This window comes from Mobula hypostoma, chromosome 3, assembly GCF_963921235.1.
Source record: "Mobula hypostoma chromosome 3, sMobHyp1.1, whole genome shotgun sequence".
Taxonomy (NCBI): Eukaryota; Metazoa; Chordata; class Chondrichthyes; order Myliobatiformes; family Myliobatidae; genus Mobula; species Mobula hypostoma.
Genome location: NC_086099.1, coordinates 150,259,865 through 150,404,043, shown reverse-complemented (window position 1 = coordinate 150,404,043; position 144,179 = coordinate 150,259,865). Strand labels below are relative to the sequence as shown.

Here is a 144,179-nt window from a genome sequence, read left to right as displayed (position 1 = left end):
GTTTGTTCAACACTTACTTCAAGCTCCCCTGTCCTCCCCTGATTATTGACTTATCACTATATTCATACGAGGAAAATATGTGCTGTGTGTTTAATATTAAATTCAATAGATAAACCCTTTTAGAAATGAAATTGAGCATATTAGCCATTTATCACCTATATTCCGGTTGTGATTAACATCACCCCCCGCCCCCAAAACAGAATCGCCAAAAACGATTTGTAGAAAAAAGGCGGCACGTACACGTATGCACACTGGTGCCCGCACAAGGCTTCATGGTCATGGTAGTCTTTCTCGGGGTAAGCACAACGTATTTGACTGCTACTCTTGTCCGTTGGCAACCCTACCCGCCCCCCCCGGTCGGCCGGTCCACAAGAATATTGTCAATATTAAACCGGTCCGCAGTGCAAAAAAGGTTGGGGACCCCTGCACTATGGGATGGAATCAAACACATTTGAATAAAGGACCAGAGAAATATTAGCAACAAGGATCTGGGAGATTGTTTAGTAATTGGTGTTCAAATAGTACATGAGAAATGGTCACAGTTGTGACCATTTCCTAATCGTTAACGATCTGCATTGTCTCATATTCTTTGAAGTTTTTACTGGGAAAAGACTTTTAGATTAACATAACTGGAAACGAAAAAACAGACCACCAGAAGCAATAGCTTTATAGTTCTCTGCAGAGAAACTACAAGAAGGAAGGGATAAAGAAACAGGCAACTAGTGTCAGTACTTTGAACACTTGGGGTTCAGCTGAAGTTGAAGCTGTCCCACTTTTTCTGACACCTGGTCATTTGCACCACATAGATGCAGCTAGGCTGCTGCCAGACGGTTCGGAATGTGCTATTCACAAGATAGTTCATATTTCCCAGCAGGGCTAGCGGATAAAATGAAGGAGGTGGAAAATGGAGAACTTGGATGGAGCGTTCAGAAATGTCAGCCTTTGGTCTGGGCAAAGGTCTCCTGGACTTTCCACAAATGCAAGCAGAGATTCAAACCTACATGCGTCTCCTGAGGGCAGAGTCCAGTATATTTCATTATGACAGAGCCAGAGAGAACTTCTTAACAGTGTAACACGACTGGACTGAGTGGGGACCACAACTATAGGCTTATGTTCCAAAAAGCCCTGGATTCCTGAGAACCACCAGTCTCCATATACCTTCTGGTGACAATCAGGTACCCAACACGATAGAGAAGGAGTAATTTATAATAAACAGTATTTCAACAGATTCACAGCACTACTTTAGGATTTTTTTCAGGAAATTTGTTATATTTGTTTTTAATAGCTAACAAATCCTGGCACAAACACAAAATCTGCACTCCTGTAAACGACAATAATATCCAATCCACTCACTTCCAATAAAGTTACAGAGATGGGTCAGATCTGAAAAAAAAATCATTGGATGTTTTAAAATAATTGCGAACTGCCAAGTATTAAGCAGTTAAAGGATCATCACACACAGAACTAAGGAAGAGAAACTGGAGTAAACACAACTGCGGGTGGTAAATAGCAACACGGCAGCATCTGTGGAGGCAGAAGAATGTCCCATGCCTTGGGCTGGGTGGCTGCATCAACACTGAGATAGCCAGTATAAAGCGGTAAGTGGAGGGTGTGAGGCAGGAGCTGGAACCAGGTAAGAAGGGGGGTGATGGGGGAGGGTGCCAGATAGCAGCTGGTGACTACGAAGTAGAGACTTAAGGAGAAAGAGAGAGAAAGATAGAGGGTACAAATGGTGCCCGGTGGGGGAGGAAGGTAGAGGCAGACGCTTGATGGTGATAGGGAGACACAAGGGACTGGAGGTTCTGAAATCTTTTAAGTAAGGATGGTGCTAAAGTGGAACTAGATAAGGGACATAATGGATGGATGAAAGCAGTGGGAGAAAGGAATAAAACTAGGCAACGGGGTGGGGTTAGTGGGAAATAGTGGGGTGAGTAAGCCCAGGTGGTTCAGAAGGAGAAAGAAAGGGGGTGTGGGAAACTGGAAAACTCAGCGTTCATACCATTGGATTGTGGCCTAACCAGGTAAAACGCTATTCCTCTAGTTTACATTTGCCCTTACCCTGGCAGTAAAGAAGACCACGGACTGACAGGTGAGGGTGGGAGTGGGGGTGGGGGTTGAATTGGCTTACAACCGGGAGCTTGGTGTGGCCATTATGGACGGAGCATACATGCATGGTAAAACAGTTGGAGTGGAGGAGCTGAAAGAAAACAGTCAGAACTGTAACTACGACAAAGTACAGTGAAGCAAAAGATAACATTAAAAGATTATCAAAAAAGGATACAATAAAAAACAAGTTAGTGGTTTTTCATACACTTGAACTTCTACAGAGTCAAGTGAACACTGCTGTGGAAGTTTAAAGTCCATGAAAATATTTGAAAGAACTAGCTAATGCAGAAAGGCTTTTAGTCACGTAACTAATGCATTACTGAAACCTGTCCCTCTGGTTCATCATTGGAAGCATTAAACTCAAGAAAGCTCAAAAAATCACAAAGTGAAGTACACAAGGGCAAGTTTGAAAGACTTTCTGAAACATTATGACTTCTGTTGTCAATGTTTTATTTGTACCAGACATAGGTACATACTTGTTAGCCATGTGGAACATCTGCTTTCAATGACGAGTGGTTACAGATGTCACTGATGGGAGCCTTCTAGTCATTACACGTGTTGTTTTGATCAAGGCCTCTCTGATGATTTTGCCCTGTAGCTCTCTCCCAACAGATGTCTATAACTGCTGTGTTAGCTTCTACTCTATGTTTCTTCTGTCTCATTATATTTAGTTTCTGGTTCATCTCACTTTCATGTTTTTTTGAAGGGTGAAATGTCAACAAAAATGCATCCCCTTCCTGAAGTGGGAAGAAATATATTGACCTGAAATGTTAACTTTATTTATCTGCCCACGTCTCTCATTTTCAACATTTTCTGACTTTGTTTGGAAGCTATTGAACAGAGGGGAGCATCAGACTCACCTAACCATTTGATATTTCCCCTTCAGATTACTAGTAGCTTCCAAAAATTCATTCTAAATTCAGATATAAGAAACCAGTACAGATTGAAGTGATTTTGAGTTTGTAATTTGAAAAAGAAAGGAACCACTGGAAAGGCTCAGCAGATTAGGCAGCATCAAATTTGGAAAGAGAAAAAGAATTGACATTTCAGGTCAAAAATCCTTCATCAGGACTGGAAAAAAGAGAAAAATAACTTAGTTTTAAGTGCAGAGAAGGTGAGGGAATGATGAATAGGACAGAGGGAATATCTCTGAAAGGTTAAAGCAGGATTGCCAGGGGATAAAATGTTGACATTGATAGATTAATGGTGACGTTTAGGAAGAGAAGATATGAATAAAGGATAGTAAAGCTGTGAAATAAGGACAGTTAGAAAGAGTACATGCAAAGGAATGTAAAAACCGTCAAATGCTAAACTCTAGGAAGTGCCTGGCAAATCAGGCCACACTACTGGAGAAAGACAAATTGAGTGATATTACAGCAGAACTCTCAAAAAGACATGAGTTACCTGAAGTTGTAGAATTTGATATTGAGTCTGCAAGGCTATAATGTGCCCTGGTTGAAGATGTGAAGCTGTCCCTGGAGCTTTTGCTGTGCTTTATTGTGAGGAAGAGTGGGATAAATATTAAAAAGGCAGGCTACAAGCAAGTTATAATTGCTCCCCTTTAACTTAAAACTAACTTGTTTGCTCTCTTTCCCATTTCTGTTGAAGAGGCTTCAATCTGAAACGTTAATTCCATTTCTCTTTCGATAAATGCTGCATAGCCTGCACCATGGTTCCAGCATTTTCTGTTTTTATTTCAGATTTGTAGCATTTACAGTTCTACACATTTATTAGAGTTGGCTGCACAGTCTCACACCTGTGATATATATGGCTCAAGGTCAACATTTTGATAAAACATTACTGATACACTCAGCCATCTTCTTTAATTCTAAAGGCCTCAAAATACAGTAAGCCTGGAAATGTAATTGTATGGCATTGACTTCTAATGTCAAAAATGAGTGCTGATTGGCATGTTTCTTTTGCAAACTAGTTTTTCTTTAGTGCTTGCTGCTTGTTAAATTAGTTAAGGCATTTCACTAAATTTTCCAGGGTGGATACCTCAAACTAGATTGGCTCACTCCCCATGCAATTCAAGGGCTTAACACCAGTTTCATGCATCATTCCCATCATCAATCTGTTCTGATCACTGAAGGCTGCAAATGAAGGTATGTTGAAAATAATTTACTTACCTGTACAAATAGATGGTGGTGGGTGGGGGGGGGGGGAGGGTGCTCCTTCTTAACTCCACATTGTAGGCCACTGCTTACCACTGGCCGTCTTCCAGATTCTTGTGCACCTATTGCTGGGATCTGGGATGCTCAAAATAAATACAAATACTTTGGTGGCAAAGTTGCAGAAATATTAAGCCATTACTTTTTTTTTCAATATTTGCCAGAGATCAGCAATGTGTAAACATGGCAGAGGAAAAGGAATGGAACAAGGCAGGAAATAGAGCATAAGAACTTCAGAAATAGAAATAGGGATTGGCTACACGGTCCTCCATACCTGCTCTGCCACTCTGTAAGATCGTCGCTGATCTTTTAACTGAATACCATTTTACTCCACTGACCCTATATCCTTTATAACCTATTACATCTATTAATCTCCTACCCTGGAGATTTGTGGACCTTTGATGTTCCCTTATCCTGAATAAAATCAATGACTCTATATCCCATTTGGGTAGGGAATTTCAAAGGTCCATAGATCTCCAGGGCAGGAAATTTCCCATCTCTGTCCTAAAAGACTGCCTATCTTAAGACATCCTTGCCAGGGGAAACATTGTTAATGTATCTCCACTGTCAATCCACATAAGAACTTTGTATGTTTCAATGAGGCCATCTCCCATTTGACAAACTCAAAATATATATTGATATAAACTTGATGACTGCTCCACTTATAATAAATGAATACATCTGGAAGAGAACAGTTTGCACAGGTAATCAATGACCATGGCGCTGATCAAAACATCAGCTTCTTCAAGGAAGAATGTTTTCAAGCAACAAGAAATGGCTAAACCACATTTGACTGAGACAGAAAGGGATAAAAATGAATCATTTCAGTTTTCAGATACAGAACCATCCTTTCTGAGTGAACAAAATAAGGATCTATACTCCAAAGAAACTTCAACTCACTCATCACTGCACAACCTTCAATTACCTTTCCTATCTACAATCCAGAAAGGAGTCTGTCACCTCCAATAAATGTTCAAATTGTAAACATCCATTAGAAACAGAAGAAAACGGCAAAGTCACTGCAGATTTTGATGTACGTGTGAATTGTTCTATGTCTGAAATAATTAACAACTTGACCACTTGGACTAAAAATGAAAACCAGTCGGTAGTGATGAGCAACTCATCCAGAACTTCTACTGCAGAGTTGTTACAAATTTGGAATGCGGTTTGCAACCTCAAAAATAAGTATTGATGCAGGAGATGAAGACTTTATATCCCCTTAAGCATTATTTAATCAGCAGAAGCTTCTGGCGGTCAGCATGCTAACTGTTGGTCTTGAATCTCCTAATATTCTAGCCAGTTCTGTGACTACACAACCAGTGCAACCAAATATATCTTTAGTAACACTGAAACCTGCATCTCAAATATCACCACTTACAAGGGTTATTACAAAGAACAGTGACAAATGAAGAAGATTAGTCACAGGTACATTTGGCACAGGGTCAGCTTCATCTTCTGTTGAGACTGTAACATCTGGACTGCCCTTGGAGAATGATATTAGTGACAAGAATCAAACTGGTTTAAAGCTAACAGCAGACTCTCTAAATGGATTAAAACAGTTCCCTTCATCAGATCAGATTCAAATGACACACAACGGAAAAGTGTGCATGCTGATACAATTAATTACACATATTCAGAACTGAACCCAGAGAAGCCAGTTGTGGAAAGGAGGAAAAGAGAAAAAATGAGATTGGCAGCACACTTGGGAAAAGCTGACAAAAATCCACAAACACTCACTATAAAACTTCCCAATTTTCCAGGAACAACATCAAGGATGGACAATTCAGTATAGCCAGAGATAACTAATACGGGAGATATTTTTCACTTTAAGACATGGCACTTCAAATTGATAATGTTCTGTATTCAAATGGAACAAAACAGCAGAATCTAGCTTCACAAACAAGAAAATATGCAGATGCTGGAAATCTGAGCAACACACACAAAATGTTGGAGGAACTCAGCAGGCCAGGCAGTATCTAGGAAAAAAGTACAGTCAACATCGACTGTACACTTTTCCTAGATCCTGCCTGGACTGTTGAGTTCCTCCAGCATTTTTTGTGAATCTAGTTTCAGATCAACTTGATTTAATCATAAAAGGCAAAACATCCCTTTCAGAAACAGAAAGCAATTTGAGGCAGCAATGAACCATCTACACATAACTGATGAAAGTCTTTCTCAAAATGCAGGTGCAAATCTACAGTTGACTACATCTAGTCCAGATGAAGTAGCTTTTCTGGTAACATTCTCTGCTGGGTTCAAAGTAGAGACTGTTACCTTCCAAGTAGCTGTTGCTTTTTCAGAAGCAGAGACGTCCAGAGAAAGTAAATATCGAATCAAACCTGATAATAATGAAGAAACATTTGGGTCCAGAGGGAATGTTGAGATCAAACCAAATGGAGCTACATGGTCCTGATGAAGAGTCTCGGCCCAAAACGTCGACTGTTTACCCTTTTCCATAGATGCTGCCTGGCCTGCTGAGTTCCTCCAGCATGTTGTGTGTGTTGCTTGGGTTTTCAGCAGATTTTCTTGTCTTTGTGCTACATGAAACTAGTCTACATGATCAACAGTTGATGTAAAAGGAAATGTACAGGTAGGTACAGTCACCGAATTAAATACACTACAAAAAAACGACACACTGCATTAAGCATGATTCAAAGTTGGTGCCAACAGCAAGTGGTTCAGTCCTGTGTAGAATAATTACAACTCAAAGCAGATTTAGTACTCCGTGAATAATGAAATGTTGGAGTCAACTGCATCTAAGTTCAATTAACTATTTCCAGTGGAGATGCAAGACCAAAGCAAATGAGACTGGCTCATCAGAAAGCAGGTCTCCAGCTGTCACCACAGAAATAACACCAGAAGGAGAAACTATAATTCCATTCACTTCCTCGTTGATGCCTTCAGGTAAGTAAACATAAGTTAAGTTTTTGTGTAGACAGGTCATTCCCAGGCAGTTTTCCTATTCAACATGCAAGTGATCCCGTATCGAAGTTTCAATAGGCTGCAAGATGGGAAATGATGGAAGTGCAGGTTCTAGCATAAGGGAAAAGACTTAATTTTTCAAGATACAGACTTTTCATCAGAAGAAGAGAAAGTTAGAAAGCAATCAAGGAGGAGGTGAGGAAGGTAGACCAAAGGGAATGTTTGTGATAGGGTGAAGAGAAAGAGGGACTGATGACAACTGATGGCCTTATTGTTGGCTGAAAGAAGGCGGTGAAAGGTTGTTGAACGTAGTTACCTGTCTGGGGACATGCAAATAGAGAGGGATGGGTGAGAGAAGAAAACCAACATAGAAACGTTGGAACAATGAGATAAAGAACACTGTACTTGTAAGAAATCTGAAGTAAAACACAACGCTGAAACAGATTTCTGGCATCTGAAAAGTTTGGCTTTTTTGGTACAATGTAAAGTGCTTATTATTTACGAATTTCATAGAATCCTTTGTTAAATTCAATTCGGCGATTATCGCCTTCAGTAACTCGTTGGATTAATCCAAAGGAGGAAGGACGCGAATCATGAGTAAAAGAACTTTATAGTCTTGTTATTTAGTGCATTATTAAAGCTATTTGTTTAGTGATAATTTCTCCCAGTATCTCAGCGGTATACTGATAATAATGTGCAATGTGTGAATATTTACACCAATATGTACTGTACAAATGGCCAAGCACAGCGTGCTTCCAATTAGGTTCATGTGGCAATGTGCTGTGACAAACAGAAGATAGATTTCAGGCACCACATTATCCACAATCCTACCCGAGTGACATGGACTGTACCTGGGAGACTGACGCTCATCTGGGATACCCCATCCATTTGGATTTTGCATCTTTGTTTATCAAAGAACACAGAACATGGAAGTATGTTTATGTTGTTGTTTATGATGGCAAAGGACCCAACAGAGTGGAAATCGGCAGGTAACCACTGGATTTGTGATTTATAAATGAAGGAGTCTATAAAATATCTCACAGACAAAGTTAAAAAAAAAGAATTAAGATCTGTAAAAAGATTGCTGCTTTTAGGTGTGTAATGTAATGTATAATGTAGGAAGTAATTGCTTCATGGAAGGTGTATGACTATCATTTCATTGTATTGAATCATTTTATAAACATCTTATTTCACAGCCTCTTAAGGAAAATCATTCATATCTGTAACTATAGCAAAATCTTACAGCCATCTGATAGTTCTGGTACTGAAATGCACCTTGATATTTTGTTATTCTGAAGAAAGCTGTGAAATAGAATTCAATGAACTAGTAATTTGTAGGTTGACACTGAAAACTCAGAAAACCTGTTAGATTTTTGTAAAATCCCAGTTGGTTCACTAACATCTTTTGAAGAGGGATCTGTTAGTTTGTCCTCACCATTTAACACTATTCCGCTTCATAGTTTCCTTTGAACAAGGCACAAAAATAAAGTAAAATAAATAACTGAAATCAGCCATTTTGGCATTTGTATGAGTAGCTTATCAATTAAGGAAACATGATTCAACTTTGATCAACTACTGGTTTAACGTACATTAAAGCATCTGCAGTAAAGTAAAATTCTGCTTTCCTTTTCAGTCTGACCGAATCAGGTTCTGTGGATCTGAACTGCCACCAGAGCTCCAGGGATCATCCAGCACAATGAGCTTCCCAATGAGGCCTGACTCCTCTTTTGAACCAGAGGGATTTTCAGCTCAGTTCAGCACTTTTTAAATCCCCGTAGATACACATCAGTCCAATAGAGTTCAACAAACTTTCCGCACTGCTGATGCGGAAGTCACTTGTGCTGGACTTAGAAGGTGCCAACTACGTTAGCCAAGCTAAAATTCACAACATGTTGACTGTTTTGTTCTACTACTTAAAGATTCTATTCATCTGTCTGGAGGAAAGAAAATTTATGATTGCATATTAGAAATGGAGTCTAGTGGGATTATGTGTTGGGCAGTGGATCATAGAGGTCCACATTAGCTGGGCTTCAGTCGACCTGCTTTAGCTGAGACACATCTGTCAGGAATGGCTGTGTTATATGAAAGGCTGCTTACATTGTTTGCACTTGCACAAATAATACAGAAGCACAAGGCCTATAAAATCTTTTGTATATAGTAAATAAAAATAAATCAGATGATGGATCTCTAAAATAGAAACAGAAAATGCTGGGTAAAAATCACAAGTTCAGAAAATAGTCCATACTTTGGGCCTGAGAACTTACTACAATTTAACATATTTCTTGCTATTCTTCTCTTAATTTGCTTTTCCCTCTACTTTTGCATTGTTAGCAAATTTAGCTACAATGTATCTGTCATGATGTCTTAATGACTACCGCCCAGTGGCTCCAGCATGCACGATCATGAAGTGCTTCGTGAGACTGGTCATGGCATGCATTAACTCCAGTCTCCCAGACAAGTTTGACCCATTACAGTTCACTTGACACTGGAACAGGTCTATAGTGGATGCCATCTTTCTAGCTCTACACTCATCTCTAGAGCATTTGAACTCATGATAGACTATTTTAGACCTCATATTCTGTTTAGGTAGCCTCCAACCTGATGGCATGAACATCAATTTCTCCAGACTCCAGTAATCTTTTTTTCTCCTTCCCTGTTCTTCAATTCTCCACTCTGGCCCCTTCTCCTCACCTTCCCATCACCTCCCCCGGTGGCCTTCCTCTTTTCCCTTCTCCCATAATCCACTCTTCCCTCCTATCAGGTTCCTTCTTCACCAGCCACTTGCCTTTTCGACCTATCACCTCCCAGCTTCTTATTTCATGTCCCCTCCCCCACCTGGCTTCATCTATCGCCTTCCAGCTTGTCCTCCTCCTCCTCCTTCCCCCACCTTCTTATTCTGGCATCTTCCCCCTTCCTTTCCAATCCTGATGAAGAGTCTCAGCCTGAATCATCAACTGTTTAGTCATTTCCATAGGTGCCACTTGAACTGCTGAGTTCCTCCAGCATGATGGGTGTGTACGGACATTAGACTACTGTTTATTGATTATAACTCTGCTTTCAATAGTATACTTCCAAACAAACCCATTTACAAGCTCTTCCATGTGGGACTCATCTTCCTTTGCAACTGGATCTTTGACTTCCTGACCGACAGACCACAATCAGTGAGGACAGGCACAAAACCTCTGCTACAGTGATCTTCAACACAGGTACCCTCAGAATCCTGTGTGGCCAGATTCTACTCTAAGTTCACCCACAAGTTTGCAGATGACACTAGCACAAACAATGTACGCAAGAAGATGGAGGAATTCAGTATGTCAGGCAGCATCTATGGAGGGGAATAAACAGTCCTGAGTCCTTATGAAAGGGATTAGCCCAAAACATTGATTGTTTATTCCCCCCAATGAATGCTGCCTGACTTTTGGAGCATTTTGTGTGTGTTGCTCAAGAATCTACAGAATCTCTTCAGAAGTTCCAAGTACTATTTATTATCAAAGCGTGTCTGCAGTACACAACCCTGAGATTCATCTCCTCCACAGACAGCCACGGAACAAAGAAAACCATAGAACCCGTTTAATGGAAAACATCAACCCCCCACACGCAAAAAAAGCAAATTGTGCAAATGGCAACAAAAAGAAATGAGCAGAAAACACAGAATATAAAACACAAAATGTCTCGGAGGGGAAGAAAGGATGGCAGTGCGATGCAGCGCGCGCAGCCACTCCGAAGTGATATCGTATTTGTTAAATAGGGGCCGCGCACAATCCTGATTTGTTGGAGACAGACGTGAGAAGCACAAAGGAACATCTGGAGAAACTTCTGAAATGCTGTTGCTACTGTGCGATCGAGAATCTCCGGAGGGGAAGGCCCCAAATCCTTGGCTTTGCCTATTGCCTGTGGCTGGGGCTGGGGTCGAAGTGCTCAGCAGAGATGGTGCTCGGTGCTCGGTGTTGGACAGCTGGTCGGAGGCTTGAAGTTTTCGGATGGACTCAAGAGTCGGCTGTTGTCGGGTGCTTCCAGGGTGCTGCATCGGCAAGTTTGCAGCGCTGGAAGCTCACGGCAGGGAGTTTTTTTTCTTCCTTCTACTGTCTGTGTGAGATGATGGGACTTTCGAGAGACTTTGAGACTTTTTTTTACCGTGCCCATGGTATGTTCTTTATCAAATTATGATATTGCTTTGCACTGTTGTAACTATATGTTATAATTATGTGGTTTTTGTCAGTTTTTTAGTCTTGATTTGTCTTGTGTTTCTGTGATATCATACCGGAGAAACATTGTGTCATTTCTTAATGCATGCATTACTAAATGACAATAAAAGAGGACTGCGTGTCCTCATAATCTAATCTAATCTAAAATGGAAAGATTCAAAATCACCCAAAGTAGAAACAGAAAAAGAAGCAACCAGAAACCAGAAACAAATCATAATGTGAACTACAGAGCAAACTACAAACCTTGCCGAAGACCCAGGTCTCCAGCACCATTGTCCAACAGCATTGAAGGAGAGAGAGACCATTCAGACGCAGAGACCTCCCTCTGAGGGCAGTGTGTGGAACTGTCACATGCAGACACTGCTCTGACAGCAGTGAGCGAGAGGCTGGTAGACAGCGCTGAATACTCGCTTGCTTTCTGCTACCACCTCGAAGATTTCAATCTTCCGTGGTGCTTTAACCGGTGAGATTGCCGAGAAATGGAGTCGATTACGGGCCGACGCTCTGGCCTCATGGCCGAACACTTCTCCAAACTCCCTCAGAGACAGCAGAGTGCCAGACTGGCTCAAAAAAAACAACACCAAAATGTAGATCACAGGCTCCAACATCAGCATAGCCACATTTGAAAGAGAAAGAAAATGTAAAAGAAGTGAAAGAAGTTTCGTGAACCGTCTGACGGATGTCGTTCTTGGTCATGTTGTTTGCTGGCCTATTTTCTTGTGTAGATGATGCCACTGCAAAGGGCTGTATCTCAAATAATGATGAGTTCAATTGCAGGAAGAGATAGAAGGCTTAGTGACAGGGTGTCATAACCATAATCTTTCCCTCAATTATCAGCAAAACAAAAGAGCTGGTTATTGACGTCAGGAAGGGGAACAGTGCACAATGCTCCTGTCTACATCGAGGTGTTGAAGTTGAGAGTGTTTAGAATTTCAAGTTCCGTGAACTGAACATCAATAACCTGTCCTGGTCAACCAGGTTAATGGCAGGGCCAAGAAAGCGCAACATGACCGCTCCTTCCTCAGGAAGCTAATGAAATTTGGCATGTCCCCGTTGAGTCTTACCAATTTTTCTGATGCATCCTATGCAAGTGGCTTGGTATGACAACTGCTTTGCTTGTGACTGCAAGAAGCTGTGGATGCAGCTCTGTAACATCGCGAGAAAAAGGCTTTGTTCCATGTCTTTCACTTCTCGATGCTTGGTAAAGTATCTACCATAACGGAAGACCCCACCCATCCTAGACATTCCCTCTTCTCCCATCTCCCAAAAAAAGCCTGACAGCACACACCATCAGGCTGAAGGACAGTTTCTATCCTGCTGTTCTCGGACTATCGAACAGTTCCCCGGCATGATCAAATGGATTCTTGACCTCACAATCTACCCCATTGAGACCTTGCAACTTACAGAGACTATTTTTTAGATTCAGTGAATTCAGAAATCTGAGGTGCAAAGGGATTTAAGAGCCTAGTGCATGATTCCCTAAAGGTTAACTTGTAGGTTGAGTCAGTAGTAAGGAAGGCACATTGCAATATTAGCATTAATTTTGAGAGGACCAGAATACAAAGGCAAAGATGTAATGCTGAGGCTTTATAAGGCATTTGTCCACCACATTTGGAGTACTGCAAGCAGTTTTGGGCCCCTTATCTAAGAATGGATGTGCTGACACTGGAAACAGTCCAGAAGATGTTCATGAGTAATCCCCATGGAGAGTGGAGAGAGGGGGAAAGTAAAGATATGTTTGGAGGTAGGCGGCGTTTGGGGATGGCGGAAGATGCAAAGTTGTGTTGGATGTGGAGGCTCATGGGGTGGTAGATAAGGATAAAGGGAGCTCTGTCACAGTTAAAGCAATAGGAAGACATGATGAGTGTGGGTGTTCAGGAAATGGAGGAGATGCGAGTGAGGGCAGCAGCAATCGTGGAGGAAGCAAAACCCCACCCTTTGAAAAAGGAAGACATCTCTGCTGCCCTGGAAAGGAAAGCCGCATCCTGAGAACAGATGAAGACAATGGAACAGGGAAAAGGGAATAGCATTTTTATAGGAGACAGGGTGGGAAGATGTATAGTAGGAATTGGTAGGTTTATAAAAGACGTTGGTCGACATCTTCACAACTTCTGCCATCTCCAAAGGGAACCTACCGCCAAACATATCTCTACCTCCTCCCACCTCTGCTTTCCACGTGGATCGCTCCCTCTGTGATTCCCTTGTCCATTCTTACCTCATCACTATTATCGCTCCCAGCGCTTATCCCAGCAAGCAGCCAAATTGCTACACCTGCCTATTCACCTCCTCTATCACCTCCATTCAGGGCCCAAACAGTCCTTCCAGGTAAGGCAACACCCTGACCTGTTGGGGTCATCTGTTGTGTCTGGTAGTCCGGATGCAGCCTCCTCTACATTGGTGAGACTCGTCGTAACTTGGAAGACTGCTTTATTGAGCCTCTCCATTCCATCCACCAAAAGTGGAATTTCGCCATGGCCAAACATTTTAATTCTTCCCATTTCCGTTCCGACATGTTGGTGCACGGCTTCCTCTTGTGCCACGATGAGGCCACCCTCAGGATAGCCTTCAACCTGATGGCATAAATATCGATTTCTCTTTCCAGTAAAACATTTTATCCTCCCGTTCCTCTTTTTTTCCTATTCTCTACACTGGCCTCTCACCATTTCTCACCTGCATATCACCTCTCCCCAGCAGCCTTCCTCCTTCCATTTCTCTTATTATCCGCTCTCCTCTCCTACAGATTCCTTCCTCTCTCACCTTTTATCTTTCCTACCCACCTGGCTTCACCAGTTACCTTCTAGCTGCCCTCCTTCCCCACCCCCACCTTTTTATTCTTGTGTCTTCCCCTTTCCTTTCCAGTCCTGAAGATTGAAACCATGACTGTTTGCTCTTTTCCACAGATGCTGCTTGACCTGCTGAGTTCCTCCAGCATTTTGTGTGTGTTGCTCTGGATTTCCAGCATCCACAGAATTTCTCGAGTTCATGCTCAATCATACATTGGAAACATCTGAGGACTTTACACTGACCTTATTGTTGGGTTAGATGATAGGTTTACAAAGTCGGTCTTAGTAACAGTTCTCATCTGCTATTCCAAGATGTACAAATGGAATGTCCAAAAGTGCTTATTTTTTCATTGTGTGATATAACTTTTAGCCAAATATTTAAAAGGAAATTGAAATAACAAATTTCTTCCATGCCTTTTGTTTAATTCATCAAATACTCTGGACTCCTCAAATCCGATCTCAGGAGGAGTATTCAGGACAAACAGCTGAGATAAATTGTAGGCTCCTCATACAAGGAGGTTTAATGTTTCATTCCCAGACAAGCAGTCCTGGTGAGGGACCACAGAGGTTGATCACAAAGATTAAGGATAGAACCGAACGATTCTCCTACACAACTGGAGATTGCGTCTGATATCATCTGGAGACGACACATTGATCAGTTGAGGAGAGTAGAGTCAATTGTTAGAAAAGAAAGGTGGCCAGAGGTGTCAGAACCACTTCCAGTAGTCCCAGAGCCAACTCCTGCAACCACCACAGTGGAGGCGCCAGAACCTGAGCCTGTTTCACAGCTACAAGTCTCTCCTGCAAAGCAAAGTGAACCCCCCCCCCACTTGTCAGGAAAGACATGATCTCACAAGAGTAAGAAATCTTCCAAACAATTCAGTCTTTAGGCCTGAATGGAACAATCTAAAATTATATATTATGAGGGATGATTGATAAATTCATGGCCTAAGGTAGAAGGAGCCAGTTTTAGAAAACCTAGCACATTTATTTTTCAACATAGTCCCCTCCTACATTTACACACTTAGTCCAGCGGTCGTGGAGCATACAGATCTTGGACCTCCAGAAAGTATCCACAGCAGGGTTGATTGATAAGTTCGTGGCCTAAGGTAGAAGGAGATGAGTTATATGGCTCTCGTTACATACACATGCAGTTCAACTCTGAGTGATTATGTAGAAAGTTTGAAGTTAATAACTCATCAGGGGTGATTGATAAGTTCGTGGCCTAACCTAGAAGGAGATGAATGATTAACTTCAAACTTTCTGCATAATCACTCAAAGAGTTGAACTGCATGTGCATGTAACGAGAGCTGTATAACTCATCTGTTTGGAGACACGATGAGCGATGTTTGTTGGATATTTGTTCTCCCTGTGAGGAGGCGAGGTTTGGAGAAACAAGTGATTTACCCGTTGAGATGGTATGTTACAGAAGTGGCCAGCTTCATTGCTCTGGACACAGTAAGGCACCTTGGAAAACATATGGGTGATTTAAAAAAAAACAGTACTTCAATTTTGTTGAAATAGCCTGCAATTCCACAAGAAATATTAAACAACAGTACCGAATAAATATCTGACAAGTAAAAGGATTGAAAATTGATTTCTCATAAGATTAAACATTGTAAAGGCCCTATTTTTACTTCTATTTCTATGAAGCCCTGAATCCCAGTTGATTTCTTTTACCAAGCTGAACGGCAGGATTAATCTGGAAACCAACCTGTTGACCTGGTATCTTAACAATGAATCAATACACTTATTTTGCCTAGCCTACACTTCTTAATAATTTGTTTTGGATACCCTCTTGTATGGAAACCCTTTTCATCAGGATTTTCTCCAACGTTCTCCTCCTTCTCCTCTACAGACCATTCTGCAATATGATTAATATCTGACCAATTTCATCGCTGGCAATATACATTTACATGAAGTAGTAAAAGTATTGCTCAAGGGAAATGATACTCAGGGCAAAATCACTTTTTTAATAATTTTAAATAATGTTTTGATTTTAAAGACAATAGTTTGATTCCATGCTGAATTTTATCTAGTGGAGGTTTGTACTCTACATAGACAGATTCATAGCCACCAATTTTTCTGATAGGTTTATATTTCTTACAGAAGGGTGCTATTAAGATGTCCATATATTAGAAAAGCATTCTGGATGCAGTTGAAACCACTGTTTTCTGATACCTATGTGGAGCCTTGTTCCAATTTTGCCAGTGAACTTCCATAAGCTATAGGCCAGAACGGAATCAAACAAACAGACTATTCAGCCCAAAGCATCTACCTTTTAATCACAATACTCCAACCCAAACTCAAGGCACAGTATCTGATTCCTGACATATTCTACACGACCTATGAAATGAACAGCTGGAAGCTAGACTCTAAGCTCCGACCATGAACTTTTCCATCTGGCCTGCTGCTTAAATCAGCTAAACAGTGGGTCGTTCCCCGCTCTCGGGCCTGGGAGCTGCAGTCTCGCTTCAGCCAGTACCCGACCTTTCCAATCTGGCCCAGTGGTTAAATCAGCCACAGCTTGGGTCATTTCCCGCTCTCGGGCTCAGTGACTCTGCCTTGCCTCAATTCTCCCACTTCAAAGTCCACTCCAGCAGCCCAACATATTGGCTCAGGCCCCACTCTTCGGCCTGTGCCCTACCACCTCAATTTGCCCAGTACATGCCACACTGCATCTGTTCTGTACCTTTGAGAGCTTATTACACACTGCAAAAAAAAATCATACAGGCGGTTCAAAAGTTCAACTCCAAAAGGGAAGTTACAGGCTAATGATTGCAATGATTGTTCTTGAGAAAAAATGGTTTGAGAAATATATGCATTCCTTTGAAAATATTTCCAATTTTGTTTGTAACATATGACCCTTTAAGTCTCCTAAGTTCAATTTTTAAAAACTAAACATTATGCCTCTTATTTAATCACAACTCCTATTGCAACCATTTCCTTGTTGGACTGTTCTGTATTCGCTCAGAACTCTGACTGGGAAATGATGGTGGTGGTGGTGGGTGGGGGATTTTCCATTCATTTCATCTCTGTAATCTTCACCTCTGTAACTCTGCTAGTACCTCACTTAATAGGGTTGGGTATTTAATTTTGATCTCTCAATTTAAAAAAAAGATTTTATTTTGACTGTTTTAATTCTCTAAATAAATAATGAAAACAGTGTAGCTCTGTGTGGTCAACTACATAATGGAAATCAGCCCTTGCCCAACCTCCATTCGACCTTTGCAAGATAAATCACTCTGTGGCATTGTACTTCCACACAATACTGAGCCCACTGTTGGAGAACAAGAGCTAGCACATGCAACACTGTTACGACTTAAAAGTCAAAAGTATTCAACAAGTCAGGTGGCAGCTGTGAAAATTATCTTCTCTCTCTCTCTCTCTCTCACTCACTCTCACCCTCTCCACAGATTGTGTAAGACCTCCAGAATATTTCCAAATACATCTGCTATTATTTTATTTCCAGCATCCGCAGTTCTCTGCTTTTGTTCAATTTTGATTGTCCTGTTCAGAAAACTCAAAGTAATATGGTAGGTAGTGTTTTTAACTGTTCCAAAAGGGACAGGTACAGCATTCGAGTATGAAGCACGTAGACAATAATACTGAGCAAGTTTCACGGTTAATTGCCTGATGATGCTTTTGCTGTTCCAACTTAACACTTCCTATTGCCCCCATAGCTGGACTGTCACTACAAACTGGCTGAGGATGGTGGACAGCCTGGGATGCAAGGAAAATGTTCTACTGGGGAGGTGCAACTTCCAATAGTGGATGTTGTGCTTGTGGAATCATAGGTACCTGAGACACTCAACCAAAGACTTGGTCTTTAACCTGAATGTTAACTCTTGTTTCTTTTATCTTGTTTCTTTTACTAATTGGCCTGCTGAATGTTTCTTACACTGTTTTTGTTTAAAAAAAATCATCCAATTCTATATACTCTGAAATCTCAAATAATTAAAAATTAAAATTAAAGATTAAAAAAAGCTTCCTGTCACACAATCTTAGATTTGTTATGGTATGAGAGAAATTAATTCAGTTTATTGAGTTCATGCCAGTTTCAAGCAGAGAAATCTGTTCAGTTCTTTCTCCATTGACACAAATTATTCTCCCTTCAGTACCTATTCACTTATCATTTGAAGTCAAGACTTTGTTTCTCCTTTTCCTATCCACAGATCATAAATGTTCTCCCATTTAAAGTAAAACTTACCCAATCAGGAGCATTAATCCTTTCTCCTATCTAAAAATGCTCTCGGTCACCTGCTCTCAACATTCTTTGATCCAAATACAATTCCAGCTTCTGCAGTCTATCCTCACAGATAAATCCTTTATCCCTGAATATAAAATGAGTTAGTCATTTGATGTGATTTAAAAAAGATGTATTACCCTCTGGTAACTTTTTCCCTTTTGCTGCTCAAGTCTGGGACAATTTTTACTTAGTTTTAGCTCCTCACAAATTCTATTAATGAAGAAAATACATTTAGTTTTACAGCAGTTTCAACGAAAGTTTGATCTCCAGATTAAATTGATGGCCCAGAGACACCAAATGCTCATCGTGCATTAAACCTTTCATTCCTGGAATCAATTTTGTGAACCTTCTCTGAACTCTCTCCAATGCCAGGACATCTTTTCTTCAGATAAGAGGCCCAAAACTGACTGCCATACTTCAAGTGCGATCTGACCAATGTTTAATAAAGCCTCAGCATTACATCCTCACTTTATATTCTAGTCCTCTCAAAATAATGCTAACATTACATTTGCCTTTCATACCACTGACTGAACCTGCAAGTTAAACTTTAGGAAACACTGCACAAGGACTCCAAAGTCCCTTTGCACCTTTAAGTTTTGAATTTTCTCCCTGTTTAGAAAATAGTTTACACCTTTATTCCTCCTACCAAAGTGCATGACCATCCACTTCCTGACACTGTATTCCATCTGCCAATTCTTTGCCCATTCTCCTAATCTAAGTCCTTCTACAGTCTCCCTGCTGCCTCACCACTACCTGATCCTCCACTTATCTTCTCATTGTCTGCAAACTTTTCCACAAAGCTATCAGTTCCATCATGCAAATCATTTACAGATAACGTGATAAGAAGTAGTCCCTACACCAACACCGTGAAACATCACTAGTCAACCAAAAGGATCCCCTTTGTTCTGACACCTTGCCTCCTGCCAGTCAGCCAATCTTCTATGTTAGTAACTTTCCTGTAATACCATGGGCTCTTATCTTGTTAAGCAGCACTGTGTGCAGCATCTTGTCAAAGACCTTCTAAAAATTCAAGTACACAACATCCACGACTCTCCTTTGTCTATCCAGCCTTTTACTTACTCAAAGAATTCCAATAGATTTAATCGTACTGCTGCTACTCGAGTTGCGCCTAGGGATCCCAGAACCTGCCGAAGATTCCCGATGGAGTACCTGGTAAGGCTCTGAGAACCTGTGCCAACCAGCTAGCGGGAGTATTCAAGGACATTTTCAATCTCTCACTGCTATGGGCAGACGTTCCCACTTGCTTCAAAAAGGCAACAATTATACCAGTACCTAAGAATAATAATGTGAGCTGCCTTAACGACTATCGCCTGGTAGCACTCACATCTACAGTGATAACATGCTTTGAGAGGTTGGTCATGAATTCCTGCCTCAGCAAGCACCTGGACCCATTGCAATTTGCCTATTACCACAATAGGTCAACGGCAGACACAATCTCAATGGCTCTCTACACGGCTTTAGGTCACCTGGACAACACAAACACCTATGTCAGGATGCTGTTCATTGACTATAGATCAGCATTTAATACCATCATTCCCACAATCCTGATTGTGAAGTTGCAGAACCTGGGCCTCTGTACCTCCTTCTGCAATTGGATGCTTGACTTCCAAACCAGAAGACCACAATCCGTGCGGATTGGTGATCACATATCCTCCTCGCTGACGATAACACTGGCACAGCTCTGGTGTGTGTGCTTAGTCCACTGCTCTACTCTCTATATACACATGACTGTGTGGTAGGCATAGCTCAAATACCATCTACAAATTTGCTGACGATAAAACCATTATTGGTAGAATCTCAGGTGGTGACGAGAGGGTGTACAGGAATGAGATATGCCAACTAATGGAGTGGTGCCACAGAAACAACCTGGCACTTAATGTCAGTAAGATGAAAGAGCTGATTGTGGACTTCAGGAAGGGTAAGGTAAACAAACACATACCAATCCTCATAGAGGGATCAGAAGTGGAGAGAGTGAGTATTTTCAAGTTTCTGGGTGTCAAGACTTCTGAGGATCTAACCTGGTCCCAACATATCGAAGTAGGTAGTTATAAAGAAGGCAAGACAGCGGCTATACTTTATTAGGAGTTTGAAGAGATTTGGCATGACAACAACTACACTCAAAAACTTCTGTAGATGTACCGTGGAGAGCATTCTGACAGGCTGAATCACTGTATGGTATGGGGTGGGGGGGGGGGGCTACTGCAAAGGACCATAAGAAGCTGCAGAGGGTTGTAAATCTGGTCCGCTCCATCTTGGGTACTAGCCTACAAAGTGCCCAGGACATCTTCAGGGAGTGGTGTCTCAGAAAGGCAGTGTCCATTATTAAGGTCCTCAAGCCCCCAGGGCATGCCTCTTTCTCACTGTTACCATTAGGTAGGAGGTACAGAAGCCTGAAGGCACACACTTAATGATTCAGGAACAGCTTCTTCCCCTCCGCCATCCAATTCATAAATGGACATTGAACCCTTGGACACTACCTCATTTTAAAAAATATACAGTATTTCTGTTTTTTGCACTTAAAAAATCTATTCAAGATACATACACTATAATTAATTTACTTATTTATTTAATTTTTATTTTATTATTATTTCTCTTCTATATTATGTATAATCCAAATGATCAAGGACGACCTACCCCCAGGAATCAAAATTGTCTACAGAACAGATGGCAGACTTTTCAATCTCGCCCGTCTCACGCCCAAAAACAAGACATCCACAAGTTCCCTCATCGAGTTCCAATATGCAGATGACAACAGTGTTGCAGCTCTCTCAGAAAACCACCTACAACAGATTCTGACTACCTTCAACCGTGCATACACAAAACTTGGACTTACCATCAATTCCAAGAAGACTCAGATCATCTACCAACTGTCACCAACTGAGACAAATCGGATAGAACCATCAATTCAACTTGGTGAAATAACCTGGAAAATGTGGACTACTTTCCACATCTTGAAAGTCACCTCTCCTCCAATGTCGACCTTAATGACGAGATCCAACATCACCTTAAATGCGCTGGAACAGCTTTTGGATGTCTCTGAACAAGAGGCTTTCATGATTGTGACATCCGAACAGACACCAAAATGTTAGTGTACAAAGCAGTGGTAATCCCAACGCTCCTGTATGCATCAGAAACCGGGACAACATACCAACGACATCTGAAAACTTGAAAAGTTCCATCAACGCTGTTTTCGAAACATCTTAAATATCAGCTGGGAAGATAGAAGAATCAACATCAGTGTGCTAAATGAAGCAAAAACAAGAAGCATTGAAGCCTACATCATCAAGAACCAACTAAGATGGAGCAGTCATATTGTTCGGATGAAAGACGAACGTCTGCTGAAACAAATCTTCTACTCCCAGCTTAAAGAAGGCAAACATAAAAGAGGCGGACAACAGAAGAGATTCAAAGACGTCTTAAAAGCCAAAATGAAGAAATGTAACATCGACATCAACAATTGGGAAACCAATGCCAAGGACGGGAAACTCTGGCAAGCCATCATCCGAGAAGGAACAGCAACTTTCGAAGCCAACAGCTGTGCAGAATTAGAAGAAAAGAGAAGAAAACAGAAAGAGAAGCAGCAACAACCAAAGCCCGATCTGCCATCTGGAACTACCTGTCCTGAATGTGGAAGAACTTTTAAAGTCAAGATTGGACTCATAAGCCACTTGAGAGCCCATAAGTAGATCAACAGAACGAAGACCATCATCCTCGACCTCGAGGGATAGCCACAACAATATATTGCATTGAACTGCTGCTGCTAAGTTCACAAATTTCATGTCACATGCCAGTGATAATAAACCTGATTCTGAACAGATTTGTTAGGCAAGATTTTCCCTTAAGGCAACCATACTGAGTTTGGTCTATTTTATCAAGTGCCTCCAAGTACTCATCCTCAGTAATGGACTCCAACATCTTCCCAATCACAGAAGTCAGGCTAACTGTCTTATAATTTCCTTTCTTTTGCTTCCCTCCCTTCTTAAAGAGTGGAGTGACATTTGCAATATTCCAGTCCTTCATAACTATTCCAGAATCTAGATCATTATTTGTGCCTCCACAACCTCTTCAGCTACCTTTTTCAGAACTCTGGTGTGTAGTCCATCTACTCCAGATGACTTACTGACCTTCAGATCTTCTAGCTATCCAAGCACCTTCTCCTCAGCAATAACAACTACACTCAATTCTGGTCCCTGATACTCTCCAATTTCTGGCATACTGCTAGTGTTTTCCAAGGTGAAAACTGACACAAAATAATTGCTGTTTGTCCACCATTTCTTTGTCCCCCATTATCACCTCTCTAGCATCATTTTTTGGCAGTCCAATATCCACTCTTGCCTCGCTTTTACTCTATATATATCTGAAAAAAAAACTTTTGCATCCTCTTTTATGTGATGAGCTAGCTTACCTTCACATTTCATCTTTTTTCTCCTTATGTTTTTTTAGTTGTCTTCTGGTGGTTTTTAAAACCTTCCCAGTCCCCTAATTTCCCATTAATTTTTGCTATATTATACACCCTGTCTTTTGCTTCTATTCCGACTTTGACTTCTCTCATCAGCTATGGCTGCCTCATTCTTTCTTTAGAATACTGCTTCATCTTTGGGATGTATCTATCCGGTGCCTTCCAAATTGGAGCCAGAAACACAAGCCATTGCTGTACTGCTATCAACTTTGGACAGCTCCTTTCTCATGCCTCTGTAATTCCCTTCACTCCACTGTAATAGTGATATATCTTACGTTATCTTTGTGCTCGCAAACTGCAGGGTGAATTCAAAGTTCAAAGTAAATGTATTATCAAAGTACATTTATGTCACCATATACAACCTTGAGATTCATATTCTTGCCGGCATACTCAATAAATCCAATAACCATAACAGGATAATGAAAGACTGCACCAACAGGGTGGACAACCAGTGTGCAATAGACAACAATACAAAAAGAATAAATACCCAGATCACAAGATGAAGAGCCTTTGAAAGCGAGTTCATAGATTGCTGGAACAGTTAAGAGTTGGGGCAAGTGAAGTTGAATGAAGGCATCCCCTCTGGTTCAAGAGCCTGGTGATTGAGGGGTAATCTGGTGGTGTGAGTCCTGAGGCTCCTTAACCTCCTTCCTGATGGCAGTAGCAAGAAGAGAGCATGTCCTGGGTAGCGGGAAATCACTGATGATGGATGCTACCTTCCTGTGACAATGCTTCATGCAGATATGCTTAATGGTGATGGACTGGGTCGTATCCTCTACTTCTTGAGGGATATTTCCGCTCAAGGGCATTGACGTTTCCATTACCAGACTGTGATACAGCCGGTCAATATACTCCCCACCACACATCTATAGATGATTATCCGGTTTAGATATTATGCCGAATCTTCATAAACTTCTAAAGGAAGTAGTGGTGTTGCTATACAATCTTCGTAATTGCGCTTATGTGCTGTGCCCAGGTCAGGGCCTCCAAAATAATAACACCGAGGAATTTAAAGTTGTTAACCCTCTCCACCTCTGATCTAGGACACACTAGCAGGGATGATGGCAGTACAGCAATGGCTGGGCCAATATGGAAGGCACTGGATAGGGCTGGTTCATTGACCTGCAGTTTCCTTCTGAAGTCAATTAGCAGCTCCCAGGTCTTGCCATCATATTAGGACCACTGTCTACTAAGAGCTCCTTTACCACAAGTTCCGTAATTAAATATATTCAAAGCTGAGATGGATAGATTTTTGGTTCACAGAGCAGTTGAGTGCTGGGGTACAAAATGCTGGAGAAACTCAGCAATCCAGGCAGCATCTATGGAAAAGTACAGTGGATGTTTCCAGCCGAAACGTACTTAGGTAGAAGGGTTTCGGCCCGGAACGTTGACTGTACTTTTTACCATAGATGCTGCCTGGCCTGCTGAGTTCCTCCAGCATTTTATGAGTAAAGTTAAGGTGCCCACCATGATCTTGTTGCAAGGGCAACTTTTGTCTACCTCTATTTCATGTGTTCCTGCTTCCTACTATATTCTTTGCTTAGTTTTACCTCACATGCAAATATCACGCTTATGTTAGATTCTGCCCTGTTCACTAATGAACAAAGAAGCTGATCATGGACTACAGGAGGAATGGAGTCAGACTAATCCCTATTGACATCAATGGATCTGGGGTTGAGAGGGTGAACAGCTTTAAATTCCTTGGCATAATCACCACCAAGGATCTCACGTGGTCTGTACATACTGGCTGTGTGGTGAAAAAGGCATAACAGTGCCTCTTTCACCTCAGATGGTTGAGGAAGTTTGGTATGGGCCCCCAAATCCTAAGAACTTTCTACAGGGGCAGAATTGAGAGCAACCTGACTGGCTGCATCACTGCCTGGTATGGGAATTGTACTTCCCTCAATTGCAGGACCCTGCAGAGAGTGGTGCAGACAACCTAGCTCATCTGTAGATGTGAATTTCCCATTATTCAGGACATTTACAAAGACAGGAGTGTAAAAAGGGCACGAAGCATCACTGGGGATCCGAGTCACCCCAACCACAGACTGTTCCAGCTGCTACCATCCGGGATAAAAGGTTCCGGGACAGCTTCTTCCACCAAGCCATCAGACTGATTAATTCATGCTGATACAACCGTAATTATATGTTATATTGTTGTACATACTATTATAAATGACTATAAATTGCACATTTAGATGGAGACGTAACGTAAAGATTTTTACTTTGCAAGATGGAAAGCTGAGAAATTGCTCGTTTTCTGACTCTAAGCCAATTTTGTCTCCATACTGCCACTTCACACTTTAGTGAGAGAGATTTTAATTTTGCAGATATTATGTGGCATCGTATCAAATGCCTTTTAAATATATTTATGTGAAATAAGTGGTTTGCAGCTTCTGGGCTTATATTGTTGAACAGGGATGTAACAACCTACAATGATTGAGATCCATCAAAAAGTCTAAGTGCTGATGACAGGGAAAGCTTTTGGTAATTTGCGTCCCCAAAACACATCACCTGTAGTGACCCACACAGAAGTGGGCTTGTTTAAATGAACAAAAACATTTCCAGAGCTAAATAATTTGCAGAAGTATTTTGAAGAATACAATGTGTTCTCATGCAGAACAATACCAACTTACATCAAATGCTCCACAGTTTTATCTTCTGCTTGCTGGCCTTTTGTTTCAGAAGTAATTAGCATCTAACAATTCAGCAAAGGCTCATAATAAGGTTTATTGAATCACTATTTAAAAAAAAATTGTGCAATGAATGGACTTGAGAAAATGCTGGAAGAGATTCTTAAATAAAGGATCACCCTTTCATTCTAGCTGCTTACAACTAGATTCCCAGGATTGCATCTCTGGTTAGCATTAGCAGACTGTATAATTCATGTTCACATTAATTTCATCTTTATTGAGTTCAATGATTACACAACCACCTTTAACAATGTTGTGCTAAAGTAGATTTCTATCAAAAGCACAAATCAAATGAGAAAATGATGTTAAGCCTTGGGTCAACACTGTCTGCAGCTGCAGCACAATGGCTGACAGAAATGTACGGTACACATTTCACCCCATAGATGTTGCTGTTTTCACTTTTGTTTCTCATACATTTGTAATATCCAACAGAGCGGAATGGCATTCCATTGTGTTCCATCTATTGAACTGAATTTATGATTGCCAAATCCGTAATTGCCAAACCTACGAGTTATCCTCAACTCTGTTATTATTTACTCAATCTGTTACTGCTTTTCCCTTAATTTCGGATGTGCGGTCCAAACTCCAAATATAATCAAAAAGAAGTATTCTTCTAATCTTGAACATCAAAGTAATCAATGATTGGTTCTTCCTTAAATGGCTTTTGCATGTTGTATGTTCCATTGTCAATCCTGGGTGATAACAGAAAGCAGTTTAGAATTTTGCAACTTAGTAACATGCATGTTACAGAATTTAACTTTGATCTGTGAGTATGATTTTAATACACAACTATTTGGCTTTCGTCTTCCTGTCTTCTTTAAACCTACATATTCAACTCTGCTGCTATCTCACAATAACCTAGTCAGCTGTCTGCTGTGTGCACTCATCTATAATGGCAATCAGCTAAGGAGGAAATCTTGTATTCTTGTATGCAATTCCAAAACCACAAATATGGTTGATTCTTAGCTGAATCCTCAGTTCAGAAGCAGTAAATGGGAGCTTTGCCAGTGATGTCCACATTTCCTGCATGAATAACAAGAAAGGGCAACAGCTCAGTTTTCTCATCATTTCAAAACCCTTCTACAGCCTCATCTCTCAATCTCAATTTACTTGTTTGAATGTAATCTGCTAAAGCACAAGTGAAATTCCCCGGGAAAAATTTACTGTGTTTAGGTGACATTCTCTGGGTAAATTCACAGAGTGAGCTACAAGAAAGAAATATTCTTCAGAAAGTCTTAGCATACATGAAGTCCATTAAATTGTATGGTGCCTCAGCTAAATAAGCTAAAACCCTTAAATGGAACTCTTCCACAAACAAATTACGGTTGGCTTTTCAAAAATGAAAAAAAAAATGGAAATGATGGTGGGAGGGGGTATGGCGCCAAACAGCATTTTGAGAACTTCAGAACTGCATATAGTATGATTACACTAGAGCAGAACTACGACAACACTGGAGAGTGCAGAAGAGATTTACAAGGAGTTTGCTTTAGAGCCCAGGAGATCGAAGGGAAGCTTAATTGACGTGCATAAAATATGAGGGCTTGGATAGAGTAGGAAGGAAGGGTATTTTTCCCAAACAAAGGTGACAAAATCTTGGGGGGCTGGGGGGAGGTGGTATAGATTTTACAGTAATTGGTAGCAGTATTAATGGAGAAGAGAGAATATTTTCTTTCATCCCACAGCTGGTGGAGATCTGGAGTTCAAAGCTAGAAAGGATGGCCAAAGCAGAAAACTTCACATTTGACTTGGATGTGTGACTTGGAGGACGATGGACAAGGTGATTTTTTAACCAACACAGAGGTAATAACCCAAATGATCATCTTTCTGTGGCAGCAGCTTTTCTATGATCCTATAAACTCTAGCCTTATAAAGCTGAAAGTAAATTTTTTATCAAAGTACATATACAGTACCTATAAAAAGTATTCAACACACCCCCCTCCCCGAAAGCTTTCATGTTTTATTGTTCTACAACATTGAATTACAGTGGATTTAATTTGGCTTTTTCGACACTGATCAACAGAAAGAGACTTTCGTGTCAAAGTAAAAACAGATCTCTACAAAGTGATCTAAATTAATTACAAATATAAAACACAATAGTTGATTGCATAAGTATCCACACCCCCTTCAAGTCAGTATTTAGTAGATGCACCTTTTGCAGCAATTACAGCCTTGAGTCTGTGTGGATAGGTCTCTAACAGCTTTGCACATCTGGACACTACAATTTTTCCCCGTTCTACTTTACAAAACTGCTCAAGCTCTGTTAGATCATGAGTGAACGGCCCCTTTCAAGTCCAGCCACAAAATCTGAATTGGATTGAGGTCTGGAATCTGACTTGGCCACTCCAGGCATTAACATTAACTGTTGTTTTCAAGCCATTTCTGTGTAGCTCTGGCTTTATGCTTGGGGTCACTGTCTTGCTAGAAACCAAATCTCTCCCAATTTGCAGTTCTCTTGCAGACTATCAGGTTTTCCTTCAGGATTTCCCTGTATTTTGCTGCATTCATTTTACCCTCTACAAGCCTTCCAAGGTCTGCTGCAGTGAAGTATCCCCACAGCATGATGCAGCCACCATGCTTCAAGATGTATACTTGATGTAGTGTTGTGTTTGGCTTATGCCAAACACAGCGTTTAAATCTGATAGCCAAAAAGCTCTACTTTGGTTTCATCTGACCATAGAACTTTCTTCCAGCTGACTTCAGAATCTCCCACCTAGCTTCTGGCAAACTCTAGCCGAGATTTCATTGAGTTTTTTTCAACAGTGGCTTTCTCTTTGTCACTCTCCCATAAAGCAGCAACTGATGAAGCACCTGGGCAACATTTGTTTTATGTTCGGTCTCCTGCATCTCAGCCACTGAAGCTTATAACTCTTCCAGAGCTGTCATAGATCTCTTGGTTGTCTCCCTCCCTAGGCCCCTTCTTGTCTGGTCACTCAGTTTTTGAGGACAGCCAGCTCTTGGCTGAATTACAGCTGTGGCATATTCTTTCCATTTTTTGACAATTGACTTAACCGTACTCCAAGGGATATGCAGTGATTTGGAAAGGTTCTTATATCCAACACCTGGCTTATGCTTTTTAATAACCTTTTCACAGAGTTACTTGGAGTGTTCTTTTGTTTTCATGGTGTAGTTTCTGCAAGGATACTGACACACCTGCAGTTAGACCTTCCAGATACAGCTGTATTTTTACTATAATCAATTGAAACACCTTGACTGCACACAAGTCTCCAAAATCAGATCTCCATTTAACTAATTATGTCACTTCCAAAATCAATTGGCTGCACGAGTAAACCAGGCAGCATCGAAACGTTGACTGAGCTTTTTTCAGTAGATGTTGCCTGGCCTGCTGAGTTCCTCCAGCATTTTCTATGTGTGTGTTGCTTGGATTTCCAGCATCTGCAGATTTTCTCTTGTTTGTGGCTGCACCAGTGATGATTTGGTGTGTCATATTAAGGGGGGGGGGTGGAGAGAAAGGGGAGTGAATACTTATGCAATCAATTATTTTGCATTTTATATTTGTAATTAATTTACAAATTCACTGACACAAAAGTGTCTGTTTCTGTTGATGAATGTCAAAAAAAGCCAAATTAAATCCACCGATATTTAATGTTGTGAAATAATAAGACAAGAAAACCTCTGGGGGCGGGGGGGGGGAGATGATGAATATGTTTTATAGGCACTGTATGTCACCATATGCAACCCTGTGATTTATTTTTTTGTGGGCAATAAATCCAAAGAACAAAATCAATGAAAGATTCAATGAATTTCACTATGGAAATTGGAAAGAACCAAGATTTAGTTGAGCATCCAAAATGAAGGGCTGCCCAGAAGAGTCTAATAACTGAAATCAAAGATTGTAAGGACCTTAAACACTCTTCTACTACATCTAGCAACATCTGTTATCACAGGATTCTCAGCAAGACATCACATTCTGAGAGAAGTGCGCAAAAGATGACTATCCTAAATACAGATTATTATACCAAGTGTGAAGCTAATTGTCTAACCATTGAAAATACATCAGGACTTGGACTGAGGTGTGGGAGAATCAAGGAGGTAGACCTTGGCACTCTCTTATGAGTGTTCAGTAATGCACTTCACTGAACAGGACCTTAAAAGAGGCACATTTGGAATTTGTTAGTTAATAGCTGATTGGCTAATCAACAGCACCCAATACCAATAAGGTAGGGTCACACAGAGTGGCCATTTGGAGGGATTTGGCTGTGCAAGTAGGCCACTGTTAAGAGTAGAAAGCTGAGGCTTTGGATCAAGAGGCTCCTTATGAAGCAGAGTTAGTGGCCCAGGTGTGGGGAGACAGCTCCTTAAGAAAAAGGCTTCAGGCAGAAGGCAAAGGTAGCAACAGGTAGGGTTTTGGTTGCAATGCTGCTGTGAGGAAGTGCCATGTGAGGGTGATGTGTCGACTCTTTGGTTTGGAGGTTAGGGTTTACAGAGGCTAAGGTGAGGTCTCTTCTGTACTGTACAGTTAGAGCAGTAGGAATGGCAGAGGTAAGTGTATGCTTTGCATGTAGTATGTGGGAAATCTGTGAGACCTCCAGTGTCCCTGATAACTACACCTGCAAGAAGTTCATCTGGTTGCGGTTCCTCACAGACCACATTAGAGAAGTAGAACTGATTGGATCACGCAGGAGGCTGAGGGATTGATAGATTAGAGTTACAGCGAGGTAGTCTCACACTATGGTTGCAGGTAGCTTGGTGACTGCCAGAAGGAAAGGGAACAGGCAGACATTGCAGGCTAGCCTTGAGGAAATTATCATCAAAAACAAATTTACTGTTGTTGTGGGGGGGGGGGGTGTTGGTGTGTGAAAATGACCTAACAGGGAAAAACCACAGATTTTCTGGCCAGGTCTCTGACACTGAATCTTAGCTTAAAAGAGAAGGGGGAGAAGAGGAATCCGATAGTGAGACCAGATTCATTGGTTAGGGGAACAGATAGAAGATTCTGGTCAAGAATGAAACATATGGATGGTATGTTGCCTCCCAGGTGCTAGGGACATCAGGTGTTTCAAATAAAGTACACAGCATTCTTAATGGGGAGGGTGAGCAGTTAGAACTCAGGGTAACATTAGTACCCACATTGTATATCACTTGCATCTCCTCTGAGGAAGGAATGATCTGTACTTAAAGGGATGGTTACATCTGAACTTGAGAGGGGCTAATGTCCTCGCCAACAAGTTTGCTAGAGCTCTTGGGTTGGGTTTAAACAAGGTTGCCAGGGGGCAGTTGGTGTAAAAGTAGATCAATGTACAGAGAGTGAGGAAGGATAGGGCATAGATGCAGTCAGTTGGATGAGATGAATGTGAGAAATATTAATAAGGGTGAACAGCATAAATCAGTAGTTGTTACTACGATGTTGTGGTCATTACAGAGACTTGGCTGGGCAAGAGCAGGAATGGTTGCTTTATGTTCTGGGGTTTAGATGAGGTGTAAAGGGGGATGGGGATGGCACTGCCAATCGAGAGAAGAATCACATTTGCATAGTGAGGACATTGTGTAGGAATTATCTACTGAGTCAGTGTGGATTGAAGCCAGAAACAGAAAGGGAGTAACCACTCTGTTGGGAGTATTCTATAGGCCCTCTGCTGGGACACTGAGGCGCAGATGAATAGGCAGATGTTGAAAACATGCAAAAATAACAGGGTTGTTGTCGTGGGCAACTTCAACCTCCCTAATATTGATAGGCACCTCCATAGTGCAGGAGGATCAGATTGAGCAGATTTTGTTAGGTATACCCAAGAAGGATTCCTGACTCAGTATGTGAATGGTTCAGCTCCAGGAAAGGGCATACTGGATCTGATACTAGCCCAATGAATCTGACCGGGTGACAGACCTCTGTGTGGACGAACATTTTGGAGATAGCAACCACAACCTCGATCTTTAGCATAGCCATGGACAAGGATAAGAGTAGATGATATGGGGAAGTATTTAATTGGGGGGAAGTCTAATTATGATGGTATTAGGCAGGAACTTGGGAGCCTGATGTTCTTAGGGAAATGTGGAGATTTTTGAGGGAGCACTTGCATGAGGTTCTGGATAGGTTTGTCCCACTGAGGGAAAGGATGGCATGGTCGTCAAGAGAGTTGGAACATTTAGTTAAGGGGAAGGAGGAAGCATAGCTAAGATTTAGGAAGTAAATAAAACATGGGTAAGGCTGCTGAGAATTATAACATAGCCAGGAAGGAGCTTAAGAACTGTGTTAGGAGAGCTAGAAGGGGGCTTGATGAGGCCTTGGCAAGTAGGATTCAACAGAAATCCAAAGCATTCAACACTTATGTGGAGATCAAGTGAGGGTAGGACTGCTCAGGGATAAAGGGGAAATCGTGCCTGGAGGCAGAGGAGGTAGGTGAGGTCCTTAATGAATACCTTGCTTCAGTGTTCACTAGGGAAAGGGACTTTGATGAATGTGAGGTCAGCATAGTGTTGGAGCATATTTAGCTTCTGAATAACATTAAGATAGGCAAATCCCTGGGACCTGACAGGATATACCTCAGGTTACTCTGAAAGCAAGCGAAGGGATTGATGAGGATCTTTGCATTCTCCTGAGCCATATAAGTGGTACGAAAGGATTGGAGGATTGCAAATGTTGCTCCATTGTTCAAGAAGGGTAACAGATAAATCCAGGAATTCCAGACCAGTGTGTCTTACGTTAATGGTGCGCAAAATTTGATGAAGACAGACGTGAGATTTGATGAAGACGGACGTGAGAAGGCACAGAGGAACATCTGGAGAAACTTCTGAAATGCCTGGTTTGCTGCCGCTGCTACTGTGCGATCGAGAATCTCCGGAGGGAAGGCCCCAAAATCCCCGGCTTTGCCTGCTGCTGGCGACCGAGGGTGAGGTTGAAGCGTGTGGCAGAGATGGTGCTCGGTACTCAGTGTCGGGAGGGCTGATTGGAGCTTGAATTTTTTGGATGACTCAGAGTTGGACTGCACAGCAGGGAGAGTTTTCTTCCTTCTCCCGTCTGCATGAGATGTGGACCTTTTGAGAGACTTTGAACTTTTTTACTGTGCCATGGCCTGTTCTTCATCAAGTTATGGTATTGTTGCACTGTTGTAACTATATGTTATAATTATGTGGTTTTGTTAGTTTTTCAGTCTTGGTCTGTCCTGTGTTTCTGTTGATATCACACCAGAGGAATATTGTATCATTTCTTAATGCATGCATTGCTAAATGACAATAAAAGAGGACTGCGTGTCCTCATAATCTAATCTAATCTAAAATATTGGAGAGTGCTCTTGGAGGCAGGATTTACAAGCATTTGGAGAAGCATTAGTCTTTAATTAGGGTAATGCCCTGGTTGAGATTTTTACTGCAAATGCTTTAGGGCATTTTATTTAGTGACCTGCTGGTAGAATTGCTTGGTTTCAGCTGAAGATAAGGGGCTATGACGTTTAAATTAGGATAGTTGTGTCAGGATGGTGGAACTGGGAGAAGGTTCTAGACAGAACTGGGTGGACACTGGTGGGTTCCTGGTCTTTTTGGCGGGAGATGAGAGAAGATCAGGAAGACAGGCCATAGGATTCTATCCTATGAGAAGATGTGATCACAAGGAGTGATTTGCAAGATGACAGGAGTGCAAGATGGGAAGTTCTACTGGTGATTGGTGGTGAGAATTCAGCACCATAAGTAATGGTTACACCCAGCTTTTGGACACCACCAGTTCCAACGCATGTGCATATCTAGACTGGTTTAATTGTAATGGGTACTTTTTTCAGAAATTAGTGAACACACTTTCTTTATAATTGTATGTGGTGTATGATCTGTTATTTCTTGCCGAATGATAATTGTGTATGGGCAGTATTTACACAGCATTCACTCAAATTAGGGTTCTGTTAATCGAAACATCCAAACTTGCCTGTTTGGTTGAACCCAAATCATACTGACCCTAGATGTATATTAAGAAAGGTAGCCTTCTCACGTCTAAGTCCCATGGATGTTAGCACAGCCAGCTAACAAACCAAGTTTGCATGTGAGCTTGGTGAGGGTGTTACATTTGTGGGGACTTGTCCAGGATTTGCTGAATGCTGTGTAACTGCTCTTAAGAATTGAGTAAGGGTTTGTGTATTTAAGCCTGTGTTTAAACTGGTGTTGGGAAAGTGATTAAAGTACACAGGACATCATCATTGGTTGTTGGCGTTCTCTGCTTATGATAGTTAGCATGACTTTGAAGGGCAGGTCATGCCGGGCAGGTGAAGCAAAACAAATTGATTAAGGTAGAGTGGTATCTATGGATTTTACAAGTGCACTTTACAAGTTTCCCCATGGGAGGCTCGTCCAGAAAGTTATGAGAAACAGGATCCACAGAAACTTGGCGGTGTGGATTAAGAACTTGCTTGTCCAGAGCAGGCAGAGAAACTAGTGCACTGCACGGATCTATTCTGGGACACCTGCTCTGTGAGATCTTTATAAATTACTAAGATGAGGAAGTGAAGGGACGTTGATGGAACAAAGGTTGGAGGTGTTGGGGATAGTGTGGAAGGTTATCATGAGACGTGGACAGGATGTAGAGCAGGGCAGAAAAATGTCAGATGGAAAACAATCTGGGAAATTGAACTTGAAGGCAGAGTACAAGATTAATGGCAGATTCTTAGCAGTGTAGAGGAACAGAGGCATAGGTGGTGAAGGCAGTGAATGATGAGCTGGCCTTCATTAGTGGGGTGGGGGGGTGGAGATTGAAGATTGCTGCTTAAATTGATTGAAGAAAAGTTTAGGGGAGATGTTAGAGGTATTTATTTATTTATTTAAAACACAGACTGGTAAGTACCTGAAATGGACTGCAGAAGGTGGTGGTAGAGGCTGTTACTACCGGGACATTTAAGAGGCTCTTAGGCACGTAGATGTAAGAAAAATGGAGATGCTGTGTAGGAGGGAAGGGTTAGATTGATCATGGAGTAGGTTTATATAGGTTGGCACAACACTGTGGGCTGAAGGCCTGTACTGTTCGACGTTCAACGTCAATTCGCATTTTCAGCTTCCACTGTGATGAAAGGCAGCTACCTTTCCAATACTAGAATGCAGGAGTTTGCTTTGGTCCACTGAGTCCACCTTGGGTTTCCATTGACCAGTCTAGTAAATTCTATTTGTTTTGCTCTATCTCTGTAGCATTGCTCATTATTTTTCCTAGTTTTTCCAGTGCTTATCCACTTTCCCTTAGAAATTCATTCTCCATTTCCATCATCCCATAGACAGCAAGTTCCAGATTTAAAAAAAAGCTTTCCCTGCATTCTCTGTCTCTTGCCTATAACTTGAATCTGTGTCCCTAGCCCTTGTATAATGCTATGATTTGACTGAAGATAGGATCAGGTGAGAGTTCAACTAAACAGTTAAAACTGAAAGAATGTTGAACTTCGAGCTGCTGGCTGTAAACATGATGGCATTGGCTTCTTTGGTATAGTGCTGGAAGGGACGTCTAGCCTACTTGGTTCATTGACGTCCTCTTTGGGATTCATACTTCATTTCAATTATGTTAATTTCAGAGGTTCCAAAGAAAGAATAGATTTTACATAATTACATTTTTCTTTAAGATTTAACTTGGTTTTGAGCACAAAAAATTTTATTGGTAAAATTACAGTTGGTAGATTACAACTGCACATGCTACTTACTTGGGAACCTGTTGCCTGTAGTGGGCAATTGGCGGTGGTGGTCTTGTTACCATCTCTCGCTCTATCACAGTAGTCAGTGAAACATTTGGACATATCGATTTTCCTCTGGGAATAAGAATAATCTATTGAAATCATTCAAACAATGAAAGAAAGAAAAACTGCAAAAGTTTGGATCAGATAACTATGACTCGGGGGTCATAGTGTAAATGAATAAAATTAATTGAACTACTACAATTTCATATCATGTGGCAGTTTTCAGCACATTATCAACTAAAAAACTAAAATTTAATGGTGATAAATTACTGCCTACAAATTAAATGCGTTTAGGAAATGTAGTTTTAAAATATGAAGTCTTCCTTTCTAACTGCTTTACTTTTTCAACAAGTATCTTCAAGCACTGTAGATAGGAAACTTGATAATTCATTGCTGTCAGGTGACTTATGCATCCAATTTCTACTGTTGTTGTGGTATGTACTTCAACCCTTTACCTTCATTTCCCATTTTGAACTATCTTCCTGAAGGCTCTTAATTAAATCATTACTTACTTCTAAAATTAAGTCAGTTTTCAGTTGCGGGCTCAACCTCAACAGTGACTGATAAAATCTTTAGATATCATATAAAGTAATCTGGATTTGTTCTCCTAAAGGAAACCTAAATAACTTTCCTACTGAGTCAAATTTCTCCCTCTATATCACACACATGAACAGCAGAACACTCCCCCCCCCCCCGCCAAAAGTCCATAATAGCTTCCTCATACTTACTTCACAGCAGTGATAACAACATTGCGCTTGGGCTCACTATCATAGCTGACACTTTCAACACCATAGACTTCAGCCAGCTCATGAATGATTCTGCGGTGGTCCCTGTTCATAGGGGGATAGCAACGACTTTTCTTCTGCTGCTTGCCCTTAAAGTTTTTTTTAAACAAAGGAAAATATTTAATATTGTCACAAAAATAATTCATGCTAAAGATGTTTATCTTTACTGGTATACTTTGACTTGGCAATCTTTTCAATTGGAGGGAAGAATGGAAATATTGCTGTAATCCTCAGACTAACAGGATTACAATTTTGCAGATTTTTAACTACCTGTCATACACTACAACTTAATTGAAAGGGTAGCAAAGCAACATATTATAATGTGATTCTATAGGATCCATAGGAAAAAGATGAGAGTATTATTCTATTTTCTCTTTCTCCAGCAAAACATTTAATATTCTCTTGAAACTTGCCTTGAATCCCTAAGAATAAACAGAAACTTAAAAGACCAGTTTCCCCCAAATACTTTTAGATGAAGCAACTCCCAGGCACTAAAGCAGAAGCTTAAACTAAAATGGGAGTTTAGCACATCTGCTTGATGATGATCTGATGAAGGATCTCAGCCCAAAATGTCCACTGTTTTTTCTCCTCCATAGATGCTGTCTGATTTGCTGAGTTCCTCCAGCATTTTTGTATCTATTAAATAAATAATACTGCATTGCGGCAGAAATCATACAAAAGACTAATGTTATTTCCACTCCTTTTCAACCATCATCTGCCATTTAGATGGACCTAACTAATCCAATTATGACTAAAATATACCACCGTCCTGCTGAGTGAAAATTTCCAAAAGAGCAGTGGTCAATATTGAATAACACAGGTAATGTTTTCTTGTTTTGTGTAGCTTTGTCCCAGACAATCACTTTATTCTATCTGCCTTTCTGCATTGAGCATTCAGGCAAGATAAATGTGTGAGTATTTTAATAATAAAGGCAATTTATTAGTCGGTGAACTAACCTTATTGACAGCTTCTACCAGAGCCTTAATTTCTTCTTCCACTTCAGTCACAAACTTTAAATCTTTCCTACAGTCATAAAGAAAATACATAACTTAAGCACACATTAATAAACATATTAATCCATATACTTAAAGACCTAATAGTTAAGTGCACCATGTATATAATTAAATAGCTTTTAATGAACAAAACCAGGTTTATGCCTTCCATTGCTCATGGACTGTTTTTTCATATAGCTATTCACCATCTCATATTAATCTATCAGAAAGTTGTACCCATCCATATTTCAACACAAACACAAAGCAATTACATCAATCCTAGTTATTCACAATTTATAGCATTTTCCCAAATCATTCAACACAGTACAGAATAAGAAAACTGTCTGAGCTCTCTACTCAGAAGACAATAATTTTTTAAAATCTTTTCTATTTTATTGAAGAAATCAGTTAAGAAACAATGTTGAAAGACCCATTTCAATTGTGGAATGTCTATTTGGTGCTATTTATATATATAAAAAAATTATTGGTAATAGCACTAAATAGACATCTCACAATAACATGAGCAGATTCAATTACAGTGTCTCGTAAAAATATTCAGCCCCAACCCTTTGATAACATAAATGAGTATTACAAACAGGGAACTTGATCAATTTAATTGAGAATCTTAATTTATGAATCACGTAATTTTTTAAAATTCATAATGGAATCCAAAAAACAGGGATACAGGGTCAAGATGGCGCCTGTGTACAACACTCCTTCCGTCAAAATCTTCTGCATAGATCATTCACTTCTTTTAAGTCTTTTATGTTTGTGTTTCATCTTGAATATGACTCTGGAACAGCTGGAGCCTATAATTTGCAATTTGGAGATCGTCTGGGTGTTTCAGCACTCTGCAGACTGAGAGGATTCCAGGAGACAGAGGCAGCATGCGTGAACCTTATGCCGATGTTCGACTCAATTTCACTGATTAGAGCTTTCAGCGTTCTCAGACTAAAGCGACAAGGAAGATTGAGACATAGAGGTGAATGCATAAGGTGAGCGCAGGCTGCCTGCCTTTTGAACGTTGGTGAGATCGCTCTGCTATGGAGAGGGAGACTGCCTTTAATCACTCGGGTATCACTCTACTGTGGAGAGGGAAGACTACCTTTTGATTGCTGCTTGGATCACTCTGCTACACAGACGGAAAGACCTGCAGTTGTGCCCGGAAAATGTTACCCATGTTTTCTGCGTTTTGGATGTAGACTTGGTCTATAAACATTTTTTAAATCATTTTTTTAACCTTGTGTGCAGGGGAGGAGGATTTGGGGTTCGATGAGCCTATTCTGTTTTTGTTCGTTTTTTGTGTGGGGAGGAGGTATTTGGGGATTGATGATCATCCTGCTGTTCTTTTCTTTCTTGGTTTCTTGGCTACCTGGAGAAGAAGAGTTTCAGAGTTGTATACTTTGATAATAAATGAACCTTTAAACCTGTTTTGAAGCTTTGAAAATTGTAAAGCATGAAAAACTAAAAATTCAAAAGCAGAAATGTCAGCAATTCAAAAGTATTCATCTCCCTTAGCTCGGTACTTAGTTGATCCACCTCTCACAGCTATTGTTGCCAGAAGACATTTTGGATTTGTCTCTGTTAGCCTTACACAATTTGATGGAGGAAGATTTCCTCATTTTTCCTTGCAATATTGCTCGAGATGCAGCAGGATAGTTGTGGAGCAGCAGTAGACAGCAATCTTGAGGTCTTGCCAGAGATGTTAATGGCAGAATTCTGACTGGGCGACTCAAGAGCAATTTTCTTCATTTGAAGCCATTCCATGGGTGCTCTGGTATTGTGTTTTAGGTTGTTGTCCTGCTGAAAGGCAAGTTTCCTCCCAATTTAAACTTTCTGGCAGAGGCTAGCTGGCTTTAATCCAGGATCTCTCTGTATTTAGCAGCATTCTTCTTCCCATCAATCCTGACCAGATTTCCAGTTCCTGTTGCTAAAAAGCATTAAAATAGCATAATGCTATGTCCACCATACTTTACAGTAGGGATAGTGTTTCCTGGCTGATGTGCAGTATTAAATTCACGTCACATGTACTACTTAGCATGGAGACCAAAATGTTCCACTTTAGTCTCATCCAACCACAAAACCTTCTTCCACATCTTTATAGTATCTTCTAAGTGACACTTTGCAAGGTCTTTACGGGCAAGGATATGCTCTTTTTTTTTAAAAAGCCAGGGCTTCTTCCTTACCACTCTTCCATAAATACCCTTTAAAGCGATTATGGAGTCATGAACTTCATTTCAGTTGCAGCTACTGACTTATATAGCTCACTCAAAGTGTCATTCTTCTCCAGCGACTAAGTTTAGAGAGGTGGCCTGACTGAGGCAGTGTGGCTGGAGTTTCATATTTTTCCCCACTTTGAGATGGTCATTAGGTTAGATTAGAATCAACTTTATTGTCATTGTGCCGAGTGCAGATACAAAACCAATGAAATGCAGTTAGCATATGATCAGAAATGCAAAGAATAGTGTTATTTACAAAATAACTGCGAATAAAAAGTAAGTGCTACAGCACACAAATATAAAAGTACTGAGACAGTACAATATGGGTGCAATAGTGCTTCGCGCTGTGATGTGAGGTTAGGAAGGGTCACAGCCTCAGGGAAGAAGCTCTTCCGTGCTGCTGGTGAGGGAGCACAGGCTCCAGTAGCGCCTACCAGATGGGAGGAGATTAAAAAGTCCATAGTTAGGGTGAGATGCATCCCTGATAATGCTTTTCACCCTGCCCAGGCAGCATTTATGGTAGATGTTCTCAATGGTGGGCAATTGGGTGCCGATAATCCGCTGGGCAGTTTTCACCAGACACTGGAGTGCTTTGTGGTCTGATATAGGACAATTGCCATACCACACTGAGATGCAGTTGGTGAGTATGCTCTCAAAGGTACAGCGGTAAAAGTCCATCAGTATTCTGGGACAGAGGTGAGCTTTCTTCATGCAACACACATCAAAGTTGCTGGTGAACGCAGCAGGCCAGGCAGCATCTCTAGGAAGAGGTACAGTCGATGTTTCAGGCCGAGACCCTTCGTCAGGACTAACTGAAGGAAGAGTTAGTAAGAGATTTAAAAATGGGAGGGGGAGGGGGAGATCCAAAATGATAGAAGACAGGAGGGGGAGGGATGGAGCCGAGAGCTGGACAGGTGATTGGCAAAAGAGATATGAGAGGATCATGGGACAGGAGGCCCAGAGAGAAGGAAAAAGGGGGAGGGGGGGAAAACCCAGAGGATGGGCAAAGGGTATAGTCAGAGGGACAGAGGGAGAAAAAGGAGAGTGAGAGAAAGAATGTGTGTATATAAATAAATAACGGATGGGGTATGAGGGGGAGGTGGGGCATTAGCGGAAGTTAGAGAAGTCAATGTTCATGCCATCAGGTTGGAGGCTACCCAGACGGAATATAAGGTGTTGTTCCTCCAACCTGAGTGTGGCTTCATCTTTACAGTAGAGGAGGCCATGGATAGACATATCAGAATGGGAATGGGATGTGGAATTAAAATGTGTGGCCACTGGGAGATCCTGCTTTCTCTGGCGGACAGAGCTAGTGCTGGAAATAAAGGCACTATTGCGCCTTTTTGACCAGGATGGAGGAGTTCAGGGACCAGGTGAGATCCTTGGAAATGTGGACACCAAGGAATTTGAAGCTTGATACACGCTCCACTACAGCTCTGTTGATGTAGATGGGGACTTGAATGTGGCTCCTAGCATGCCTGAAGTCTACAATGATCTCCTTGGTCTTCTGGGCGTTAAGGGCCAGGTTGTTGTCGGCACACTATGCAGCCAGGTGCTGGATCTCGTCCCTGTAGGCCGTCTCGTCATCCCCTCTGATCAGGCCAACCACTGTGGTGTCATCTGCGAACTTGATTATGGAGTTAGAACCATGTACAGGAACGCAGTCATAGGTGAAAAGGGAGTACAGAAGAGGGCTCAGCACACAGCCTTGAGGCACGCTGGTGTTCAGAGTAAGAGTGGAGGAGGAGAGGTTGTCTAACTTAACTGATTGGGGTCTGTTAATCAGGAAGTCCAAGGTCCAATTGCAGAGGGATGAGCTAATACCAAGCTGGCAAAGTTTGGCAATCAGCTTGGAGGGGATCACAGTACTGAATGCCGAACTAAAGTCAATGAACCCTTCCCCAGATTTGTGCTTCACTACCATTTCCCTGACTTGCCTTGAATGCTCCTTTGTCTTCATTTTGGTTTGGTCTATGTTGGACCTTATAGAGAGGGAGGAATTTATTCAGGTGATCCCCCAACTTTCTATATCAACAAAACAGGTGAGTTCGTATAATATATGGCATTGCACCTGAGGAAATTTAGTGTAATTACAAATGGAAGAATACTTATCCAGTCTTAAAATTTTGGTCTTTAACTTTTAATGATTTGTTGACAGGTTTTGAAATTTTTCTTTCGATTTGACATGATGCAGAATACTTTGTAGATCAGCTCAAAATCCTACTTCAATACATTTTAAATTTATAAAATGAGACAGCAAAATGGGAAAATTGCTGTAGGGGGCTGAATACTTTTTCAAGGCACTGTATATGCATACCAATACTAGGCGTTGTTGTCAATGGCGAGAAATGTTCTCATTTCCCAATACAAAGGGGAAAGTCACATTGTTTTAAAAAGATACAAGGAAAAAAAGATGGAAATCCAATACAAAACAGATTGTTTTGTTTACACCTATCAGATTCACAATAATTTAAAGTCAAATAGTTTTAAGAGGTTGTTCAGAATTCTGCAAGTGGTTTCACAAAGACTTTACACTGGCAACTTGTGAAAAGAACAGATTAAAGTCAGTATTTTCTTCCATTCCGAGCTATGTTAGAGATTTAGCTAAGAACATTGTTTAACTTACCAATAATCATAGACACATGAACCCATTTGTTTTATAGTCAGGATATTACACATCCAAGTATAGTTCTACCATTGGTTCTTGCATATCTATACTTCATTTCAATGCAGATAATCAATTTGATTTTGCTTACTTTGCATCTTCCTTCAGACTGTCACTGTACTTGGATCCTAAACTGCGAGTGTGAAATGGGTCTGAGGCAGGGTTAATATTTAAAGCATCTGCTATCCGTCTGTTAAAAAGATGAATGTTAGACATAGTAATGCACAGCAATAACGAGGAATTTAAAAGATTATATGGTAACAAGCAAGCAACTGACATATCCGAAACACCAACCGCTCGAATCTTGTTCTGCTCGAAATCCTGGTTCAATGGGGCCACATAATAACTGGTGTCAATTACAACCCTGTGACTGCAACCTTACCTCACATTCACAAATCTGATTAGTTACCGTCCACAAATACAAGCATATACTGCTGAGGTAGTTAAGTACTGTCAAAGGTGCAATAGTGTAGTTGAGTTGTCACTAGAGGTATCCACTTACACTATCCCATTTTATTCACTCACCTGCACACTGGGGCAACCACCAACAGTCACCGTAACCTACCAAGTCACACATCTTTGGATGAAAGGGAAAACTGAAGCACGCAGAGGAAACCGATACAGTAAAGTAAGAATGTGCAATGGACATCAGGATTGAGCCTTGGTCACTAGAGCTGTGAAGTGCTGAGCCACCAGGCACTCTCAAAGAGTGTTTTCCCCCCTATACACTGCTACTTGCTGTATTACACTGTGCATATTAACTACAGTTACAAACCAAGTACACTTCAAAAGTACTTTGTTGGTTATGAAGAATTTTGTGATATTATGGTAAGATTGCTACAGATTAAGGTAGCCACTTGATAGAATCTGGCAAGAACTGAGATAATGGGGATACAAGATTTGAATGGGTTTCAGTAATAGCAGTGGAGTTATAAAAGATGATATCAATGAAGGGTGGAAGAAGGCGATGAGGACAGCAATGGGACAGTTAAAACTGAATATGACAAAGGCCTGGATGAAGTGCCTTCAGCCAACAGGGCAGAGACAATAAAAGGCAATGCTAAGGGGTGAAAGGTCCTTGAGATGAAGAGGATATAGGGTTCGTATCAAGGTGGGAACAAAACAGGACTGCAGCAGTAAGCAGTCAACTACGGTACCAGGGAGGGTAAAGAAATAGTCAGAATATGGTGGCCAAGGCTTTCTGACAATGTAATTGTAGCTTAACCATGACTGAACAATGGATATGCAACTAAATTAATAGTATATCACTGAGTATTAATAATTGTGTACTTGTACTAATAATTTCCAAATTATGACTAGACTTGGGGAAAGGGGGAAGAAAGCCATGAAAGGAGAGCATTTCTTTCTTGAATTCTTTTCCCCTTCAATAGATAAAATTAATAAAAGGACAAGAAAAGACTTTCTCCACAAGGTTGGTTTCTGTGATATTTCAATCTGGTCAGCCTGATGTCTGACACAGGCCATTTTTGATTCCACTAACTTTTTTTTTTGCAAGCTATTTTTCTTAAAGTTCATGACCCTTAAGCATTCCATTACTTTCAATTTCCAAAATTAAAGCTACTAATCACAAAGTGAAGTTTCTGCCCTCTCACTCTAAAGGCATTAAAAACTATTATTTGAGTATTGGATGTATGTTATCCTTCCAATAATTTAAGTACTTCAGTGATATCTCTTTAATCTTTGTTCTTCTGAAATTTTTCATGCTCGGTTTTTGAATACCAGTTCCTCTACTATTTCCTGAACCATCTGCACTTCTTGCTCTTTCCTGGTAAACTTACTATTGTAACAGGGGAATTTTGTTCTGATAGTTTACACATTTTCAGCCTGTAACATGACTTCATCAGTCTTAAACAGATTTCTTATTTGTCCAGAAGTATTAGCACATACACAACAGCCTGTAACATGACTTCATCAGTCTTAAACAGATTTCTTATTTGTCCAGAAGTATCAGCACATACACAAGTCCGAATTCACAATGTTTCACAACACACCTGTTTCTTTCCAGTGTTGCACATTCTTGATCGCATTCTAGTCTGCACGGAAAAGCAAGTTAGTTACTGGGTAGCCATCCTGACCATTGCACTACATTTCAAAAACTCAACGAGTTTTCAAAGTGTACTTAATTCAAGGCAATAGATTTTACTATAATTAAAGAGAACTAAACATATTAAACATTGAATACAATAATGCATCTTCTTCATTCTGATAATATAGTCCAATAAATCAGCAACGTATTTTGTAGTCTAAGTTTTTTCAACTTATATTTTCAGACTGGTAAATTACTATTACTGTCCCTTATGGCTACTGTACTGACTATTCAAGAATGGCTTACCTGGTTTGTTTAATTTCTTTCTTAGAAATGAGCCGACTGATTTCCACAGAGTCTCCAAGCTGTATGTCAGAGAGTTTACTAGCCATGGAAATAGCAGTTATCCTATAAAGAGATCAAACAAAGAACAGAATATAAAACTAGGTAACTTGATAGCACTTTATGTCGGGACAGCACAGAGGTACATGGGTAGAGGTGCCGCATCACAGCTCCCATGAGCCAGGTTCAATCAGAGTCTCCGGTACTGTACGTGTAGAATTTGTACGTTCTCCCTGTGGCTCTGCCCAGGGTCCTCACACATCTCAGTCAATTAACTGGCCACTCAATGGGATAGGTGAATGGTAGAATGTGGGACATGGAGAACAGAGTAGGGTGAACATAAAAAGGCAGTTGATGGCTGGTATGGACTCAGTGGGCCAAATGGCCCATTTTTATGTTGTATGACTCTAGGCTATTCTCACAAGCTACAAAGGAAAAATCCACTTCGGGAACTTCATGTGCTGAAATACTGTATCACCATCAACACCTGATATTATAAGGGTTTACAAGAGAAGATTATTTGGAACTTTTTCACCGTTTATCTGCCTACTATCACCCCAATGGTCAAGGACATAATAGATCACGCGAAACTGAGCCCAGACTTAGCCACCAAGTTCCATCGGAGAGTCAAACTTATTGGATGACAAACAGCTTAATACCTAATCTGAATATCAGGTTATCAAGATTACAGTTAAGAGCTGAAATGATTCTCAACTTCCATGGAAAATGTTAGCACTGATCCCAAGATGAAGGGTTTAAATTATTTTACTAGCATCCTTTAAATGGAGATTTGATCTTTTGGCTCTGTCGTGTCTCTGCATGATACATTTGTGGAGATGCAGCCATCTTTCATCCAGAGGAATCTATCTGGCTTCATGAGTTCTGGAATTCTCGGTTTCTGAAAAGACTTGTGTTGGAAAAATTTCTTTCAACTTGATGCAGAAAAATATGCTGTAGACATTGAAGTGGAAGTCTGTATCTTTCTGGCAGCTATGCATATTCATGTTTATGTATATCCATACAGAAATACACCAAGTATGCAGTTTTGTTACTGGTCTAAGAATCAGCTTGTTATGCTTCCATGTCTACTTTTAATAAGGCAAAGTTGGCACCTGCCCTTCTAATGTGCGTTCTTCAATCTTCATCAAGAGATATACCATGCATTCAAGATAACAAAATGTATTAACTGTTACAGATTGTAAAGTCTGATCGTGGACAAATTCACTACACTTTGGCTCATTGCAAGGGAGAACATGGCAAGGTTAGGGAAAAGATGATCCATATGTCATTGAAGATTATGTTCTAACTGGGAAACTTGTGAAAAATCAGTAGCTAGAGGTATAATTTCACAAACTAAAATGGCCAGTTCTGGGGAAAAAAAACTGAAAGGCTTCCTTCACACTCCCAACCCAACAAAATTGTCAGTTATACAACAATTAATTTAGCTTTACGTTTCATGTAGAATTTCACTCTAGAAGTAATACAAACCTTTGGTAATTACTGGAAGCTTCACTGCAAATCATTATCTCTTTCCTGCGTTGACAACTGCAATATAATGTTACCTGCAACAAAACAGTTGTAATTAATAACAATGAATTTAAAAATCATAATCATTTTAAGTGTTAAGCTAGATTTCAGTCATACTATTTCCCCATATTTGAAACACTAAAGGTCTGACTATATAATGTAATCATTTTACTCAACTTAGTTTATGAAACTTCATTACACTAAATTATACTGCTTAAAAATGATAAAGTTCCAGGATCTGCATATGCTTCAGGTGACCTTGAAAGAAGGTTGCAGTATGCAATACAGTGATACTCCAATAATCTGCTATACAACTAATTAGAAATCCCTATGGATCATAATCTAGTTCAAAAGGGTGGTGTTTTCCATGCTCCCTTTCCACACAAGTTTCTGCACTCCTTTTAAACTTTACTGGTTCAGGGATTCATCTTTGGTTCTGAATGAAAATGCAACGGATGTCACTGACTTCATCTGGACTTGTGTGAACAATGGTGTGCCTTTGAAAACATACTAAATCTTCCCAACCAGAAGCCCTGGATAAACAGTCTGCTGAGAGTGCTAGAACTGTGGCATTCAAGATCAGCAATCCAGAATCAAACAAGTCCAGGTACAAACCATGGAAGGCCATCAAAAGACCATTACACATAGAAGCAGAACTAGGCATTCAGGCCATTGAGTCTATTACATTATTTCATCATGGCTGATTTAATATTCCTTTCAACATCATTCTTCTGCCTTCTCCCCATAACCTTTGGCACCCTGGATATCAACAACCTATCAACCTCTGCTTTAAATATACCCAAAGATGGCCTCCACAGCCACCTGCGGCAATGAATTCCACAGATTCACCACCCTCTGGCTAAAAAAAATGCCTCCTTATCTCTGTTCTAAAAGGACATCCCTCTATCTAGGATTTTCAATATTCAATAGGTTTCAATGCCATCCCCTTTCATTCTTCTAAACTCAACTACACACCAAAGCCATCAAACACTCCTCATAAGTTGACCCTTTCATTCCTAGGATCATTTTTGTGAACCTCCTCTGAATCCTTTCCAATGCCAGCATATGATTTCTTTGCTAAGGGGCCCCAAACTGCTCACAATACTCCCAAGTGCAGTTTTCCCAATGCTTTATAAAGCCTCAACATTACATACTTGCTTTTATATTCTAGTCCTCTTAAAACGAATGCTAACATTGCATTTGTCTTCCTTACTACTGACTTCACCTGCAAGTTAACCTTTAGGAAATCCTGCACGAGGACTCCCAAATCCCTTTGCACTTTAAATTTCTTAATTTTCTCCCCATTTAGAAAATAGCCTACACCTTTATTCCTTCTACAAAAGTACATGGCCATACACTTACCTACACTATATTCCATCTGCCTCTTATTTGTCCATTCTCCTAATCTATCTGAGTACTTCTACAGACTCCCTGCTTCCTCAACACTACCTGCCCCTCCAACCATTTTTGTAATGTCTGCAATCTTGGCCACAAAGCCATTATTTCCATCATCCAAGTAACTGACATCTAGTGTGAAAAGAAGTGGTCCCAACATCGACCCTGTGGAAAATCATTAGTCACTGGCAGCCAAGCAGAAAAGGTCCCACACTTTGCCTCCTGCCAGTCAGCTAATCCTCTATCCATGCTAGTATCATTCCTATAATACCCTGGGCTCCTATCTTGTTTAGCAGCCTCATGTGCAGCATCTTGTCAAAGGCCATCATAAGAGCAAAAGGGCAATTCCGAGAGAAGCTAGAGACAAATGGATACATGACAGCTGTGGCACCGTTGGCATGCCACTACTTTCTATAAGGTGAAACTATAAGTACAAATGGCAGTGATGCTTTTCTCTCTAACGAGCTTAATGCCGTCATAGCACGCTTTAAAAAGAATAACACTACTCCTGTGCAAAAACCCCACAGCATCTGGCGACCTTGTGATCTCTGTCTCTGAGACTGATATTTAAATATCCTTTAGGAGGGTGAACACTCAAGACGTCAGAGTGTATCTGCTTTAACAGAGCAGGATCAGCTGCCTCAATGACAATTAACCACTAGCACTCATCTATCAGAATGAAGTGCTTCAAGAGGCTGATTATGACTACAATTAACTCCTGCCTGATCAATAACCTGGAGCTGCTTCAATTCGCCTACCACAACAGGTCTACAGCAGTTGCAATCTCACTGGCTCTCTAGTGAGGTTTTGGAGCACCAAGAATACCACAAGGCATACATCCAATGACTGTTATCGATTACATCTCAGCATTCCCCACCATCATTTGCTCAGTACTAATAATCAAGCTTCAAAACCTGGGCTTCTATACTTCCTCCTATAACTAGACTCTTGACCTCCTATTGAGAGATCAGTAAATCTCCTCCTCGCTGACTATCAAGGATGCATGCTTAGCCTGCTACTGTACCCTTCTGATATAATAGCAGATAACACTAAAACACCGAGTTATACATATAGTAGGATATTAATAGAAGTAATATCCAATAGACTGGAAAATCTGGCAGTTAGGCACCAAATTCCCAGGTGTGCCAGCATAGAAACAGGCTCTTCAATATAGGATATCTATGCCAACCATCATGCCAATTTGCACTAATCCCAATTACCAGCATTTACTCCATGTCCCTCTATGCTTTATTCATTCAAAGATCTGTCCAGGTGCCTCTTAAATGTTGCTGCTGTTCCTGCTTCCACCATCTCCTTTGACAAATTCCAGTTACCAACTATTCTGTGAGACAAATTTATTCTTCAGATTTCTTTAAACTTCCTCTCTTTCACTTTGAAACTTCTCCCTCTAGTTTTAAAATCTTACACTCTCCGCCCCCCACCAATACTTGAAGATGTTGAGAGAGACCTAACCTGCCTTGCAAAGAGATGTGCAGAGGTTCTACTTGTCTCCTGACTGAAATCTCTCTCAGACAGATATGAAAAGTTGTTTAATCAGTTACATATTCATTTGTTCAATGACTGGTTTATGTACATTAGCTGCCACACTTACTTGCACAACAGAAGAGACTGTACTTCAAAATTTAACTCTCTGCCTTCAAGATTCCTTACAATCTCACCAGGTATTGTTCAAATACAACTTAATTTTCAAAAGACAGATTTTTTTAAAACAGTAACTGTGCAGTGCGACTGTACCTCTGCATGACATGGCACCTTCGGACATGGTGAACTTGGGTGGCATGGAGATGAGCATGGGTGATTACAATCAGGTCGGAGAATAGTACATGGCTGTTTACATTCCTCCTCAGCACCGCAGTCGCCTTTATGACAGATCTTCTTACATTTGTGCATTCCACAAGGCAAGAGTTTGTTACATGCAAGCCCACAGGAAATGCCAGAAAGGTGGCAAGGAATGTTGTTCCGCATCTGGAAATAAAATACTGTATTAAATCCATGTACCTTGAAATCCACAGATACAACACCTGCTCCATCATACACATACAAGTTCCAAACTCTCAATTTCATGAAATGAGCCCTTGGTGAACCTTTTATTTAGATTAAGAAATTAACATAGTTAGCAATGAATAGAATGGTGAGATTTATAGCTAAAAACTGTAAGTTATGGTTTTAAGTAAATCATAGCCAGAAGATACAGGCAAATTATACCTGCAATAAAAATAGCAACTCTGAAATCAATGGGCATCAAGGAGAAACCTTCCAGTGGTTGGAATCACACCTTGTACGAAGGAAGGTTGTTTTGATTGACGGAGTTATCACTGCACAAGTTTCTCTGGACTATGTCCTGAGCATAACTGCCTTCAGTGGCTTCACCAATGACCTTCCTTCCTTCACAAGGTCAGGAGTAGAGATATATGCTGATGATTATATAATGTTCATTTCAATTTGCAACTCCTCAGTAAATGACTGAAGTCATGCCTGCATGCAACAAGTCTAGACATCATTCACTCACGGGTTCATAAATGGAAAGTAATATTTATGCTACACAGAGTGTCAAATAATGACCATCTCCAGCAAAAGATTCCAAACACTACCCTTGATGCTCACTTACTGTGTCCCCTCTATTGATGTCCCAAGACCTTAAGACGAAGACAATTCAGTACCCAAAAACTTGTCAGAATTTGCTCTATTTCTTCCCTAACTTTTAAAAATTTTCAAGTTCATCCACTCTTCTGAATTCATTTATATTTATTTCTGGAATATCACTTGTATCTTCTGCAGTGAAGACTGATGCAAAATACTTGATTATGTAAGCTGCCTATTCCTTATTTTCCAATATTAATTCATCAAACTTTCATTCCACAGGACCAATAGGCATTTAAATCTCTTTAAACCTATCAATGGAAACTTTCACTTTTGAATTTCTGGTCATCTTTATCTCATGCTCATTTAGTATACCACATATCAGCCTGAAATCTTTTTGCATTTGTGATGTTGGAGACAAACTGTCAACGAACATCTTTTATAAACCTTCCAATTCCCACGGTTATCTTGACTATACCTCTTCCCACCGCATCTCCTGTAAAAATGCTATTCCTTTTCCTCAGTGTCCTTGCCTCTTCCGCATCTGTTCCCAGGATGTAGCTTTCCTTCCCAGGACATCAGAAACGTTCTCCTTCTTCAAAGAACAGGGTTTCCCTTCCTCCACTATTGAGACTGTTCTCACTGTTACGTGTCCACAGTTTCGTTTTCCTGGGAGTCCATAGTTTCGTTTACTATGGGTGTCACGTGTCCCCAGTTTCATTTTACTTTTGAGTCCACAGTTTCACTGCTGTAAGCATTACTTTATGACGTATGCTGACGGTATAAAAGAAATGTGGACATAAGTGCTGAGAAGGAGTCGAAGGAAAGAGAGAGAGAGTGAAGACTGCACTTTGAGCTATCTGGGAACAGCTCATGTTCGAGAAGTCTAATGCTTACTCATACCCAAAGGATTGGGTTAATCAGCGGCACACTGCGCATTGTGGAGACGTGTCTGTCCTTGGTATGATCCATGCGTGTGGATTTCATGACAGTCACTTTGTGAAATCGCCCTTCGTGGACTTCAGAACAGTACTCCTTGGCTGAGACCTTTGGTAACCATTTCTTTGTTCGCTAGCTGTGGAATCTTTGGAATTCATGATGATCGCCTCGTTGCTGCATTGTGAATCTATAAGTCTCTCCTCTCACCTATTTCGTGAATTACTGGGACTCTCTGAACTGCCACTTTACGACTGTGCTTGAGTAAGATTTGTTCTCCCTTCCTTTTCTATCCTGAAGAAAAGTCTCAGCCCAAAATGTCAACTGTTTATTTATTTCCATAGATGCTGCCTGACCTGCTGAGTTCCTCCAGCATTTTGTGTGAGTGTTGCTCCAGATTTCCAGCATCTGCAGAATCTCTTGTGATGTTCATCAATGCTTTGACATGAATCTAGGAGAAATATACTACCGTGTCTGCAGATGACACAAAGATAGCTGGTGATATGGCTTCTTCCCATTTCCTTTCCAGTCGTGATGAATGGTCTCAGCCCAAAACGTTGACTGTTTATTCATTTCCATAAATGTTGCCTCACTTGCTGAGTTCCTCCAGCATTTTGTGTGTGTTACTCTGGTGATGATGTGGATAGTGAGGAAAGCCAAGGCAGTAAAAAGATACAGATGTTAGGTAGAGCGATGGCAGGCAAACGTCACCCTACTGCGTGCAAATTGATGCATTCTGGTAAAACAAAGAGCTTTAGGATATGTACAGTAATTTGTAGAACACTAAGGAATATTGATGAACAGATGAACATTTGGATTGAAGTCCACAGTTCCCTGAAAATGGCAACACAGGTAGCTATGCACAGGTGAAGAATGCATATGGCATGCTCCAGTGGATGGCCAATGGGATCCCACCACCAAGCACATCTTTCCCTCTCCTCTGCTTTCTGCAGGGATCGCTCCCTACACAACTCTCTTGCCCATTCGTCCCTCCCCACTGATCTCCCTCCTGGCACTTGTCCTTCCAAGCAGAACAAGTGCTACACCACACCTGGCTCTACACCTCTTCCCTCACTACCATTCGAGGCCCCAACAGGTGAGGCGACATTTCACCCGCAAGTCTGTTGGGGTCATCAACAGTATCCGGTGCTCCTGGTGTGGCCTCCTGTATTACGGTGAAACCTGACGTAGGTTAGGAGACCACTTCACTGAGCACCTATGCTCCATCCACCAGGAAAAGCAGGATCTCCCAGTGGCCACCCATTTTAATTCTACTACCCATTCCGAAAGTCAGTCCATGGCCTCTTCTACTACTGCGACGAGGCCACACTCAGGTTAGAGGAGCAATATCTTATATTCCATCTAGGTAGCCTCCAACCTGATGGCATGAACATCAATTTCTTGAACTTGCGGTAATGGCACCCCCTTCACCATTCCATTTTCCTCTCTCACCTTCTCTCTTTACCTGCCCATCAACTCCCCCTGGTGCCCCTCCCCTTCCCTTTCTTCCATAGCCTTCTGTCCTCTCCTATCAGATTCCCCCTTCTCCAGCCCTTTATCTCTTTCACCAATCGACTTCCCAGTTCTTTACTTCCCCTGATTTCACCTATCACCTACTGTTTTGTAATTCCTCCAATCCTCCCGCAGCTTCTTACTCTTTTTTTCTCCAGTCCTGATGATGGGTCAGCCCGAAATGTCAACTGTTTACTTTTCCATAGATACTGCCAGGCCTGCTGAGTTCCACCAGCATTTCTTGCATGTTGCTTAGATTTCTAGCATCTGCAGGTTTTCTCTTGTTTGTGAATCAATATTATAACAACATTTAGATAGGCACTTGAATAGGCAAGGCATAGAAGGATATGGGTCCAATGGAGTCATATGGCATTTTCAAAGATGGTTATGGTGGGCTGAAGGGCCCATTTTTTATAGTGTGACTCTATGACTATGACTTCTGGACCCACAAAACACAAGAAAATATATGGGGTTTATACAATTTATTTTAATAATTTACTTGCTTAAATTTAGTGAACCCTGTGGGGTTTAATCCTATTAAAGCAGAACTCCAGTCTCTTTGAGCTAAAGGCAATCAACTCTACTAACCTTCTTGATTATTCTTTTTTTATTTCCCTCCATTAGGATTTAATGACATATACTTGGACATGTGTATCGGTTTACACAGAACATAGAACAGTACAGGCCCTTTGGCCCACAATGTTCTGCCGACCCTTAAACCCTGCCTCCCATCTAACCCCCCACCTTAAATTCCTCCATATATCTGTCTGGTAGTCTCTTAAATTTCACTAGTGTATCTGCCTCCACCACTGACTCAGGCAGTGCATTCCACGCACCAACCACTCTCTGAGTAAAAACCTTCCTCTAATATCCCCCTTGAACTTCCCACCCCTTACCTTAAAGCCATGTCCTCTTGTATTGAGCAGTGGTGCCCTGGGGAAGAGGCGCTGGCTACCACTCTATCTATTCCTCTTAATATCTTGTATATCTCTATCATGTCTCCTCTCATCCTCCTTCTCTCCAGACAGTAAAGCCCTCGCTCCCTTAACCTCTGATCATAATCCATACTCTCTAAACCAGGCAGCATCCTGGTAAATCTCCTCTGTACCCTTTCCAATGCTTCCACATCCTTCATATAGTGAGGTGACCAGAACTGGACACAGTACTCCAAGTGTGGCCTAACCAGAGTTTTATAGAGCTGTACCATTACCCCGCGACTCTTAAACTCTATCCCTTGACTTATGAAAGCTAACACTCCATAAGCTTTTTTAACTACCTTATCTACCTGTGAGGCAACTTTCAGGGATCTGTGGACATGTACCCCCAGATCCCTCTGCTCCTCCACACTTCCAAATATCCTACCATTTATTTTGTACTCTGCCTTGGAGTTTGTCCTTCCAAAGTGTACCACCTCACACTTCTCCAGGTTGAACTCCATCTGCCACTTCTCAGCCCACTTTTGCATCTTATCAATGTCTCTCTGCAATCTTCGACAATCCTCTACACTATCCACACCACCACCAACCTTTGTGTCGTCTGCAAACTTGCCAACCCACCCTTCTACCCCCACATCCAGGTCGTCAATAAAAATCACGCTAAGCAGAGGTCCCAGAACTGATCCTTGTGGGACACCACTAGTCACAATCCTCCAATCCGAATGTATTCCCTCCACCATGACCCTCTGCTTTCTGCCGACAAGCCAATTCTGAATCCACCTGGCCAAACTTCCCTGGATCCCATGCCTTCTGACTTTCTGAATAAGCCTACCATGTGGAACCTTGTCAAATTTTGTTTCTCTACACCTCCTAATCTTTCCATTAAGGAAATATTTTGACTTGTAGTTCTTGTACAGGAAGTAGATAGCATCACACTTCTACATATTTAATTTCATTTGTCTAAATTTTCCCCAATCACTTAAGTTGTTCTAATCCCTTTGTAAGCTGTTACCCCATTTACACAATTTACTGCATGCCACTTGTTGCCATATACATTACACTTTAATCTAGATCACTAATGTACATGTTGTGATGAAACATTCAGGCCTTGGTTGAGATCCGAGGGGAATACAACTTGTCACAATCTGCCATTAAGAGTTGATTCCTTTCATCCTTTACCTCTGTTTACTTCTTTCCAAACCAATTATCAACCCGTGGCACCTGATGGTCATTACATTAACCAGTTGCCTGTACTTTTAATTTACCTATAACAATCACTTTTACAAAAGTTCAATATCCTTGGACACATTCCTTATAAATTCAAACTAAAAACAGGATGTTGGAGGAACTCAGCAGGTCAAACAGCATTTGGGGAGTCAATATGTGCAAGCTGATAATTTATGTTGAGACTGCATCAGGGCTGAGAGGGAAGATTGCAAGTATAAGGCTGTATGAGTGCAGGTGGGATAAAACCTGGTGATAGGTGGAACCAGATGAGGAGGGGTTGATGGGCAGATGAAGCCAGGACTGGTGGGGTGGGGGGGAGGGAGCTGGGTTGAACGGAGGATGGTAGGTGATGCTGCCTGATCTATTCTTCCAGCATCTGGAGTATCTTTCATCTTTAGAAATTCAATCAATGTCCAGCACATTAGTGACATTCTTAAAACTAGTCATCATTTATCACAAATTTAAGATGAAATTAAAAAGAAAGCTAGACTAACACAGCAGATTAGAAGTAGCTATTGAGAGAGAAAGTTAATATTTCAAGCTGATGAGCTTTCAAACTTAAATATGAACTCTCTCTATAGATACTACCCGAACTATTGACTATTTCCAGCAATTTATGTTTCATTTAAGATTTCCAGCCTCCACAGTTATTTTCTTTTTTGGCTTCTGAACAAATTCAGACCAATTTGAAGCTTTCAGGTATTGGTCAGCCCACATTTGGAGCATAGTGAACAGCTTTGGGCTGCTTAAGAAAAGATGTGCTGGTATTGGAGAGGATCCAGAGGAGGTTTACCAGAATGATCCCAGGAATGAAAGGATTAACATGTGAGATGTGTTTTTAATGGCTCTGGGCCTGTACTTGCTGCAGTTTGGAAGAACAGGGCGGGGGGGGGGGTGTGGTGGGTCTCACTGAAACCTACCAAATATTGAAAGGCCTTGATAGAGTGGACAAGAAGAAGATGTCTTCAATCGTGGAAGAGTCTTGGAGCAAAAGGTACAACTTCAGAATACAAAATGAGAACAGAGATGAGAGGATGGTGAATCAGTGGAATTCACTGGCGCAGACAACTGTGGGGACCAAGTCATTGGGTATATTTAAAGTAGCGGTTGATCGGTTCTTGTTTGTAAGGGCATCAAAGGTTACAGGGAAAATGGCAGTAGAATGGAGTTGAGAGGGAAAATAAATCAGCTGTTTTCAAATGGTGGAGGACTCAATGGTCTGAATGGCCCAATTCTGCTCCTATGTCTTATAATTTCTTATCTGCACATTCTAGTCACTCTTTCTTCCATGGCAGAAACTATCATTCCATTCAATATTATTGAATTGATAGGACCTGTTTCTCCGTTTCTTAAATCATGGAATAGTATTTGTAATTTCCTATGTAATACATACAAATTCTGAATCTTAAGCACAGCCAGGAGTCCACTATGAATATCAAGTACTCAGTTATACTAAACCCATGTTTTACTCTGCCTATAGATACCTTAAGATCCCCAAGATTCTACCCCTCATCTATACACTATGAGCAATTTACAGTAGCCAATTAATCCACCAAGTCACAGTCCGTTGGGGCATGGAAAGAAGTCAGAGCACAGACATAGTCACAGGGAGAATATGCAGACTTGACACAGACAATACTAGAGGTCAGAAAAAACCTGGATCTTTGTAACCCTTGAGTTAGTACCACAAAGGTTTCAGTTTAATATTTCTTGTACAAGACCCTTTTCGAAATAAATTTTTTTGTTATACTTCAATCTATTAGTTTTCCAATTTTCTTTACATCCATGTAAAGTTCATTGCTACTATCAGGGAGGAGGCAAGGGACATAGTCGACAAATCAGAAACAGCTTCTTGCCCTCTGCCGTCATATAATTACTGTAATTTACAGTTATGTATTGCAATGAATTACTGCCGCATAACAAGAAATTTCATGACACAGGCCAATGATATTCAACCTGACTGATTCCGAAGTTACCAGGCACTAATCGTTCAGCAGGAGTCACCAAAGCTACAGTCACACAAGAAATGGGTATTCAGCAGATTTCTTCCAAATGCCTGGTATGTCTTGAAGTTTCAAATCTTATAACAAGTCACGCTTTCTTTAGATGCACTTACCTCATGTTTCCCCATACACCATTTTTGAGTGAGATAGGTACAAGGTGGACATTTCTCTTCACTGTGGCAATTGTGGAACACTGCCAAATGCAAAAAGGAAATGTACATGTAGGAGTCTAAAGTGTTTTGCACTGTAAAAGACATTTCACAATCTAAATTAAAAGCATGTGAATTTACTAAAGTAAGCTTACAATGGTAGAAAAAAATCATGAAAATATGACACTTAACATTTAATTTACAAGATCTTAAGATATAGGAGCAGAATTAGGCCAGATGGCCCATCTAGTCATTTACACCATTCAATTATGGTTGATTTATTTTTTCAACACCATTCTTCTGCCTTCCACCTCTAACTCTTAACTCACATGCCTATCTAGAAACTGTCAATCCCTGCTTGAAATAGAAAATGCAGCCTTCTCCTGGAAGCAGGCTGCGTACATCTGTACTTGCTCCCACTTGCTTGTTGGCCAGATGACATATTTTGCAGTGTATCCCCCACAGTGTTGAGTTTTATCTTTCAGAAACATTCCTTTACCCTCCTGCAGCATTAACAACCTTCTTTTGTTTCCTTTTCAGTCCTGACAAAGGTTTCTTGTCCTGAAAAATTAACTCTTTCTTTCCCACAGATGTGGCCTGATCTACGAAGAATTTCCAGCATTGTCTGTTTTTATTTTAGATTTCCAACATCTGACATTTTTTTATGACTTCCCCCTACTTAGGACTTAACTCCATCAGATAACAAGTTTTCTGCACCTACACCAACACTTGTTCATAACTCAATTTTACTGTTCCACATATAGTTTCTCATCTTCCTCCCAATCCTCTGTAGCATTCTTCAGAGCGAATCTAACCTTATCAATTACAACCTCAGCTTTTTAAGATACCATGTGCTGCCACCCAATTCTGGTGTTAACCTTTCACTGCTTAAATCACTTAAACTTGATTTCTAATCTTCAGTAAAATAAGCATGAATTTGAATGCTGTTTCTGACCACTGTTCTGAGAAAATAACTATAATGCTTCATTAACTTTTCAGTCTTTAGCCCCATCAATGGATTCATCCTCCAACATTCATTCTCGACACTGCCCTCTTTTGGTTTAAGGCTTAACAGCCCAAATACACCAGCATTTCTGCAATCCCCCAATAAATCAGAAATTAATATGACTTAGCAATGATTTGCAAAAAAACTCGCCATTCCTCCAAGCTGTTTTTCACAAGCTCTTCATCCACTGTATTAAGGATATTTGTGTCTTTATTTTCCTTGGAATGAACATAACGTGCTTTTCAATGGAACCCCACAACATACCAAACACAGACTTTAACTCTGATCTCCGTCATCCCTTGGTAGGTCCTGATTTTTGTTAACCTCCCTGCTTCAGTGTTCCTCATTTATAAACTTTTTCACAATTCTGCACTACCTTCTCAAATCTCATGTTCCTGCCCCTATCCTCCCAATTCATGCTTATTTTACATTCACAATGTTCCTTATACCTTTATATATTTTTCAATTGTACATTGTGCTAACTGTTACACTGACAATAACAAAATGTTAGTAAGTTAATGGACAGCTTGAAGTTATTCTTCCTTACCAGGATGATCACAGTCGTGTTCTCTGGTGCAGGGGTTTTTACACTCAGGAGGTCTGGTGCCACATGGTACTGGAGGGTAGATTACTGATGCTCCACAATGACATGTCAGTTCATCAAAACCTAAATAGAAAATATTCAAATAACTGTGGAAGAGGTACCTGACAAAAGCTTGCAATGTCAAAAGGTGGAATCATACACTGTTTAGACAGATGAGAGCTGGTAAGGAAATAAAAGAATTCCCAACAGATTTTTTAAAAATATGAGCAACTTGCTGTAGGATTTCCTACCAGCAGAGACAGCATGAAACTATTTAACGTTTAACCACCGAATTGCTCATCCACTTGAGCACAAGAAAATTACAGAACAGCTTGGGGGGGTGGGAGGGGGGGTAATGTGGATATTCCAGGTGAGTGGCATGCAGTGGATTTTGAAAACATCTTACCAAGATACTCTAGGTATAGTGGATTCCAGTTAATTGGCCCATTGGTTAATTTAGGCAGCTGCTTATTTGGGACAATTAAAGAACAAAAACTAATCAAGAAAATATCCAGGATTCCTTTTGTTTATCTGGGATGATGTGCCATTTAATTGGAACAGGAGACTGTTGAACAGTTTCTAACTAGCATAGGTCAAGTGCATTTGTGAGGCCGCTAGACACTATACAGTGCTGAAAGCAGAGAGTTTTAAAAACAGCGTCAGTTGTGTGCTTGTATTACATTATCCATTTGGGCCAACTAACACTGATAACTTCCCTTTTTATTGTGACTTTAAAAATTAAGACTCCTGTCAAGATGTCACAAAAAGATCTGACATTAGCCAAAAAAATACCCTGGATGTCTGCGCTGATTTTGCTAATTTACAGTAAATCAAAAGGACACGACAGCATACACTGGATGAATTATTCCATTGACAACTATTATGAACTAATACAGTTTTAGAGTACTGTAAGTGTTCTAAATTTGTTCTGTATTTCATTTCAGATACATGATTCATTATTCAATTAAACAGTAGCTCGACATTTTTATATCTTTTTAACTATTTCTATGAAACTTCAGCTAATTCGACAGCTGCTTAAATGGGCCAAAATGAACTGGTCCTGATTTGTCCCAATGAACCAGAGCCCACTACAGTATTCCTGGTCACAAAAAATAATTTTGTAGAATTTCCCCAAAGACGTTAATAGGCTTATCAAGCATATAGTAAAGCAAATGGCATTTTGGACTTCATTATAAAATCACTTAAGAGAATGGTTGCGTCTTGGACTAGTTTATGTAGAGCCCTGGTGAGATGACATCTGGATTGTTGGTTTGGTCTGGTTTCTCCACTTAAGGATCTACTTGTGATAAATGGAGTACAGTGACGTTCACCGGATTGATTCCTAAAATGGCAGGTTTGTAGTACAAAGAGAGACCATGCTGCCTTAAGTTTAGAAGAACAAGAGGTGAACTCATTATAATACGACAAGCATTTCTATATTTGACAGTGTGGAGGTAAAGCTGATAGCTCACTTGGTTGGATCTCCAGAATCTGATGTTACAGTCTCAAAATAAGGAATCAAGTTATTCAGAGAAAGAAATTTCTTTTGCTAGTGATTGGAAAGTCTTAGGAACTCTCTACTTAGGAGACTAGGAGGTCACTCAGTAACATAGGTCAACAGACTGTTAGACAACAGGGAATCATGTATAGTGGGGCTAAGATCAAGGAGTGGTCCAAGGAACCAAGAGTCTATACCCATTATACACGTTATGTTTTCTTATACAAGGCTTCACTTCAGCTGTAGACTTCAGTTTATCCTAAGCATTAGCTGACTTATTTAGTATTATAACTAACCTGAAAAATAGTTGGCCTTGTTTACTCTTAAGAATATTAAGACTTCTACCTCATCAGACAAAGCAACCCAAGGAATATGCCTCTTGATTGATAAGTATTCTTAATTTTACAGTGCAATAGTTCTAAAAACTTACTGAGCAAACAGCAAGTAATTACAAAGATCACAAGACCTTCTGAAGAATTCAGACATTTGTTTAGCAAATTGTGTAAAATTAGACGAGTTTTCACAGTGGACAATCTGGTCCCAGTGATCTCAATGCAATTTGATACCTAAAGCAGGCAGATACTGTAAAGATGCAATTACTTACTTGGGATAGGCATCTGATTTCTTTGCAGTGCAAGGTCAACTTAAATATTAACCTAATATATTATTATATGGCTCATGGATGCCAAGGGTATTAATGAACCAATCATTTATGACATGCTACATACTGCTTTGCCAGCAATTCTGACAGTTTCCACGATGACAAGGCTCCTCACACTTATGCTGTCCACAGTTAAGCTTGCGCCCACAAAGAAGAAGGCACTTGTGTTCGGTGTCCTTGGAAAAAATGAGAATGAAATGAATTATATTACAAATGGCACCACAATTTCTAAACTATTCCAAATATAGAATCTGAAGAATTCGAAGTGATTCAATGGAAATATGCAGGTGTGTTTTAATATTCTTTGAAGTAGAAAGAGAACAACATGTAGGAAGCATTGTAGAGATGTAAGAACAGAAAAGGCAGGCAGAGTGAAATAAACTCCGATAAACCAGTCCAAGAGGAATGAAGGGCACATTTAATAAAGGTAATTGCATGATGGGAAACCAGTGGGGTTTGCATGCCCATCTTTGCCATAAGAGGCAAACAGTTCGAAATTAAAATGTGGCCTTAAGTATTTTATTATCAGTCAGAGAGTCTTCCACATGTAATTCACAATTCTATTTTAGGAATCATGTAGTATTTTACCATTGTGATAAATAAAATCATGGAGCGATGCAAAATATGTTAGATGCAGCAATGAGTAGGCAGTATTTGGTGGTCATATCATACTCCTGAGCTGAAAGAGTTGAATACCACATAAAAAAATCATTCATGTTTTTATTTAAGTACTGTGGAATAAATGAGTCACCACAGCTTGTCCTACTGTTATTTCCGAATACTGGTCGAATAGCTCTGTTAACAACATAATAATTCAGATGCATGATTACACCTGCAATTATGACTGCAATTTTGTCCAATTATAATGGACAAAGGTTCTGACAATTTAATAAATAGCATTTACTGTCCTTTGATTAAAACTTAAAGATGTATATATATATATTATCATAACTTTATTCATCACAATGCATTATTTGTCATTACATTTTACTTCAGTATTAAACAAACAAAACAAGCAATAATGACATCCCCCAGAAGTTCGTTCTACTTACTACACAGCAAATTTCATTGCATTTATGGCGGCCACAAGAACGTTTCTTATTGCAGCGCTTGTCACACAAGAACAGCAGATCTATTAGACAAGAGAATTTATTCTCAAATATAGGGAGGAGACAGTTTACAAGTAGATATGACACAGAAGTGAGAAGACTTAGCACTACACAATGGATAATATCTTTCCAGTAATACAATTACACATAGCCAATATAATAGTAAAACATATGCAATAATGTCCAAAAATACCATGTTTTGTAGAGATTAATAGTACGATCTTTGCTAAAATAGAACCAAAGCTTCTTTACATCTCTGCAAATATGTATAATTTTGTAATTTTAACAATAACAGAAAATTTTAAATGTCTCGTTATGCAAGATTTCATGAGTGTTTTTGCTATGGATAATTAAAAGAACAACTGTTTCAAGGATGTGCCATTATAGCAACAGTATGATCAACTTTTCTGAAGTTCAACTAGCTGCATTAATGCTAACGCCACAGATCAGAGCAGTACATCTAGAATGCACTTCAGAAAGGCATTAGCTTTCTACCTCAGATTCTCATGGCAAAAACAGCAATTGTAGTTTTCTGTTGACTAGTGTCATCAGCTACAAAACTGGTTAGCATGGATGCACTTCTAAACTTTAGTAATATTAAAAAGCAATCCCTCAATAACTAACAGATTATATATCATAATAGAAATGCCATGTGTGATGATGGTGTGACTGCAACTTATGTTCCTTTCCATTAGTGTACTTTGGAGCGAGGTGGCAGCAGTTGTGGGCTGGTAAGGGTTAAGATGTAAATACATCACAGATTCATATTTAACTGCAGCGCATGGAAGTTTGAAGTACCTTCTTTCTGTTCTCAATAATTAAATACTTAATATTGACTGGATGATGTGAGCAGAACTTTCAAAATCAGTTCTTATGCTACAAGAAAACTTCAGAGGTATGGATTGAATGGGACAAAAGTAATTTGATCACTATGAGCACTTCAAATGAGCAATGTCATGGTGGTTCTGGAGAACACTTGCCTCATCTCAAAACTGGAGTCAAAGTCATGGAGATCTACAGCACGGATACAGACCTGTTGGCCCACCGAATCTGCACTGACCATCAGCCAACCATTTACACTAATTTTCCAATCTCCCCACATTCTCATCAACTCCCCCTATATCCTATCTAATCCCCAAGGCCAATTATCCCATCAACTCACATACCTTTGGGCTGGGGGAGACAAACCTGAGCATCCATTGCAATCCCTCAGGGAGAAATGCCATAAGGTCCGGACTGAAACTGGGTCTGTGGTGCACAGAGCCAACAACTACAGTAGCTACATTCCTATGCCACTTACAGTATATATGGGTTTGAGGAAGGTCAACTTAAAATATAAATGTTGATTCATTTTAAACAAAACTAAATTTCAAAGATGTATTTATCGAAATGAAAAATAAACATGGAAGAGAGACATCCTAGTACTTACCTTCCTTAGTGATACTGGCACAAGGAACATCCTATGGAGAAGATGACCAATCATTACACAAGCTGAAGTCTTAAAGATGACTCAAAATTATTTCTAATTAAACTAAACAGGCTAGCTGCCAGATCATAAGCAACTAACATTAAGTTTCTTTGACTCAAACCTTAAACCAAATCCAGAACTTAATAGCAAATTTTCACTATAATGGTCAGTAATTTCTTTAACTGGTGGTAATTTAATGCTTTCAGGTTTGGAATATGTACTATCTGACATCTAATACATGCTGCTAATTACAATAATCTTGTGACATGTTACAGCTCAGTTTGAATCTTCACAGATGTTCTGCAGGTCATCCACCGTAATTATAAAAAAACAGTATGATAATTTAACAGTCAATGCCAGAAGTTCATTAGTGTTGCTAATGACAAAAGTAAATTGGACTTGATATTTTACAATGCAAACACAAGGAAATCTGCAGATGCTGGAATTTCAAGCAACACACATAAAAGTTGCTGGTGAACGCAGCAGGCCAAGCAGCATCTCTAGGAAGAGGTACAGTCAACGTTTCAGGCCGAGACCCTTCGTTAGGACTAACTGAAGGAAGAGCTAGTAAGAGATTTGAAAGTGGGAGGGGGAGGGGGAGATCCAAAATGATAGGAGAAGACAGGAGGGGGAGGGATAGAGCCGAGAGCTGGACAGTTGATTGGCAAAAGGGATATGAGAGGATCATGGGTTGGGAGGCCTAGAGAGGACGGGGGAAGCCCAGAGGATGGGCAAGGAGTATAGTGAGAGGGACAGAGGGAGAAAAAGGAGAGACAGAAAAATTATATATATATAATTATATATACATAAAATGGATGGGGTACGAGGGGGAGGTGGGACATTAACGGAAGTTAGAGAAGTCAATGTTCATGCCATCAGGTTGGAGGCTACCCAGATGGAATACAAGGTGTTGTTCCTCCAACATGAGCGTGGCTTCATCTTGACAGTAGAGGAGGCCGTGGATAGACATATCAGAATGGGAATGGGACGTGGAATTAAAATGTGTGGCCACTGGGCGATCTTGCTTTCTCTGGCAGACAGCGCGTAGGTGTTCAGTGAAACGGTCTCCCAGTCTGCGTCAGGTCTCGCCAACATATAGAAGACCACATCAGGAGCACCGGATGCAGTATATCACCCCAGCTGACTCACAGGGGAAGTGGCGCCTCACCTGGAAGGACTGTCTGGAGCCCTGAATGGTAGTGAGGGAGGAAGTGTAAGGGCATGTGTAGCACTTGTTCCGCTTACAAGGATAAGTTCCGGGAGGGAGATCGGTGGGGAGGGATGGGGGGGATGAATGGACAAGGGAGCCGCGTAGGGAGCAATCCCAGCGGAATTAGTCCTTACCCTTAATAATTTCTCCTTTGGTTCCTCCCACTTCCTCCAAACTAAAGGTGTAGCCATGGGCACCCGTATGGGTCCCAGCGATGCCTGCCTTTTTGTTGGCTTTGTAGAACAATCCATGTTCCAAACCTATACGGGTATCTGTCCCCCACTTTTCCTTCGCTACATCGACGACTGCATTGGCGCTGCTTCCTATTTTACAAATCTATTTTTTCACTTACCTTTTTCTTAAATCCACACCGACAACTAATTGTTGAAGTTCCATTGCATGATCCACATTCACCTTCATGGCACAGATTGCTACAAGTATGAATGTAATCTAAATTTCAAAAAAAAAACAACACAATATTGATTCTGAACTCATTTTCTACTCTAGCAGTTACACAATCACGAATAACACAGAAAGGAATCCACTAAACAGACCACTGAAAGAAGTGGTAGCTGTGAAACAATATATTCAAGGTTTAAAAAAAAGGATGATCGATGCTTTCTGATCTCCCGAAGTGAACCTTTAGACTTCAATATGACACAGTGTACATGGCTGATGCATTGTATCGAAATTAGAAGGAAAATTAATCTCAGAGGTCAGTCACCAAGCCATAAACTCCTTATAGCTGTTTGTCTAGAAGCAGAATTTTGTAGAGTTACTTATTTGCAGATATGCCACAAAAAGGTGTTGGTGCAAGACTCTTAATGGAATGCATCAGTTTCCAATTTGATCACATTTACTTTGGTGACCACTTCTTCTAAAAAGCATTTGAAATACCTTGTGGTGGCAGATTGCTTTCCTTTGGAAGTCCACATGTGGCTGTCCCATTTTTCTTACCCTCTGGCATCCAAAAAAAATAGCTGGTTTGTTTAAGTATTATATGGTAAAAGTTTCTACATCAGATTCCAAACCCCAAATGTGATTAAAACATTTGGAAACTAAATCATTTCCATGTTCGGCAACAGATTATGTACTATCACAGACAATCCATAGCTTTTAACTATTTCCAGACTATTTTGATAGATTATGACAATATTTATCATAAAACAATTTCTACTGAACATTCCACTACCAAATGCTATGTAGAACAGCAGTAAATCATAGATAAAGAAAGAAAAAGTTAATTGTTCAGGTTAATGATCTTACACTAAGTGAAGGGTAATTAGTCTGAAACACTAATTTTGCTTTCCTCTTAATAGTAGGAGCCTGCCTTGCCAAGTACTTGCAGTATTTTGCTTAGTTCTCATTTCAGATTTCTAGCATCTGCACTTTTTAAAATATACATTTCATTACAGTAAACTCTCATTTATCCAGTACTTGCATAAGAATTGCAGATGTACAAGTGCCAGATATTTTAAGAATATTAAGAATTTTATAAAATTACCTGGACTATAAATTTGAATTTGAACCAAATGAAGTCTCATTAGAAAATCTAGAACACAATGAATTGCTCTGCCCTTTTGATATTTAGAATCAAACAATTTTAGTTTAAATGGTAACCAAGCCCAAGTGTAGCTTTGTATACAAGTCTATTTATAGCTTACAGAAGATCTTGTTTTTTTTCCCCAGTGAACTTTATTTCAAGTGTTATGCCAAATAAGGCTTTTAAGACACTTATTACATTTATGAATAAGGGCAGGGCAATTTTAGATGGAATTGCACTCCAAGATTTTGCACCTCATGTAATGGTGATAGCAGTCATTTATTTTACACTAATAAGACCATGAGGCATTGGAGCAGAATTAGGCTATTTGGCCCATCGAGTCTGCTCTGCCATTCAATCACGACTGATCCTTCTTCTCCTTCCTCAGCCCCACTCTCTGGCTTTCTCCCTGTAACCTTTTATGCCATGTCCTATCAAGAATCTATCAAGCTCTGCCTTAAATACACCCAACGAGCTGCCTGTGGTAACAAGTTCCACAAATTTACCACCCTCTGGCTAAAGAAATTTCTCCACATCTGTGTTTTAAATGGATGTCCCTCTATCCTGAGGCTATGCCCTCTTGTCTGAGACTCCAACATCCTTTCCACATCTACTCTGTCTAGGCTTTTCAACGTTCAAAAGGTTTCAATGACATTCTCCCTCATCCTCTAAATTCCACCAAGTACAGACCTAGAGCTAGCAAACATTCCTTGTATGGTAACCCTTTCATTCCTGGAATCATCCTTATGAACCTCCTCTGGACCCTCTCCAATGCAAGCACATCTTTTCTCAGGTGAGGAGCCCAAAACTATTCACAATACTCAAGATGAGGCCTCATCACTGCCGTATAAAGCCTCAGCATCATATCCCTGCTCTTTTATTCTAAATCTCTTCAAATGAATGCGAATATTACATTTGCCTTCCTCACCACCAACTCTACCTGCAAGTTAACTTTTAGGGTGTTCTGCACAAGGACTCCCAAGTCCCTCTGGATCTCAGACTCCTGGATTTTCTCTCTGTTTAGAAAATAGTCGGCACATTTATTTCTACTACCAAAGTGCATGACCATGCATTTCCCAAAATTGTATTTCATTTGCCACTTTCTTGCCTACCTGTTTCCACAACACTACCTGCTCCCCCACCAATCTTCGTATCATCTGCAAACTTGACAACAAAGCCATCTATTCCACCATCTAAATCATTTATATACAGCACAAAAAGAAGAGGTCCCAACATCGACTCCCACGAACACCACTAGTCGCTGGCAGCCAACCAGAAAAGGATCCTTTTATTCCTACTCGCTGCTCCTACCAATCAGCCAATGCTCTAACCATGTTAATAACTTTCCTGTAATACCATGGGCCTTTACCTTGGTAAGCAGCCTCATGTGTGGCACCTGTCAAAAGCCTTCTGAAAATCCAAATATACGACATCCACTACATCCCCTTTATCTATCCTACGTGTAATCTCCTCAAAGAATTCCAACAGGTTCTTCTGGCAAGATTTTCCCTTAAAGAAACCATGCTAGCTTTGTCCTATCTTCTTCTGCGTCATCAAGTGCTCCATAACCTCCTTAACAATTGACTCCAACATCTTCCCAACCACTGAAGTCAGGCTAACTGGTTTATAATTTCCTTTCTGCAGCCTTCCTTTCTTAAAGAGCGGAATAACATTTGCAATTTTCCAGTCCTCTGGCACCTTGTCAGAGTCCAATGATTTTTGGAAGATCATTACTAATGCCTCCATAATCTCTACCACTACCTCTTTCAGGATCCTAGGGTGCAGCTCATCTGGCCTGGGTGACTTCTGTACCTTTAGATATTTCAGCTTTTTGAGCACCTTCTCCTTTGTAATAATAACTGCACTCACTTCTCCTCCTTCACACTCTTCAATATCTGGCACACTACTATTGTCTTTCATAGTGAAGCCTAATGCAAAATACAGTTTAGACTTAAAACATAGAACTGCCGTGAAAAATATTGTTACTTGAAGGGGTGAGAAAATGAGATATTGTTTGGCAATTTATTTAAAAGATTATACATTAAAACTAGTTTGTGTTGTATAATGTTTCTTTTTGAGGGATCTTCATACAAGCAGCATATTCAGGCATCTGGTACTCTCATTCCCAATGGTTGTTGGATGGCTGAGACTATACTATACATATAGCTGTCAATGATTTCATTTTGGAAAATGTAAAAATGAAAACTTTAATTAATAACTTTATTTACAATTACGTAATATCTACCAATGATAAGCATTGAAATCTTAATTTCAAATACTTTAAAAAATTATTTGAAACACAACTCAAAACTCTCCGCTCTACTCACCATCAGAACTGCAGGGCAGGGGTTTGCCACACGTCTTTCCACATGATGGTATTGGTTCAGTGCAGCTCTTACGTTCAGGGTAACCAAGCTCTAAAAGTTTGGACAAAGGAGTCTGCCCACAAGGACAACTGTGCACCAGACTTGGCAAACGTGGACAGAGCTGACATGCAGATGGATGGCACAGTTGGAGACAATTGTGGTTTCCACAGGTAAGCATCCTAAGGGAGGGAACATGTTTAGGATCCATATTTTCTTTGAAGGTTAAAAAAGTTGAGTGCAATGAATGCAATTAGTCATGTTACAAGAATACGCAAAGCAGATACTTGCTTCAATGCTGATAAATACCATTGTACTGCATAGCTACTGTATAACATGTGACTACTTTATGTTGTAGGGACACGTCGTTGCATGTGCTATTAGGCATATATTGAGCATGTACTATTAGGCAGGTATTGATCTGTACGCGTGTGTTCAGTCGTTTTCAGTCAGTAAAGAATCCTGTTAACTTAGCTCCCATCTTCAGCATTTTTATTTATAGCTTTGTTGTGTAACCCGGCCACATACACAACAAATTGGCGACGAGGTTAATGAACCTACATCGTATCGGAACGCCGTGTTTTAATTGATAACGACACTCGGAAGAACAGCGCAAGGTACGAGCCAAGGCAAAGCGAGGCCGCGAGTCTGAAAGGAAACGGAAGCACAGCCCCAGGTCGGGAACGTCAGGAGACCAAGAGACACAGTCGGAGCCGCAGCACGTCCAGCTGAGACCACAGCCGGCGCTGACCCCAGGGACTGAGGGTCTGACTGCCCCAGAAGGGAGATAAAAAGGAACGACACACAGACATCTAGACGGAGTACGCTCGTGGCGCTAGTAAAAAAAAGTCACGTGAGTCAAAAAAAAAAGGGGAGAACGGGGCTAAATTATCATAACAAAGGTGGCAATGATTGGAACCATTATAGCATTTGATAGTAGCATTGAAGACTGGGCAAATTACATTGAAAGAGTGGAGTTATATTGTGATACTAACAATGTTAACGATGAAAAGAAAGCCAGCGTCTTACTTAGTATTATGGGAGCAAAAACATATGGCCTGCTACGGAGCTTGTTAACCCCTGAAACGTCAGCGACAAAATGTTCAAGCAACTAGTAGACACTCTCCAACAGCATTTAAACCCCAAACCACTGGTCATTGCTGAAAGATTTAAATTTCACAAACAGAATCAGAGCAAAAATGAAAGCATTTCTGAATATTGTGCCGAATTTCACAAATTATCAGAACATTGTCAATTTGGAGTGGGTCTATCGGACGCATTGAGGGACAGGTTAGTGTGTGGCGTGCACTGTGAAACCACACAGAAGAAGCTTCTGTGTGAAAGGGACCTTACATTAGCGGGGCGCTGAATATTGCAATATCAACTGAAACAGCCGCATGAGGTGCTTCTGAGATACAACAAAAATCTCTGGAATATGCCACCAATAAAATGTCACTGAACGGAAATGAAGGAAGAAATGTTGCCGTTGTGGGAATAGGTCACATGACCCAGATGACTGTTGGCTTAAAGACAAAGAGTGCAGAAACTGTGGCAAACAGGGCCACACTGGCAGAGTATGCAAAGCTAGTATCCAGCAGAAAAAGGCCAAAATACAGAGAAACAAGAAACTCCAGAAAGGAAATTACAAGATACACAAAATAAAAGGCGGCAGTTCTGATGAAAACGAATCCAATGAAAGTGAATTGTCCTGTCTGCAACTTCACAGCGTGAAAGAGACAGATGATCGAAGAGTAATTTGGATCACTCCACAAGTGGCAGGCGTGAGACTGAAAATGGAGTTGGACACAGGCTCAGTTTTAACAGTGATCTCTGTACATGACTACAAACGACTGTTTTCGCACTTACCTCTGAAATGAACAAAACTTCTACTAAAAACTTACACAGGACAGAAAGTGCGCCCCGAAAGCAAAATTAAAGTGACAGTGACCTACGGAGATAAAACACAGCAACTGAACCTCTATGTACTGAAAAATGGAGGACCACCGTTGCTGGGACGTGAATGGCTCAGGAAACCATCAAGGAACTAGATGTGTCAACAAAGGAGGGCAGCTGGGCCGGGAAGATGTCCACAGCTCTCCTCTCACCCATTGTTGACTATTACAAGGAGGAGCTAGACAGCGTTGACAGGGAGACAGATATTGCCAGTAAGCAGGATGATGAAGACTACCTGGAAGTAAAACAGTAGATGTATCAGGAGAAACTGACACATTGACAAAAGACAGCAGTTACAGGAAGGCACTTTGCAGGAATATCAGAAAAGGATGAAGAAACTAGGTCAACAATACAAGGAAAGAATACGAAATGCAATGTTTTTTCTGCAACTGGAGACAGAACAAATGGAGAGGGATTATATTCTATGGAAAAGAAAATTAATGAGGTTACTTCGGAGTTATCAAAAATTAAGAAGAAAACGATCGTTTTGGAAAACAGAAGTTGCAGGATAAATTTATGCATACTGGGTTTGCCTGAAAATACGGAAACCAGTGAGCCATTAAAGTTCTTTTTAAACATGTTATATTCACTTTTTAGTGAGGTTCTTGAAGCCTGTCCGCTACTGGACAGAGCTCACCGAATTCGACGTCCCAAGCCTTCAGCCAAAATGAAACCTCGTCCTATTATATTATGTCTACACTATTTTACAACTAAAGAAGCTATTCTTCCGGATGCAAGGAAAGGAGACAAGCTAATTTATGACGAAGCAAAGATTTGTATAGTTGAAGATTTTACCCCAGAGATTTATGCTGAAAGAATTAAATATCAGGAAATCATGGCTGAATTCTATAAGCTTAACTGTCGTCCTTCTCTGTGTTATCCGGGTTGTCTGATAATTACTCCACCTAATTCTTGTTCAAAACGGATTGACTCCCCAGAAGGCGGTTGGAAGTTTATAAAGGAGTTTAAGTCCATTTCATAAGCAATTTGAATGGTTAATCCTTAGCTGGGGGCTGTTTGTAGTGGCTTTGATGAAAGTCCGCTCCACGTTTTATGAGTGCCCAGACATGGACTTGGTGGATGTACTCAGATCCGTTGTTGTTTGCTTTAATAGTTAAAATAGTTTTGGACTTTATATATATAATTACTTATTCTTTCTTGTTTTTCTTGTTTCCCTTTCTGATCGAGTCATGCTTTGTCCTTTCTTCGGATTTAGTTTGTGCCTGCGCATTAGCTCACTTTATCAAAATTTTAATTTTAATAGAATTAATATAATATCTTGGAATCTGAACAGTATGAACCAACCTATTAAGTGCAGAAAGATTTCTAAGAAATTAAAAACAGTTCCTGCAGATATTATTTTTGCGCAGGAGACTCATATCCATAGACAGGATGAAAATGGTTTTTTTTAAATTTTGGAAGGGACCCTTATTTCATTCTCTATCAGTAAATAAAATAAGAGGGGTATCTATTTTTATTAATTCTAAAATCCCTTTTGTACATTTCAACACGGTTACTGATTTAATTGGAAGATATTTAATTGTTACTGGTTTGTTATGTAGACAAAAGGTGGCTTTGGAGTGTGTTTATGCACCTAATATAGATAGCTCTCAATTTTTTTAAGAAGCTAATTTCTGTGTTGCCGAATTTAAATGAATATAAGTTGATTATGGGCAGTGACTTTAACTTTTCTTTTCTTAGGGGACAGATAATTTCATACTCAATAGCTTTAAGAAGGAAAACCAAGGCGGAACTTTTAGTGATTGCTAATAGCAGGGGTCACAACCTTTTTTGTACCGTGGACTGATTTAATATTGACAATATTCTTGTGGACCGGCCGACCGGGGGTGGGGGGGGGTGTGTTCAGGTAGGGTTAAACTCACCTCAATTGTCTTTTACAGTTAGGGTTGCCAACTTTCTCACTCTCAAACAAGGAACAAAAGTAGCAGTCAAATCCCAGGACACTATACCCCAGGAAGGACTACCATGACCATGAAGCCTTGCGCATGCACACGCATGACGTGCACGTGTCCACGCCGATTTTTTTCCCACAAGTTGCTTTTGCCTTCATCTTCCCGACTACACTGTACATACATTATTTCTACTTTATTTAGGCTGTGTATTTATCATATCATTCCTGCTTTTACTATATGTTAGTGTTATTTATTTTCAGTTTTATGTGTTATTTGGTATGATTTGTTAGGTTATTTTTCGGGTCTGGGAATGCTCAAAAATTTTTCCCATATAAATTAATGGTAATTGCTTCTTCGCTTCACGCCATTTCGGCACGAAAGGTTTCATAGCAATGCTCTACCTCAGCAGGGGAAATACGGGACAAACCAATTTAGCCCCATATATGGAATGTCCTGGCAAATACGGGACAGTTGGCAACCCTATGTTCAAGTTCAACAGTGCATGACAGGGAATGAGGAAAGGTGCAGCTGACTCGTATCGTTTCCTCGCGGCCCAGTAGCACATGCTTTGTGGCCTGGTACCGGTCCATGGCCCTGTGGTCGGGGACCGCTGACTAATAGGATTAAAGAAATAGACAAAGCTTATTCAGTAATGATCTCTGTAAGGAAAGGGTGGAACTCCAAACACAGCATGATTTGCTTTTGACTTTTCCCATTGAGCAGCAACTTCTTAAATCCAGTAACCAATTTTATATACATGGGGACAGGTCAGGCAATTTATTGGTTGGTCAACTAAAAGCAACTATGGCTAGAAGACAGATCCTGAAAATTCGAAGATCTGATAGAACCGAAATGGTAGATCCTTATGAAATTAATAAGGTATTTATGGATTTCTACTCTAACCTTTATAAATCTGAATTTTCAGACAATATTACTTTTATGAATAGATTTTTGCAAAAATTGAATGTACCTAAAATTTCTACCCAAGATATGAATACATTAGATGCACCTATTAAACAAGAAGAAATAGCAAGGGCTATATCCTTTTCCCAATCAAGCAAGGCTCCGGAACTGGATGAATATACAGTGGAATTTTAAGACTTTCACTGAAATATTTACACCTTATTTATATCAAACTTTCACTGATTCTGTATCCTTTGGGAATCTCCTGAAATTTTAACATTCGAAGATTATTAAACATTATTCTCTCCTCTCCATTTAAAGAATCTGAATGTGTTCTTTCTCTTGATGCGGAGAAAGCTTTTGATAGCGTGGAGTGGTTTTACTTATTTGAAGTTTTGGAAAGATTTAATTTTGGTCCGGGATTTATTTCCTGGATCAAATTGATCTATCAAGCTCCTATGGCTGCGGTTATAACTAATAATCAAAAATCTCCTTACTTTAGATTATACAGAGGTACTCGGCAGGGATATCCTCTTAGCCCTTTATTATTTAACTTGGCTTTAGAACCCCTTGCTATTGCTCTTAGATATTCCAATACTGTTCAGGGTATTAAGAGAGGGGATGAAGTACACAAGGTTTCGTTGTATACAGATGACCTGTTAGTTTATATTTCAGATCCTAAGAAATCTATTCCTTCCATGCTATCTACATTTTCTGAATTTAGTAGTTTTTCTGGATATAAATTAAATGTACATAAAAGTGAGTTATTTCCCATTAATAATTACTCGGATCAATATCATCAAGAACCTTTTAGTATTGCTAAAAATTACTTATCTTGATAATAAAATTACTAAAAGTTTTAAGGACCTATATAAATATAATTTTCTCCCATTAATTGATTACACCCAACAAATGCTTTCGAAATGGTCACCTATGACGTTATCATTAATAGGTCAAATTAATGCTATTAAAATGATAGTTCTACCGAAATTCTTACATACATTTCAGGCAGTTCCTACCTTTGTTCCTAAAATGTTTTTTTAATAGAATAGATTCTATAATCTTATCTTATATTTGGAATAATAAAAATCCCAGATTGAATAAACCTTTATTACAGAAATTAAAAAAGGATGGTGGTATGGCTTTGCCAAATTTTAGAATGCATTATTGGACAATTAATATTTGATATATTACTTTTTGGATTCATTACTCAGACATACATGAATGTCCTTCATGGTTGGATTTGGAGGAAAACTTGGTGAAGGGATTCTCTCTGGCCTCTTTACTGGGCTTCTTCCCTTTTTGTTTGCTAAGATAAGTAGACAAGACTTTAATCCTATTATTAAACATACTTTAAGAATTTGGTTTCAGTTTCGTAGATTTTTTTTTGAGTTAAATAATTTTGTTCTAGTAATATCCACTTTAATTATATTTTTAAACCATCAATTTTGGATAAGACCTGTTAATTTGGAAAACCAAGGGAATAACAACTTTTTCAGATTTGTTTTACGGGACTGTTTAATGTCTTTTTCTCAGTTAGTGGATAAATATGGTTTACCTAATGTATATTTCTTTAGATATTTACAAATCAGGAATATTTTTTGCGTGGTTTGCTGCCAAATTACCCTTCTGCTTATCCACCTAATATGACAGATGCCTTTTTTCAACTTAATCCACTTCAAAAAGGGTTGATAGCTATAATTTATAAACGGATATTGAATTTACACATGATATCTAACGATAAAATTAAACGTGCTTGGGAATTGGAAGTTCAAGAGTCATTTTCAGATAATCAATGGAGTAAAATTCTTCATTTGGTTAATAACTCATCTATTAGTGCCCGTCATTCCTTGATACAGTTCAAGGTAGTGCATCGGGCCCATAGGTCAAAGGATAAACTAGCACGTATTTTTTCAACATCAATCCTATTTGTGACAGATGCAATAGTGAGGTGGCCACTTTAACTCATATGCTTTGGTCTTGTATAAAGCTAGACAATTTTTGGAGTGATATTTTTAAAACATTATCAAAAGTCTTGGATCTGGACCTACAACCTAATTTACTTACGGCAATATTTGGAATTACCCCTGCGAAACCAGGAAATATTCCTGTTTCTGCTCAACATATGATAGCCTTTTTAACTCTATTGGCTAGGAGAGCCATTTTACTGAAGTGGAAGGATTCTAATCCACCTACTGTCTTTTATTGGCTTTCCTCCATTATGTCCTGTTTAAGTTTAGAGAAAATAAGTGATACATCCTTTAAATTTGAGTAAATCTGGTGACCTTTTATTCAATATTTTCATTTAATTTGATTTATTACTCTTTCAATTTATATTTTTTTTGAAGTTTTAGATTTGATCAGAAAGTTTTTCTTTGTTTTGGTTGTATACTCAGAATGGACTGCCCAGTCCCTTTTTTTTTGAATAGCGTAGTGGGGGTCTTTTTTTATCTTCATTTAAAATTCAAAGTTTTTTTTCCCTCTTCATGAACTGATAAGAGAATTGCTGTTTCCTTTTTTATTATATACTAGCTTAACACTATGTATGATTTTGATAATGTCTATTTCAATCTGTTTGTATTGTTATTGATATATTTGAGATAATTTTCCGCTTGTTTGTACTTATGTTCCTTTTAAATCAATAAAAAGATTAATAAAGAAGAAAGGGATTATATTAAAGAGAAGCAAGCAGCAGTGAAGGAATTTGAAGATAAAAAGATTGAGTTAGAAGAAAAGAAAAAGATGATTGAGAATGGAACTCACAGGAGATTCTATGGAGATAAAGCCAATAATGACTAGGAAATTAAGGAGGAGACCGAATGATCCTGCTCCAATTACAGACAAAAGACGAAAACCTGCACCTACGCAGTTAAATTACTTGTTAACAGATAATGGAAGACCTGCGAACTCTCAATAAGCTTAAATCTCCGAAAAGACCAGTATCTCTGTCTTCTCCTGAACAATTTCCTTGGGAAAGATCCATGAAAATTGGTCATCCCTTAAAAGCTCTTGGACAAAATCAATTCCATTCAAACAGAATAGCTTTCGCACAAGGTAAATTTTGAACCAATCATTTCCTCCATTGAGAATCATACACTTAATCCTTTGCAGGGAAGTTTCTTTTGCACATATATATTTTGAATCAGTGTGTCTTGTTTTGCACAAAGAAGTTGGGAAACAGCATCAAAACAGAGCCGAATTGTGGCAACAAACTGTAAGGTTTCTATTGTTGTATTTTCACACTTGTGCTGAATGTGCATCTGAAGGAATTCTCCCTCTTGTGCCAGACAGATAGCACTGCAGGTAATCCTTAACATCATCAAAACTGTACTTTTAACAGCAGCTTAAGAACAATGGAACGAATAACAGGATTTCGATCAACTGCTTTCTCAAACGGTGAAAGATTACTGTTCTTCCTGTGAGTCATTGGATTGTCCTGACTTTTGAATAACTAGCAGAGACAGCAGATCACCAACCACTTCTTTTGTTGGTGGCAAGTCACCTTTGAAGCAGACCATGGAAACCAAAGCTACGAAAAATGCATCACACCTCTTGCGAAATATGGCTAATTTTGCTACTGCTTCACTTATTTCTTCTGTTACCGCTGGTACGTAATCATCATCTAGAGAAGTATGGCACAGTGGCAGAGCCCCCCCTGAGACTTGAGTTATAAATGGGTCTTAGACCAAAGGTTAAAAAAAGGCTTGTTATAATTTGATATTATTAAGTTAGTAAGTAAACAATTGGTAGGCATTTGTATGTTAAGGGTAAACATATTTGTTTAGCATAGTGCCCCAGTAAAAAAAACAGTTGATACATTATTAAAACAAAAGGGGAGGAGTGTACTATATAGCTACTGTATAATATCTGAGAGTTTAATTGGTATAAAAGCTTTTAAAATTGCATTGAAATGAATGCATCTCAATGGTAATTACAATGATAAGGATGAATGTGAGGTGACCTGATAGAGGTGAATAAGATGGTGACAGGCATTGATTGTGTGGATAGTCAGAGGCTTCCCCCCCCCCCCCGCCCCAGAGGTTTTTTTCCCCAGGGCTAAAATGGCTAGCGTGAGAGGGCACAGTTTTAAGGTGCTTGGAAGTAGGTACAGAGATGTCAGGGGTAAGTTGTTCATTTGTTTGTTTTTTTTTTACGCAGAGAGTAGTGAGTGCATGGAATGGGCTGCCGGGGACAGTGGTGGAGGCGGATGCAATAGGGTCTTTTAAGAGACTCCTGGATAGGTACATGGAGCTTAGAAAAATAGAGGGCTATGGGTAACCCCAGGTAATTTCTAAGGTAAGGACATGTTCGGCACAGCTTTGTGGGCTGAAGGGCATATATTTTGCTGTAGGTTTTCTATGTTTCTAAGCAGCATTGATTGCAGAATTCATATCAGAAAATTCTGGAAACACGCAAGTCATGGACTTTTAATGGAGAGAGAAACTTATCAATTCAGTTCAAAAACCTTCCGTTAATCCTCGAAATCAAAAAGTTGAAGAAAGAGAGGGATGAAGGATGTGTGTGTCAGAGCAGAGATCAAGAAAAACTGAATGATACAAGTGATGTTGGTGTTGATGATTAATAAAGATGAACTGAGGGATTTGGTTTGTCAAGGCTTCAGTAAAGAGTCTTGGGACACACCAAAAGTGGAACTACTGTTGATTCTTCTCGAAAAATACAAGGATCTTTGCTTGTGTTTTCTTTATAAGAATGATTTGCTGTTGATAATTAAATCTATTAGTTGATAAAAATGAGAATGAGTAATAAGAGAGTGATCACAGTGAGAATATACTGTCTTGAACTTGAGAGGGAAAGAGCAGTCAGAAACATTATGGTTTTTTGAAGGGAAAACTGGGTTGAAGATCAGTTTCTAGCTTCACATGGAGAGATGACTGACTTGCAGACAACACATTTATTTTGACTCACTGTCGACATTGCTTCGATATGAAACAATATTAGTTGATATAAAATTGCATGTGTTTGTGTTTACTTACCTCCCACAAGGCTTCTGACATGAAAAGTAGCCATTGCCATCAAATGATTCTTTATCAGTTCCACAGAGAACTTCTCGAGAAGTAGCTTCACAGTAGCATGCTGGAACGAGAAATGAACAAGGATCTTAACATTTCAAGACATGATATTCCAGGTCTTGTTAAATTATACAGTTTAAACAGCTTAATATGTGGCTAAGGAGTTGGTGCAGGAAGGAGAGCATAACATTTCTGGATCATTGGCCTTGCTTCCAGAGAAGTTAGGACCTGTAGAGATGGGATGGTTTGCACTGACCTGGACGGGGACTAATATCCTAGCAGGAAGGTTTGTTAATGCTGCACGGTGGGGGTTTAAACTGAAGTTGCATGGGGTTGGGAAGCAGAGTGCCAGAACAGTTAGTGGAGAGGTTGTGGAGGCAGATGTTGGTACAAACTCAAGACAGTTAAGAATCAGAAGGTTGAGCACGGTGCGACTAGTATCCTGAGCTGCGTATATTTCAATGTAATAAGTATTGCAGGAAAGACGGATGATAGTGCTGAGGATGAGGTAGCTGGTTTACAAACAGAGGCAAGGTGTAGTGAGGAGAGGCTGTTGATAAGGCAAAATTGCAGTCACCAGAATGAGTTACAACATAAAAGGTGGACAAAATTGAAAAGGATGAATATAGGACTGAAGGTGTTATATTTAAATGCGTGCAGTATACTGAATAAGGTAGATGAACCTATAGCACAGTATGGCATGTATGATGTTGTAGGCAACACTGAATCATGGATGAAAGAAGATTGTGGCTGGGACCTTAATGTTCAAGGATACACATTGTATCAAAAGGACAGAGGGGATGGCATTACTCTGCTGGTAAAAAATGAAATCATATCATTAGAAAGAGGTGGCATAGGATCAGAAGATGTTGAATAAGTTTGGATAGAGTTATGGAACTGCAAGGGTAAAAGGACACCGATGGGAGTTGTATACAGATCCCCAAACAGTAGTAAGGACATGGGCTACAAATAACAATGCGAGATGGAAAATGCACGCCAAAAGGGCAATGTTACAATAGTCTGGAGGGTTTCAATATGCAGGTAGACTGGGAAAATCAGGTTAGTGCTGGATTCCAGGAGGGGAAATTTCTAGAATTCCTGAGTTGGCTTTTTAGAGCAGCTTGTGGTTGAGTCTAGTAGGGGATCAGCTCTTCTGGATTGGGTGTTGTGCAATGAACCAGAACTGATTAGAGACCTTAAGGTAAAAGAACCCTCAGGGGAAGTGATCATAATATGGTCAAATTTGAGAAGGAGAAGCTAAAGTCAGATTATCAATATTATAGTGGAGTAAAGAGAATTACAGAGGCATGAGAGAGGAGTTGGCCGTAAGTGATTGGAAAGGAACACTGGCAGAGATGACGTCAGAGCAGCAATGGCTAGAACTTCTGGAAGCAATTCAGAAGGCTCAGGATAGATACATCTCAGAGGAAGAAGTATTCCAAAGGCAAGATGACGCAACTGCGGCTAACAAGAGAAGTCAAAGCCAACATAAAAGCCAAAGAAAAGAAATAGAGCAAAGATTAGTGGAAAGTTAAAGGATTGGGAAGCTTTTAAAAACCAGAAGGCAACTAAAAAAAGTCATTAGAGAATGGAATATGAAAGTAACCTAACTAGTAATATTAAAGAGGGTACCAGAAATTTCTCTAGGCATAAAGTGTAAAAGAATGGCAAGAGTGGATATCGGACTGCTGGAAAACAATGCTGAAGAGGCAGTAATGGGAGAAAAGGAAATGGCGGACAAACTGAATAAGTATTTTGCATTAGTGTTCACTATGGAACACACTAGCAGTATGGTGGAAGGTTCTGGTGTTGGGGGAATGAAGTGTGTGAAGTCACCATAATTAGAGAGAAGGTTCTTGGGGAACTGAAAAGTCTGAAGCAGACAAGTCACCTGAACCAGACAGTGTCAGAACCCTGGGGTGTAAAGAGGCAGCTGAGGAGAACATGGAAGCATCAGTAATGATCTTTCAAAAATCACTTGATTCTGAAATGGTTCCAGAAGCCTGGAAAATTGCAAATATCACCCCATTCTTCAAGAAGGGAGAGAGGCAGAAGAATAGAAACTATAGGTCAGTTAGTGTGACCTCAGTGGCTGGGTAGGTGTTGGAGTCAATTACTAAGGATGCCGTCTCGAGGTACGTGGAGGTACATGATAAAATAGGCCGTAGTCAGCACAGTTTCCTCAAGGGAAAATCTTGCTTGACAAATCAGATGGAATTCTTTGAAGAAATAACAAGCAGATAGACAAAGGAGAATTCGTTGATGTTGTGTACTTGGATTTTCAGAAGGCCTTTGACAAGGTGCCACACACGAGGTTGCTTCGCAAGCTACAAGCCCATGGTATTACAGGAAAAATTCTAGCATGGATAAGGCAGTGGTGGATTGGCAGGATGCAAAGAGTGGGAACAAAGGGAGTCTTTTTTTGGTTGGCTGCCAGTGACTGATTGTGTTCCACAGGGGTCTGTGTTGGGACCAATTCATTTTATTTATATGTCAATGATTTGGATAATGTAATTGATGGCATTGTTGCAAAGTTTACAGACGATAAAAGACAGGTGGAAGGGCAGGTACTTTTGAGGAAGTAGAGAGGCTACACGAGGACTTAGACAAATTAGGAGAATGGGTGAAGAAATGGCAGATAGAATAGTGTGTCAGGAAGTGCATGCTCATGCACTTTGGTAAAAGAAATAAAAATTTGAATATTTCTAAATGGAGAGAAAATACAAAAAACTGAGATGCAAGGGCAGTTGTGAGTCCTTATGCAGGATTCCCTAAAGGTTAATTTGCAAGTTGAACCTGTGATGAGGAAGGGAAATGCTACGCTAACATTCATTTCAAGAAGACGAGAATATAAAAACACAGATGTGATGTTGAGACATTATAAAGCACTGGTGAGGTCTCCTTGGAGTAGTGAGAACTGTTTTCACAAGACAAGATAAAGGAGCAGAAGTAGGCCATTCGGCCCATCGAGTCTGCTCCGCAGCTCCCTCATGGGCTAAACTATTCACCCATCTAGTTCCAATTTCCAGCTTTTTCCCCATATCCCTTGATATCCTGACTAATTAGATACCTGTCAATTTCCTCCTTAAACACCCTCAATGATCGGGCCTCCACAGCTGTATGTGGCAACGAATTCCACAAATCTATGATCCTCTGGCTAAAAAAATTTCTCCTCATCCCTGTTTTAACTGGGTACCCTCTAATTTTAAGACTATGGCCTCTTGTCCTGGACTCACCCACCAAGGGAAACAACCTTTCCACATCTACTCTGTCCAACCCTTTCAACATTCGAAACGTTTCTATGAGATCCCCTCTCATTCTTCTATACTCTAATGAATACAATCCAAGATCCTATTCTGATTGGTTGCCGGTTACTAGTAGTGTTTTGCAGGGGTCGGTGTTGGGGCCGCTTCTTTTTACGATGTATATCGATGATTTGGATTATGGAGAAAATGGTTTTGTGGCCAAGTTTGCGGATGACACCAAGATAGGTGGAGGAGCAGGAAATGTTGAAGGAACGGTGAGATCCCCTCTCATTCTAATGAATACAATCCAAGAGCCGACTTTTGGGCCCCTTACCTTTGAAACTGGAAAGGGTTCAAAGGAGATTAACGAAAATGATTCTAGGATTGAAAGGCTTGCCTTATGAAGAATGTGTGATGTCCCTGGCCTGTATTCTCTGGAATTCAGAAGAATGAGGGGTGACCTCATTCAATTCCATTGCTGGTTAAAGGCCTTGTAAGAATGGATGTGGAGATAATGTTTTTTTGGTGGAAGTGTCCAAGAACAGAGGACACAGCCTCAGAATAGAGGGCACCCTTTTAGAACGAAGATGTGGAAGAATTTCTGTAGCTAAACAGTGGTGAAATTGTGGAATTCTTCGCCACAGGTAGCTGCAGAGGCCAAGTTTTTATGAAAATTTAAGGTAGAGGTTGTTAGATTCTTGAATGGTCAGGGCATGAAGGGATATGGGGAGAAGGCAGGAGATTGGAGCTGGAGGAAAACTGGATCAGCCATGATGAAATCGTGGAGCAGACTCAATGGACCAAATGGCCTAATTCTGTTCCCATATCTTCTGGTCTAAATTACTGAATTACTGTACTTCAATTACTTCATTATGCACAATAAAGCTTAAAGATGCTGAAGTTGCTTCATGTTTTAAGTATAGAAACAAGATATTCAGTCCAAATCCTCTTTGTCCATTTGAACACCTCACAAACCTCTTCAATTTCTCTTCATCTAATTATCTAATTATATCAGCATGTCCATCTATCCCTTTCTCCCTCAGATACATTTACATTATTTGTCTTAACTGCTCTATGCCGTAGCAGGTTCATTTCCTCACAATTTCTTTTAGCGAATGTTTTTTCTTATGGATTAATGGTGACTATATTATAGGACACATCATTCAATCATCAAGAAGCACTTTACCAGGGGTCATTTGGAGATTTTGGTTTCTATTTCTATTCTGGCTTTGAACATAGGATCCAATCTTACCTGATAGTAATGAGTTTTGCAGAGTATTTTACCATATAATGCAATGTCTTTCAAGAGTGGACAGGTGAAGCAAGAAAAACAGAGATTTTTATTGAAAAGCATTCAGACAAATTGGACTGAGACCACAAGACCATAAGATATAGGAACAGAAGTAGGTCATTCAGCCCACTGAGTCTGCTCTGCAGACAGTTGTGTTGCAGTTGCACAATGTGAGGTGATGGACACCATTCAGTTCCACAGAAACCACTTGTGGTTTCACCAACAGCAACTATCCACCCTATTTCTCAATTTTATAACAGCAGATCACTCCTCGTCCTTCAACACTTCAGAGAAAACAACCCAAGTTTAACCGACTTCTATTTATGGCTAATACACTCCAATCCATCTAATGCCTTGAATTCTGCTCATATTTTTGTACCACAGTAAATAATCATATTAATTTATATTCTATTCCATCAATCATATCCTTGCTCATTTACTTATCTATACCCCTCAGCTTTGCTCTCTCAACCCAGCATTTTATCAACAAACTTGGATACCCGCTTCCTTCATTGACCTTAACAAAAATTTTGAACTGTGTACTCTTGGATTCCACTAATTTCCGCAACAGGAGCTGAAAATAGGCCATTCATACTTTTACATAACACGGTATCCTTCTAATATGGTTTCAATAGTCCTTGCTGTTGTCCCTCCCTGAACACCTCAAAGTCTAAACTCACCTCATCCACTGTTTTTGCCCTTACTTATTTTGCAAGTAACAACTTAAAAAAAAAGTTTGTCAGTTATGCATATTTCCCTTTCACAAATCCATCATGATGTGACCTAATCTAATAATTTTCTAAATGCTCTATAATCACTTATTTTATAATAGATTTCAGCAAGTGACATTAGGTTAAGTAGTCTATAGTTTCCTATTTTTTTCTTCCCCTTCCACTTAGAGTGGGGTCACATTTCTAATATTCTAATCTGTGGGAGTTAGATAAAATTAAAAAGGATACATTATTTATAACTTCCTAGAAATCTCTCAAAATTCATTGTATTCGTTAATCAGAATCAACTTAGAATATCAAGAATTTTTAAGGAGAAACAAGAGTCCTGATGAAGGGATCTTGAAAGGACTTTTTATTCCTTTCTATAGATGCAGCCTGGCCTGCTGAGCTGTTCCAGCATTTTTTGTGTGTGTTAATAAGAGATTAAAATTGGGAGCAAACATCTGCTGGAAGAATTCAGCAGATTAAGCAGCATCTGTGGGGCAGGGGAAGGATGTTCCAGGACAAAATCCTGTATCGGTGAAGTTGAAAAGTGATTAAACAAAGGCCAGAGGTGAATGGGAATTAGGTTATTGCTATCACAGGTACTGAGGTACTGTGAAAAGAATAACTTGCATCCCATTCATCTAGATCAGTTAACTACACAGTGTATCAGGGTAGTACAAGATAAATCAATGACAGAACACAGAATAAAGTGCCACAGCTACAGCACAAGTGCAGTGCAGGCAGACAATAAGGTGCAAGATTATAAATAGGTAGATTGTGAGGTCAAGTGTCCATTTATTGTGCTAGGGAACCATTCAATAGTCTCGACACATCGTCCTGGAGCCTGGTGGTACGTTTTCAGCTTTCTGCCTGATGGGAGAGGAAGAGTAGAGAATGTCTGGGATGGGTGAGGTATTTGATTATGCTGACTGTTTTATCCAGGCAGAAAGTATAGACAGAGTGCAAGGCTGATTACTGTGATGTGCTGAGCTATGTCCACAACTCTCTGCAGTTTCTTGTGGTCACAGGCAGAACAACTGCCATGCCAAGCCCTGATGCATCCAAAAAGGATCAGATGAGATAGTGGGGAAGAGCTGACAGGTGATGTGTGTAGTAAATTTAAATATGTGAAGATAGCTGGCATGCAGAACTCTGACTCAGTTCTCTATTGCAATGGAGCATTCCTAAACAAGAGCTTTAAAGTTAGCTTATAAAAACCTACCATGCAGTTGACTGATGATTATGCCACCGACAAGGGCTGGGACTACTTACCTTGCTGAACTATAAATGGACATTGCTGGCACTTTCCTGAATGGCATACTTGGACACATGTATGCTTTCCACAATTCAGGAAATTTTCACATATGTTTTTGCACTGAATGTTTCCAGGCTGACCACAGCGAACTGACTGACTGTTGGAAAAATAAAAATACAAATTCTCATCAAGATTCACGAACTTATTTTCCAAAACAAAATAGACATATGGGAGAATCAGCACATTACAAATAATAATTGTCTTTTTTTAAAGAAATATTTCAATGTTACTTTAACAAAATCAGCAAAACACCACTAATGCAATACCAGGTACTATGATAATGATGGAGAATTAAGTTCTACTAGTTTGTTAATATTTTCAAAATATTAATCAGTATTGTCAATTTCTATACCAATTAAGAAGATTGATTTGGGGGAAAAATATTTAACTTCTTAAAATTTGGCTCAAAGATAGAAAAGTAGAAAACTTTATTACTGGACAATTTTGAATTAATTTTTGCCTTCAGGTGCCGTGTGTGTAGTAAACCTAAATCTGTATCAGTCAACATGCCCAATAAGCTTTAATTCCCAAAAATGGCTTTACTATGCATTGCTCTACATGCTTAAGCACAATAAACAATGGCTATTGGAAAAGTCAGGGGTGAATACCCTCCGAGGTATACCAACTTGGCATGAAGGCCAGGCAGGTACTTTAGCAATGAAGTCTGTGAAAGCTCTCGCACAATACAACAATCTTTATTAGGAAGATCTTGACTGAAAGCTACAGGACTGCAACTTTTACGTCCCATTTAAAAAAGATAAACCAACAGGTTCCACAGTGGAAATGCGGAGACATATCTTCTGAGACAAATATCAGGTATAAAATTAACCAGCATTTCTCAAGGTTTAAAAGACAGCATGGATTTGAAACAAACAAGTACATTTTTTGTTCTTAACTCGGTTCTTTGATGGGGTACCAAGAAGGGCTGATGAAGGCAATGTGGTTGAAGTTGCCAATAGAATTTAATGAAATGCCAAACAAACCCGACAAAATTTGGATTTTAAATGAAGCTGGAAGCACTGGTGCAACAATGGCTGAAGAAAAGAAAGCAAAGTTCTCAGTTCAAAGTAAATTTATTATCCAAAGTACAAAAACTACACTGATGTTCATTTCTTGCAGGCATTCACAGTAAATAGAAAGAAACAATAGAATCATTGAAAAACCACAAAACAAGACAATGTAAAAAACAAATTGTGCAAGAACAAAAAGAAAAAATAATAAATAAGCAATAAACGCTGAGAGCATGAGATGTAAAGAGTCCTTAAAACTGAGTCCATAAGCTGGGGAATCACAGAGAAAATCTGCAGATGCTGGAAATCTGAGCAACACACACAAAATGCTGGAGGAACTCAGCAGGCCAGGCAGCATCTATAGAAAAAAGTACAGTTGGGGTTTCGGCCCGAAACGTCGAATGTACTTTTTTTCCCAAATGCTGCCTGGCCTGCTGAGTTCCTCCAGCATTTTGTGTGTGTTGTTCCATAGGTTGTGGAATCAGTTCAGTGTTGAGGTGAGTGAAATTATCCCCTCTGGTTTAAGCACCTGATGATTGAGGAGAATAACTGTTCCTGAATCTGGTGGTGAGGGTCCTGAGGATCCTGCACTTCCTTCCTGATGGCAGCAGTGAGAAGAGAGCATGACTTGGCTGTTAAGGGCCTTGATGACGGATTCTGCTTTCCTGGGACAGTGCTCCTTGTAAATGTGCTCAATGGTGGGAAGGGCTTTACCTTTGAACGACTGGGCTGTATCCACTACTTTTTTGTAGTTTTAATTTCCCCATTCAAGAGCATTGTTTTTTCCGTACCAGGCCATGATGCAACCAGTCAATATATTCTCCACCACGCCATCTATAGAAGCTTTAGATGACATGCTGAATCTTCACACACTTCCAAGAAAGCAGAGGCACTGCTTTGTAATAACAGTTAATTACGGGACCCAGGACAGGCCTCCTGAAATGACAATGTCAAGAAATTTAAAGTTGCTAACTCTCTCCACCTCTAATCCCCCGATGGGGACTGGCTCATGGACCTCTGGATTCCTCCTCTTGTAGCCAATTATCAGCTCTTTGTTTTTGTTGATGTTAAGTGAGAGGTTGTTGTTGCGGCACCATTCAGCCAAATTCTCAATTTCCCTCTTATATGCTGATTTGTCACCACCTTAATTTGGTCCACAAGTGATATTGTCAGCAAACTTGAATATGGCACTGGAGCTGTACTTTTTTTTAAGATTATGAGGACACTCAGTCCTGGTTTATTGTCATTTAGAAATGCATACATTAAGAAATGATACAATGTTCCTCCAGAGTGATATCACAAAAAAAACAGGACAAACCAAAGACTAACACTGACAAAACCACATAATTATAACATTTATTTACAGCAGTGCAAAGCAAAACCATGATTTGATAAAGAGAAGACCATGGGCATGGTAAAAAAAAAAGTCTCAAAGTTCCGATCGACTCCCGATATTCCCAATAGCAGGCGGCAAAAGGGAGAAACTCTCCCTGTCATAAACCTCCAGGTGCCGACAACTGCCGATGCATTGGAAGCACCCGACCACAGCTGACTCTAAGCCCATCCGAAAACTTTGAGTCTCCAACCAGCCCCTCCGATACAGCCTCCTGAGCACCATCCTCTGCCGAGTGCTTTGACCTCGCCCCGGCCGCTGAGCAACAAGCAAAGCTGAGGTCTCGAGGCCTTCTCCTCCGGAGATCCTGGATCACACAGTAGCAATGGCAGCGAAGCAGGCATTTCAGAAGTTTCTCTAGATGTTCCTCCGTGCTCTCACGTCTCTCTCCATCAAATCAGGATTGTGCACGGCACCCTACTTGACAGATAACAGATATCATTCACCGAAGTGGCCGCTGTGCGCTGCGTCACGCTGCCATCTTCTCCTCGAAATCGTAAATATAAGGCAAGTACAGTAGGGGGCAAAGTGCATAGCCTTGTATTGTACTTATGGGGGAGATGTTGCCAATCCAAACTGACTTGGGTCCAGTTGCACAAGGAGGTAATGAGGTCTAGGCCTTGGATTTATTATTCTTGAGGGACTGTTAATATTGAATTGAGAGCTATAGCCAATGAAGAGCGTCCAGACGTTAGCATCTTCACTGTGCTGAATGGAGGATCACTGAAATAGCATCTGATAGTTGTTCGGCAGAATACATGCAGACTATTTTTAATCAGGGGGAAGATGGAGGACATTTTTCCTAAGGAATATTAGGATCAGAGGGATTTAAGATATTGTATAATATTTTTCTTGGATATAACAGATATTACCAAGTTTGCCTATGATTTGAAGCTGCATATAAATGCAAAATATTTATGCCAAATTTTATATAATACCAGACTGGCTTCGCTGAACTGTGTTCAGATCTGGGTACCACATTTAAGAGGTCTGTTTCACTATCTTGCAAAGGATACAGATGAGATTAGGTAGGTATTAATGGGTAGGCAGTGGTTAGATGATCAGGTTTTTGTTTGAGTAGCACAGCATTAAGAAAATATTTGGTTATAGGATTCAAAATACTGAAATGAAGGAAAATAACTGCCAGAAGCAGGACTCTAATTTGCACATCTGCTTTTTTTTTTTGCTTTGGACACAAATTCAACTTGGTTAGCAGATGGATCAGAAGTGTCAAAATGAAAGATATTCGGAACCTTTGATGTTCAAATCAATTCAACATGTTATCAGAACAGAAGAAATGGATACATTTTATCCAATCAATTCCTCCACCCCCAACAGCAATTTATTAAGAGCAAGGGAATAAAATTATCACAGCCATATCAAAGTCCTGGCACCGACTTCACCATGACCTTTCAAGTTATTATACTATACTGTTTTGAAAATGATGACAAACAGAAAAAGATGTGAACAACACAAAAATACCTCAAAGAGTTGCTTACCTTGTTTTTCCACATTCACATGCTTTTGTCACAAATGCAGGACATGACGGGCATGGTCCAGGATGGCACAGACTAAAAAGATAGATTCTGCTTCAGAGACTTTTACTTTCAATAGCAAGACAAGAAACTTTATTCAACTTTAACAATAATACTGCACTTTTTGTTTAAATGTGAGTTTGAAAAACAAACTGCTGGTTTCTTTGGAGGAAAGTGGCTGATATGACATTTGTACTTACACAAATACCAGCTAGTCCTTGTTCTGGTTATAAAAGTCTCAGAGGTCAGCTACAAATTTGACAAGGGAATTTAAAATCTAGCAATGTGGATTACACTTATTTTCTTCCTGATTTGTCATAAATTTATCAGATTGGACCTTGTTATACTATAATATATATTAATACACACACATATACATAACACAAACCTGTCACTTTTTAGATTTCTGAGCTTCATCTAGCCTTCAGAGGTGATTTTCAGTCAGAGGCCAAGAGTTTCAAGTTGGTTGAAACAGGGTACATTGGAAATAAAGCAAAGGTTAAAATAAATCAAGGAGGATGGTCAAGAGAAGAAATGGAGGAAAAGGTAAGAGAAGGTGAGAAGTTGAAATAGGTTTGTTTTTTATTTAAAGTTGCTTACATGTGTATAATTTACTTCTGTAAAGTTAGTCTTGACATTCAAGTGATTTCCTCACTGTAAACATGCTAGGATAAACAGATAATTGAATGCCAATTAAACTATCTCAGGCATTCTAAGAGCAATGACTGCTGCACCATTAGTATCTAGGGACATGTGCATAAAAATTTTGAAATATAATGGTTATATCTCTAGCACCACGAAGTTTTCATAAGCAAAATGATAATAATCAACTACATAGGCAGTTTTGTCAACATGAATTAACATGATTAGAACAGAGGAAGAGAATTGTAACATTCTCAGTGACCTTCTAGCATGATTATTAATTATTCTGCAATAGAGCTGTTGGATTTTTCTTCTAAATTTAAATTTTCCTAATGAAGGAATTTTTAAAACATAATCACAACACATGCATGCCAGTAAGGTTAGGACACAGGGAAAACTAGACAATAAGTTAGTCGATACACAATTAACCTCAATTCTGAGATGTCATTTTCTTTTAGTTTTCTCTTTCAATATTTTTATTTATATAAGAATACAGAGTATAGGAAAAAAAATGTCAATACATTAAGCTAAATCGCATATAAAGATTCCTTACCCTATATTCGTAGAAGTCAATTAGTTTCTAACATTGAAAAATAATAATTTTATGATATAAATATAATCTAACCCACTACCAAGACCAAAACTGATTAGTAGAAAAAAAAGAAAAAAGATTGTTAGTCATCATCTGTGCTTTAACAGCAAATCAAAGGTTTTTAAAATAATTCAGAAAAGGTCCCCACAATGTTTGAAAGTCTTAATTAGATTCAAAGATTGAACATCTAATCTTCTCCAACTTTAAACATGACATGACATCACGTAACCATTGGGCGTGAATAGGAGGGGCCACATCTTTTCATTAAAGCAAAAGCGTCCTTCTGGCCATAAGAGACACAAAAGCCAAAATGTGCAAATCAGATGGCTCCAAAATAATATCCTTTCCTCCAACAATACCAAATAAAGCAGTACTTTAAAAAGTGTCGAAAAGGTTTGAAATACTTCTTTCCAATATTTTCCAAGACTTGGACATGTCCAAAACATATGAATGAGTGAAGCTTCTCCATTATTACATTTAACACAATACGGAGATATATCTAAATAAAAACAAGACAACTTATCCTTGGTCATATGGGCCCTATGGACCACTTTAAATTGTAGAAGAGAGTGGCGGGCACATAACGATGAAGTGTTCACCAATTTAAAATTTTGTTTCCAAGTTTCCTCAGAAATTGAAGTCTGTAAATCTTGTTCCCAAAAATTTTTAATTTTATCTAAAGGAACACTTCTCATTCCCAACAGCATATTATAAATATTAGATAGAGATCCATTATAAAAAGGTTTCAGATTAAAAATTACATCTAGTAGATTCTTATCAGGTCTTTTAGGAAATGTACTTATTTGAGGCTGTAAAAAATCTCTTATTTGTAGATATTGAAAAAACTGAGTTTTGGGTAAACTATATTTAGTTGACAATTGTTCAAACGAGAAAAGACTTCCCTCTACAAACAAGTCCTGAAAGCATTTAATACCTAATCTATCCCATTCTTTAAAAGCCACATCAATCATAGATGTTTTTAAAAAATCATTAGAAAAAATGGGACACAAAAGAGAAAATCTCAATAAGCCAAAATATTTTCGGAATTGTATCCAAATCCTCATAGTGCGTTTAACTACCAGATTATCAGTTAACTTGCTCAAAGACAAAGGAAGTGAGGATCCAAAAAGAGAAATAGTAAGAGAATTTATTAACAGAATTAGCTTCTAAGAAAACCCACATTGGGCAATCCTCACGATTTATATAATATAACCAAAATGTGAGATTTCTTATATTAACTGTCCAATAATAAAATCTAAAATTTGGTAAAGGCTAATCATCCATTCTTCTTATCTTTCTGAAGATGAACTTTAATCTAGAATGCTTATTCTTTCATATATAAGATATAATAGAGTCAAGAGAATCAAAAAAAGGATTTAGGAATGAAAATCGACAATGCCTGAAAAAGATATATAAATTTAGGTAATATATTCATTTTGATAGAGTTAATTCAACCAATTAATGATAACGAAAGAGGCGACCAATTTAATAGTATTCTTTTTACATGATTTAATAAAGTAAGAAAATTTTCTTTAAATAGACACATAATTTTCAGTAATTGTTACACCTGAATAAGTAAGTTGGTTTATTACAATTTTAAAAGGAAGGTTAGAATTTGTTGGTATCAAATTGTTCAAAGGGAAAAGTTTACTTTTATGTAGGTTTAATTTATAACCTGAAATCTGGCTAAAACAGGAGACTAAAGAAAGCTTATGGGGTAATGAAGTCTCAACATTAGAAACAAATAGCAGCAAATCATCAGTATATGAGACTTTCTGAATAGTGCCTCTCCTTAAAATACCGGTGATATCATTAGATTCTCGAAAAGCAATGGCTAAGGGTTCTAAGGCCAGATCAAAAGGCAAAGGGCTCAACGGACAACCTTGTCTAGTGCCACGTTGAAGCTTAAATGGTTTGGAGTTATGAAAATTAGTGATAACCCTAGAAGGGGCTAAATATAGTAATTTAATCCATTGAATGAAACCAGGTCCAAAGTTAATTTTTTCTGAAGTTTTAAATAAATAATTCCATTCAACTCTGTCAAAAGCTTTCTCAGCATCTAGGGATACCACACATTCTGATACCATGTTAGAAGGAGAATAAATAACCTTTAATAACTGGCAAATATTACAGTGAGAATATTAATTTTTGATGAATCTGGTTTGGCTATCAGAAATGACAGATGGTAAAATATTTTCAGTCCTATGGACCATGAACTTTAGATAAGATCTTAGAATCAACATTCAGTAAAGAAATTGGGCTATAAGAGCATTCAGTTGGATCCTTATTCCTTTTAAGAATGAGCGAAATGGAAGCCTCATAAAAAGATTGAGGGAGTCTGCCCGACTTAAGTGAATCCGAAAAAACTGAACGTAAATGAGGTATAAGCAGTGAGGAAAAGGTCTTATAAAATTCTCCAGAAAATCCGTCTGGACCCGGAGCTTGCCTGAAACGTAATGAGTGCACAGCTTCAACAATTTCCTCAAAAGAAGTAGGTTGTTCCAACAATCTTCTGCTGTTGGCAGAAATTGTAGGAATATTTATTTGATCTAAAAAAACTGTTCATTACAGTATCATCCTCAGAAGATTCAGAACTATAAAGTTTAGAGTAAAATTCTCTGAAAGTATCATTTATTTCTAAATAATCAGTTGTCCTATCACCATTAGCTTTGCATATTTCTTTAATCTGTTGTTTAGCTCTAAAGGTTTTAATTTGATCAGCCAAAAATTTACCTGTTTTATCTCCGTGAATATAAAATTGACTTACCGTTTAAGAGTTGGGTTTCAATTGGATAAGTTAAAAGAAGATCATATTTAGTTTTAATTTCAACACATTTTTCATATAAAGCAGGTTCTGGAGCCAAGGCATGCTCTTGGTCTAACTCTCAGCTGATTAGCTAAATCACTTCTCTCTTTATTAGCTTTCCTCTTAATACTTGCAGTATAAGAAATAATTTGTCCTCTAATAAACGCCTTAAAGGCATCCCATCTAATATAACTAGACGTCTCCTCTAACGTATTCTCTTCAAAAAAGGTAATTTGTCTCTCCATAAACTTTAAAAAATATTTATCAGATAACAAAGTTAGATTAAATCACCAAAATCTATTTGTTTGAAGAAGACCAGGAAGATTTAAAGATAGAAACGCGGGAGAGTGATCTGAAACAGCAATCTCGTTATATTCACAGGATCGAACTAATGGAATCAGTTGGCTATCAATAAAAAAAAACCATCTTGGAATACGTATGATGAAAAAAAAACACCAGGCATCAACAATGCCACATTTCATTAAAAAAGATTTAATAAACACAGCTGATTTATTCAGTATCATTGGTTTAAAAGGTAAACGATCTAAAACTGGATCTAAGCAACAATTAAAGTCTCCACCCATCACCAATGAGTACAGACTTAGATCTGGCAAAAATGAGAAAAAAACGCTCAAAGAAACCAAAGAAATCTATATTCGGAGCATATACATTGGCAAATACCATTAATCTGTTATTTAGCTTCCCTGATACTATAACAAAATGCCCATTAGTATCAGAAATTACTTTATGTTGAACAAAGGGAACTTTATTATCTATAAGGATCGAAACCCCTCTTGCTTTGGCCTGAAACAAAGAATGAAAATAAGATCCTTTCCATCGATTAAAAGAAGTGTGAATTGTTACACTTACGTACATGTGTTTCTTGAAGTAAAACAATGGGTACCTTAAGTTTTTTAATATAGGCAAAAATCTTATTTCTTTTCACAGGGTGATTTAGTCCTTTTACATTAAAACTAAGTAAATTAATACTTTGATCAATTTTAAGGCTCTTTATAAGAAAGATTAAAATAGCAATCAGAAAAATGTATATCAAACCCAAATAATAAACATTGAAATATATTAACTAAGCAACAGAATTGACTAAATTCCCAAATCAGCTTCAACAAAAAAAGACTCCCCATCCTTCCTCCATCATAGAGCAACCATTATCTACTTCCCCTAAACACATTCCCTTAGAAAGCCTGTTGGAACCGCTGCAAGAATTCAAGGTTATTTATGTTCCAAACTAGACTAAATAATAGTGAGAAACAAGCTTAGATGGGTTTATCAAACAGAAATAACAATTATTCATACTAAAAAATATTAAAGTCATTTTTTAATATGCAGTATTTGTTTTGCAAGATTTTTAGTCTATTCTATATTCACACACACACACTTTTTTAAAAGTCTAAAAATTCTTGCGCCCGTTCCTTCGTATAAAACCATTTAAATGATCCATCTTCCAATGTAATCCTTAGTCGAGCCAGAGAATGAAAAGAGGGTTTAAAATTTTGACTGTATAATTCCATCATAACTTTTTTGAACTTAGCACGTTCTGCCTTGACTTCTGAAGAAAAATCCTGAACAATACGTATCTTTTGATCTTGATAGTCAATCATACCTTTTCCACGGGCAGCACGAATCAGACGATCCTTTATGTGAAATTCATGGAAACATATAATGACTGATCTTGGTTTAGATTTTGAAGCCGATTGGTAGATAGGTGACCTGTGAGCACAATCAATTAAAGGCAGAGACTTTATAATATCAGGGAATAATTCCATCAAAAGATTTGCAAAGAATTCTTTCGGATTATCTCCTTCTGTTTGTTCTTTAAGTCCCAGGATTCGTAAGTCGTTCCTCCTACTTTTGTTTTCCAAATCAATAATCTTCTGTCTCATCATTTCGTTGGTCTTAAATTGTTTTTCATATAGCTTTTGTATATCATCCATTCTCCTGTCCAGTAAAGTAATAACATCTTCATGTTCCTTTATCTTCTTATCACGTTCAGTTAGAATTGCTTGAATATCTTCTAGTTTCCTACCTATTTGTTTGATTTCAACGCTGATTTCTTTTCTAAACTGTTGAAACTCCTCAGTAAGCTTTTGAATTGAACTCGTAATAGCTTCCAAAGCTGCTTTAGTAGTCATATTAAAATAATATCCCATCTAACAATAGTATTTCAAAAGGTTGGAGAGGAAAGTAAGTAAATTAGGAGCAGCAGCAGAGAACTGTTACTCCATCAGCGGCCAGCAGGCAGTGTCCTTAGTTTTATTGAACATGGTTTTTTGAAAATTTAGAAATTTCATTAGTTTTCTGTTCACTAATTTCTTTCAACTGAGACAGTTCTTGATCATCATGCCTGAATATTTATACCTGATGATTTGAAACTTGAACCGGTCCAATTAAATGCAGGGAATATTACCAATATTTAAGCCTAATTATATATACTATAGTTTACAAACTTATTTGGGAGGCTAGTCTGGTTTGGAAGAGTAAAGGTGCCTGGTCTGGGTTAAGTTGCTTGTGTTACTTTCTTTTTGTAATGTAACACTGCAGAATGAATGAAGCAGCACTGACAAAATAGTGGGAGTGAAATTAATTGAATTTTTCATTGTGAAACCTAAGCAAAGATTAGATAATGGTGTATAAGATGATGAGGGGGGACATTGATCGTGTGGATAGCCAGAGGCATTTTCCCAGGGCTGAAATTGCTAACATGAGGAGGCATAGTTTTAAGGTGCTTGGAAATAAGTACCAAGGGAATATCAGGAATAGGTTTTTCACACAGGGAGTGGTGGGTGTGTGAAATGCACTACCGGTGGAGGTGGTGGAAGCGGATACAATAGGGTCTTTTAAGAGCCTCTTAGATACATGGAGCTTAGAAAAATAGAAGGCTGTGTGTTAGGGAAATTCTAGGTAGTTTCTAGAGTAGGTTACATGGTCGTTCCACGGATGCTGCCTGACCTGCTGAGTTCCTCCAGCGGGTTGTGAGTGCTGCTTTGACCCCAGCATCTGCAGAGTATTTTGTGCTTATGGCACAACATTGTGGGCCTGTAATATGCTGTAGATTTCTATGTTCAAAGAGAATGTCTGGTTTAAAGGTTATATGGAGACAAAATTTTAAAAAATGAAATGCAGTTTCTACATAAACTGGTAGCCTTCTTATAATCAATCTGACAAACAGATTAGCTGAATTTCTCAATGGCTTTTTTTATATAAACAAATTCCACTGTATTTTGTTACGATCCTCAAATACCTTCCACTTATGGAGGGAAGGAGGGATATACCCAAACTGTTTATTAGTGAACTACTAAAACAAAATGTATCTAATCTCTAATTTGCAGCATAGAGAAATTAAAAGTCATGAATTTCTTATGTAAAACAAAATAAGAGCTTGTCAAAAGGAAATATTAAAAAAGACCAACAATGTAACAGGTGCTAAGTACAGGGAAAATAAAAACCCAGGAGGATGCATGTTATTATATATTTTTGTGCTTACATGTTGCATGAGTGAGGGCAATCAGTTCCAGGTCGTTTCTTTCCACAAAGCTCTCCACAGCTGTGAGGTATTTCATTTCTGTTCCATTCTGGATTGTTCACCTTGCCTTATGAGTACAAAAATGCAAATAAAACATCACCCATACTCTAGCTTTGACTTCTCAAAAAAAAGCACAGCAAAACAACTGGAGACAACCTCAATAGCATATCTCAGGAGTACTTGTTCATGACCCCTGACTGCCATTTATCACATAATTTTTACTGAGAGAATTAAACATGAGAAAATGTGTTTTGTGGATTTAAAAGGAGGATGCATTACAAGGGTCTCAGCCTGAAACGTCGACTGCACCTCTTCCTAGAGATACTACCTGGCCTGCTGCGTTCACTAGCAACTTCTAGGTGTGTTGCTTGAATTTCCAGCATCTGCAGAATTCCTGTTGTTTGCATTACAAGGAGACAGTTTACTTAGACTTCTGGAAAGGTGCTGACAAGAACCCATAAGTTAAAAATTTTGGAACTCATCTTATAAATAAATATAACAGATAAAACGGTAAAGCTAGAGCAAATGAAGTAGTCTCCAATTTGCACTCTTGTGCAAGATTTGTCTTTCAATGGATGTTACCACACATGCTGCATACTTACAGACCAAAACAGATGGTTTAAGATGGATTCTGAGACAGAAAACGAATACAAGAACAGGAGATATATAATACCAAATGAGTAAACTCCAATATATCATACACTTGAATACACAGGATTTTCCTGCACTTCTGTAGTTGAAATTTTAATTTATCCATGTTTCGTTTCTCACTTGGCCCCATTGGTAGAACCTTACTATTATCAAGATTTTCAGAGCAGTCTGGTTCTTTGAATTACATATACTTTATTCAGTAGTGGAATTCAGCACAGGATCAAGAACAGACTACGCTTCCCCATGAACCGATTGTGTATTCAATTAGATCACAAATTGTGGTTGTGTATTTTAATCCTACTTTCATCTCATTCATTGATGATTATACTCCAGAACACTAAACCATATTGTCCTCCTTCTACATTCCAATTTTATTTATCTTTACTGAGATACAATGTGGAATAGGCACTCCTGACCTTTCGAGCCACATTACCCAGTGACCCCAGATTTAACTCTAGCCTAATAACGGGACAATTTACAATGACCAATTAACCTACAAACCAGTAAGTCTTTGGAACGCGAGAAGTAATCAAAGCAGCCGGAGGAAACACATACAGTCATGGGGAGAACTCCTTACTGGCAGAGGAGGGAATTGAACCTGGGTCACCTATACTGTAAAGCATTGTGTTTAACAACTACATTACTGTGCTGCTCAATTTTCTTGAGATTATGAAGACACTCCATTAGGTTTTAATTACTTTTATGTGCAGTAGTTTTTATTGATGTTAAACTGTTTCTAATTTTATACACCTCAACTAGGTTGCCCATCAACCTCCTTTGTTTCAAATACAGCTCCAGCCAGTTTTTTACCCGCTGAAATTCTCCACCCCTAGTACTATATTCTTTTCAATTACCTCTGAATATAGTCTAGTACCCAAATCCTTTTGCATTTCCATAGCCCCCAGAGTTTTACATTTACAAAAATCTGGCTTACTTTGGATGTAAAGAGGTTAATCTCACTTTCCCAATGTCTGCCAGAAAATTTGTACTCTGACTTTGTTTACAACTTTATAGATTTGTATCTCCATCTGAATAACGAGGGAGATTTACTGCTTTGACAGCAATGAAACTTATCTTCAGCTAATTAACAGTTAACTAAATTGGAATAAAAATTTGGACCACAAATGAAGATAGCAGGTAAGCAATTAATAGGTTTAAGAGTGTATTTGGAACACTTGCTGATATTGTTTGAAGTACTGAATACAAAATTATCCTCCTAGGCCTGAATGAAATACTAGTAAAGCTATGGTTGGAGTTCTGTATTTGGCTCCTATATAGGAGGATGAGTTTGATTTTTGCAAGAGCATGAAGCCAGGCTGGGGTAGCTTGAGCTTGGATGAAAAAAGGAAATATTCCTTGAAACAGAAAAGGTTGACAAAAAATTAACTGAAGTCTATAACACTATGGGTTACTTAGAAAGGGTCACCTGCACTATTGTCTGGACAACATGCAAACCCAATTTCATGCAATAAGATCAGTCCTTAGCTGCTGGTTAAAATGGTCCAGTAAGTGTCACTCAGTTATGTCAACGAAGAATAAGAATGAAAACAAATCCAACACAAATCTAAGCACAACAAAGGTATATTCAGCTCTGCAAACCCAGGCTAATACTTGACAAAATAGATAGATCTATTCCAGAAACTAGTCAAATGATAGACATTTTTACTGATTTGTCTATCTGCCAGTGTCACAGATGCCACCAACATTATCTAAACAACTCTACCGTTATCCAAGGTATGGTGGGATGATGGTATTGTACTAAATAATTAAGACTGGGTCACTGGAATTTTTTTTCAACTGCCTCTGGAACCATCAAGTCTTGTGACACCTGGTCATGCCAAGAAAATTTCCTACTTATAACGAACAACCAACTTCACTCAGCTGATGAAACAGTGCACCACTCACAAAAGATACTGAGAGATATCTGGAGTCATATATACTACAAAGATGTGGTTGTTAGGTATGAATCAACTTAGCCCCAGGATGTTACTGCAGGAACTCTACAGGATGGTGACCCAGGGTTGATTAATCTGTAGGTGCTTCCATCAATGATCTTCCCTACATTGTAAGTCAGAAGTGGAGCATCTGCAGCTAAGTGAAATATTCATCTCTAAAGAGGCAACAGTGTTCATAATCCACAAGATATCCAACAACAAATCCCTATGGATTCGTCTGCAACTCTTTCCAAAAAAAACAATCACATCTACCTCAAAGGATAAGGCTAGCAAGTGGGAACACTGATTGCTGCCAGGTTTCCATCCAGGCCATGTACCATGATGTTGCTACAACGGTAAAATGTTGCATCTTCCAACCAGACTACATCATGGATAGTCTCCACCGTGGTCGAAATAAGAATATCTTATGAGTATGGAAGTTTTCATAGTTGTTCACTTTTACCTGTTCTAAAGCCCACAAGTGTGTAACTTACTGCCATCTAAGGAAGCAAATAAAGGTACAGATAGAGTGAATGCACTCCAGCTTCCCTCCCTCAAAGCTGAGGAATCAAGCATTAGAGGGCATAGGTTTAAGGTGAAAGAAAAAAGATTTAATAGGAACTTAAAGGGCAACTTTTTTTAGCCAGAGGGTGGTACACTTATGGAATGAGCTGTAAGAGGAAGTGGTTGAAGGAGGTACAATAACAACTTTTAAAAGACATGTATATAGACAGGAAAGGTTAAGAAGGATGCTGACCAAATGCAGTTAAATGGGACAAGCTTGGATGGGCATCTTGGTCAGCATGGATCAGTTGGGTTGAAGGGCCTGTTTCTATGTGGCATTACTCTGTGACTTTAAATAGTCCTCTAACAGATGATAATTAAACCATCATTTCTGGTGTCACAGATGGAATAAATGTACCATTACATCTTAGAAACTGTGCATAAATGGTCCTCTATTTTGCGTTTCAGAAATTACCATTCAATAAGCAATCCGTACACCATTTACTACAGACTTTGTACAAGATTTTTCATAAGCAAATCACTCGGGTATTTTCATACAGTTTTATACTTACCACAAAAACATGTATAAGTGTTAGGGACCCGTACTGAAACATTCTGACAGGCAGGACATCGCCAACCATCACTTGCATCTAGCAAGTTAAAAAAAAAGAATTACCAAGCACATCATTAATCACAAAAATACATTCTATTAATTTTTAATACAAAATTATTTGTGTGAAGACATGAACAATATACATTATCTAGGTGAAGAGCTAGGTTAGATGAGTTTGCTTTCCCAGAGTTATCATTTTGAGCATTAAGTGGCAAGGTAATGGAAATGTCCAACTGACAGCTGAGACAAAAATGCAGATAAACTAACAGAAAATAGAGTGTTTTGTGAAATTGTGTTCTTGGAATCGGTCTTGATGGTATTTAGTTTGGAAGCTTCGAGAATACACCTTACAAACCTCTCCACTGACCACTATTTTTCCTGTAGGGGCCCAAGTTTATTTCATTCCAAAAAAAAACAAGGAAATGAAATGGCTATTGATCCACAATGGCATTTCAATTTTTCAAACACTGAATTGTAGTATGGAGCTAAATACGCCAAATGTCATTTTTCCCCCATAATTTATGAAGGGCAGAAGAACTTTAAAAATAGTGAAGAATACTGAATCTATCTGATTGTCAGGTATAAATGAACCATTTCCAAAATAAAATTAGATGAACTTTTCACTACTATGTTTGTGATGTCTTTCTGAGATTACCATTGACCAGAAAATTCAGGAGACCAGTCACATCAAGAAGCTCACCACTATCCAGGACACATTATCCAGCCTAACTTTGCAGTTTATTCACCACCATTCACAGCATAGCTAGAGTGCACATCAGGTGAAAGATAAATAACAAAGACACTGTAGTCAAAGTCTGCAAGAACAGGGTAATTCAGTTAAATTAGTCATTATGCTGCCATGCTCTGCTGTACCTGGACAGCCTCTGGAGAATACTGCACAATTGGAGTGTAGCCTTCTGTCCAGTTGCTAAACCAAAGTTCAGTCCATCCTCTCAGTTGGATGCATAGGATATCCTAGGACTTTCTCCTTCTAGTGTCCTGGTCACGAGAAGACCAAGAGACTCTAGCATAAGTTATCACCAAGTCAAAATTAATTGGATTTAGTCTGCATCCAGGGAATTTGGCTCTCACATATGTGCACCTAAAGCAGAGCTGAATGAACTGATTGTCACACTAAGGATGTATTAGACCTTGGCGAAGAGCTGACCACAGGTAGTATATTGTTAAAAGCCTGTTCTGTAAACCCCTGACAAGACGCTGACAAGCAAAATTTTAATTATACAAACGTTTGTAGATTGTTATTATTATTATAACTGTATTATTGAGAAATATGAAAGCCATTTCTACCCATTGTGATTGTTAGGCTAAAATTTGTAAGTACTTAAAAGCAATATATAATTCATTTTTAAATAAAAAGTTAAAAATTTGCCTTGTTGTATCATTAGGTAAAGAAACCTATTCAGATCTAATCCAATTGGCAATGAGTCAGAGACAAACTTCCTGGCAATTTATTTAAAAACAAACGTTAACCAAAGGCAATATACAGTTAAACCTGGAGATTTAACTCAACCATTCAGATTTCTCTGCAAAATACACTGATATTGCTGTGAACTAAGTATCCACACAGCAAAGCTAACTGAAACCTGCACAGCCACCAAATTCATTCTGCTGGTCTCCCAAACATTTGCTCATATGTAAAGTCTGTCAATAAGTCAACCATTTGTAACCTGGAGAAGGACTTGTTCTGGCTCCTGTTCCTAATTCCATCACATATTGGATTGTGGATGAGTACTCAAGTATTTACCATAAGATAATGGAACAGAAGCAGGCTATTCGGCCTATCGAGCCCGCTCCACCATTCAATCATAGGCTGATCCAATTCCTCCAGTCATCCCCACTCCCCTGCTTTCACCCAATGCCCTCTGATGCCCGGGCTAATCAAGAACCTATCTATCTCTGCCTTAAATATACCCAATGACTTGACCTCCACAATCACTTGTGGCAACAAATTCCACAGATTTACCACCTTCTGACCAAAGTGAGCCTTACGTCTGTGGTGGGAAAGCTGTTGGAAAAGATTCTTAGAGATAGGATCTATGGGCATTTAGAGAATCATGGTCTGATCAGGGACAGTCAGCATGGCTTTGTGAAGGGCAGATCGTGTCTAACAAGCCTAATAAGAGTTCTTTGAGGAGGTGACCAGGCATATAGATGAGGGTAGTGCAGTGGATGTGATCTACATGGATTTTAGTAAGGCATTTGACAAGGTTCCACACAGTAGGCTGATTCAGAAAGTCAGAAGGCATGGGATCCAGGGAAGTTTGGCCAGGTGGATTCAGAAATGGCTTGCCTGCAGAAAGCAGACAGCGGTGGTGGAGGGAGTACATTCGGATTGGAGGGTTGTGACTAGTGGTGTCCCACAAGGATCAGTTCTGGGACATCTGCTTTTCGTGATTTTTATTAACGACCTGGATGTGGGGGTAGAAGGGTGGGTGGGCAAGTCTGCAGATGACACAAAGGTTGGTGGTGTTGTAGATAGTGTAGAGGATTGTTGAAGATTGCAGGGAGACATTGATAGGATGCAGAAGTGGGCTGAGAAGTGGTAGATGGAGTTCAACCCGGAGAAATGGCAGGATACTTGGTAGTGTGGAGGAGCAGAGGGATCTGGGGGTACATGTCCACAGATCCCTGAAAGTTGCCTCACAGGTAGATAGGGTAGATAAGAAAGCTTATGGGGTGTTAGCTTTCATAAGTCGAGGGATAGAGTTTAAGAGTCGCGATGTAATGATGCAGCTCTATAAAACTCTGGTTAAGCCACACTTAAGAGGACTGTGTCCAGTTCTGGTCGCCTCACTATAGGAAGGATATGTAAGCATTGGAAAGGGAATAGAGGAGATTTACCAGGATGCTGCTTGGTTTAGAGAGTATGCATTACGATCAGAGATTAAGGGAGCTCGGTCTTTACTCTTTGGAGAGAAGGAGGATGAGAGGAGACATGATAGAGGTATACAAGATAGTAAGAGGAATAGATAGAGTGGACAGCCAGTGCCTCTTCCCCAGGGCACCACTGCTCAGTACAAGAGGACATGGCTTTAAGGTAAGGGGTGGGAAGGTCAAGGGGGATATTAGAGGAAGGTTTTTTTTTTAACTCAGACAGTGGTTGGTGCGTGGAATGCACTGCCTGAGTCAGTGGAGGCAGATACACTAGTGAAATTTAAGAGACTGTTCGACAGGTATATGGAGGAATTTAAAGTGGGGGGTTATATAGGAGGTGGGGTTTAAGGGTCGGCACAACACTGTGGGCCAAAGGGCCTGTACTGTGCTGTACTATTCTATGTTCTAAACTAATTTCTCCGTATCTCAGTTCTAAGAGGACGTCATTCAATCCTGAAGTCCTGCCCTCTTGTCCTAGAATCCCCTACCATGGGAAATAACTTTGCCATATCTAATCTGTTCAGGCCTTTTAACATTCAGAATGTTTCTATGAGATCCTCCCCTCATTCTCCTGAACTCCAGGGAATACAGACCAAGAGCTGCCAGACGTTCCTCATATGGGAACCCTTTTATTCCTGGAATCATTCTCTTGAGTCTTCTCTGAACCATCCCCAAACGTCAGTATATCCTTTCTAAAATAAGGAGCCCAAAACTGCACACAATACTCCAAGTGTGGTCACACGAGTGCCTTATAGAGCTTCAACATCACATCCCTGCTCTTATATTCTATACCTCTAGAAATGAATGCCAACATTGCATTCGCCTTCTTCACAACTGACTCAACTTGGAGGTTAACCTTTAGGGTATCCTGCACAAGGACTCCCAAGTCCCTTTGCATCTCTGCATTTTGAATTCTCCCCCCATCTAACTAATACTCTGCCCGTTTATTTCTTCACCAAAGTGCATGACCATACACTTTCCAACATTGTATTTCATTTGCCACTTCTTTGCCCATTCCCCTAAACTATCTAAGTCTCTCTGCAGGCTCTCTGTTTCCTCAATACTACCTGCTCCTCCACCTATCTTTGTTTCATAGCCAAATTTAGCCACAAATCCATTAATACTGTAGTCCAAATCATTGACATACATCGTAAAAAGTAGTGGTCCCAACACCAACCCCTGTGGAACTCCACTGGTAACCGGCAGCCAGCCAGAATAGGATCGCTTTATTCCCACTCTGTTTTCTGCTGACCAGCCAATGCTCCACCCCTGCTTGTAGCTTCCCTGTAATTCCATGGGCTCTTATCTTGCTAAGCAGCCTCATAGTCATACTTTATTGATCCCAGGGGGAAATCGGTTTTTGTTACAGTTGCACCATAAATAATAAATAGTAATAGAAATAGTAATAGAACCATAAATACTTAAATAGTAATATGTAAATTATGCCAGTAAATTATGAAGTAAGTCCAGGGCCAGCCTATCGGCACAGGGTGTCTGACCCTCCAAGGGAGGAGTTGTAAAGTTTGATGGCTACAGGCAGGAATGACTTCCTATGACGCTCTGTGCTACATCTTGGAGGAACGAGTCTCTGGCTGAATGTAGTCCTGTGCCCACCCAGTACATTATGTAGTGGATGGGAGACATTGACCAAGATGGCATGTAACTTAGACAGCATCCTCTTTTCGGACACCACCGTGAGAGAGTCCACTTCCATCCCCACAACATCACTGGCCTTACGAATAAGTTTGTTGATTCTGTTGGTGTCTGCTACCCTCAGCCTGCGGCCCCAGCACACAACAGCAAACATGATAGCACTGGCCACCACAAACTCGTAGAACATCCTCAGCATCGTCGGGCAGATGTTAAAGGACCTCAGTCTCCTCAGGAAATAGAGACGCTCTGACTCTTCTTGTAGACAGCCTCAGTGTTCTTTGACCAGTCCAGTTTATTGTCAATACGTATCCCCAGGTATTTGTAATCCTCCACCATGTCCACACTGACCCTCTGGATGAAAACAGGGGTCACCGGTGCCTTAGCTCTCCTCAGGTCTACCACCAGCTCCTTAGTCTTTTTCACATTAAGCTGCAGATAATTCTGCTCACACCATGTGACAAATGGTCACTCATGTGCGGCACCTTGTCAAAGGCCTTCTGAAAATCTAAGTACATCACGTCTACTGTATCTCCTTTGTCTACCCTGCTTGTAATTTCCTCAAAGAATTGCAGTAGGTTTGCCAGGCAGGATTTTCCTTTCAGGAAACCATGCTGGCTTTGGCCTATCTTGCCATGTGCTCCAGGTACTCCGTAATCTCATCCCTAACAATCGATTCCAACAACTTCCCAACCACTGATGTAGGGCTAACATGTCTATAGTTTCCTTTCTGCTGCCTCCCATCCTTCTTAAGTAGCGGAGGAACATTTGCAATTTTCCAGTCATCCGGTACAATGCCAGAATCTATCGATTCTTGTTAATGCCTCCGCAATCTCTCCAGCTGCTTCCTTCAGAACCTGAGGGTGCATTCCATCAGGTCCAGGAGATTTATCCATCCTCAGACCATTAAACTTCCTTAGCACCTTCTCAGTCATAATTTTCACTGCACAAACTTCACTTTCCTGACACTCTTGAATGTCCGGTATACTGCAGACGTCTTCCACCGTGAAGACTCATGCAAAATACGCATTTAGTTCCTCTACCATCTTTGCATCTCTCATTACAATATCTCCAGTGTCATTTTGTATTGGTCCTATATCTACCCTCAACTCTTTTTCCCTTTACATACTTAAGAAAGATTTTAGTATCTCCTTTGATATTCTTCATCTGCTTCCTCTCATAATTCACCTTTTCCTTCCGAATGACCTTCTTAGTTTCCTTCTACAAGTTTTTAAAAGCTCCCTAATCCTCTATCTTCCCACTAGCTCTGGCTTCCTTGTATGCCCTCTCTTTTGCTATTACTTTGGCTCTGACTTCACTTGTCAGCCACGGTAGTGTCCTTCTTCCCTTTGAAAATTTCTTATTCGGAATATATCTGTCTTGTACTTCCCTCATTTTTCGCAAAGACTTCAGCCATTGCTGCTCTGCTGTCTTTCCTACAAGTGTCCCTTTCCAGTATTGTGATCACTGTTCCCCAAGGGTTCCTTAACCTTAAGCTCTCTTATCACTTCCGGATCATTGCACAACACCCAATCCAGCACAGCCAATCCCCGAGTGGGCTCAACAACAAGCTGTTCTAAAAAGCCATCCCTTAGATATTCTACAAATTCTCTCTCGAGGTCCAGTACTGACCTGGTTTTCCCAATCCACTTTCATGTTAAAATCCCCAATGATTATCATGACATCGCCTTTCTGACACGCCTTTTCTACCTCCTGCTGTAATTTGTAATCCACATCCCGGCTACTGTTTGGAGGCCTGTATACAACTGCCATTAGGGTCCTTTTACCCTTGCCATTTCTTAACTCAACCCATAGAGACTTTACACCTTCCAATCCTATGTCATCGCTTTCCAATGATTTAATATTATTTCTTATACACAGAGCCACACCACCCCCTCTGCCAACTAACCTATCTTTCCGATTATACCGTATATCCTTGGACGTTACCCTTTGGAACTGCTGGCCACAGTTAGGACAATTGGCCCATTATCACACTGCTGGTTAAGGAATTAAGTGTGATCAAATTTGCTGTTGAGCTTCCCATAACAGTAAACAGTTTTCAAAAGTACATGACCAGCTCAGTTCCGCTAGAACATTGTCTGTTGCTCAAAAGTACATGATTAAATTTAAGAGACCCCAGAATTGTTAAAGGCAGATCTGAATTTGAAGTTAAAGTCAAAGTGATTTTTTTTTTAAATCGAAGTATCTAAATATTACCATATAGTATCATGAGATTCATTTTCTTGCAGGCATTTACAGAAAAGTAAATACACAATTTATATAAAAAAACATAATGACTGACAACCAATGTGAAAAGACAAACTGAGCAAATATCAACAGCATTTTATCATCAACTTACAATGGAAATAAGACATTTACAGAAGGCATAGATGCTTCATGTATTGCAGATAAAAATGCACTTTTCTATTTTGCCATTGGCAGAACCGAACATCAGATTTCCTGTGCACCTTTCAGCACATCCATAATCTGTGCTATAAAATCTCGAAATTAATTGATTATAATTTGTATACACAAATATTTTGAAACAAGCCAAAGCAGAATTTCAAATACTGCATGTGAAAATTAAAGTACAACAAACTAACCTTCAGCCTGCGAAGCTGGTGATCTTGCCCATTTTTTAATGCAGTTCAAGTGGAATACATGGTAACAGCTTTGACAGCTCCAGATGGGTACCATTACACGGATCACCTCACAGCAAACCATACATTCATACTTCTCGGTTGTAAGGTGTTCAATCAGCAAGCCTGATAGAAAGGAACAGATGAAACAAATAATACTAGTACCTGAAGAAGAAAACTACCGGTGTACAGTGAATAAACAGTAGAACTGCTGTTGGACTGAAAAACTGAGTATTTTAAAATGTCATTTGACAATGATCAGAAGTTCAAAGTAAATTTATTTTCAAAGTACAAATGAAGGAAAGGTGACTGTTTATCATACATATCCATCCACATTATGGAATAGCTTCCACACTTTTCCTCTGGATCTCTAATTGTTTTTAGTTGAGCAAAACTATGATCTTAAAGCTCCACTATTTCCCACTTCATTTCCTTGCAGCACAGTTGCCTTAACCAGAGTTGTTAGATTCTTGCGCAGGTTCTCTTTTTATGATTTCAGCCATGGTGGAATGGCACAGCAGACTTGATGGGTTGGATGGCCTAATTCTGCTCCTATTATATACAACTCAGATTCAATTTTTTTGTGGGTATACTCAATAACTCCTAGAAACATAACAGAATCAATGACAGACTGCACCCAACAGGATGGACAAACAAACAGTATGCAAAAGACAAACTGTAAATACAAAAGAAAAAAAAGAGAAATAATAATAATAAATAAGCAATAAACATGGAGAACATGAGATGAAGAGTCCTTGAAAGTAAGTCCAATGGTTGTGGGAACAGTTCAGTGATGGGGTGAGTGAAGATAACCAATTGGCTCAAGAACCTGATGGTTGAGGGGTAATAACTGTTCCTGAACCTAATAGTGTGGCCCCTGAGGTTCCTGCACTTTCTGCCTGACAGCAGCAGTGAGAAGAGAGCATGGCCTGGATGGTGGAGGTCCTTGATGATGGATGCTGCTTTCCTGCAACAGCGCTCTGTGTACATGCTAAATGGTGGGGGGCCATATCCACCATAACTAGGATTTTCCTATCAAGGGCATTGATGTTTCCGTAACAGGCTGTGATGCAGCTAGTCAATATACTCCACCACACATCTATAGAAATTTGACAAAGTTTTAGATGTCATGTCAAATCTTTGCAAACACCTAAGGACGTAGAGGTGCTGCTGTGCTTTCTTCATTACCGTTCTGGGCCCAGGACAGATCCTCTGAAATGATAACACCGAGGAATTTAAAATTGCTGACCCTCTCCGCCTCTGGTTCCCCGATGAGAACTGGCTCAAGGATCTCCAGTTTCCTCGTCCTGATGTCAGCATAATTCAGCCAAATTTTCAGTCTCCCTCCGATATGCTGATTCATCACCACCTTTGATTTGGGCAATGACAGTGGCGTTATCAGCAGACTTAAAAACATCATTGGAGCTGTGCTTAGCCTCACAGTCGTAAGGGCAAAGTGAGAAGAGCAGTCGGCTGAACACACAGCCTTACGGTGCACTTTTGCAGATGTTGATGTAGAGGAGATGTCATTGCCAATCTGAACGGACTGGGGTCCGCAAGGGAGGAAATAATGGATCCAATTGTATAAGGATGTAGTGAGGCCAAGGTCTTGTAGCTTACCGATTAGGTTTGTGGGGATGATAGTATTAAATGCCGAGCTGTAGTCAATAAAGAGCATACTGATATACGAGTCCAGAGTTGAGTGAAGAGCTAATGAAATGGCATTTGTTGTTTTCTGTGTTGTCACTGATTTCAATAAGCTATGTTTAAAATGAAGAGATAAAGTCACATTTAGAGAACACATGAAAAGCCATATCAAAAATAGAATGAGATGTGGTTACTTCATTTCAAATTTCTTCCACAACTTGCAGGCTCATAATCAAATCATTTACTTACACAAATGTAAAGATAGTGTGGTGAAGAAACAAAGCTGTCATGATAGGAGTCCAGCATCCCAGAGAAAAAAAATTGTATCCTGGCACACAAGTTGAGAAATTAAATTCAACCAAGTCTGGTGAACTAACATTCGCTGGATTGTTACAAAATCACAAATACAGGTGTCCCCCGCATTTCGAAACCTCGCTGTTATGAAAGACCTACATTAGTACCTGTTTTCGCTAACTGAAGGTGTTTTCACTGTTACGAAAAAAGGCAGCGCACGCCCTGAGCAGCCAAGCTCCTTCCCCAGAACTGTATTCTAGCCGGCATTGCTTAAACACTTGCCTGTGAGCATCTGTGCTTTATCTCCATTTATTTTGAGCACTCGTTTGCAAGATGAGTTCTAAGGTACAGTATCGGAAAAGCCTAAAAGAGCTCATAAGGGTGTTACACTTAGCGTAAAACTAGACATAATTAAGCGTTTCGATCGTGGTGAACGAAGTAAGGACAAAGTGAGTTTGGCTTACGGAAGTTGACGAAGACGATGTTGAAGAGGTTTTGGCATCCCATGACCAAAAACTGATAGATGAAGAGCTGATGCAATTGGAAGAGGAAAGGATAACAATCAAAACCGAATGCAGTACGGACCAAAAGTGAAGTCGTCCAGGAACTGAACGTGAAGCAACTGCGGGAGATTTTCGCTGCAATGATTTCAAAAAAGTACGACTTTAATTTTGAAAGAGTACGTAGGTTTAGGGCATATTTGCAGGATGGTTTGAGTCCTTACAAAGAATTGTATGATAGGAAAATGTGCGAGGCTCAGCAGTCAAGCATACTCTCGTTTTTCAAGCCTTCCACATCAGCCACAGCAGACGACGAACCTCGACCTTCGACATCGAGGTAGGCATAGAAGATGACATGCCTGCCCTGATGGAAACAGACAACAATGAGATGACAGCCCAGTGTCCCACCACCCCAACCTCTGACAACTCAGCCTAACACACCATCATCAGGGTGCTTGGTGCTGTCTTCCCGATTCCAGTAAGTGATATTACATTGTACATAAATTATTTCTACTTTATATAGGCTGTGTATTTTTGTGTGTTATTTGATATGATTTGGCAGCTTCATAGCTTAAAGGTTACTGGAGAGAGTGTTTCTGCTGAGAAAGCTTGTGCGAGATTTTTGCTACGGTGGACAGTGCAGCAATGATTGTAGAAAAGTATTTCTACTTTATATAGGCTGTGTGTTCATCATATCATTCCTGTTTTTACTATATGTTATTGTTATTTTAAGTTTTGTGTGTTATTTGGCATGATTTGGTAGGTTATTTTTTGGGTCTGCAAACGGTCACAAATTTTTCCCATATAAATAAATGGTAATTGCTTCTTCACTTTACGACATCCCGGCTTACGAAGCGTTTCATAGGAATGCTCTACCTTCGGATGGTGGGGGAAACCTGTAGATCAATAATTTCCTTCAGTGCTGCAGAGTTTCTTGGTATACCCTATGAGGTTGCCTTCAACGATGTCAAATAAATAAGAAAATATAACTTACTACTAAGATCAACAATACCTCAAGACAAATAAAGAGCTATTTTATTTCTGTAAAATAATCAGAAATCCACATACTCATTTTAAAAATATTTTGTTCTTGTTAATTTTGAGTCAAAGGGAGACAAAAGTTAAAATAGACATTACAGGATACGTTCTTGGCTCAATTCATTTTCTAGGACTGATCTGACGACATAGAAAATCAAAGACTATTTTAAAAACCACAAGTTCCAGCTACAAATTATAGCAAATAGCTAGTTTATTGCAGAAACCAATGAATATATTAAAAAAGTTCCAATTCAAGTTAAAGGTTTCTGGTTACTCCATTCAAAAGGGATATTTTCCCACAGATGTAAATACTGTGTCTTCATGAAAAGAGCTTTGTTAGAAGAGTTGAATGTACAAGGTTTCAAGTTTCAGCAGGGCAGTTCAACAACACCATCTTCTCATTAGAACTAACATCAACTGTGCAGTCTTCTGAATGGCTGAAGGACAGGAAAATGTAGTTACACAATAATGCATACAAAGGAATCAAAAATATTTGGAATCAAATGCAATTGATAGAGGGACAGTCTCATCTGTAAAATCCTCATTTTTAGGATATGCTGAACAAACTGTATTATTTATATTGCCTCAACCCATCCATTAAGGACGTCCCCAAATCATAAGAATGTTTGAAAACATTGTAAGAATCATTCAGTCCGTTATACCACCTTTCAGAACCTGATGAAGGGTCTTGGCCCAAATCATCGACCGTTTACTCTTTTCCATAGACGCTGCCTGGCCTGCTGAGTTCCTCCAGCATTTTGTATGTGTTGCTTGAACTTACAGCATCTGCAGATTTTCTTTTCTTTGTGATTGGACTCATTGATGTTAGTTCATTAGGACTCTCAGAAACCACAGTGTATCTTGGTAAGAACTTCACAAAGATACCAAAAATTGCTCTTGTAATAGATTTCAAACAAATAAACTAAAAAACTGGAAGACACATTAAAGAGCAAAGCAGCCATTCTGAAAAGTAAATATTTGTATAGTAATGTACACTTTAGAAATTCTTATCTAAGAAAATTTAAATTCCCTGCTTTTAGAATTTCTTTTTGGCTAGGTATTTTGGTGTGCAGTAATTATGCGCAGTACAGAGTTAGAAAAACAGTTGGTGTTCCTTTAACCAAGATTTTTCTGGCATTTAAAGCAGGACTGCTTTGTAAATATCTGAAATTTAAGTTTGTTCTTGTGATTTCAGTTTCATTATCACGAGAAGGCCATATATATCGCAGGCAGCAACACTGGGATTTCTACAATAAGTTATATATTCAGAAAAATCCTAAAGACATTATCAGCCTCTAAATAAGAGTAATTTCATTCATTGCTTTCACAAACTCTAGACCTTCGTCCTATTAAAAACAGGATATGATAGAAAGACACAGTAAGGAACACAGCATCAGTACAAAGGAAAATAGTATCACCCATATCAATGAGGAAAATTGAAAAACAAGTATGTATTAATTTGAAGAAAGGGATAGAAACATAGAAAATAGGTGCAGGAGTAGGCCATTTGGCCCTTCGAGCCTGCACCTCCATTTATTATGATCATGGCTGATCATCCAACTCAGAACCCTGCACCAGCCTTCCCTCCATACCCCCTGATCCCCGTAGCCACAAGGGCCATATCTAACTCCCTCTTAAATATAGCCAATGAACCGGCCTCAACTGTTTCCTGTGGCAGAGAATTCCACAGATTCACCACTCTCTGTGTGAAGAAGTTTTTCCTAATCTCAGTCCTAAAAGGCTTCCCCCTTATCCTCAAACTGTGACCCCTCGTTCTGGACTTCCCCAACATCGGGAACAATCTTCCTGCATCTATCCTGTCCAATCCCTTCAGGATTTTATATGTTTCAATCAGATCCCCCCTCAATCTTCCAAATTCCAACGAGTACAAGCCTAGTTCATCCAGTCTTTCTTCATATGAAAGTCCTGCCATCCCAGGAATCAATCTGGTGAACCTTCTTTGTACTCCCTCTATGGCAAGGATGTCTTTCCTCAGATTAGGGGACCAAAACTGCACACAATACTCCAGGTCTCACCAAGGCCTTGTACAACTGCAGTAGTACCTCCCTGCTCCTGTACTCAAATCCTCTCGCTATAAATGCCAGCATACCATTCGTCTTTTTCACCGCCTGCTGTACCTGCATGCCCACTTTCAATGACTGGTGTATAATGACACCCAGGTCTCGTTGCACCTCCCCTTTTCCTAATCGGCCACCATTCAGATAATAATCTGTTTTCCTATTTTTGCCACCAAAGTGGATAACTTCACATTTATCCACATTAAATTGCATCTGCCATGAATTTGCCCACTCACCCAACCTATCCAAGTCACCCTGCATCCTCTTAGCATCCTCCTCACAGCTAACACTGCCGCCCAGCTTCGTGTCATCTGCAAACTCGGAGATGCTGCATCTAATTCCCTCATCCAAGTCATTAGTATATATTGTAAACAACTGGGGTCCCAGCACTGAGCCTTGCGGTACCCCACTAGTCACTGCCTGCCATTCTGAAAAGGTCCCATTTATTCCCACTCTTTGCTTCCTGTCTGCTAACCAATTCTCTATCCACATCAATACCTTACCCCCAATACCGTGTGCTTTAAGTTTGCACACTAATCTCCTGTGTGGGACCTTGTCAAAAGCCTTTTGAAAATCCAAATATACCACATCCACTGGTTCTCCCCTATCCACTCTACTAGTTACATCCTCAAAAAATTCTATGAGATTCGTCAGACATGATTTTCCTTTCACAAATCCATGCTGACTTTGTCCGATGATTTCACCGCTTTCCAAATGTGCTGTTATCACATCTTTGATAACTGACTCCAGCAGTTTCCCCACCACCGACATTAGGCTAACCGATCTATAATTCCCCAGTTTCTCTCTCCCTCCATTTTTAAAAAGTGGGGTTACATTAGCCACCCTCCAATCCTCAGGAACTAGTCCAGAATCTAACGGGTTTTGAAAAATTATCACTAATGCATCCACTATTTCTTGGGCTACTTCCTTAAGCACTCTGGGATGCAGACCATCTGGCCCTGGGGATTTATCTCCCTTTAATCCCTTCAATTTACCTAACACCACTTCCCTACTAACATGTACTTCCCTCAGTTCCTCCATCTCACTGGACCCTCTGTCCCCTACTATTTCTGGAAGATTATTTATGTCCTCCTTAGTGAAGACAGAACCAAAGTAATTATTCAATTGGTCTGCCATGTCCTTGCTCCCCATAATCAATTCACCTGTTTCTGTCTGCAGGGGACCTACATTTGTCTTTACCAGTCTTTTCCTTTTTACATATCTATAAAAGCTTTTACAGTCAGTTTTTATGTTCCCTGCCAGTTTTCTCTCATAATCTTTTTTCCCCTTCCTAATTAAGCCCTTTGTCCTCCTCTGCTGAATTCTGAATTTCTCCCAGTCCTCAGGTGAGCCACTTTTTCTGGCTAATTTGTATGCTTCTTCTTTGGAATTGATACTATCCCTAATTTCCCTTGTCAGCCACGGGTGCACTACCTTCCTTGATTTATTCTTTTGCCAAACTGGGATGAACAATTGTCGTAGTTCATCCATGCAATCTTTAATTGCTTGCCATTGCATATCCATCGTCAATTCATTAAGTGTCATTTGCCAGTCTATCTTAGCAAATTCACGTCTCATACCTTCAAAGTTACCCCTCTTTAAGTTCAGAACCTTTGTTTCTGAATTAACTATCTCACTCTCCATCTTAATGGAGAATTCCACCATATTATGGTCACTCTTACCCAAGGGGCCTCTCACGACAAGATTGCTAATTAATCCTTCCTCATTGCTCAAAACCCAGTCTAGAATAGCCTCCTCTCTAGTTGGTTCCTCGACATGTTGGTTCAAAAAACCATCCCGCATACATTCCAAGAAATCCTCTTCCTCAGCACCTTTACCAATTTGGTTCACCCAATCTACATGTAGATTGAAGTCACCCATTATAACTGCATGAAGATGAAGGCTGAAGATAACAAATGGAACTGTCTGTGATAACAGAAGGCCAAAATTGTTCAGGTGATTCAAAGTGTGTTGGTTCCTTTCCAAGAGACTGTGATTGATTGTAACAGATCAGTCTGGAGAAACGTAAACAGTGGAAGATGAATGAGGGAGAAAGTGCAATGTGAAAGTAAACTGCAGAAGCAGCTGTTGCTGAAAATCTGTCAGAAAAGAATGCTGGAAATGATTAACAGGCAAGGTAGTATCTGTACAAAAATTTTAAAAAACTGAACTTGTGGTACAGGCGGATGACCCTACTTCAGAACTGCTGAGTTCTGGCAAGCAGAAGATGTTAACAGAATGGAAGCAATGAACTCAGTTTTCTGTTGCAGGGGCCATGAGGTGCCCAAAAGAAAGATGAGGCGCTGTTCTCATTGTTGGAGGTCAAAAGCAGGAAGGTCACAGAGGGAGTGAGGTGGAGAATAACAAACAATTTTAAGGTCAGGGGCCCCTCAAACAGATATAATGGAGGATGCTAACTTTCTCCTGAATTTTTTAATTTGTTTCTGTTCCAGATTCTCAAACTAATTGCTCTTCCTCCCCCAAAATATCATCTATTGGCTTTTCCACCAGTTACATTAAATCTATATACTCTGGTTCCCTGATATCGTTGCAGGGATGAATTGAGCCGAAGGAACTGTTTTACAACTCTTAAGAATCTATTGGGAACTCCAAGGGTGCTTATAACCTACCATAGTAACTTAATAAACTGTGCATTTACTACATCCAAAGCTTTTCTTTAAAAAAGGTTCACTTAACCAACTTCCCCACATAATTTTGCTGTAACTAGAAGAAAAAGTACATAACCCAAGACAACATACATTCTTCTGCAATATATAACAATTTCTATCTTTGTATGCCTTCAACATAAGATAGACTGGAAAGTGGGAGGATGAAATATGGTTTCAAATACCGAGAAATGCAGTAACTTTGTTACATTGAAAGTGTTCTTAAATATGGAAAGTGTTCTTAAATATGAGTATTTTAAGCAATGATATTTAATAATCTAACCTGTGTGAGTCTCTTTACTCTTGTGCAATTCCATTTGTTTCTTCCAAAATGTTTTCCTTCCAGAATCAAAGGACCTTTTTTGCAGATCTTGCCGTCGTTTCCTTCTGTCCACTTCATTCACTTTCCACGATTGTGTTCGGTGACTCAAACGCTCCCTCAAGTTGGGATTCACTCTTTCCTCACTTATATCAGCCTTGGCATCCAAATCTGAAGCAGTTATTGAGCAGCCTGAGCCTATGCTAACACTGTCTACACTTGAACTTTTGTACACTTCATCAACAGCATACTCTTTGCCCCTCGAGAATCCCCTATAATTGTTCTTACTTCTCAGAAACTTTCTTTGTGATTCTTCACCATCCTTATCTATTCTTGTAGGCTCATTAAACATTTTTGTTTGGTCATCCTCCAATGGGTAAGCATTTTCAGTTATTTCAGTGAATTTCTTTCTAAATATTCTACTGTCTTTTTCAAAGACTAGTCTTTCTCGAGTGGGTTTATGCAAATACAGATTCATTTTTTTTGGTTTAGCACCCCTTTGACTTTCTGGCTCACACCAATTTTCTTGCTCCATGTCATGAATCTTGTTTCTCATTGAATTTGCTCCCGTTTCCATTGTGTTTTTCTTTACAGAATCTTTCACCACTTTTTTCTCAGTTGGTTGCATAAGGTTTTCAGCAGTATCCCTCTGTGAGTCATCAGTAAATGACATTTCTCCAGAACAAGACTTATCATCTTTTATCCGGTGACGACGCTGATTTTGGAAGCTGTGCATACCTGCTTTAGGTTGGTTAGTCCTATGCCCCTCAGGGCCAGTTTGAGAATTCTGGTTTGGTTCTTCATAATGGTTTCTTGACTGCTGGCAATATTCCCTTCTGTGTGTCAACCCACAACGATAACTTCGAAATGGCTGCTGTCTTGATGGTGGCATGCATGTGTTGTTTCTGCTAAAATCCTCTGAATTCTTGTTCTTTTGTGTTTCTTTAATTTCCCGAGGAATGAAATCTGCAGCATCTGGATTTAGCTCCAACCCACCTGTTGGATAAAGTTTCATATAAATCGTAAATTGTAGGATTCATGCAGGCTATTGGAAAGTCCCTCTCCAAGGAATTAACTCCTTAATAAAATTGAAATAACACGGCTAGTAGCACAAAGAATGAAAAGTTGAAGTGATTTCAAAATAGAAGTTGAGCTGTTAGTTTATGACATTTTTCTGAATACCTCAGTAATGTAGGAGTACATAATAAGAAATTACGGGATTAAAGAAACAATGGCAGTATGGATACAAATACTGATTAAGGATGATTGACTTGCTTCAAAACAGGGGTACCAAGATAGAAGTATTTCCTCCAGGGTTGACATTTACACTCTTGCTCTTTTTGAAATATATATTTATATGAAAGTTATTGATATCCATCATATTATAGTTAATACCAGATATAAAAAAAACTATAATTTGGCAAATTCAAATCCCAGCATCGCATCTAAGGAATTTAAATTTACTTAATTAACTTTTTGAATGAATAATAATCTATCTTTTGAATTGTTGCATCTAGTTTACTGATAACTTTAAAGAAAAACTGCCAACTAATTATACAATATCGAGAGTCTAAAGTCACATTAATGTGGGCGATTCTGAATTGTAAAAGCTGCACTCCTAAGAAACTCATTATAGAAAACATAAAAACAATTGCATCATGGGAAAATTGAGACTTCCCAAAAACACTTTCTATTCTACTTCGTAATTTCCAAAGTAATGTTCTAGTCCTGATCAAATAGTTATACCATTTTCAGTTTGTGCAATACAAATAGTGTTCTCTAATTCATCAATCCTGTTATTTTCAATTTGTATTATGTGTTATAGCAGAAAAACTACAGTGGATTCCAGTTAATTGGGACCAGTACTTACTGGCCTAATTAAGTGGCTGCCCAATTAGCTGAAGTTTCATGAAATAGTTAAAAAGGTACAAAAAAAATCATTTAACTGAGTAACAAATTAAGTATTTAAATTAAATACATAACAAATTAGAACACTACCAACTCTATTACAGTCATAAAACTGTGTATTAGTTATCCACCAAGGAACTCATCCAGTCTATGCTGTTGCATATGGAGTGTCCAGGGAGGGGTGCACCTCCAGTGAAGGGGCTTGTGTCCATTCTGGGGCGGCTCACACACCTTCGGTCCCCACCGGGTACTCAGCTCTCACCTGTGGCTCCAAGTATCTGTCTGCATGTGACAGTGGCCACACCCTAGTACACTGCTTCAGCAGGTGGGCTAAACCAGGTGAGGGCATCTGGCAGGCCTCATAAGCCAGTAAAATGGGGACTTGCCTCTCCTAGCATATGAACACAAGCACACACAACTGACACTAATAAGAAACTGTTCAGCATCGGCATGTCCCAAATAAACAAAGGAAACTTTGGGTATTTTTTTTCTATTAGTTTTTGTTCTTAGAGTTGTCCCAAATAAGCAGCTGCCCTGATTAACCGATGGCCCAATTAACAGGGAGTCCATTTATACAAAATGTACAACATTTTCAATTTCACTGAAAATGGTTACCCTATTTTTCTACCCAAACCTGAATTTATCTAACATAATGTGATACAATATGCAATACTATTTTCCTCTATTTGGAAATACTTGAAATTATGTCGATTTTGAGATGCCATGTAACATCACTGAGTTAATTTTCTTGGCAGCAAATCGTTTTGCAGTTTGGTGATCAGGCTAGCAACATTAAATGTAATCTGGCTAAGACTCCCAAAAGTCACAAATAAACTGCAAACTTCGCCAACTCATCCTGCTTTAGATTTCACAACTCCTACATTCTTAATCTCCAATTGTTGCCATTTGATCACATAACTGTTATTCCTCTTAGTCACCTTGTATCTCAGACATCCCTCTCTTTCCTATCCATCGCACAACTTTACAGGCTTGCTTTTAAGCAACATACATCAAAGTTGCTGGTGAACGCAGCAGGCCAAGCAGCATCAATAGGAAGAGGTGCAGTCGACGTTTCAGGCCGAGACCCTTCGTCAGGACTAACTGAAGGAAGAGTGAGTAAGGGATTTGAAAGTTGGAGGGGGAGGGGGAGATCCAAAATGATAGGAGAAGACAGGAGGGGCAGGGATAGAGCCGAGAGCTGGACAGGTGATAGGCAAAAGGGGATACGAGAGGATCATGGGACAGGAGGTCCGGGAAGAAATACGGGGGGGGGGGGTGACCCAGAGGATGGCCAAGAGGTATATTCAGAGGGACAGAGGGAGAAAAAGGAGAGTGAGAGAAAGAATGTGTGCATAAAAATGAGTAACAGATGGGGTACGAGGGGGAGGTGGGGCCTTAGCGGAAGTTAGAGAAGTCGATGTTCATGCCATCAGGTTGGAGGCTACCCAGACGGAATATAAGGTGTTGTTCCTCCAACCTGAGTGTGGCTTCATCTTTACAGTAGAGGAGGCCGTGGATAGACATGTCAGAATGGGAATGGGATGTGGAATTAAAATGTGTGGCCACTGGGAGATCCTGCTTTCTCTGGCGGACAGAGCGTAGATGTTCAGCAAAGCGGTCTCCCAGTCTGCGTCGGGTCTCGCCAATATATAAAAGGCCACATTGGGAGCACCGGACGCAGTACACATCTACGCTCTGTCCGCCAGAGAAAGCAGGATCTCCCAGTGGCCACACATTTTAATTCCACATCCCATTCCCATTCTGACATGTCTATCCATGGCCTCCTCTACTGTAAAGATGAAGCCACACTCAGGTTGGAGGAACAACACCTTATATTCTGTCTGGGTAGCCTCCAACCTGATGGCATGAACATCGACTTCTCTAACTTCCACTAAGGCCCCACCTCCCCCTCGTACCCCATCTGTTACTTATTTTTATGCACACATTCTTTCTCTCACTCTCCCTTTTCTCCCTCTGTCCCTCTGAATATACCTCTTGCCCATCCTCTGGGTCCCCCCCCCTTGTCTTTCTACCCGGACCTCCTGTCCCATGATCCTCTCGTATCCCCTTTTGCCTATCACCTGTCCAGCTCTTGGCTCTATCCCTGCCCCTCCTGTCTTCTCCTATCATTTTGGATCTCCCCCTCCCCCTCCAACTTTCATATCCCTTACTAACTCTTCCTTCAGTTAGTCCTGGCGAAGGGTCTCGGCCTGAAACGTCGACTGCACCTCTTCCTATAGATGCTGCCTGGCCTGCTGCGTTCACCAGCAACTTTGATGTGTGTTGCTTGAATTTCCAGCATCTGCAGAATTCCTGTTGTTTGTGCTCAAATTCTTTTTCCAGCTGAACCTAATGCTGCATAGCTTCCGAATACTTTATGATCCCTAGTCAAAATAATCTAAGCTTCATTCACCAAAACTGCCCGAATCTACAAATTCACGGCGTAAGAAATATATAAACAACAAAACTCAACTATCATTCACGCCATGGCTGAAAATCCTCGGCGACACTGAAACCAAATCAAGCTATTTATTTTTGCCTGTTCTAAAATGACATTCAACCGAAGGGGTGCATATTCATATTTAAGCTTCACAGAATCATTCCAACTCACTTAGGTAATTATTTTCGTCATATTCTTACCCTACTTCTCCTTTATAAGGCATTTAACGTTTGACTGAATTCTTGATTGGATTTTCTACGTTTGTGGGCCGTAGATTTACACTATTGCTTGATACATGGGAATACTGTAATCCGTCCACGTCACCCACCCTATCAAACCTCTTCATAGTCTTAAAGGCTTCATACAAAGAGGCATTTCACGGTTTCTGCCGGTGAAGCTGCTTCCGGAGACAGCATCACCAAGCACCGCGACCCGCTCGGTCCGGCTCGGCCCTGGCCCTTCATATCATACCTGGTGCCTCTCTCGCTCTCGGCTCTGCCATCCTCCTCGGGACTACCGTTCACATCCTCCCGTGAATCGCCAAAACACCCTCAGGGCTCTGCTCTCGGTTCCAACTAATGAAACCCGACCCCAACAGGGGCCGAGACAGAGAAAAATAAACGACGGAAACCTGCACCCCTTTCCCTATCCCTCCCTCGCCGCTTACTCGGCATGCGCTTGGAAGGTCAGTTGGCGTCGGCGCTGCCGCAAGAGGCGCTGTCGGCGGAAACAGGCAGCAGCAGCGGCGGTAGCCGCCTGTACCGGAACGCGCGGTTATTGTCGAACCGGTGCTGTAAAGTACATATACGTCATCATACTACGTCGAGATTCGTTTTCGTGTGGGCTTTTACCAAAAACTATGTAGAAACACAATAGAATCAATTAAAAACCGCACACAAGACAAACGACCAATGTGCAAAAGACAAAAAAGGTGCAAACAAAAAAATACAGGGTACTAATAAATAATTAAGCGATGAATATCGAGAAAATGAGATGAAGAGACCTTGAAAGTGAGTCCACAGTTTGTGTGAACAGTTCAGTGTTGGGGCGAGTGGTTGAGTGGGGGTTATCCCCTCTGGTTTAAGAGCCTGGTGGTTCAGGGGTAAGAACTATTCCTGAACCTGGTGTGGTGTGAGTCCTAGGACTCCGGTACCTCCTTCCTGATGGCAGCAGTGGGAAGAGAGCATAGTCTGGATGGTGGGTTCCTTGATGCACATTGCTTTTTGTAGATGTGCTCATTGACGGGGAGGGCTTTACCAGTGATAATGCCTATATCAATTGGCAGCAGATAATGCCAATGCAAAACTTTGCAAAACCACACTCAGTTTACCAGTTATTGAGCAGTGCCAACAATCGCATTCTGGGCTGTATCCATTACTTTTTGTAGGATTTTCTGTTTGTGTTTCCATACCAGGCTGTGATGTAACTAGTCAGTATACTATGTACTGCTCACCTATAGAAGTCAAAGTTTGTAGGGACGCTTTAATTTCATTGGGCAAAATTCACCCAGACTGTTAAGGGTTAAGTTTGCCATGTTACATTCTACATTATTATGTTTTGGGGGTGCGGTTTAGATATACACACACTAGGGTTGCCAACTGCCCGTATTAGCCGGGACATCCCGTATATTGGGCTAAATTGGTTTGTCCCATACGGGACTGCCCTTGTCCCATATTTGACTGCTACTACTCTGTAATCACCAGAGGGCATGCTTACAGACAGATCCTAGATCTGATACAACAGCGTGTGTGCGTGTTACATGTGCTGTTGACGCCACGCACGAGTGATTCACCTGTCATCCAATCGCAGGCCCCCTTATGCACATCAGTTGTGTGCTATATTTTGCCAATTCCTGCCAAAACAAAAAGTTTCAGTAACGTCTGGTGTTGTTCGGTCGGTTTGGCATGTGCCAATGTGGATAAGCCTCCAAAAAAGAAAAGACTGTGCAGCTATAACAAGCAATGGGAAGCAAAAAAGATGTGGGTTAAGCCCGTCAGCAGTGACTCGATGTCGACGAAGGCCTTCTGTACTTTATGCCGTCGGGAATTCTCAATTGGTCATGGAGGTGAGAATGACCTAACTCAGCATGCTTCCACAGAAGTGCACAAGAAGGCCACACTAGCTAAAGGTGCAAGAAATATTGGTGCATTCTTCGTGAAATCTCCTGTGGAAAATGACAAAATCGTCGCAAGTGAAGCCTCGTATGTGTACCGTACTGTTAAACACGGACTCAGCTACAACAGCACTGACTGTCTTGCTAAGCTCAACAGTGCTTTGTTTAATGACTCAAATGTTGTGAAGAAGATGCACTTGGGAAGAACGAAAGCTGAGATGATTACAATGAATGCTTTAGGACCAAAGACTATGCGGGATATTATGGATTATCTGTCCCCGACTGAAGAAGGTGAGCCCGTGTATTTCTCAGTTGCCACCGATGCCTCAAACAAGGGGGATAGAAAAATGTTTCCAGTGTGCGTGAGATAGTTCTCTGTGTCTGATGGAGTGCAGTGTAAGTTACTTGACTTTTATGAAGACTGATGAAACTGCAAATGGCATACATCAAGCTCTGATGAGCTGTCTGGAAAAGTATGAACTGGATATTAGACACGTCACAGCCTATGCAGCAGATAATGCCCATGTAAACTTTGGAAAACACCACTCAGTTTACCAGTTATTGAGCAGTGCCAACAATTGCATTCTGAAAGCTAATTGCCCAGCTCACATAGCTCGTAACGCCTGCAAGCACGCCTGTGATCAGCTGTCAGTGGATATTAAGACAATTGTTCTAAAGGTCTACAGCCACTTCTCAATATCTGCTTCCCGAAGAGGGGAACTGCGTTCATTTTTTGCCTTTGTTGATATTGAGTGGCGTGAAATTCTGCACCGTGTGTGCACACGATGGATCTCTCTTCATCCAGCTGTTGAACGGCTCCTGTAAAGCTGGCCAGCTCTTATGTCATACTTCAGGTCCCTTGAGACCTGTCCTGTGGCACTGAAGAGGATTTTTGAGGATGAAGAAAAAACTGGAGCTACTGAAATTTACCTGTGCTTTTTCCACAACCTGGGGTGTGTTTTTGACCAACTCGTAAAAAAGCTGGAGGAAACAAAACTCTGCATCATAGATGTTTACGAGGAAGTCCGAAAGTTCAAAATGAAGATGCTTCAGCGGAAACAGGACAGCTTTTCTGTATACCAGACCAAGCAGCTGCAAAGTGCCAGCGCAAAGGTCCAAGCAGCAACAGGACTTTGTGAAGTTCTGTGACTCAGTCATTACATACATTGACAAGTGGTTTGATTTCTCAGCAGAAAGTGTAAAGGTGAAACTGAAACCGATCGCCCTCTGTGAGGAGCTCTCCTTCACTGACCTGGAGCAGGTGGTGGCTGCCCTCAAGATGACAGAGACAGTCAATATGGACCAACTATGAAGAGTTTTGTGCTAGCCGGGAGGAAATACAGAAAGCCAGACAGGATACGACAAAATCCACCAGTGAGAAGTGGGTGGCAGTTTTCCAGAACATAAGGAAAGCTAACTTGATCAACATGTTCAGGATTGTCTCATTTGTTCTCAGTGTGCCAGGCTCAAATGCCTTTGTAGAGAGGATCCTCTCTCTGATGACCATGAAATGGTCAGACTCAAGAAACAGATGCAGCACAGAGCTGATCAAAAATGAACTTCAAATATCTGTGAGCTGTGACTTGTCATGTAAGGACTTCTGTCTGGCTGTGCAAAAGGACAAAGGACTACTTGAATCAGTCAAGAGCGGCAAGAAATATCCATGGAAAAAGCAGACTTGGTGAGTCCCCCCTCTTTTCTCTTTTGCAGTGATTATATGTCTACTCTACAGGCACATACAGATAGGGTTATTTGGTGTTATTTCATGTCTGACTATGCTCTGTATTATGCTTTGTTATAATTTGGTGCTACATTTCATATATAACACTGAAGATATGTACACATGGTTCATATATTGGATTTGTTTACCTAATCAGGGTTGTTGTTTTTTCTCTCTCTCTCCCTCTTTTGAAAAAGGTCCCTGTTACCATCTGCTAGCTGCCAGCCCCCTCAGTCACTTCATCCCGGGCCTGCACCATACCCACACTGCTGCGACGTGCCACCTTTTCTCCCTTATTTGGGAGTGAGAAAGTTGGCAACCCTAACACACACACACACACACACACACACACCCACCCACCCACACACACATTGTTGTCATGCGTTTGCTGGGGAATAAAGTGTACATTAGAACTAATTACACTTGTGTCAATTTTTGTCGACACTCTTACATTGGTGACCCCAATGCTCCTTCGGACGATTCCTGAGTGATTTTGCTTGTTTTACAATCATGGCTGCAAACGCCGTTGCTCTCTAGCTCCCTGAGTTCTGGCAGGAACATGCCGCCATTTGGTTTGCTCAGCCAGAGGCCCAGTTCGCAGTGCGGGGAATCTCGCAAGACGACACGCAATATTACTATGTCGTCACAGCATTAGACAGCTTTACGGTGACCAAGGTGATAGGTGTCCTACAGCACCCCCTGGAAGTCAGCAGGTATGAGACTCTTAAGCAACAGCTTCTAGAGACTCACGATCTTTCCGAGTCTGAGCATGCCCGTCGGCTCCTCTCACTGCCAGCCATCGGTGACTCCAAACCATCACAGTTGATGGACTTCATATTACCCCTCCTTTGTGGATATCAACTGTGTTTCATCTTCAGAGAGTTTTTCCTGCAACAGCTACCAGGCGAGGTGATTCGGCTCTGGCTGGCTCTCCCCTCAATGACCTCTGGTCTGTGGCAAGCCAGGCTGACAAGGTGTTTTCCGTCAGCAACGGGGCCTGTAGGACCATGCGGTTGGACAACTTCAGCACCTTGTCACCACCTGAACATGAGACAATCGTGGTGGTTCAACAATGGCCTCCTACTCTGAGTTTCTACCACGCGAGAGCTGAGAAATGCCACCCACTCTGCAGGTTCAAGGAGATGGGAAACAGAACGGCCAGCACCCATTAGCTGGTATGGGTGTCGGCAGGTCAGGCAGTTTGTTGTTCATTACAGACTCTGTGTCTGGGCGCTGTTTCCTCTGTGACAAGGGGGCTCAGGTGAGCATCCTGCCCGTATTGAAATTGGACATACGAACTGGGGAATATGGACTGTCTCTTGAGGCTGTGAACAGCTGCGCCATCTGGACTTTTGGTAAGCGCGAGATGGCGTTATCTTTTGGTGGGGAGAAGTTCCACTGGAATTTTGTGTTGGCGGCAGTGTCTACACCCCTGCTGGGGGCTGACTTCTTGTGCACCAACAGTCTTTTCATTATTGTCCTGAACCAGCACCTCATCAATGCAGAGACTTTCAGCTCCCTCTCCGGCACTCTCAGCACCACTCTCTCACCACAAAGTTGTCCGGCACCCTTTTTGCTTCTGACAACTTCCTCCGCCCCCTCGCTGAGTTCCTGGACCTGACCAAGCTCACCTTCTCATCCTCCACCGCTAAACACAGAGTGGAGCACCACATCCTCACCGCCTGTTCAGGCCCGCGCCAGGCGCCTCGACCCGGAGGAGCTAACCATTGCCAAGGCTAAGTTTGACGTCATGGAGTGCCTGGGCATTGTCAGGTGGTCCAGCATTACTGCTGCCTCTACAGCGCTGCGACCCCTGACCGATACCCGATCCTGCACATCCAGCATTTGTCTGTCCGCTTGGCAGGGAAAATCATGGGCCTTATTTGCAGTTATCACCAGGTCCCTGTCCACCCGAGTGACATTCCTAAAACCGGTATTATTATAACGTTTGGTTTGTTTGTGTTCCCTCGGATGCCATTCGGGCTGAAGAACGCAGCCCAGACTTTTCAGCGCCTCGTGGACAGTGTTCTCAGGGATTTGCCATTCCTGTTTGTTTATCTTGATGTTGTTTTGCTAGCCAGCTCTTCTAGGGATGAACATCTCTTCCACTTGAGAACCCTTTTTGAACACCTGACTTAACATGGTCTTATCGTCAACCCGGCGAAGTTCCAGTTTGGACTGTCCGTGGTTGATTTCCTCAGACACCATGTCAATGCAGCTGGAACAGTTCCCCTGCCAGCTAAAGTTGAAGCCATCAAGTGCTTCCCTCAGCCAGTCACCGCTGAGGCCCTGCAGGAGTTTTTGGGCATGGTGAACTTTTATCACCGTTTTGTCCCTGAAGTGGTTCAGCTCACGTGCCCCCTCTACGAGGCTGTTACAGGTAAAGCAGCCAAGCACATTGTGGACTGGATGGAGGAAATGTCCAAGGCATTCTCGAACAGTAAGCGGGCTTTTCCTAATGCAACGCTGCTGGCATGCCCCCTCTCAGACACGCCGATCGCTCTCACCGCGGACACGTTGGATTGTGCGGTCAGGATTGTACGTGAGCAATTGGTTGACAGCGTTTGGCAGCCTCTCACAGTTTTTAGCAGTCAACTTCGCCCCTGTGAGCGTAAGTACAGCAAGTTCGACCGTGAGCTTCTTGGCCTGTACTTGGCAGTGCTGCAGTATCGTTTTCTCCTAGAGCGTCATCCATTTACTGCTTTTGTGGATCATGAGCCCTGAGCATTCACCATGACTAGGGTCTCTGAACCTTGGTCTGCTCGACAGCAGCACCATCTTTCTTTTATTTCAGAGTTCGCCACGGACATCCAGCATATCGCGGGGAAGCGTAACCTTGTGGCCGACTGCCTTTCCTGAACCTTCGCTGCTGCTGTCCATTTGGGCGTGGACTACTCTCAGAAGGTGGCAGACCAGGTTTCAGACCTGAGCATGCAGGCGCTGCGTTCAGCAGACACAGAGCTGAAATTGGTGGATGTTGCTTTGATGTGGTCTACGAGCTTTCTCACCCGGGCTGGAGGGCATCGCACAAACTGGTGACAGAGAAGTTTGTGTGGCATGGGCTTAATAAGGACATCAGGGACTGGGCTAGTGATTGTGTGGTGTGTCAACCCGCGATGGTGCATTGAGACGCCGAGGCTCCCTTTGGGGTCCCTTCGCAGCATTTCGACTGTGTGGATGTTGATTTGGTTGGCCTGTTGCCCCCGTCCCACTAGTCCTTCTTACCATCGTTGATAAGACCACACGTTGGCCAGAGGCAGTGCCACTGTCGTCCATTTCAGATGCAGAGGTGGCGCGAGTGTTCGTTGGCTTGTGGATTGCTCAGTTCTGCGCCCTGTTGGATATCCCTTCTGACTGAGGGACACAGTTTTGCTGTGGATAATGTTGGGCCTGAGGACGGACCCTAAGGTGGACCTGCAGACCTCTTCTACGGAGCTTGTTTTCAGGCAACCCCTGTAGGTGCCGGGAGAGTTTCTCCCAACATCCACGGTCCCGTGGTCAGCTTAACAGCAGCGGTTGGCTTTTCTGGACAGCGCCAAAACTTTTGCTCCGGTGCCCATGACGCAGCACGGCCTGTTGCAGTTGCACCTGTTGCTGAATCTGCGGGAGGTGAAATATATGTTTGTGTGTCAAGATGGACATCGGGATCTCCTGCGGCTGCCTTATCATGGCCTGTTCTGCATGTTGGAAGCGAGGGATAAGTTTTCTAAGCTGGACTTTGGAGGTAACCTGGAGAGTGTTTCTGTGGATCATCTCAGGCCTCCCCACTTGGACCTTCACTCTCCAGTAGAAGTGGCACAGCCCCCGTGGAGGGGCCTGCCTCCCACCTCCAGACCTCCTGACGTTGACTGTTCTTCCTCCTCGCATTTACTCGTGAAGGCAGGAATAGGTTCCGCCGAGTTTTGCAGGCGCTTACATGTTTGACTTTGTCTGCTAGGGTGAATTCTGGTAGGGGGTGGGGGGGGCCTCGTGTGTAGGGACTCCTTCATTTCATTAGGCAGAATTCACCCACACACACAATGATGCCATTTGTTTGTGGTTGGAATAAAGTTTACGTTAGAAGTAATTACACTCGTGTCGATTTTTTCAACCCTCCTACAAATTTCAGATGACAAACTGAATCTTCACAAACTCTTAAGGAAGTAGAGATGCTGCTGTGCTTTCTTCATAATTGCACATAAGTGCTGGACCCAGGACAGATCCTTTGAAATGATAACACTGAGGAATTTAAAGTTGCTGACTTGCTCCACCTCTGATCCCCTGATGTGGACCTCTGGTTTCCTCCTCCTCTAGTCAATAATCGGGTCTTTGGTTTTGCTGAGATTGAGTAAGATGTTATTGTTGTGCCACCATTCAGCCAGATTTTCAATCTCCCTTCTATATGCTGATTCATCTTCATCTTTGATTTGGCCAATGACTGATTTTCTCAAGGAATCTTCAGTGGAAGAAATAGTATGACTGGGTGAGGGACTCTTTCTCTGAATCTTCTGCTTAACCCGAGAACTTGACTTTGAGAGAAGAGGAAGAACATATAGTGAACTGCAGTCTGATCGTGGTCTCAAGATGGAGATTTACTGACCTGCCCCCGAACAAATTCTGGATTTCTGTGAAAGAAGAGTATCCTGCCATTCATAGGAAAGCAATGAACACTGCTGCAGTTTTCAACTTCTTACATGTGTGAGCAAGCTTTTTCTAGTTTAACAAGCATCAAGAGCAAAGATAGAAACCCTGAGTTTCTAATATTTATGAAAGGGAAGAAAAGAGATGTCAGTACCCCCAGTTGAACTTTGTCTTTTTGTGTGTTTCCCTCTAGCCGTCAGTCTGTGGTTTAGTATTGCCATGTGCTCTTGTTTGTTTTCATTCCCCATGTGCTCCTGTCCCTGCTCCTGCTCTACTCCGGCCCCTGTATTACTGAATACTCTGCCTTTTACCTGTTTCTCATTATTACCAGTTTTGCTGCCACTTCTGTCTCATTGTGCTCCACCTATCATCTGCCTCTCTGTTTATTGCTCAGGGTATTTCAGTCCTGTGTTTTCACCTGTTTGTTGCCAGATTGTGCCAGTGAGTTTTCCTGAGCCTTTCCAGCATTCATATCTGTACTCTGTCTGTCTGAATATTGACTCTGCCGGGTTCTGGTTTTTGGATTTCTCTAAAATTTTTGATCTCTGCCTGAACTTTGATGCTGACTTTGTTGTGCCTCTGGATTTGCTACTCAGTAAATATCACAGTGCACACAGTACTTGGCCTGCGATTGGGTCCCTGCTTCAGCGTCCTGACAAGAGATTAATTTCAAGAAAGGTAAGCCGTACTTAACACCTTTTTTTTCAAGAAAGGTTAGCTCAAATGAATTCTCTACTCTAAAGAGCATTTATAATTATCTTTGGATTATTATATCTGCAACTTACTGATCATGTGAATGTACCGTGAGCTGTAGATGTAATAATTTTTATGCAGGGGTTTTCTGAGACCTGAAAATTATTTCAAGAGTTCCTCCAGGGCAAAAAAAGTTGAGAAAGGCTGCATTAGGAGTCTGAGGAGATTTGGTTTGTCAAATAAAATATACAAAAACTTCTGCAAATGTACTGCGGAGAGTATTCTGAGTGGCTGCATCACCGTCTGGTATGGTGCAAGGAGCGGTGCCTTAGGATGGTGGTGTTCATGATCAGGGATTCCTATCAGCAGGACATGCCCCCTTCTCACAGTTACCATCAGGAAGGAGATACAGAAGCTTGAAGGCACACCATCAGCGATACAGGAGCAGCTTCCTCCCCTTTGCCATCCGATTCCTAAATGGACATTGAACCCATGAACACTACCTCACCACTTTTATATTCCTGGTTTATTTTGTACTACCTATTTTAGTTTAACTATTTAATAGACATATACATAATTAATGTAACTCAGTTTTTTTGTCTATTTATTTATCACATATTTCAATGTACCGCTACTGTAAGGTTAACAAATTTCATGACTTGTGTCAGTGATATTAAATCTGATTCTGATCGGGTTAAGTTTTTAATTTTTTTGAAAGAGACAGCACAGTAACAGGACCTTTTGGCTCACTGAGCCTGTGTTGCCCAATTACTCCCATGTGACTATTTAACGTACTAATGGTATATCTTTGGAATGTGGGAAGACTGCGGAGCAGCCGGAGAACGCCCACGCGGTGACGGGGAGGATGTACAAACCCCTTCTAGACAGCGGTGGAGCTGAACCCAGGCCACTGACACTGCAATAGGGGGAATTGCAAAGAACTTGTTTTATATATTAGGATTAGTGTACGTGATTGATACACACTTAGTGAGCCAAAGGGCCAGTTTCTCTGCTCGGTAAATATGATAGCCATGCTGTTTCCTGACTAACACATATAAAGTGCTGGAGGAGCTCAATAGGTCCTGATGAAGGGTCTTGCCCAGAAACAGTGACTGTTTATTCATTTCCATAGTTGCTGCCTGAGCTGCTGAGTTTCTCCAGTATTTTATTTATGTATTGAGATGCAGGGCAAAATAGGCCCTTCTGACCTGTTGAGCCACACCGCCCAGCAATCCCTGATCGCCTAACCATGGGACAATTTACACTGACCAATTAACTTACCAACCGATGCATCTTTGGATTGTGGGAGAAAACACAGGATCCAGAGGAAAGCCACATGGTCACAGGTTTGTATAGTTACTCTGGATTTCCAGCATCTGGAGAATCGCCTGTGTTTCTTGACTAGTTTGTGTGACAGCTCTCCAAATGTAGATGAGAGTCTCCATATTTTTGTTGACTTGGAATATGCAAGATTGATCCAATTTGAATTGGTTTGGTCCATCCCAGGTTTATTGCTTCTCTATTCTAATGTTGTACTAAAAGTACAACTGAGTGGCTTCCTAAACCACTTCCAAGGGTTATTTAACAGCGGACCACACAATTTAGGTTTATCCAAGTTTTTTTGTGTGATTGTTAGTAAAAAGGTACTCCATTTTTGTTGTGAGGGAGTTGGCTAGAAGCATAACGTTTCTAATACAAGGATTACTGCTACAATTTATAATGCAGCAGGTCTCTTAGGTGTGCCACAATTGATTTGCAGCAACGAGTTAATCATAAAATGTGATCATTACCACATTGCACATGCTGTGCAGTTTTTCAACCATGCGCTTTGCCTATGTACAAAACATGTAGGGGAGATGTTAGTTCTTGTGGAAGATAAAATCAGCAAGTCAAAACATCAGGATAAACCTTTGTACTGACAGTATTTAAAAGAATCATGAAAAAGTCTTTATAGGGCCTTATTTTGAGATGGAAGTTGGTGCCTGAAGACTGTTGCTTGAACTGTTGGAATAGTTTTTCCTGAACCCTGGAGTGAAAGTTGCTTCATATAAATATTTAAAATCCCAAGTTGTCGTCCCATTGGGCTTTCAACATCACCAGACCTAGAAACACAACTAATTGCAAGTCTTTTCTCACAGGATGATGAGAACCTCGTCCAGCCCTCTTCAAGAATTTCCTGAGTCTCTTAATGAGCAGATGAAGATTTACAAAGTTAGTTGCAATTTGCCATCTTCAGCAGACAGAATTCCAGTCATGCATTGTACTTGGATCTGTAAGGCAGTGTCAGCTGATAAGTACCCCCTTCACAATTTTCAGATCACTGCTGCATACAAGGATGGCAGTATATTTGCTATGATACTCTGAAACTCATTTCAAACATTTCTCTGGAACTAGGATAAGTTTCTTTATCAATGTGCTGGTGAACCACCACAGAAGGCTAAGGAAGCCATCACAAAGTATATTCAAGAATAAGGTAATTACAGTTATTCTCAGGAGATCAGCTGGTATTGGAGGAACATTGGAACTGGGGTGATCAACTATGGTTATTTTGAATAATGGAGCAGATCCAAAAGGCCTTTCCTTGCTCTTATTTTCAATGCCTCTGTGGTAAAATGGTATAATTAAACTACTGAATATTTCTGCTTTTTCCTGTCTGATTTTATTTAGCAGATGTTGAGTATGCAGGTTTTTTTTTCAGGTCAAATGCTTTTCTCCAATTTGTTTTTATTGTGTAACCTTTCAACCCAAGAGTTCCAAAAAGCTGTTCTGCTTCTATGGCAATTGCATTAGAAGATTGAAAACATTGTTGCTGGCATAATTCATTGGGATTTCATCTTTAAATACTTGTTAGCATTAACATGTCTGTTATGAAGACAGAATAGAATAGCTTCATTGTAATACTATGCAATTATACATGAATTCCACAGTAGATGAGAAGGGTGCAAAACCTTCCTGTTTGATCTATCTTTAGGATGCTTCTATTTTTCTCTCTGACATCTTGTATAAAACCATGCACCTCTTTGGCTGCTGCTATTGCTTTCCTTAGTGGATTATTATACATGGCAATAAATATTATGCATTGCCATTCACAAACTTTTCATTTGATCATCTTTTGTAAAGAGCTCAAAGAGTTGGATTCCTGCGGACAGCACCATTGTGGTATTTTTAAGCATCTATACTGTTAGTGTGATAAATCCATGCATTCCCCAGATTTTATTAAGAAGGCTATAGAGGGCAATAGAATCTACCAATACTATGTGAATCCTGGCTGCATTGTAATGATTTTGATCCTATTCACTTTACCACTTTAGTGTAATAAAGAGCTTGACAAGTCCCCTAGACTGACAACAAGGTGTCCCAGTAAATGGATAAATATGCTCTAGGCTAATACCTTGTGTGGTATTATGCAACTCATTTGGCAGCTTAAAATGAGGAGAAGGCCAAACAGCTGATCACAGTAGTCTCTTGTACTGCTATGCAGGCTGGAGAGCAAGATGGTCTTTGTTGCATGTTTTCGTGTGGAAGGTGCTCCAGCTCCCTTAGGAACCTCATTAGTGACAAGTAGAACTTCTCGAATATATTCTTGTCAGATGTGCAAGATTCTAGATTTTTCAGGGGTAAATGTTATAAAGCGCAATTGTGAAATTGTTGCCCATCCTCCTTGCTTCCACTCTGCTGCTATTCCAGCAGCGCTATTATAAACCAGGGAAACATCGTTACAAATCTCATTACTGGCACTGAGTTGGGTCAAAAAACAGCCCTGTAATCTGACAAGTTTCTGTCAACAAATGCAGACAAAAAAACTTGCTCCTACATTTACTGAGCAATTCAACCAATAAAGGTAAAGGCATCCGTTAGTCTTGCGAGACCATGGATCTGCGCCTGGAAAGTCTTCACTCTCCAGGGCGCAGGCCTGGGCAAGGTTGTATGGAAGACAGGCAGTTTCCCATGCTGCAAGTCTCCCCTCTCCACGACACCGATGTTGTCCAAGGGAAGGTCATTAGGACCCATACAGCTTGGCACCAGTGTTGTCGCAGAGCACTGTGTGATTAAGTGCCTTGCTCAAGGACACAACGCACTGCCTTGGCTGGGGCTCGAACTCACGACCTTCAGATTGCTAATTCAACCAATATCCTTTTTTAAAAGGATGATGGTAGGATGATGGCATGCTCCAGTCTGGGTCCAATCAAAGGTGTAATTGTGCATCCTTTACATCTTTTTCATGATCATAAAACACTGCTGGATACTAAATACTGCAAGACTATGCCATCAGCAGGTTGCTTGATAGTGATGGAGTTAGATTTATTGTGTACTGTTGTTGTTGTCACATGGACCTATCTGCCGTTGTGCTGAGGTGGTGTGTGGTGTCTTGGACATTTTTATTATGATTGAAAGACCCTATTGAACATTGGTAATGTAGAAGACTAAGTCCTGTTCGGTGGTTCACTGGCGAGTCTGACCATGAAGGAGCTGTCTTGCCTCGGTGGTGGGAAGGACCACACCTTTATGCTGTGGAGTCACCTGTTGCAGCTGTCCAGCGGAGGAGATGCCAGAGGTGGTGTGGGAGAGAGTAGAGGTCTCAGTGGCATCTGTACTGGGCTGGGGCCAGGCCTGTTCTGTCAGTGCTGCCCTGTTTTATTCACTCGGTGCTGCTCTCCAGTGTTTGCTCGGAGGACAACTTACCAGCAATCTACAGGCCATGCCATTCAGAGACTTGGGCTATATGTTTCTTTTTGTGACTGTATGTTTTTCTACAATTGTAACCATATGTGTTATTTGTTCTGTGTGCTGTTGGTAATGTGTTTTGCACCTTAGCCTGGAGGAACACCGTTCATGCACTGTTTCCTATGTTTATATACTGTAGAGTTGAATAATAAACTTGAACTTGAAAAGTGCTTTATTCTTTCAAAACAAACAAAAGGATACATTAGATCTCAGTGCAAACACAGCTTGACACAGACATACACAATTAATCAAGTAGTAGTTAGACTCTAAATGTCTGAGTGCATCCCAAACACTTGTTACACTTGTGGTGAGCCACAGGTCTCTTTGCTGCTATCTCTAGGCTTCTCTGGTCTTCACAACGATTGGTCTCCTGCCTCAGGTGGTGCTGGTACCCACCTTCTCTCACTTAGTTGGAGACCTCAAGGTAGGTCTTTGCTGTCTGTGGTCCTCGTTGGCTTTACTGACTGCTGTCAAGGTTCTTCAATGATGAATCTCAGGCCCAAGTTATTGCTAATGAAAATTTTCTTGGCTTGAGCATTGTTTCTTGTATATACTGTACACTATACCAATAGCCCACCCTCTCAATTTTTCCCCTCTTTGTCTTGTACAAAACCTGTACCCTGGAATGTTAAGCTTCCATGTGCTGCCTGCTTTTAAGCCACATTTTTGTTATACCTAGATCATATTTTCCAGTGTTTCTGATCAATCTCTAACTAGATTAATACTACTTCTGTAACTTCTTTGCAACATTTTTTTTCACTGACATTTGACCAATTGGCCTGTAATTACCCGACTTGCCCCTGCTGTTCTTCTCGAATAAAGGCACCACATTTGATGTCCTGCAATCATATGGTACTTCCCCAGTGGCCAGGTAAGATTTTAATATATCCCAGCAATTTTCTTCCTTGCCTGTCATGATAGCCTGGAATGCATCATTTTAATGGATTTGTACATCTTTTTGTTCGCGAAGACCTCAAACACCTCATTCTTATTGACCTTAACATGCTCCAGAATTTCACAGATGTAAAAACTTAGAAACAATAAGATGGATCACCTACCACATTGGCTGTTTCTAAAACTTATTTAAATAAGAAATAAAGTATTACTGCAAATTCATTGCTAAGTGACAATGATATAACCAAATAAAATGATCTACCAACCTACCTCAGGCATTGAGGGTTCAGGATGAGACCTTGGAAAACATGAACTATAACAGGAGTTGGATCTCAGCGTCATCGCTGGGTTCCGTGAGCCAGCACAGCCTTTGGTGAAGAAAGGTTTACTTGCAGACCAAGATTTCAGACCTGGTACAAAACTTATGATCAACTGGGCAGCAATGATCCCAGCCCTTCAAATATTTCTGAAAACTGTGCTGTCTGCAGTGGATGTCTCAAGGAACTGGAAAAATACCACTAATGCAGATGCTGTAAAATTCTCCAGATTCACAGGAAGGTCAAGCAAATCAATATCGGTGTCCCTCCCAGGTCTAGGATTGAGGCACAAGTTATACTCAATTGGCTTCATCAGAAGACTACATTGCCTGCTTGCCATCTGAACATTATTCTGAGCTCTATCATGGGAAGAGGTTGCTAGGTTGACAGAAAAAGATTCAAGGATGTACTCAAAGGTTCCATGAAGAATGTGATATTTCCATTGATGTTTGGGAATCCCTTGCCGCTCACTGCTCAGAGTGGGAAAACAAGCAACTGGGGTAGCACTGAGAACCAAGATTCATGCATTAGGAAAACACCAAAGCCTTGTAGAAGCTTGAAAGCAGCATTCTATCAGCTTCTCCATCGTGCCCACTCCATCAGGCACATCCTACCCTATTTGTGGTAGTTCCCATATTGACCTCATGAGGATTACTAAACTTGCAATGGAAGCAAGTCATTCTCGTACACGAGGGACTGCTCAAGAAAAGACAAAGTACTTGACAGGGTTTCATACTTGATTCTATGACCTTTCAGCTGAGAGCCAAGCACTTTAACCATTTGCAGATCAAGTCAGGGGATTGTTTTAAGTAAGTGCATTATAACTCTCAGTCCTTCATTACTGAGTCTACAGTCTGCGATATCTGGATAGCAAAGGTGTATACATCGGAATGCCTTTTATTTAGACTATGGCTCTGCATTCAATACCATCATCCCCTCAAAACTAATCAATAAGCTCCACAACCTTGGCCTCAGTACCTTCTTGTGCAATTGGATCCTGTATTTCCTCACTTGTAGACCCCAGACAGTTCAGATTGGCTACAACATCTCCTCCACAGACTCCATCGGTACAGGTACGCCATAAAAATGTGTGTTTAGCCCCCTGCTCTACTCGCTTTATACTTATGACTGTATAGCTAAGCACACCTCCAATGCCATATTCATGTTTGCTGATGAAACCACTGTCATAGGCTGAATCAAAGGTGGTGACAAATCAGCATATAAGGAAGGACATTGAAAATCCAGCTGAGTGGTTTTATAACAATAACCTCTCACTCAATGTCAGCAAGACCAAAGAACTGATTGTAGACTTCAGGAAAGGGAAACCAGAAGCCCAAGAACCTGTCCTCAGCAGAGGATCAGAGGTGGAGAGGGTCAGCAACTTTGAATTCCTGGGTGTTACTATTTCGGAGGACCTGTATTGGACCCAGTAAATGCAATTGAGAAGAAAGCATGGCAGCACCTCTACTTACAAGTTTGCAGAGATTTGGCATGTCACCTAAAACTTTAACAAACTTCTATAGATGTGTAGTGGAGAGTATATTGACTTAACTTCATCATGGCCCGGTGTGGAAGTACTAATGCCCTTGAACAGAAAATCCTTCAGAGAGTAGTGGATTCAGCCCAATACATCACAGGTAAATCCCTCCCAACCATTCAGCACAACTACATGAAGCACTGCTGTAGGAGGGCAGCATCCATCACCCAGGTCACGCGCTTTTCTTGCTGCTGCCATCAGGTTGAAGGTACAATTCGATTCAAGTTTAATTGTTCAACTATACATGAATACTCATGAATACAGCCAAGCAAGACAGCCTTGCGCCAGAGTCAAGATGCAAAACACAGTACCAATAGTCGCACAAAGCACATACAAGATAGCAAGCACAAATGGTATCACTATTATGCAATGAAAGAGTCCCAAAACCTGTGCTATCAATCCACAGTTGACCACAATGGAGACTGTCTCCCACTGGGTGAACACTGGGGGGGCAGCACTGACTGCAGACAGAACGTCGTGCCACACCGATCCCAATACCTCCCCCACACCCCCCAGGCAACACGGTAGCTTGAGGCTCAGTCTTCACACATACGAACACATAGAGTACTAGTAAAATACAAATACAACCAAGCAATATATACTCCAGACCATTCAGTCCATTGAAATCTTCCGTGGACCACAACTGGAATGCCTCTCCTGTGACAGCTGTAAAGCAGGCAACCCCGCAGCCTGAGGCCCCAAGTCCTTTGAGTGCTGCCAAAATCTACGGTCAACCATAACAGAGTTTGTCTTCTGCCGAACAAAACCCTGGGAGAGCAACGCCGACTGTGTTCTGGATGTTGCAACACACCAGCCCCGAGGGAGTGCACCGGCTTCGTGCCCTCACTCCTGGTGACTGCAAACAGGTGGCACCATGGCACCATGGCTTGATGACTAGATCTTGCTACAACCAAGACCACACAGCTCCCCTGCCACCTGGCCCCGCTCTCATCCAATAAATCAGTGAATCAAACTTGCGGCATCCCAGATTAACAACGTCCAAGGGGGCCTTACGATCACAAAAAAAGCGACCATGATGACCACTCACCATAAGACTCTAAGCCTCCATTGACTCAGGCAGCAGCACGTCGCGCAGCTCCTTCATTATCTCCACCAGCAAGCAACTCGCTGATGGGGCAAACCTGCAGTACTTTAAGTTTTTAATGTATAACATGATCGTGTAATCATTAGAAATATGTTTAAATAGAACAATAGCACCTTTTGTTGACCCTGTAGAAGCCTCTGTGACCGAACATGTCACCATCTTGCCGAAAGTATAAGAGCCTAAGGACTTGAACTACTAGCTTCAAGAACACTTACTACCCCTCAACCCTAAGGCTCTTGACCAAAAGGGGATAGAGAGCACACTCAACTTCACTTGACCCATCATTGAAATGTTCCCACAGCCAATGGACTCACTTTCAAAGACTCTTCATCTCATGTTCTCGTTATTTATTGCTATATATTTATAATTGCATTTGCACACTTTGTTGTTTTCTGCACTTTGGTTGAACGCCCTAGTTGGGTGGTCTTTCACTGATCCAGTTATAGTTACTATTCTTTAGATTTGCTGGGTACACCCACAGGAAAATGTATCTCTGGGTTATATATGGTGATATATATGTTCATTGATACTTAGAGCTTAAAACAAATTCCCAAGTCATATGATTAGAACAGAGTGAAAGACAGGAACCAAATGCTCAGGATCAGGTAAGCCATGAAAATTATCTTATAAAAATTTTTTTTTTTATTGGCATCATTACCATAACTACATACCAGCTTTATGCAGACTTAACTGGATTAGCATTGGAATGATATCCTGGCTATTTGAGTTCATCGTTTCTGTGTTTACTACACTAAAGAAAGAAAGAAGAATATTATTCTGCAACTTTTCTCTCAATAATTTGAGCTTTTTGATCTTATTCTGAACGGAAATGGATTCAGATTTCACTTCTGACTGTCCAGTGAAAGTAGAGCAAAGAAAACCAGCTTTGTAAACTGGAATGATGTCTAATAAGAGCACTCAAGTTACCCCTACCCCACACCTGCCCAAGTTTGATTACCTCAAGGAAGGCACTTGGATGAGAGAAACTACAGAGAAACAATGATTTTCATATTTGTCAACCTTCTGCCATAAATTCAATAACTTTATGTGAAACCGGAGTTAGGACCAACCCTAGGGGACAATCAAATAGATAGTTGGGTTCTATATAGCCTGGCAATATTTTTCATAGGTTTTATTTGTTTAATACATAACTTCAACATTTAGATAACATTGTTTGTTAACGGCCCACAGAATGAAGAAGTTAGAACTATTTGCTCTTTCAGGTAAGTGCATTTCACATTTTGAGGTGGGGTTTATAGAGATTTATTGTGGATTAGTTTAAATCCCAGATATGTTTGAGTCAGGTGAAAGCTACGTGCAAGTTTTGGATCTGTGGGACAGCAAGGCCTATATTGAAGTTAAGTGCGAGAGGGAAACATGAAAGGCACACTTGCATCAAGAATTGAACATTTTTTTATATAGGTACTTTGAAAATAATGTTTTAAACATCAATTATGTGAAAGTATTATTTTTATAAATTGTATTTTAATACAAATATATTACCAGCAAACTTGGGAAATAAATATCTTGGTCCTATTGGTGTATTTGGGTGTATTTTTATTTATTAGTTGTACTTGCTTAGATACCAGCATGCCCTAATCTGTGTGCTTTTACACGTTACTGATCTGGAAATGAATCAAAAAGAGTTCTGTTTCAGTTTGATAAAAGCTCAAAGGCTAATTCCTTTCAATTTTGTCAACGGTTTTGATTTAGGCATCAGGTTTTCCGGTAAAAACAAGTGCAGATTTCATTAAGTTATACCCATTGGTAAGGCGCTAGCAGATCCACAAACCATAAGTGGTCTTGATGAAAAGGTAGCAATTTTCAATGTCATTTAAACAACTCTTGAAGTTTCAGCACAGAGCACCCACTGAGATCAATTTCTGCATGAAATCAAGCATTGACTGAAGGAGTGGTGATATATATCTGAAATAAAAATTGTTCCTATGACTTTAAGAATACCAGTTTTTAACCTTTTTTGATCTCATGCAATTTTATTGGTATTATAGTGTACAGAACAGCTAATGGCGAGGACAAAAAAGATGTAATACATCACAAGTACTAGACATTATTAAGTAAACTAGACTGAAGACATAAATCATACCACGCCAGGATCTTCATGATGGCTTTTTAATAGCAGGTTTAAAAATATTTCTCCTGCTAATGGAGGGCTTATAGATTTTACTAGAAGAGATATAGCATATTGTAAAAGTAATCAAAATAAAGTGCTTTAACTCCACTCATGATCATACATAGCTGTTAGCAGCGTAGATGAATAGAGAAAATACATTTTTATTACACTTCCGCAGCAGTGACAACATTGATGGAAAAATGTAAGGATAATTGTGTTTGTGAAAATGCAAACAATGTCTTGTTTCTAAAACTGCTCATGCATATTAGTTTTGCTGTAGGCATATAACGTAGATTCTTCTAACACCAGATGGTCTCTTGGGAGCATCACAACACTGTTCACATAGATTTCCCTTCAGCTGCAGCCACTCCGAATATGCTTAGTGCAGACAAGTAATAAAAGATACTAAACACAAGAGATTCTGCAGATGCTGGAAATCCAGAGTAACACGTAGAAAGTGCTAGAGGAACTCAGAAGGCCTAGCAGCATCTGCAGAAAGGAATAAAGATGACATTTCATCAGGACTGGAAAGGAAGGGGGAAGAAACCACAGTAAGAAAGTGGTAGTGGAGGGTGGGGGAAGGAAAAGGAGAACAAGGTAGAAGATGAAATGTAAAACTGACTGGGTGGGGGAGGAGGGATGGTGAGAAGCTGGAAGGTGATAGGTGGAAATGGTAAAAAGGAGGCTGATGAAGAACGAATCAAAAGCTGTGGAAGAACCAGGAGGTACGTCGTCTGCTGAAGGCTAGATCTATGGCATTCAAGTCTTGCGATCCAGCCCTGTACCAGAAAACCAGGCTTAATTTACGGAGGGCTATTTCACGGGTGAAGAGGCAATTTCAAATGAGGTTGGAGGCAACATTGGATGCATGGCGACTCTGGCAGGGGCTGCAAGCCATTACTTCCTACAAAGCAAAACCCAATAGCATGAATGGCAGCGATGATTCACTACCAGATGAACTCAACGCCTTCTATGCATGCTTTGAAAGGGAGAAAATAACTACAGCTGTGAAGATCCCTGCTGCACCTGATGACCCTGTGATCTCTGTCTCAAGGCCAATGTTAGGCTGTCTTTAAAGAAAGTGAACCCTCACAAGATGGAAGGTCCTGATGGAGTACCTGGTAAGGCTCTGAAAACCTGTGTCAACCAACAAGGACAATTTCAACCTCTCACTGCTTTGGGTGGAAGTTCCCACTTGCTTCAAAAAGGCAACAATTATACCCAGTATCTAAGAAGAATAATGTGAGCTGCCTTAATGACTATCACCCGGTAGCACTCACATCGACAGTGATGAAATGCTTTGAGAGGTTGGTCATGACTAGACGGAACTCCTGCCTCAGCAAGCACCTGGACCCCTTGCAATTTGCCTGTTGCCACAATAGGTCAATGGCAGATGCAATCTCAGTGGCTCTCCACAGAGCTTTAGACCACCTGGACAACACAAACACCAACGCCAGGATGCTGGTAATGGACTATAACTCAGCATTTAATACCATCATTCCCGCAATCCTGATTGAGAAGTTGCAGAACCTGGGGCTATATACCTCCCTCTGCAATTGGATTCTTGACTTCCTAACTGGAAGACCACAGTCTGTGTGGATTGGTGATAACGAATCCTCCTCGCTGACGATCAACCTCAGGGGTGTGTGCTTAGCCCACTGCTCTAGCTCAAATACCATCTATAAATTTGCTGATGATACAACCATTGTTGGTAGAATCGTGGGTGGTGATGAGAGGGCGTACAGGAGTGAGATATGCCAACTAGTGGAGTGGTGCTGCAGCAACAACCTGGCACTCAATGTCAGTAATACAGAAGAGCTGATTGTAGACTTCAGGAGTGGTGAGATTGTTACATGCTCAAGGAGATCTGGTTTTTTTTGTGAGAATGATGTAATGGTCTTTTGGAGGTCACCTGATGTGATTTTCCCGCCAATGTGAGGTCACGTGATGACATGTGCCCCGTGACTATATAAGGGTCAACTCAGGTGACGCAGTGGGTTTTTGAGTTTGTAGATTTCCAGGTAGAACGTGTTGTGCCTCCGTTTCTGTTGCGTGTTTGTTTTTGTGACGCAGTTTCATTTTTAAAATGGAAGGTGCATTCTCTTACAAGATATTTGGACTGGAAATTTGTGGCTGGAAGTGCCAATTTACTCAATTCCGACAGTTTTGAAGGGAGAGTGAAGAATTCATTGAAGTGAAGGATCGAGAGAAGTTGGCATTGTTTGGGCAGTTTAATAAAGGATCGACCTTATTGAGTCTTCATTGAAGAGAACCTGCATTGAGATAACTCTTGCAATAGCGCAATGAGTTCATGCAAAAAGGCTCTCTCTCTCTAAAGGAATTTAAGGTCAGTTGATTTAAACTGTTTATTTTCGGCATCGGGAATCCCGTGGACGGAACCAGCAGTAAAGGTGCGTTGGTGAAGAAATCTTTCTCCAGAGAAGTCTCTCCCAATTGAATGTGTAAAACTGTTGGACTTTGAAGTTATCGCTTTAAGAACTATATCTGACTGTATCGCTTTAAGAACCAGAGCCGAGTGGAGTTGATGAATGGCTGCATACCTGTTTAACCTCCGGTTAAAGTTTTCCTTTGTTTTTTTTACCCCTTATCATTTATATGTGTTTAATAAATGTTTGGCTGTTTTCATAAAACCTGTCTCAATTAATATTCATTGTTGCTGGTTATGTAACAAAATTTTGTGGGGGCTCATGGGATATGTTCCAATTTTGAGTTTAAGTGCTGGTAATTGCCATTTTGATTTGGTAAAAGGGAATACCCGATTTTTTATTTTTGGTTTGATTGGTATGTGTGTGCTGTATTCGGCAACAATGGATATTGACGAGTTTTTGAAGATACCTGACTTGGGATTTTTAGAGAATGCGAGAAAACCTGTGGTATTGGAGATTGCTAAGAAGTTGGATATTAAAGGAATTACGAGAAATTCTACCAAGGCTTTCATACAAAGCAAAATTGCTGAACATTATATTAATTTGGAATATTTTGAGGAGGAGGTCTTAGAGAAGTTTCCAATGAGTAATCTGGAAATGCAGTTGCATCTCGAACAGTTAAAGTTTGAAAGATTTAAAGTGGAAGTGAGAGAAAAGAGAAGCTGAAAACCAGAGGAAATTTGAGCTAGAGATGGAGAAAATAAGGTCTGGGAATCAGTCTTCTGGTTCTACAAAACAATTTATTGCTAGTCATGAGGTTGTTTTGGCTCCTCCATTTAATGAAGCTGTTGTGGATGCATATTTTCAGCATTTCGAAACAGTTGCTCTGAGTTTAAAGTGGCCGAAGGACCAATGGCCAGTGATGTTACAAATTGTAATTAAAGGCAAGGCACAACAAGTTTATACAGCTTTAAATGCTGAGCAAGCACTGGATTATGATATTGTTAAAGAGAATATATTAAAAGCATACGAGATGGTTCCGTAAGCATATAGAGAAAGATTTAGAAGTTTGAAGAAATCGGTGGAAAAAACTTATGTGGAATTTGCCTATGAGAAATCTGTGTGTTTTGAGAGATGGGTTTCCTCTAAAAATGTGAGTGGGGAGTATAATAAATTGAAAGAGCTGATTTTGCAGGAGGAATTTAAAAGAAGCATTCCTGTTGAAGTGAGAACATACTTAAATGAACGGGACACTGCTATATTGCAGGAGATTGCTAAATTGGCTGATGAGTATGTTTTAATTCACAAGAATAAATTTTCTCCAGGTAAATTTTTTAGAAGGAAAAATAGCACAGAGAGTCAAGGTAAACCAGAAATTATATCTGAAGTTAGTGAGAAAAGTAAGCATGAAGGGAGACGTGAAGGAAAGACATTTTGGTATTATTTGTAATTATTGTAAGAAACCTGGATGTGTAGTGGCTAACTGCTTCCGATTGAAACGGAAAGAGAAAGAAGTGGCCCCAGATGCTTGTGTACAGCATATTGGAAAACTTGTAAAACCACAGGGTTTAGAAATTATTAATGAAGATGTGTCAGAGTCTGACCAAGTTAAGAAGGGATATGAAGCTTTTATAACAGAAGGATTTGTATCCTTGAAAGAAGGATCCAATGCAGTACCGATAAGGATACTTAGAGATACTGGAGCTTCACAATCACTAGAATTAGATAGTGTATTAAGGTTTAGTGATAAGGTTAGTGAAATTGGTGAGGTAAATTATATAAGAGGAGTAGGGAGTGCCCTTATGCCAGTACATTTACATAGAGTAAATATAAGGTCAGGATTAGTTACAGGGGTTGTTAAAGTAGGACTACAATCCAGTTTACCTGTGAATGATGTTTCTCTTTTGTTAGGGAATGATTTAGCAGGTGGACAAATTTTTCCTGAAGTGCATTTGACAATAAATTCAAATTCTGAGGAACCACAGAGGGATTCTAACACAGATTCTTCCTGTGTTGTAACAAGAGCTATGGCTAAAAAGATTGATGTAAAGGATATGGTTGTTACCCATGACAGTTCAAATCAAGATTCGAATTTTGAGGATGTATCAGAAACTTTCTTACCTGCCTTATTTGATCAGGATTTTGGTGGTAAGTCTGACCAGGAAGATTTGTCTTTATCTCGGAAATAGATGATAGCAGAGCAGGGTAGGGATCCTGAGATAGTTAAATTAAAAGAACAAGCT

General features: G+C 40.3%; 1 protein-coding gene across 1 annotated transcript; it reads right to left on the bottom strand.

The window, feature by feature from the left end:
* Positions 1-25,638: 25,638 nt before the first annotated feature.
* nfx1 (nuclear transcription factor, X-box binding 1) lies at positions 25,639-120,362 on the bottom strand. Its single transcript, XM_063043852.1, has 24 exons — positions 120,166-120,362; positions 115,311-116,342; positions 106,769-106,930; positions 99,580-99,657; positions 95,880-95,985; positions 88,302-88,373; positions 84,357-84,496; positions 77,797-77,896; positions 67,998-68,215; positions 64,480-64,577; positions 62,879-62,909; positions 61,393-61,472; positions 60,408-60,516; positions 58,146-58,265; positions 56,557-56,636; positions 48,985-49,215; positions 45,796-45,869; positions 44,272-44,373; positions 43,931-43,972; positions 42,010-42,108; positions 36,999-37,065; positions 35,985-36,130; positions 35,224-35,328; positions 25,639-26,301 (listed from the first exon to the last, which is right to left on the bottom strand). Exons 1-24 carry the CDS (start codon positions 120,194-120,196, stop codon positions 26,223-26,225), a joined length of 3,402 nt encoding a protein of 1,133 aa, XP_062899922.1. The 5' UTR covers positions 120,197-120,362; the 3' UTR covers positions 25,639-26,222.
* Positions 120,363-144,179: the final 23,817 nt, after the last annotated feature.

Bases quoted from the DNA above. Each gene is read 5' to 3' on its own strand.
- nfx1 (XM_063043852.1), bottom strand. From the start codon at position 120,196: ATGGCAGAGCCGAGAGCGAGAGAGGCACCAG. The intron at 95,986-99,579 runs GTAAGTATAAAA...TGTACTCATAAG, and splicing joins CACTTATACATGTTTTTGTG to GCAAGGTGAACAATCCAGAA. The intron at 45,870-48,984 runs GTACAGTCGCAC...GTTTTGTTGCAG, and splicing joins AGGTGCCATGTCATGCAGAG to GTAACATTATATTGCAGTTG.